At 43.0% G+C, this 136,487-nt stretch overlaps 2 protein-coding genes across 6 annotated transcripts in view; one reads left to right on the top strand and one right to left on the bottom strand.

The window, feature by feature from the left end:
- RNPC3 (RNA binding region (RNP1, RRM) containing 3) overlaps positions 1-31,590 on the bottom strand; it is a 59,820-nt gene extending 28,230 nt beyond the window's left edge. The window contains exons 1-6 of the mRNA XM_073593011.1: positions 31,399-31,590; positions 26,840-26,887; positions 24,207-24,322; positions 21,060-21,143; positions 5,988-6,099; positions 1,583-1,651 (exon numbers count right to left, since the gene is read on the bottom strand). Of these exons, the coding sequence (XP_073449112.1) occupies positions 1,583-1,651; positions 5,988-6,099; positions 21,060-21,143; positions 24,207-24,322; positions 26,840-26,887; positions 31,399-31,536 (567 nt within the window). The 5' untranslated portion in view covers positions 31,537-31,590. The remainder of the gene's footprint in view (positions 1-1,582; positions 1,652-5,987; positions 6,100-21,059; positions 21,144-24,206; positions 24,323-26,839; positions 26,888-31,398) is intronic.
- An 11,243-nt stretch (positions 31,591-42,833) lies between these two features.
- On the top strand, positions 42,834-97,449 carry LOC141103426 (pancreatic alpha-amylase-like). 5 transcript variants are annotated; one of them, XM_073593006.1, is made up of 11 exons: positions 42,834-42,959; positions 44,755-44,874; positions 82,136-82,282; positions 86,335-86,532; positions 87,832-88,062; positions 93,599-93,732; positions 94,028-94,150; positions 94,239-94,338; positions 94,481-94,602; positions 96,023-96,148; positions 97,215-97,449. In XM_073593006.1, the coding sequence occupies exons 2-11, from the start codon at positions 44,761-44,763 to the stop codon at positions 97,402-97,404; spliced, it is 1,485 nt and encodes a 494-aa protein (XP_073449107.1). In that variant the 5' UTR covers positions 42,834-42,959; positions 44,755-44,760; the 3' UTR covers positions 97,405-97,449. The 5 variants fall into 5 exon arrangements, with proteins under 5 accessions (XP_073449107.1, XP_073449110.1, XP_073449109.1 ...); XM_073593008.1 differs by having other exon boundaries at positions 42,923-43,051; XM_073593009.1 differs by lacking the exon at positions 44,755-44,874 and having other exon boundaries at positions 42,851-42,959.
- Positions 97,450-136,487: the final 39,038 nt, after the last annotated feature.

The raw sequence follows: 136,487 nt of genomic DNA, 5'->3' as shown, positions 1-136,487 counted from the left end.
TCAGATCAAATCTGATGAGTTTACTAAAGTCACGAAAATATCCGTACGACAGAAAAAAAATCAGAAGTGATGTCATGTGTTGTAATGCATTTGTATTGCATTTTCGAAACAATAGCTATATTGATACGAAAATCAGCTGTACGAAAATCGTACGATCTGGCTTCGTACGGAAAAAATTTTCGTGCACGTCTGATAGAATATCATCGGATGAACTGTCAAGATCGGCTCTTGAAAGCTCTGTACTAACGATTCGATTATCGTAACGATCGATTCGAAAGCGGTATTTTCCGTACGATTTTCCGAACGTGTGTACGGGGCATTACTAATGATATCTCTCTCTATCTGGAGTTCATACATCTCTCAATACAAGAAAGGACTGTGCTGATTAAGGAAACCACAGCTTGGCATTGCATGCTATTATGAAGCTTATGATCTACCAAAACCCCAGATCCTTAACCATTGATTCCCCCAGTTGTACTCCCCAAATATGTATGATGCATGCAAATTCTTAGTCCCCCAAGTGCATAACATTACATTTTTTAACAATTAACTGAATCTGCGACAGTCGCCCATTTAAACAGTCAGAGGTCAGCTAGTAAGTTGGAGACATCTTGTAAGGACGTTATTCCACTCCATAGCTTGGTGTCATCAAAGACTGGAATGGTACTTTTAATACTAGACCCACTATAATTTATAAAAAAATATTAAAAAGTAAGGGTGCCAACACTGAACCTTGGGGTACCACCACTAATAACCTTAAACCATTCAAAGTATGAATTAACCATTACTCTCTGAAATCTATCTTTTAGCCAGTTTTGTTTCATTAGCAGTGTGTGGGAACTGTGTCAAATGCATAAACACACACACACACACACACACACACAGCACACACACACACACACCACAGTCTTAAAGTGGATGTAAACCCACTTATCTAAACTACTGCCATAGTGGTTATCTATAAGGATATACATGCCTCCTGCATGTATCTTTACCTGTCAAATGTCTCCCCTCCTTGTCTGTTATGAGACCTGAAAAACTGCAGATTCTGTGGGTGGGTCTGTTGTCTGGAGCTCTGTGGGTGAAGTCTTGATGTCAGTAGACTCCCTGCCCACTCTACACTCCCCTTGTCAATATGCATTTTCTCCTGTGTATTTCTTACATTGAACTTCTGCTATGATCACTAACATCCAGTAAAAACCCAGAAAAGTCACCACATGATTTCAGCCTGCCCAATCATGCCGAGGTGTGGAGCAGCCAATCCTGGGAGAGCTGGAGAAGAAAGGAGGAGGGGATCTGAAGTACACTGAATGTCTTCCTCAGGCTCCTGCATGAGATATGTAAATCACCTGTCACTCACAGCAAGGGGGAGAGAAACAGGCTCCTGGTTTTATCTGACTGAAAAAAGATTAAGAGGACTGTTCAGAGCTGGATTAACTCTTCGTGGCAAGACTGGGCATAGATGACATGAAATCCTATACCGTACAAGGTGCAAGCCTTAATTAAAAATACATTTTCGGGTTTACATCCACTTTAAGTCCTAGTGCTGTTTAAACATGTGTGATACAAAACATCTGCTCACCAAAGGAGGCTGTGCAGTAAGATGTCCGAAAGGAGCTGGAAGATTCATTTTGTTCATTAAATGCAACACCTAAAATAAAATGTATCTCATTAAATATAGCAAGGATACCAACCACTATTACCGATTGTAAAAATTAAACTCATTCAGCCAAAACAAAGCATAAACCCATGATCCATTAAGCCAGTTTTTGACAGAGTAAAAACGAAGCATATTCCTTTGGGTCCTTTCACATGGGAGATCTGTCGGTCCATTTTTCATCCATCCGTTGACGCTTGAAAAAACGGACAGCAATGCATACCAATAGGCAAAGAGATATAAATGAATAATCAACTATTTACATCAGCATCTGTTAAATTCATTTTTAAAATGGAAAAAGTCTCTATTTTTGTTCCTTTTAAAAAAAGCAGAAGCGTATCTAAAAACGGATGAAAAAAAACACAAACAGTCCATGTTTGCATTGGTTGTTCAGAGCTGGCATCCTTACAACCAGCGACTCATCCATGACAGCAGGAATGAGTCACTGGTTGTTGGGATACTGGCGTTTGCAGGCTTCCAAGAACAAATGCAAAAATGGATACAAATATAGGCTGGTTGTCCATTTACATTTGGTTTAGGTCTGCTTCCTCAGATGTAAACAGATGATCATTAATTTTACATCCACTTGGACGTTTTTGATGAAATATGAAAAAGAGGGAATGCCCATGTGAAAGGACCCTTAGCGTTCCAGTGTAACAGCAAACAATCTAGCACACTGGCAATGTACATTAAACAGAACATTTATTAATAGGTATACGCTATCTGAACTCACAAACTGATAATTGGCACATCCTTAAGAGGCTCAAACCCATGGCCCAGGAGCATGGAAGGAATTCCTGAATATCTTTAGGATACACTCCTCCAAAAATCTGTGTTAAGTGCCTGCCCGGTTACTACATCACCATAAAACCAGTGGAGAGAGAGAGAGAGAGAGAGAGAGAGAGAGAGAGAGAGAAGAGAGAGAGAGCGAGAAGAGAGAGAGAGAGAGAGAGGAGAGAGAGAGAGAGAGAGAGAGAAGAGAGAGAGAGAGAGAGAGAGAGAGGACGAGAGAGAGAAGAGAGAGAGAAGAGAGAGAGAGAGAGAGAGAGAGATGAGAGAGAGAGAGAGGGAGAGAGAGAGAGAATGAATCAGCATCACTTTACAAAACCACCCTTGATTGATGTACTAGGTGGGTGAACTCAATTTTATTTTTCAGAAACTCTTGGATATCAACATAAAGGTGTGCTTGTTGGTTCACATAACCCTGCTAGAATTTGTAAAATTATCTATTTTTCTCACAACCAACACCCCATAACAGCCTCAATGCTGTAAATCCAAACAGCTACTAGAGAAGGCTCAAAACTTCTGGAACAAAATCATTTGGAGGGAAGAGACCAAAACTGAACTTTATGTTCAAAATCCTAAACACTGTTAGGTTATGACAGAATATCCACTTTAACTACTCTTAAAAATGCTCCTTCCCTCCTCCTAACACTTATAATTTTCTTCTACAGGGTAGGCAGATCTGTATACTTGCCTATTTTCAGGCTGCTCCGGTCTGGTCATGTCATTAGCTCCCTTTGTCAGCCATCATCGGCTGCAGGGGAGAGGGAACCCCAACAATGGATGGGTCATAGTAAGCCTACGGGTGATGGCATCACTCAGGCATTACCAGCCACTGTCAAGTGCTCTCACCATTCCCTGCAGCAACACTGGCTGACACAGGGGAGATCATTTTTAGCTGTGTAGGTGAGACCAGCATTCACTTTAGTGACTGAGACTGATAAAGAAAATTACACCAGCTCTATCATGAAGCATGGAGGTGGAACTGTGCTTTTCTTGGGCCACTTTAAAGTGGTATTAAACCCAAAAGCAATATATTGCAGATTACTAATTATTAGATGTGTTGGCTGCTTTAGTTTTTTTTTTTTAGGCTTTACTCCTCTGTTTTTACCTGGTGACCTGGCCAGTATCATAACTCCTGTATTAGAGTGCCTCCACTCTGGATAAAGGAGCACAAGAGCACCTTTGGTCAGCAGCATTGTTAATTTTGGGTGAAGGGGAGTGTTAGATGTACTAGCAGATTTAGATACACTAACAAATTTGAAGCCAAACTCAAGTTCATACTGCAGTTACAACAGTTTTTTCCCTTTTGGGATAAAGGCTTTAAATAAAATAAAAAGGTGATCATTGTAAGCCCCCCATCAGTGATAAATGGTTTTGTCTCAACCCTAAAACTGCTATACTTGCAGGACAGCTTCTTCTGTTGAACAGGCTTACTGGCAGGATCACATGGTGAAAATAAAGGGAAGAAAGCCTCAAAAAGGAAAACAAATGCAACCATCAGATCTAGGAATTTGTTAAGCTGCAATACAATAAAATGTTTGCTTTTGGTTTTAATACTGCTTTAAGCAGGGAGATTTTTTTTTTATTTTCTCTTTGTTGCTATGGTTTGTTTAGGCATTGTGCTATTCTGTGTTGCCATATATCTGATTTAGAACCACAATAAAAAGTAAGAAAAATGTGTTTGGACCGAATTACTCATATATACAAAAAAAATGCTCTACTAAGTTCCTGCCAAGAGTGAGCACTAACATTATTCAATTTGACAATAATCAAAGATAAAGGACCATAAACAAAGCGTTCAAACATTAAACTTGAGGGCTGGTTCAAACCACAATATCTGCGTCCGAATGAGTTTCTGCTTGTGCGTTTTTCCCTCTTTTTCTTCATCTCAATTAAGGACATGTGCGTGTCCGATGCATTTTTTATGCGAATGACCACATTCCATACATAAAAAATGCAACATGTTTTACTTGTGTTGATTGCACTGAAACAAACTACACTGGTGTAAACTAGGGCCACTGGAACCCATGTTAAACACCACCTATGCAGAATAAAAACGCACTGGACTGCATCTGGTGTGAACCAGCCCGATTTGCAAATGTTACTTCTGGAACATTTACGTTTGAAAAAAAATGCTTATTATCCTACAAACTGTGCCCGGAGTATGCAAAATTATTGCAGCAGTGGTAGACAACCTACACTTGAAGTATTATATTTAGTAGCCCACAAAAAGCAGATAGATGTCTCCCACATTCTTCATTTGTAAATGTCCTAACATGCACAGAGAAATGGAGGCCTTATTCCACACCAGCAACTGCCATGAACATTAGTGTTGACTCCATTTGCCTCCTTCTGACAAACATTTTTTGGGAATGAGCTTAGACGTAGGCAGAACACTGGATTAATAAGGTTTCATTAAAAGTGGTCACCTGGAATGAGGTCTCCATTTCTTTGAATACTGGGAAATTAAAGAAGAACTGATGGATTGACTAAGGAGTTGCCCTGTACCTAGGATCAAAAAATGGGATTAGAAGGGAGCCTGGAGTAAAGCTTCTCTTTTAGGCCTCGTTTATACCAAAAGCAGTCAGGTTCATTTAAATAAAAAAAAAATAAAAAAAATAAAGCATTTAGAATGCATGCACAGTAAAGCAAGTTTTCTAATCACCCTAGTTCAACCCACTGTGATTAGTTCCAGTACTTTAAAGGATGTCCTATTGGTCGAAACGCATTAGCGGGTCCCTACTGAGAACACAAGCGCGCTATGAGCCGCGGCACAGCACAATTTTTATTGATGCTCATTTTATTCATGCTTATGCAAGTACAACTTTAAAACATTTTCCCCATGGTTCAAAACATACTTCACTAAGCATCTCTTCATGTCTATTACTTGTGATTGGGGAGTGGAGGAAGTACAGTAGAAACGTACATTTGGAATCTTGGTACTGATCCATTTATATGATGTGAGCAATCCCCAGCTGTCCATCTACTGCTGGTTGATGTGGAAATTGGTAAGCAATCAGCGATTTAAGCTTGTTGCATCTAGCTTCTGGTTACGATGGCTGCTATATTTTGTATGCTCATTTTCTTTTATTTTAACCATCTTATTAGTGCGGATATTTTCTGTGTTTTTTTTATCTTTAAAAAGGAGTTTACCTTGGGGAACATGTTACATGTTCCCGCTGCTCAGCTATTCACTGCCTTTGTGTGACAGGAATACGGGGAGAAGTTCCCTGTACCAGCTGTCGCTTTTTAAAAGGAGTGCGGCTGTGTGGGGCTCTGCCCACAGCTGCATCACACATTCACAGAGTTCTGTGAATGAATGAACTACAAGTACAGACATTCTTTGCAGCTGTCAGCTTGTAGTTCATGGTCTCTTCCTATCAGTGTGAACCTGCCGGGCAGACAACTGTACATTCAGTACTTTTAATGTGAGCACACAGTCCCTATCCTCTTGTGTCTGTATTTATTGTGGTAGTACTATATAAACTAAATACTTTAAATACATATTTTTATTTAACGTAAAATGTAATTCAACAGGTTTTACCTGAACATAGAACTTTGGGACACTTGCTAGGGCATTTGCAATGTTTGCCAAAACTGTGCTTGTAGGAGGTGGATATAAGTACTTTAGGCTGGATTTTATTGGGAAAACTAGCCTGTTAAAAAGAAAAAAAAAAAGAAAAAAGAAAAAATTATATATTTATATATATATATCAATCCATTTTTTTTTCATGAGGCATTTTATAGGCACACGAAGAACTAAATAAGCTTGTAATACAGTACACATACTAAAATATTATAAAAAAGCCGTAAAATACCATTACTTTTTCGCACCACTAGTTTGCCATTTTAACACTGCCATTCTGACAGCATTCATGTAAAAATTTAAAAAGAATGCGATAGCAAATTGCATATTATTACAGGAGTCAGGTATGCCACAAGCGTTTACTATGGAGTTTAGTCTACGGTCAACAATTTTTACATTTCGGAACCTTTAATGACCATCCCAAGTGAACAAATTATTCATTCAGCCATAATAAATTCAGCTCTTGACGGGATGGCCATTATACCTATCCAGTTATGAGCAGACAGTACAAGCAGGGCTCTGTTCAAAAATATTAAAAATTAAAGCACGTTAAATAAATAAAACTAACTCAAACATCCTAGCCACCCATCTAGACACCCTTGCGCCTAGTGGCCGATGCCCCATGCTGCCAGTGTAGCCAATGTGTATATTGCAATACACAGGCCTCGAGTGATTGTCCATCATATTACTTGCAATGGTAAGCACTCATTGTTTAGCACAACCACATAACCACGCTGACCAATTAGTAATGCTTCTTTCTTCTGGGATATCATACTTGAAGAAGAAACCTCACATGCGCTTCTCATTGGTCAGGAAGGTCACATGGCTGTACTGACCAATGCGTTTTTGCCATTAAGAGGATTATAATAGGCACTCACTCTGAAACTGTGTATTGCAATGTACAGACTGCTACACTGATGGTACAGGGCATCATAGCCACCATCTGCAGCGGTGTATGGAGGATTGGCCAGGATATTTGGCCAGAGTTAGTTCACTTTTTTTTTTTTTTTTAACGAAAAATGAAAAGTGAAATTGCCTCTTAAAGACTCTGCAAGTACAGTAAAGTACCTATAGATTTGCTAGAAATGCACTCCTCTTCAAGGTCCTGTCGTGGACTGACAACACACTTTCTTTTGTGATGTGAGTGGTGTCAGCCCTGCCACGTGCCTTTGCTATACTGCTCAAATCACTCCCTCTCACAGATCTCAACATAACAGTTAAATGATTGTCCAGATAAGAACTAACATGGCTCTTTAAGATAACACAGCAAGTGTGCAGATGACACAGGACAGCTCAGAATTTGCAGTTATCAAACAGATAATAAAATGCTTGCAAAAGGTATATTTACCAGACCAAACAATAAAAGTGCATTCCAAGGGTTTACATAACTTTCAACTTTCTTCATTTTTATTAATGTTTTTTTGTTAATTTATGTTCATGTAATTTATAAAGTGCATTCAATGTTTTGTATAGTTTTTAACTTATTACAACATCAGATATAAAATTGTCTTTTGGAATCTTTATTTGCCTTTATACAATATATAAGATGTGGAACTGATTTTCAACTTAAAATACATTTTGACATAACGATACCCACTTCTTTCCAAAGAAGATTTTAAATGAAACTCCAAGAGTTAATTTGGGGGAAAAAAAAAACAAAAAAACACACATTTTTCCTTAGATTCATTGCACATTTTCCTTTCTCACCATCAATTTTTGCCTATTAAATTCCATTTTTTTTCTGTTGTAGATTACAGCCATGATCTGCTGATGACAAAGCAATTCCGTTTATATGGACTGTTATGGTGGTACCACAATAATATGGCAGCACGTTTGGCACTATGGCAGCATAGAAAGTGCACTGGAGATGGAACCTTCAAATGACATCAGCACCTCCAATGCAGGGAGAATCTCTACCCAAAGTAAAACTAAAGGCAAAATGTATTTTTTAGTTTTGGATAGAGTAGAGAAGGATTAGAACACCTGTCAGTTTTTATTGCCGTCTGTGCCCCCATTATCATTGAAAGTGAAAGTAAAAGAAATTCCCAAATTTTGGGTTGTCCCCAGAAAAGTAATAGAAGGGGGATTTTCCAATGGTAACACTAGTTCTGGTGACTTGGAGGTCCCCAAGGGATTCCCTTAATTTAAAGGGATTTCCGTTAACTTCCTGTTTGACTAATGGACAGGAAGTGAAGGTAAATCTCTGCAATGAGACACCAATGTCAAAAATAAATCTGACAGGGGTTATAACCCTTACTCTATCCAAAATGGGAAAAAAAAAGTTTCGCCTATAATTTTACTTTAAAAGGGATATCAAAGTCTATTTTTTTTTAGTTAAAAATTACAAACATGTTATACTTACCTGCCCTGTACACTTGGTTTTGCACAGAGCAGACCAGATCCTCCTCTTCTCTGGTCCCTCTTCTGTGCACCTGGCTCTTCTCTCCCGTTGAGTGCTCCTACAGCACGCAGCTTGCTATCGGGGCACCCAGCCGAGTCACAGCTCTGTGTCTCCTTTCAGACACGGAGCCGCGGCCCAGCCCCCTTTCTCTCCTCATTGGCTGACTGACTGATGGACAGCAGCGGGAGCCAACAGCGACGCACTGCTGTCTGCTAATGAGGAGGCAAGTCCCAGGTAGCAGAGACACTTCTGCAACATCGCTGGATCTAGATGGACCTCAAGTATTAGGGGCTGAGGGGGGTTGCTGTACACAGAAGGCTTTTTATCTTACTGCATAGAATGCAGTAAGATAAAAAAACCTTCTGACTTTACAACCACTTTAAAGCTGGGTTATACACGTTTAATCATTTCTTCTTCTTTTTTTTTTCCCCATTCAGCGAGCAGGTTGAGAAGAAAAAAAAAAAAAAAAAAAAAAAAACCCACACCTGACAGATCCCTGCATCAACAAACAATGTGTGATCCAGAGAGCTCCTCTGCTGCGCTATTGTATTCTGACATAAGGGGAAATCCCTTCCATCAGAATACACAGATCAGCGCTCGCAGCTATTGGCTGTAAGCGCTGATCGAATGGAGATTTTTCAGCATGACTATTCAACAGAAGCCAGTCATTTGACCAGCGTCTGTTGAACAGACAGCAGTAAACATGGACCGAAAGGCGAACCGGCAGATTTTCAGTCCATATATATCCTCCTTTAGTGTCAGACAACTACACACAGCACATTACTAATGTGAGCCGCTGAAGTGATCTATCCTCCTAAGCTGCAAGTTTGGAAATGGTTTCTCTACTGAACCATGACTTTATTCTGGAGCCCTGACTTCTGCTCCAAAATCACATATGCCAACAAAAGATATAAAATACCTAGGATGCCAAAATCAACTTATCAAGACCTCATGATTGCCAGTCGCATGACTAAATGCCTAGACTTTACTGAGGGGTGACAGAGATGATCCTCCCCTTTAAAGTTGGGTCACATGACTGCCACCATAGGATCTCAATGTAGAACACTGATCAGGCCTTTTGTTTAACCTGAAAATAAACAGCATGGAAATATGTGACTCCTAGGTGCTTTTTCCATACTGAGCAGCTTTGCATAATATATTTGCATACTATGATGCACTTATCTGGCAAATTGCCTGACCCCTACAGTAATTCTCCTGCTTCCCTTGTCACCAGTGCTTCCACCTTTTCCAGGCCTTTTTCTGGGTTCAGTCTTCTAGCTGCCTTGATTGGCCCAGGTGAGATATTGTAATTCCCGAGCATGCCCATGTGAGAGTTACTTTGTTCTGGCACAAAATTGTGCCAAGAGTGTACACTGAGCTGTGGCTCTGCGCACAATTAGGACTTGTTCACAACATATTTGTTGAGCTGCGCTGATCTGTAAACATGAACGCAGGCCGAAGGAAGATAGAAAACTGTATGCACTGTTCGTATTATACTGCTGTGTTGAAGTAACATTGCAGTGCGCGGCATAAAAAATGCAGTATGTCACGGTCGCACTGTCTGCTTTAGCAATGCACACTGTCTTAGGAGATTGGCATCACAAATCTTCATAAAGCAGGAGAAAAAAAAAAAATAAGAAGTGTTCCTATTCATCTGGACACACTTCAAAAAGCAATAACTAAAGGATATAAAACTAGAGAGTGATCTGGTAGGGAAGAGTTTAGGAACAAAAGAATATGGTATGTATGTGCTGGGAAACATTAAGATACAGGCAGCACACATTATTATGTCCTTGCAATGCGTTATAAAACTAGATCTCAAAATAGATGTTTACAAACTTATTTTCAGGAAGACCTTGGTGTGGATTTCTGAATATTTAACAGCCACACACATAATCAAAACTGACCGTTGAAAACTCACAGCTGCTGAAATCTTATCTCCTTCAGGACAGACATACCGGAGTTTTTCAACAGCTGTAATACTTACACAACAATTTATGTTTTTTAACTTTTCCAACAGATTACTACCGTATATACGCGAGTATAAGCCGAGTTTTTCAGCACATTTTTTTGTGCTGAAAGTACCCCCTCGGCTTATACTCGAGTTAAGCACTTTTCTGCAGCAGAAAGTGATATTTTCTGAACCAAATTTGGGACCCCATATCTCAGGGCCACTTGGTGCTAGTAACTCCAAATTTGGTGTGCAAACCCAGTGGAACTAGCACTACAACATATACAAGGTTCCTAGCACGAAGTGGCCCCGAAATATGGGGCCCCAAAGTCGGTTCAGAAAATATTCTCTGCTGCAGAAAAGTGCTTGACATTTTCCAAACCGACTTTTGGGCCACGTACCTTGGGGCCACTTGGCTCTAGGAACCACAGCTTATATTGTAGTGTTATTTCCACTAGGTTTGCACACCAAATTTGGGGTTCCTAGTACCAAGTGGCCCCGAGAAACGGGGCCCCAAATTCGGTCAACTGTGTCCATCTGCAGCAATGTCATTTCGGGACCCTTTGGGTACAGAGACCCCAAATTTTGGCTGCATTTAGGAACCCTTAACTACCGAGTTTGAAGTTCGGGGGACCTATGGCTGCAAATGGGCACAGTGAAGCTGCAAATGGGCATTGTTGACCCTCTTTTCCACTTACAGTAGCTGCACATTTCTCACCCTAGGCTTATACTCGAGTCAATAATTTTCCCAGTTTTTTTTGGTAAAATTAGGTGCCTCGGCTTATATTCGGGTCGACTTATACTCGAGTATATACGGTATATTGCATTATTACCACCGTAAGAGCCTCAGACTTAAGCTTATACTTCAAAAAGGTATACAGAGCACAGAAACGGCATCCAAAAATGTAAATGGTGTCAACGAATAAAAAATATTCATATAGCTACTGAGTGACAAACCAATAACGCAGCGACCTGCAGTAAAAAGGAAATCAAGTGAATTAAACAGCTACAGTAGAACTATAGGTAAAACACTTTCATTTTGGATCAAGCGAGGGAGGGTTTATAACCCCGGTCAATTTTTTTTTTTTTCGCTATATGTGTCCCATAGCCAAACATAAAGCGATAGGAAATCCCTGCAAATTAAGGGAATTCCTTGGGGACCTCAAGGTCACCAGAACCAGTGTTTCCATTGGAAGATTTCCCCTCTATTACTTTTCTGGGGACAACCCAAAAGTTACGTTCACTTTCAATGATGATGGTAAACAGGACAAATAGAGACTGTGAATCTCCTAAACAGGGGGACACAGACAGCAAAAAAACTGACAAGCGTTTTAATCAATCTCCACTCTGTCCAAAACTAAACAAAAAAGTTTTGCATTTAGTTAAACTTTAATGTCCCAGAAAAGCTGAGGACAGCGATGGGGGGGGGTGGGGGGGGGACTGAGGATTCTGACACTGACACATGGGATTGAGATATGAGGTGTAGTTCAGATCTGTGCATGTGCAGTGTAAGGCATCTCATGCATTTTAACCCTTTCGCAGCCAGAGCCATTTTTGCGTTTTTTTGCACAAATTTAAAAAATCAAGTTAGACTTACCGGTAACTTGTTTTCCAGGAGTCTTTCAGGACAGCAGCTTGAGAGCGTGGCTCCACCCACTTGACAGGAAACACACCTCCACCAAACTTTAAAAGGAGGCTCCTTCCCACTTATCAGTAGTAGTAGAGAACCTCCGGCCCAAGCTGGAACACATAATCAGAATATGGTTAGTCACAGCATAGTAATTTAATACAATAAGGGCAGGTTGCTGCTGTCCTGAAAGACTCCTGGAAAACAAGTTACTGGTAAGTCTAACTTGATTTTTCCCTTAACGTCTTTCAGGACAGCACCTTGAGAGGATAATTGAGACTTACCCACTTAGGGAGGGACCACAGCCTGCAAGACCTTTCTGCCAAAAGTTTGTTCACTTGCTGACAGAAGATCCAGCCTGTAATGACGGACAAACGTAAGGTAACGACCACGTAGCCCCCCTACAAATCTGATCTGGGGGGACACAGTAGGATGCTAGAATAGCTGATTTAAGCCATCTAGCTATAGACCCCTTAGAAGCTTGTTGGCCCTTCTTTTTACCAGAAAAAAGTATAAACAGAGAGTCCGAGGACCGAAAGTTACTTGTTACCTCCAGATACTGTAATAAAGTCCCTCTTACATCCAAATTGTGGAATTTGCCTTCTTTTTCCCCCGAGGGGTTAGAGCAAAAGGTTGGCAGGATGATCTCCTGCGACCTATTGTGGGCTGACGCCACCTTTGGCAAAAAACCCGGATCGGTTTTAAGTATAATCCGATCTGTGTAGATAGTTAAAAAGGGTCTCTTAACAGATAGGGCGTGCAGCTCACCAATTCTCCTTGCTGACGTTATTGCAACTAAGAACAAGGTTTTCAGAGTAAGATTCCCTAGAGAGCTCTCTTGTAGTGGTTCAAACGGTTCCTTTGTGAGGGCTTACAGGACCACTGATAGATCCCAATTGGGAAAGTGCTTAGCCGGAGCTGGTCTGGATCTGGTAAGTGCCTTGAAAAATCTTATAACCAAGGGCTCAGAAGAGATTGGTCTTTCTAGAAATACTCCCAAAGCAGCTATTTGTACCTTAAGGGTGCTGACTGACAAGCCTTTGTCTGCCCCCTCTTGAAGGAATTCCAAAATTGACACTAAATTTCTTACTTTACTCTTAGTCGAAAGACAGAAAGAGTTGAAGACTTTCCAATATTTAGCATAGATTTTTCTGGTCACTATTTTCCTACTGGAAAGCAAGGTAGTTACCAAGGGTTGTGACAGACCCTTGTTAACAACTGCTCCTCAGAAACCAGGCCATGAGGCTTAGACTGGCCACTCCCGGATGCTGTATTGGACCCTGTAGGAGCAGGTCTTGCCGGAGAGGCAGCCGCCAAAATAGTTTGACTGCCATCTGTAGAATGGTGGAAAACCATGCCCTTTTTGGCCAAAATGGAGTACAGGGGGTCCCCTAGTTACAAACATCCGACTTACAAACAACTCCTACTTACAAACGGAGGGAGACAACAGGAAGTGGGAGGAAATCTACCCCTAGGAAGGGAAATTCACTCTTGTAAGAGCTATTATGGGGAAAAGGTATCTCCACTGATGCTTTATCACCAAGGCTTGTTTCCACAACAACCCAAAATTTTCAAAATCCAATTGTCATTGGGACAGAAAGTGAGGTGAAATCTTCTGAACAGGGGCACACACAGCAAAACAAATGTTACAGGGGTGTTAACCCTTCCCTATGCTATCCAAAAAGCATAAAAATAGTTTTTTTGGCTGGAGCTACACTTAAAAAAATGTACCTGTTCCGACTTAAAAACAGATTCAACTTAAGAACAAACCTACAGTCCCTAACTTGTTTGTAACCCGGGGACCCCCTGTAATTAGGATTACTGCCACCTTCTCCCTCTGTATTTTCCTTAACACCAATGGGATAAGTTGGAAAGGAGGAAATGCGTAACCCATATGGAAGTTCCAGGGCTGAATTAACGCATCTGTCCCCTGGGCCCTGTCGTTTCTGTTAATCGAGAAAAATACTGGGAGTTGTGTATTTTCTTCTGACGCAAATAGGTCTATCTGTGGTTGACCCCAGGCCCTGGTAATCATTGCAAAGATTTCCGGATTCAAGCTCCATTCTGACTCCTGAATCCGCCTTCTGCTTAGATAATCTGCCACTACAAGGTGCCTTTGAGGTGGACTGCTGATAAGGACCGAACGCGTTTTTCTGCCCAAACCAGGATCTTTGAAGCTAGCAACTGAAGTGTTTTGCTTCTTGTGCCCCCCTGTTTGTTTAGGTAGGCTATGGTAGTGGCGTTGTCTGAGAGGACCCGGACATGGGAACCTTGAAGGATTAGAGAAGGCATCTAATGCTAAGGCGACTGCCTTTAGTTCCCTCCAATTTGAGGACCTCTTTGCTTCTGTCCGAGACCACATTCCTTGCGTGAAGTCTTCATCTAAGTGAGCTCCCCAACCCCATACACTGGCATCTGTCGTTACCACCTTTTCTATTGGAAATGACCAGAGCAGGCCCTTTGACAGATTCTCCTGTCTTCTCCACCACCAAAGTGATCTTTTGATTCTGGTGGGTATTTTCACTTTTGCTTCCAGAGATTCTGTCCTGTGATTTCATATTCTCAGGAGAAAAGTCTGGAGAGGCCTGAAATGTAACCTTGCCCATTGAATTGCTGGTATGGTTGTGGTTAGGGTTCCTAGGGATGACATCACTTGTCGGACTGATAATTCCTGGCTTGCCTGTAAGGACGCTACCACCTTCTGGACCTTCACGTTTTTCTCTTCTGGGAGAAAAATCTTCTGTTCCCTTGAACAGATCTGATACCCCAGGAATAGTATTTTCTGGGCTGGATTGAAATTTCACTTCTGCATATTTATGATCGAACCCAGGGTTTCTAGATGACCTTGGGTTTTTCCGAGGTCGTCCAGCAGTCTTTCCCTAGAAGGGGCAAAAAGGAGTAGGTCATCCAAGTACGGAATTACCGCCATCCCCTGTGTGCGAATGCGAAGAGGTGCAAGCGCTTCTGCCATTATTTTTGTAAAAATTCATGGAGCAGAAGACAGGCCAAAGGGGAGAGCCCTGAATTGCAAGTGCAGAACCTCTTTCCCCAAATTTATCGCCAATCTTAGGAATCTTTGGGACTGCGGGGCTATGGGGATATGCAGATAGGTATCTCGAAGAAGGTCTATTAATGCCACAAAGCATTCCTTTGTCAATAGATTCTTGACCATGAAGATGGAGTCCATACGAAACCTTTTGTATTGGACTGATCTGTTCAGTGGTTTCAGGTTTAGGATTAAACAAACATTTCCGGATGGTTTCTTTAACAGGAATATACGGGAATAAAATCCCTAATAAAGCTACCCCTGTGGGACATAAGTCATAACCCCCTGATCTATCAGATCCTTTAATAGGCTCTTCATTGCTAGGGATTTTGTTACATCTCTTGGAAGACCTGTCACCAAGTACCTTTCTAGGGGGAGATCTGAAAATTCTATATTGTAACCCTGGGCTAGCATATTCAGAATGTACTGGTTTTCCGTTATGCTTGCCCAATAGGGGAGAAAGCCTTGCAGTCTTCCCCCCACCTGTAACCGACTGTCATTGCGTCCTGCTGGTTGACGCAGGAGGATGGAAAAGGACATTTCCTCTGCCTTTTCCTCTTTGCCCTGACCAATTTTTCTTTTTCTCTTGAGGCTTGTTTTGTTCCTGAGCCCTTTGAGGACGAAAAAAAACGTTTGACTGGTTGTTTCTTCTTTTTGACAGGAAAAGATTTCTTTTTATCTGCAGTCCTGTCCAGAACTGAGTCCAAATCAGGGCCAAACAATAAGTCTCCTAGAAAAGGGACTCCACGTAATTTTTAGATGCTGCGTCCCCCTGCCAAGTCTTTAGCCATAAAGCCCGTCTAACAGAATTAGCAAGGGCTGCAGCCTTAGCTGTCATCTTGATAGGCTACGGCTGCTGAGAGGGTAGAAAAGGAGTCAAGAATTTCTTGCTTAGGGGAATCTGCTATTATATGAGCTCTAAGCTGATTTACCCAATACTCCAAGTTCCTGGAGATGTAGTTGCCATTGCTGGCTTAAGGTTGCCCATAATGGATTGCCAAGTCCGCTTGAGTTGTTGATCCATTTTTTTATCCATGGGGTCTTTTAAGGTCCCCATGTCCTCAAATGCCAGATCAGTAGATCTTGACACCTGAGAAAAGGCTGCATCAAGTTTTGGAACTTTATTCCAAAGAGCCGCTGGGCCTTCATCAAAAGGGAACCTTCTCTTATGAGCCCTAGAGAAAAATGGTTTCCTATCAGGGTCAGCCCATTCTCTTCTGATTGTTTCAGAGATCACTGCTTGGACTGGAAAGGTACGGGACTTAGACTCGCTAAGCCCTGCATACATCTTGTCGTGTAAAGACATTTCCTTATGCTCTTCCTCTAGGCCTAGAGTAGCATAAATAGCCCTTAAAAGGCCATCCACCTGATCCAAAGATAATTTATATTTGGAAGACGTATTTTCCAGCTCATCGTCATCCTCACTCGATTCATTAGAATGAGATGGGGAAAGCGCTTCCTGGTTCAGAGGACCCATTTCTGCCTCCACTGCCGGGACTAACAGTGAGCCTTGAGAGGACTGTGAGGTAGTGGGCTGACTTGCAGATGGATAGGTGAGTGAGGATCTGAAGGATTGAATGGTAGCATCCAATTCCTTTTTAGCAGATGCAATTAGATCACTGCATGCAGAAGTGGTTTCTTCCCTCACCAAGGAGTCAACACATGTTTGACATAAAGCCTTTTTCCAGCCTTCATTTAACTTAATTTTGCATGAAGGACATTTCTTTCTAATCCCAGGGTCAGAGCTCTTGGCCTGCCATGATAAGGGAAAAAAAGAGAGAGAAAAAGACAAACCATCTTTTAGAGTCAGCTTGAATACTCAAGATGCTCACCACAGGTGCACAGTGAGAAAAGCTACCAGACCCATGTGCCCTGACAGGCCCCTCCGCCACCAAGGGAAAAAAATACCCTCAAACTTCACTAACATTTAGAGAGAAGAGGGCTAGAGAGAGACCCCACAGTAAAGCTGAGCAGAAACTACAGTCTGCTCCTTACCTGGGCCTTGCTGGTGCCTGTTCCACTAGCTGCGGTTCCTGAATCCATGCTGAGGCAGCAGCGTGATGCTTGTGGCGACCAAACGCTGGTTCCGGACTCCAATAGCGCCTGTGCGCCGGACCGGAACTGGAAATAAATAGGCACCAGACCTATTCCTCCCTCCTCCCCCTGTGGTTCCGGGGGAAATGACGCCTGGCGCCTGCTCCCTGGATGCCGCCCCACTTCCGGATACCTCACATCCGGCGGATGCAGTCCTCTGACTGCCCTTCCCAAGATGGCGGCAGCGTCAGGGAAAAAACATGTGCTGGAAAAAAAACAAAACGCCTGTCATGCCCGACGCCCCCGCCTGGGAGCGGCGATACCCGGAGCAGTTCTGGCTCTCCCCGAGCACTGACGAGGGAGAAGGATCCCATCCACCTGGCACCCGTAAGCCTGTGGAAAATGGGAGGAATTGGCTCTCCTGAGGTAGGTAAAAATAGTGGAGTAGGAAGCCTGTTCTCTCAGGACAGAACCTTGAGAGCTCCAAACTCCCACATGTGTTCCCGCCGGAGGAAACACATAAACTGATAAGTGGGAAGGAGCCTCCTTTTAAAGTTTGGTGGAGGTGTGTTTCCTGTCAAGTGGGTGGAGCCACGCTCTCAAGGTGCTGTCCTGAAAGACGTTAAGGGAAAAATTATTTTCGGCCTGACGATTACATACAGTGGGGATGGAAAGTATTCAGACCCCCTTAAATTTTTCACTCTCTGTTATATTGCAGCCATTTGCTAAAATCACTGAAGTTCATTTTTTTCCTCATTAATGTACACACAGCACCCCATATTGACAGAAAAACACAGAATTGTTGACATTTTTGCAGATTTATTAAAAAAGAAAAACTGAAATATCACATGGTCCTAAGTATTCAGACCCTTTGCTGTGACACTCATATTTAACTCAGGTGCTGTCCATTTATTCTGATCATCCTAAAGATGGTTCTACACCTTCATTTGAGTCCAGCTGTGTTTGATTATACTGATTGGACTTGATTAGGAAAGCCACATACCTGTCTATATAAGACCTTACAGCTCACAGTGCATGTCAGAGCAAATGAGAATCATGAGGTCAATGGAACTGCCTGAAGAGCTCAGAGACAGAATTGTGGCAAGGCACAGATCTGGCCAAGGTTACAAAAAAAAAATTTCTGCTGCACTTAAGGTTCCTAAGAGCACAGTGGCCTCTATAATCCTAAAATGGAAGACGTTTGGGATGACCAAAACCCTTCCTAGAGCTGGCCATCCAGCCAAACTGAACTATCGGGGGGAGAAAAGCCTTGGTGAGAGAGGTAAAGAAGAACCCAAAGATCACTGTGGCTGAGCTCCAGAGATGCAGTCGGGAGATGGGAGAAAGATGTAGAAAGTCAACCATCACTGCAGCCTCCACCAGTCGGGGCTTTATGGCAGAGTGGCCCGACGGAATCCTCTCCTCAGTGCAAGACACATGAAAGCCCGCATGGAGTTTGCTAAAAAACACCTGAAGGACTCCAAGATGGTGAGAAATAAGATTCTCTGGTCTGATGAGACCAAGATAGAACTTTTTGGCCTTAATTCTAAGCGGTATGTGTGGAGAAAACCAGGCACTGCTCATCACCTGTCCAATATAGTCCCAACAGTGAAGCATGGTGGTGGCAGCATCATGCTGTGGGGGTGTTTTTCAGCTGCAGGGACAGGACGACTGGTTGCAATCGAGGGAAAGATGAATGCGGCCAAGTACAGGGATATCCTGGACGAAAACCTTCTCCACAGTGCTCAGGACCTCAGACTGTGCCGAAGGTTTACCTTCCAACAAGACAATGACCCTAAGCACACAGCTAAAATAATGAAGGAGTGGCTTCACAGCAACTCCGTGACTGTTCTTGAATGGCAAAGCCAAAGCCCTGACTTAAACTCAATAGAGCATCTCTGGAGAGACCTAAAAATGGCTGTCCACCAACGTTTACCATCCAACTTGACAGAACTGGAGAGGATTTGCAAGGAGGAATGGCAGAGGATCCCCAAATCTAGGTGTGAAAAACTTGTTGCATCTTTCCCAAAAAGACTCATGGCTGCATTAGATCAAAAGGGTGCTTCTACTAAATACTGAGCAAAGGGTCTGAATATTTAGGGCCATGTGATATTTCAGTTTTTCTTTTTTAATAAATCTGCAAAAATGTCAACAATTGTGTGTTTTTCTGTCAATATGGGGTGCTGTGTGTACATTAATGAGGAAAAAAATGAACTTAAATGATTTTAGCAAATGGCTGCAATATAACAAAGAGTGAAAAATTTAAGGGGGTCTGAATACTTTCCGTCCCCACTGTAAATCCCCCAAACATTATATATTTTCTGAAAGCAGACACCCTAGAGAAATAGTGGCAGTTCCAATTTTTGGCACACGTTATTACCGCAAATGTCATAGGATTTTATGTGCTTGGGTGTAACTATTCTTTTTTCAAAAAAAATATATATAGATTTTTCTTTTTCTATTTAACTTTTTTTCATCACATAGGGGACAAATAGTTCCCTATGTGATGATTTTTAGGTGACAGGTTCTCTTTAATAACAGTTTAGGCTCCACTGAACGTTTTGCAATAGAGATCGCATTGCAAAACATCCTTTCCCATCTCAAGTTAGCCGGGGACACATTGGGGGGACGACTGACCCAGAAGTGAAGTCACAGACATAGCTTTCCAGGTCACAACAAGAAGGGGGGGGGGGGGGAGTGGACGTGAGTGCACTCTTCTCCTTCCCCTCCAGCCCCTGGCACCCGCCATGTTGCTCTCGGGTCGCAGATGGGCAAACAGAGCCCAGAAAACATGGCGGGGCAGTAACGGGGGTGTGTGGAGGCAATCGGGCGGCAGCGCAGCCGTCTGAATGCTTTGACCTGACAGGCAGGAGTCTGTCAGTTCCACACATAATCACAGTGGCTTCAGCCACTGGATTGTGGGTGTGAAACCCTCCGCTGTCAGGTCTGTATGACACACGGACCTTGCAGCAAAAGGGTTAATGGGCTGCCATCCTTACGGTGACTAACCGGTTCTCAAAGATGTGTCATTGTATTCCACTTAAGAAGTTGCCCACTTCTAAGGAACTGGCTTCCATTTTTGCACGGGAGATCTTTTCGCTTACATGGGCTACCCAAGGTGATTGTCTTGGACAAGTCAGTTTGTGTCTCGGGTCTGGCGAGCCTTTTGTACACAGTTGGGAATTCAGCTTGCTTTCTCCTCTGCGTATCACCCGCAGTCTGATGGGGCCACAGAAAGAGCCAATCAGTCCTTGGAGCAAATCCTACGTTGCTTTTTTTCTGACTATCATAACAACTGGTCAGACCTATTACAGTGGGCAGAGTCTGCTCACAACTGTGCCTTGAATTCTGCTTCCTGATTGTCTCCGTGTATGGCGAATTATGGTTTCCAACCTTCCATGTAGCCTGACTTGTTTGTTCCGCAGAGTATTCCTGCGTTGGAGGAGCATCTCCGTGGTCTTCGTTCCACTTGGGTACAAGTCCAGGAGGCTTTGCGACATGCTAGTGATAGGTGCAGACTCCATTCTGACCGCAGACGCCTGCCTGCGGCTTCCTACCAGGTTCGGGACAGGGTTCAGCTAAGTATAAAGGGGTGCTGGGGGGGGGGGGGGGGCTGCTGCACTAAAGAAGGTTTTTCACCTTAATGCAAAGAAAACATTAAGGTGAAAAAACGCCAAGGGTTCACAACCCCCTTAAGTAGCAAGACTCACCACACACAGTTTGAGGCAACTGAGCACCATAAAATGTTACTCTGCAGAAATACTGTAGTTTTCCTTGAGTTTTTTTTCTTTTTTAATTAGCATTAAAAAAAAAAATTAAATAAATAAAATAAAAAAAAAAAACTTGGCCGAGTTCCAGTTCAACTGTGGAGAGACCTTTAATTTAAGGCAGGCATACACACTGCAATACTGATGCTCTACAAAAGTAATCAAGATAGTAGATGTTACAAACAAGGCAAACTTAACGCATACCCATGATTTGGGGCTATTCCTCTCTCAATGGAAACCTGGCTTGGGAGCTTTGAGTCTTTACATTCATCGGCTTTCTCTGCACTGCTGGGAGAAGACAGGAAATCATTATAAAAAGACAGAGGTTTTTTGTACCATAATGAAAATAAGAAATTATAAATCGTTAAATGGGCCAGTAATGCACAAAATACTGGTTTCCTTGGAGAGAGGCTTTTTTAGATGTAAAACATCTCCAAAAAAACAGCTCCCACCATCCCTTATCTAATTAGTCAGTAGGTGTAAGGCTCGGTTCACACTAGGGGCGACACGACTTGCAAAACGACTTCTATATAGAAGTCTATGCAAGTCGCCTCAAGACGCCCCCAAAGTAGTACAGGAACCTTTTTCTAAGTCGGAGCAACTTGCGTCGCTCCGACTAGAACGGTTCCTTTGTACAGAACGGGACGCTACTTGTCAGGCGACTAGGTCGCCTGACAAGTCGTTCTAGTGTGAACCGGCACTCAAGACCTTGGACATAGGCTGCACCCAACCGTCAGCGTATGTGCAGTCCCACGGAGGCCACTGGCTCCTGGGAGGCTGCAAATACAAGCAGGCTGAAGCATTGCACTTATGGGACCGTGTCCTCTCAGCACAGCTCTCAGTCTGTCAAAGAATGACATTTAACATTTTGTAAAATGCTAGAGTGGAATACTGCAGATTAATTGCCTTAGATCCTTAGTAATCATGAGATTTGATATAATAAAACTGGAGTGTAAAATCTGGTGCAGCTGAACATGATAGCCAATCAACTTCTGTCTTCAGCTTGTTCAATTAAAGCATTGTATCGGCCTACCCCTCAAAAAATTAAAAGTCGGCAGCTACACATACTAAAGCTGCTGACTTTTAATATTAGGACACTTAGCTGTCCTGGAACCCAGCGATTGGCTGTCGGGTGCCTCCGCCACCATTGTCAGTAAGGGAACCCTACTGCGCATTCACGAAGAGCGCTGCACTCTCTTACTGGCCTGGCAGCAGGGGGAGGAGGAGGGGGGCCGGACTTGTGACGTACCTCGCCGCTGCGAGGTCTGACAAAAGTGGGTATGGGGTAGCTGTCAAAAACAAGTCCCCCCCCACCCCCGAAAGCTGACATTTTAAAAGCAGAAAGTGACCTCACCCCATTGTATTGCTTTGCTTATTTACAATTTTTTAGTCCTATTCTAGCACATTTGTCAGTACTATTTTAGTATGTTATCACTTCGGCAAGAATGATATCTCTGCTCCTGCAGCTTCCTGGGATATCCCATCACATATCACAGGAGATTGCAGGAGCATGGAGACACAGAGTTGGAGGGAAGTCCTGGGGACGTTTCATCGGTGGCTGGCCACAAGAACCCAGAAGACACAGCTGGCTCCCGATGACATTGGAAGGGAAAAAAAAAAAGCAATGCAGAGTTTGGCTTGTGATTTTTGTGGTTATTTCTCACACTTAAATTATTCAGATCAACAAACAAATTTTAATATCACACAAAGATAACCCGAGTAAATCTAAGATGCAGTCTTGGAAAAAGCTGTTCAAACCTACCTGGCCCTATGTGAAAAAGTAATTGCCTCCTCCCTTTCTGAATCATGAATGAACTGTGATTAACCACAATTTTTTGGAAAGCAGAGTTAGATTTCACTTACCACACCCAGGCCTGATTACTGCCAGACCTGTTGAATCAAGAAATCACATAAATAGAAGCTGTCTGACAAAGTGAAGCATGCTAACAGATCACAAAAAGCCACACATCATGCCACAATCTAAAAAAAAAAAAAAAAAAAAATCAAGAACAGATTAGATACAAAGTAATGTACATGTATCAGTCTAGGAAGGGTTTCAAAGCCATTTCCAAGGCTTTGGAACTCCAGTGAACCACGGGGAGAGCCATTATCCACAAATGGAGATAACTTGGAACAATGGCCAACCTTCCCAGGAGTGGCCGGCCTACAAAAATCACTCCAAGAGCATGACGACGACGACTCATCCAGGAGGTCATAAAAGGACCCAGAACGACATCTAAAAGAACTGCAGGCCTCACTTGCCTCAGCTAAAGATCAGTGTTCATGATTCAACAATAAGAAAGAGACTGGGCAAAAATGGTATCCATGGGAGAGTTCCAAGGCCAAAGCCACTGCTGACCAAAAAGAACACAAAAGGCTCATCTCACATCAAAAAACATCTTGATTATCCCCAAGACTTTTAGGCAGATATTCTGTGGACTGATGAGACAAAAATTTTACTTTTTGGAAGATGTGCGTCCCGTTACATCTGGCATAAAATGAATACAGCATTTCATAACAAGAACATCATACCAACAGTCAGACATGGTGGTGGTAACGTGATGGTCTGGGGCTGCTTTGCAGCTTCAGGACCTGGACGACTTACCATAATTGATGGAACCATGAATTATGAGCTCTACCAGAAAATCCTAAATGAGAATGTCCGGCCATCAGTTCGTGACCTCAAGCTCAAGTGTACTTGGGTTATGCAGCAGAACAATGATCCAAACCACAACAGCAAGTCCTCCTCCAAATGGTTCAAACAAAGCAAAATTTAGGTTTGAGTGGCCTAGTCAAAGCCCGGACTTAAATCCAATTGAGATGCTGGATCATGACCTTACACAGGCTGTTCATGCTGGAAAACTCTCCAATGTGGCCGAATTAACACAATTCTGCAAAGAGTGGGCCAAAATTGCTCCACAGCAATGTGAAAGACTCATTGCCAGTTATCGCAAACGCTTGATTGCAGTTGTTGCCGCCAAGGGTGGCACAACCAGTTATTAGGTTTAGGGGGCAATTACTTTTTCACATAAAGCAGGCAGGTTTGGACAGCTTTTTTGCCTTAAAGCGGGTGGAACGTCGCTTTAATAAATGAAACCATCATTTAAAAACTGCATTTTGTATTTACTCGGTTTATCCATGTGTAATAATAAAATTTTTTTGATGATCTGAGTCATTTAAGTGTGACAAATATGCAAACATAAATAAAAAAAAAATCAGAAAGGGGGCAAATACTTTTTCACAGTATTGTATATACATATAAACACACACAAAACACCAGCAAGTTGAGCATACATTCTTTATAGAGCTTAGTCATGTTTTAGTCTACACAGAGCAAAAAAATCCACAAACCTTTTCTTTTTTTCAGAGAAAGATGGCTGGTCTGGTAAGTGAACATGGTTCTCCTTAGCATATTCAACCACAAGCGTGTGACCCAACACTGTGAGCTGATGAAGCACTGAAATACCCTGTGAATGAATGGTGTGACATCATTTCAAAGTGCTTGAACATTAAAAAAAAAAAAAAAAAAAATATCATAAAACGGCACAAAACAATGTTTAGTTACAATAAGAGACTTTATTTGAGAAGTCCAAAAAAAAAAAAAAAAACTTAGGGTTGAAGAATTCAATATTCTCCAAGAGAAGAGGGAAAGTAGGCGTTTTTCTTTATTTCTATAATGGCTGTAAAGTTTTTCAAGGTTGATGCCCTTGAAACACCGTACCTTGCTAAGCCAATTATGCATCATATAGGAAACCTGTACTGACAAAAGTTGCTGACCTAAAAAATCTAAAAATGCCACTTGCCTAGTTGGCTTAGCCCTCAATGTTGTCAGTTTCCAAACCCCACACATCACGACTGGTCTGTAGTTATATAGGTGTCAGAGGATGAAACCACCATACACACAATATAATACCCAATTTGTTTGTAAAATATAATAGATGATATTGCACCAAGTAAATAGATACCAAATATGTTAAAATGTAAAATTGCACACACTGGTGAAATGACAACAAACTATGATACCTAAAATTATTCATATGCAACACTTTAAAAAAAAAAGTCTTTACAGGTACCAGTTTAGCATTATACATGAGTTTTCATTTTTTTTCCTCATTAATATACACACAGCACCCCATATTGACAGAAAAACACAGAATTGTTGACATTTTTGCAGATTCATTAAAAAATAAAAACTGAAATATCACATGGTCCTAAGTATTCATACCATTTGCTGTGACACTCATATTTAACTCAGGTGCTGTCCATTTCTTCTGATCATCCTTGAAATGGTTCTACGCCTTCATTTGAGTCCAGCTGTGTTTGACTATACTGATTGGACTTGATTAGGAAAGCCACACACCTGTCTATATAAGACCTTACAGCTCACAGTGCATGTCAGAGCAAATGAGAATCATGAGGTCAAAAGGAACTGCCTGATGAGCTCAGAGACAGAATTGTGGCAAGGCACACATCTGGCCAAGGTTACAAAAAAAAAAAAAATTTCTGCTGCACTTAAGGTTCCTAAGAGCACAGTGGCCTCCATAATCCTTAAATGGAAGACGTTTGGAACAACCAGAACCCTTCCTAGTGCTGGCTGTCCGGCCAAACTGAGCTATCGGGGGAGAAGAGCCTTGGTGAGAGAGGTAAAGAAGAAGCAAAAGTTCACTGTGGCTGAGCTCCAGAGATGCAGTCGGGAGATGGGAGAAAGTTGTAGAAAGTCAACCATCACTGCAGCCCTTCACCAGTCGGGGCTTTATGGCAGAGTGGCCCGACGGAAGCCTCTCTCAGTGCAAGACACATGAAAGCCCGCATGGAGTTTGCTAAAAAAAACACCTGAAGGACTCCAAGATGGTGAGAAATAAGATTCCCTGGTCTGATGAGACCAAGATAGAACTTTTTGGCCTTAATTCTAAGAGGTATGTGTGGAGAAAACCAGGCACTGCTCATCACCTGTCCAATACAGTCCCAACAGTGAGGTATGGTGGTGGCAGCATCATGCTGTGGGGGTGTTTTTCAGCTGCAGGGACAGGACAACTGGTTGCAATCGAGGGAAAGATGAATGCGGCCAAGTACAGGGATATCCTGGACGAAAACCTTCTCCAGAGTGCTCAGGACCTCAGACTGGGCCGAAGGTTTACCTTCCAACAAGACAATGACCCTAAGCACACAGCTAAAATAACGAAGGAGTGGCTTCACAACAACTCCGTGACTGTTCTTGAATGGCCCAGTCAGAGCCCTGACTTAAACCCAATTGAGCATCTCTGGAGAGACCTAAAAATGGCTGTCCACCAACGTTTACCATCCAACCTGACAGAACTGGAGAGGATCTGCAAGGAGGAATGGCAGAGGATCCCCAAATCCAGGTGTGAAAAACTTGTTGCATCTTTCCCAAAAAGACTCATGGCTGTATTAGATCAAAGGGTGCTTCTACTAAATACTGAGCAAAGGGTCTGAATACTTAGGACCATGTGATATTTCAGTTTTTCTTTTTTAATAAATCTGCAAAAATGTCAACAATTCTGTGTTTTTCTGTCAATATGGGGGGGCTGTGTGTACATTAATGAGGAAAAAAATTAACTTAAATGATTTTAGCAAATGGCTGCAATATAACAGAGTGAAAAATGTAAGGGGGTCTGAATACTTTCCGTCCCCACTGTATATCTCCTAAGGACAGGAAGTGATTAAATAAAAAAAAAAAAAAAAAAAACTGTAAACTGTAGTGGGAAAGCACCAACACTGCCATTTCTGACCTCTCCTGAATATACTACTTACCCAGCCATTGCCCTGCTCCAATGGCTTTCACAATTTTTGAGTCAGTAACCTGAACCAAGTATGAAAATCAAGAGCCCCTAATTCACTCAGAATTTTCTCATCGTCCTGTTTGTTACAGATCAGTGTTTACCATGGTATGCATAGCTAACACGCTTCATATATTGCAGCTATTTAGTTCTCAAGACATGCAGTATAAAAATATGAAATGATACCTTTGCAGCAGCAAATTCATTTGGGTACGTTGCGAAAGCCACATGCTTCTGAAAAGAAATAAAAACAAAAACGGAAAGTTTAGATCTGATATTACATTATCACCATTGTCTTTTTGGATCACTGATTTCCAACACGCACTAGTAGGTCCAGTGCTACCCTCTTGCCAGTTATTTTCTTTACTGCATTGTTGGTCAACACATGAAAGGAAGGTAAATGATGTTATTGCAAAGTCTAATTTTTTTCTATAAAAATAACAAATATGTTATACTTACCTGCTCTGTGCAGTGGTTTTGCACAGAGCAGCCTGGATCCTCCACTCCTTAGGGTCCCTCTTCGGTGCTCCTGGCCCCTCCCTCCTGTTGATTGCCCCCACAGCAAGCAGCTTGCTATGGGGGCAACAGAGCCGAGCCAAAGCTTTGTGTGTCCATTCAGACACGGAGCCGTGGTTCGGCCCCGCCCCCTCTCTCCCCTCATCGGCTAACTGACTTTGACAGAAGCAGGAGCCAGTGGTGTCACTGCGGTGTCTCAGCCAATCAGGAGGGAGAGTACCAGATGGCTGAGGCACGCGTGGACATTGCTGGATCTAGGTGGTACTCAGGTAAGTATTAGGGGGGCTGCTGCACACAGAAGGCTTTTTATCTTAATGCATAGAATGCATTAAGATAAAAAAAACCTTCTCACTTTACAATCACTCTAAGCTCAGATAAAGTATTTAACAGTACACAAAAAAGTAAGCTCTTATTATTCGATATGCACAAGCGATAAAGGGCAAGAGGGGAAAAGCTTTATAAATTCTGCTCCACAATTGTATACTATGCTTAGACACTGCTTAGGCTTGCATGAGTAGCATTCCATGACAGAAACACCCACCAAATGCAGTGGCACACAGCATTGCGACTGTGGCATGTGTACATTTCTGAACAGCTGCATGCTTGCGTTCAGGTGGATAGTTGGGAGGGGGTGTCATACGGAACCCCAAAAGAGAAGAAATGAAAATTAAGGTTGGGTCTAATAACTTCAACTTAAGGTTCTGAGGGTCCCAGCGATTGCCTGTTGGCCTTTAATTACCCCACACACTATCACAAGCTTCTGATGGCACCATTCACAGGATTCTAAATTTCCCCAATACTACATCCAGCTTTGATGGCCCCTTGGCACCTCATTCTACATTTTAAATTACCTCACAAACTACCTTTAGCTGCTCGATGGCCCTATTAGATCTCACATTAACACCAGTTTTGCTGGTTCCACTGTACTGCTCACTAGATTCTAAAAACCTCCCTGCACACTGACAATGTCAACACTTTCAGAAGCATGGAATACCTACATCCCCAGCTGCACTCAGTGGTTCCTCCTGTCAGCGACATGGGACTGTACAGCAACATGGGGCTGACAGAAGGAACCATTGAGCATAGCAGGGGGATGAGGACACCCATTTCTGGAAGTGTTAAGGTGGAACTTTAGTCAGAAAATAGGGTCCTGCTAGATGACTTAAGGCTGGCCCCTTTTGCAGGTATTGCTATGTAATGCATTGAAAAAAGTGCCTAAACTGTTTTTTTAAATCTAGTAATACACTGCCTCACCCATTCTCAGTTGTTATTTTTAGACACTGCAGAATTTGTAGAGATCTTCTGACAGCCTTAAAAGGGAATTAAGCCCTCCTATGCTTTAGAGCAGGGGTCTCCAAACCCCGGCCCGCTTGTGCGTTTTGTCCAGTCCCGCAGCTCTCCCAGACTCTGCCAACATAGCATTGCCGATCTGCTGCCTTTTAAAAGCAGCTGGTGTTATCGGCAGTATGTCTGGCAGGTACCGGAAACAAAGCCACTCCTCCCACACCCTCCCATGCTGCCACGCTGTGCTGAGGATTGGCTGCTAGGACCGCCGTTGTCCTAGCAACTGGTGACACATCAGCGTGGCACCTCCCTGCTTACCGCCAGCTGTTTGTATTAGAAATACTTCCACGTGTTTAGCAAAGGGCAGGAGTCAGAGGAGAGCTGAAGTTAGGTCATACTGAGGCAAGAGGCAAATGGGAATAAATGTGCTGAAGATGTACAGCAGACGATGATGGGGCACACAGATGTGCGGAAAGGCACCAATGGGGTACACAGACGTAGGATCCATGTAAAATATAGTCATTTTGTTTAAATTGTATTCATTCATTTATAAATAACTGATTATTTTCAGCCCCTGAATACTTGTAAAATCTACAATGTGGCCCTCGCGTTGAAAAGTTTGGAGACCCCTGCTTTAGAGCCAAGGAAGCTGCTTCTGTTTGATCTGCAACTGCCATGGTGCTGCACATGTGATCTGTTATGATTCCAGCCATTTGATGGTTTGACAGTTTGCGTGAGGACACAAGCAAATGTGACAATTAGCAATCCCGGTATTCTGTCAGATTAGGAGACCCGTCAAATCTTGTAACGGAAGTGACGTTCCGTCACGGCCATCTTGGTACGCCCGGAACTCTGCCTCAGTAAGCCTACAGCCTGAAGTCGCCAAGCAGACATCTTTTTTACACCCACCGAAGTCTTGCATTTCACACTTATTTTTACCAGTAAACTAAGCTATATGGTGAAATACAGTATTTAGAAGTCCATGACACTGTTTTGAAGATTCAATTTTAAAAGCAGCAGTGTTCTGTCAGATTGGCAAACGTGTGAGATCAGCAGGCTTGTCGCTGCTTTTAAAATTCAACATCAAAACAGCGTCACAGACTTTTAAATACTGCATTTCACTATATAAGCTCAGTTATTGGTAAACTTAAGTGTGAAATGCAAGATTTCGGTGGGTGTAAAAAGATGTCCACTTGGCGACTTCAGACTGTAGGCTTAGTGTGGGTTGTACCAAGATGGCCATGACAGAACATCACTTCTGTTACAAAATCTGATGGAACACTGGGTTTCCGGGAATGTAACTGTTTTTTGAAAACGTTAAATCGATGGGTTTAGTTCCGCTTTATTGCTGTTCTGGAGCTTTGGGCTTCAGCAAAATGGCAGCCTCCAGCAAGAAGAAACAGAAGCAATGCTGGAAGGCAATTTACTGCACACACTAATTTTGGTATCATTATTAACGTGCAATGTATGTTCCTTGCTAAAGAACTTTTTTTATCAAGTTGTTATAGGTAAAGTTCCACTTTGGGCGCTTAAGATGGAACTTAATCCAAGATTCAACATTTTCAAAAAAACAGTTACATTCCTGTAATGCCAGGAGTGTTAACTGTCACATTTGCTTGTGCTCTCAACTAAATGGTCAAACCAACACATGGCTGGCCATATTTCTCCTTTAAGACTTTGCTAGAGACTATTCACTTGAAGAGGGTAGAGTTCAGACTTGCCACAAGATAAAACAAGCTTTGTCTGTACTTCTCTCCTTTAGGCTCGATTCACACTATTGCAATGTGGGAACCAGTGCGATTCCAGTGCAGGTTCCTGCATTGCATGTCTCTGGCAGGCAGTTCACACTGCCCTATGCGAACCGCTGTGGGTGGCAATACAAAGTTAACGACACTCTCTGATCAGTTCGCAGATCGCTGTGGGAACTTCCAAGCAATGCAGGAATCTGGTCACATGGGTGTGTAGATCCATGGGATCCGATGACAGTGCGGACCAAAAAAGGGTCCTGCACCATTTTGGTGCAAATTCAGCCATACAATCTGTATGGCTGAATTTGCATCTCGCAGATCGCATGTGATATGCACAGCAGTGCAGGGTGAATCACACAGTGTGAACCCAGCCTCAAAGTGGTTCCAAAGGCAGAAGTTTTTTTTTTCATCTTTATGCATTAAGATTAAAAAAAAACAAAAAAACAACCTTCTGTGTGCAGCAGCCCCCCTAATACTTACCTTAGTCCATATTGAACCAGAAATGTTGCACAAGAGACTCAGCTGTCAAGGACTCTCACTCCTCATTGGATGAAATAGCAACAGGCGTCATTGGTGTGAATAAGGAGAGAGGGGGTGGGGCTGAGTCGCAGCTCCCTGTCTGAATGGACACACAGAGCAGCGGCTCGGGTGCCCCCGTATCAAGCTGCTTGCTGTGGGGACACTTGTCAGGAAAGAGGGGCCAGGAGTGCCAGCGGGAGACCCAAGAAGAGGAGGATCTGGGTTGCTCTGTGCAAAACCACTGCACAGAGGAGGAAAGTATGGCATGATTGTTATTTTTAAACTAAAACCAAGACTTTAATATAGGGTGTACTCTGACGAGGTGTAGATCAGGACATCACCACCCCTCATCCAATCATAGAACGCCTTGTATTCATTAAACAGAACACAAGATGTTCTGTAATGGTGGAAGTGTCCCTGTGGTCACTATACAGGAGGACAGCCACTCAGCACTGGAGCCAGAAGACTGTGGTGATCCTAATACAGGGATTTCCAGCTTCTCCAGGGATCCCTCACTGTGCCAGACCGGACCTATGTACCTATCAAATACAAATCATACCCACTTGTCAGCTTTAAGGAAAGCTTCAATATTATGTATTCCTAAGCGGGGTGTACTGGTAATACACATGGAGCACACATGGAGCACACAGGGGGTCATACATGGTGCTCCCCTCTTACCAGGCTCCCCCTCGTCCTCCCGGAACACAGGCGCACACTGCACGCTCCGCTCTTCTCCAGCAGCTCCCTCTGTTCTTGGGGACTAAGCTCAGCTGGGAGATGCCGAACCAAAAGCGTCTTCCTCCCGCCTGCATCCATCTCTCTATCACTCTCAGGCTACAAACACAACTTCCGCCCAAACAGGAAAAACTTCCTCATGAAACATCGCGTGATTTGAGCCGCCATCTTTGGTTTACCGCAGAGAGCCTGTGTTTAGTCAGAATGCTTTCCCCTTTTCGGTGTAGCCTTACCATGGAGGGGTGCGGGGTGTAGTAAGATGGCAGCGACGGAACGTTACTGTCGTTACACATTTTGACGGGTCGCCAAATCTGATGAAACACCTGCCATCCACCGAAACAGTACGCAGGCGCCCCTAATGGTTATTTCGAGGAGCGCACTGCATCGCTACATTACAGAATACAGAGTGCTATACACTGAGAGCAGAGAGATCAGCTGGACTACAATTGTATGCTTCCATGGTGGGGGGCTGGATGGAGTTGTGACTACACGCCACTTGACCTCCGGAAGATGTACCCCTCTTCATGTCTAGGCCACATTTTGTGATATGGCACTCTGCGTTACTTTAGCTGACAATTGTGCGGTCATGCAACACTGTACACAAATAAAATGTCCTTTTTCCCTACATTTAGTTCTTTCTTTTGGTGGTATTTGATCACCTCTGCATTTTTTTATTTTTTTGCTCTATAAACAAAAAAAGAAGGACAATTTTGAAAATAAAAAAGAAAACAATATTTTTTACTTTCTGTTATAAAACATATAGCATCCAATACAATGCACAGAACGTAGGGGTCAGGAGGGTGTAATGCACAGAACGCATGGATCAGGAGGGTGTAATGCACAGAATGCAGGGGTCCAGAGTGTTTGGAGTCTGCATTTTTTTACTACATAAAGAGTGCAGTGTTGTGGGGTGTGCTACGTACTGAGTGCAGGATTGCGCTACGTACTGAGTGCAGGACTGCGCTACGTACAGAGTGCAGGGTTGTGGAGCACACTATGTACAGAGTGCAGGGTTGAGGGGCGCGCTATGTACAGCGTGCAGGGTTGAGCTACGTACTGAGTGCAGAGGTGCACTACATAAAGAGTGCAGTGTTGTGGGGTGCACTATGTACTGAGTGCAGGGTTGTGCTACGTACTGAGTGCAGGGTTGCGCTACGTACTGAGTGCATGGTTGTGGGGTGCACTGTGTACAGAGTGCAGGGTTGTGGGGCATGCTACGCACAGATTGCAGGGTTGAGGGGCACGCTACATACAGAGTGCAGGGTTGAGGGGCACACTGCGTACAGAGTGCAGGGTTGAGGGGCACACTACGTAGAGAGTGCAGGGTTGAGAGGCGCGCTACGTACAGAGTGCAGGGTTGCGCTACGTACTGAGTGTAGGGGTGCGCTACATAAAGAGTGCAGGGTTGCAGGGTGCGCTATGTACAGAGTGCAGGGTTGTGCTACGTACTGAGTGCAGGGTTGCAGGGTGCACTACATAAAGAGTGCAGGGTTGAGGGGCGCACAACGTACAGAGTGCAGGGTTGAGGGGCGTGCTACGTACTGAGTGCAGAGTTGCGGAGTGCGCTACATAACATGTACAGTATTGCGGGTTGCGTATGTACTGAGTGCAGGGTTGCGCTAAGTACTGAGTGCAGGGTTGTGAGATGCGCTACATTCTGAGTGCAGGGTTGAGGGGGGCATGCTATTTACTGAGTGCAGGGTTGTGGGGTGGGGGAGAGAGGGGGGGGGGAAGAAGGGGAGGGGGGTAGAGGTAGAGGGGGGAAGTGAGAGAGATCCTAGCCCTGTGTGCAGTCCCTCCTGTGGGAAGGTGTGTGTGTGTGTGTGACACTCTACCTTCCATGCAGTGCACAGAGCCTGTTCTCATAACTGGGTGCCCACAGAAGGTCACGGAGCTGCTCCATCCAGCGGATCTTCTGCTATCTCTAGCTGCCTACACCTCCTGCCCGCCCGTCCTCATTCTCCTATTAGCCTGTCCATTGGTCCTGAGCTGGGAGGTCTTCGGAGCTCTTCTCCCTGCTCCAGGGCAATCGGTTCTGGCCACTCTCGCGACTCTTCATCCCTGCCGCCTCCTGGAGGCCTCAGCCGGGTGCTGTCCCACTCCCTGGAACTGCAGACACTCAGTCTGCATGTTCACCCAGGGCAGCACCCGATTGGTCAGGCTGCCCCAGGGTCCACAGAGTGCCGGAGGGGGGAGGTGGAGTCAGCAGCACTGACCTGAAGATGCAGGGAGAAGTAAGCTGCGCCGGCTGAAAAAAGTCCCGCGGCAGCGCGCCCCTGCCAGTGATTTTAATGGAGCCAAGTGCTGGAACTCGTTTCGGCACTTGGCTCTGCTCCGGGACATTGCTATGATTGGCCGGGACCCCGAGACATAGATCATATTCCGGGACAGTCCCAGCCAATCTGGGGCGGTTGTGAGGTATGGTAATGACGGCGATCAGCAACTTATAGCGGGACTGTGATATTTCTGCAGACAATTAGACACTAACTGACACTTTTGACACTTTGCGGGAACCAGTAACACTAATACAGTGATCAGTACTAAAAATATGTACTGTTGACTTTCTAAACTTGGCCCATAGCCACCACCACTGCTCTCTTATTTGGTGGTTTGTAGATTAAGATTTCCCTGAGTTGCATTGGGACTCTGAACCCCTGCATGGGCAGTTTATACATGCCTTTTTGTTATTCTTTTAAAATTATGAATAAAAATATTTGTACCGAAAATATGCGCTGTCACTGTACTAATGACACTGGCTGGGAAGGGGTTAAATATCTAGGGTGACCAAAGGGTTAAATGTGTGCTTAGCCAGTGTTTTGGTGTACTATGTGTGCTGCTTTTACTAAGAGAAGTCATGTTTTTTTTTTCCCCTGCTTTGCAGGAACACAGAATCCATCCCTTTCCCCCTGTCTACCTTGTTGACATACTCAGAGCTCCGTTCTGAGTCTCTGCCTGAGGATCAGCAGGTGCCAGTGGACATCGAGTGCCCAGCACTGGCAGATCGGCTTCCTGCACCTTTTTTGGGCGGTGAGCCTTGCACGTTTTTTTCTAATCAGCCACATTTCTCCATCCACTTGTAGCACCCTGGAGTTTAGGCAGGGTCGCTCCTCACAAATTTACTTGCCAGGAGTAGTTATCCTGGTTGATTGTTAGAGATCTATTGATTTCTCCCTAAGTTTGGCCTTGTTGCACTTTTCTCTTCTACCACTAGGTAGCCGGGTACTTGGTGGTACTAGATATGAGAAGGGCAACTCAAGGTCAGGTTATGGGTATATGGGGTATCTCAGCCAATGGGCAGGGGTTTTATTAAATCCCTTGGCCTGCTGGGAGAGCCTATATATTTGGGTGGAGTCAGGTGATCTATGTTCTTTGCCACCTGGATGGCTGTCTGGGTGGACGTGTGTCGTGTTGCCCCAGGCTGCTAGGCCGGAGATTGGACCTATCCGGGGGAATCTGGCTGCTAGGCTTTCTGAGGGCCTATCCAGAAGCAAGAGAGCAGCACAGGGTTGGGATTGCGGCTTTCAGTCCAACCAAAAGCGACAGTTCTGCCGGCTGGAGATCCTGTCAGTGGTCGGAGGTAGAAGGGAAGCTGTCGCCACTAAGGGACCAGCCACCTTATTACCGGGGACCACAGTGAGTAACTGAAGCAAGTACCGGAGCAATATTCTCGAACGGGCATGGTGGAGAATCGAGAAACTTCAGGCAGCGATCAAGTCAGGGACCCAGCCATCGGAGGTGATGCTTGCAGAGCAGCCTTGTGTGCCAAGCCAGGGACCAAGCAGGCCAGTGGGCTGAAGCTTGAGATGTATTGGGAGTGCCAAGCTAGGGACCCAGCAGAGAGGCAGGGGTGATGCTTGAAGAAGATACCACCGTGAAGATTGCAGGAGCTCAAGGGATTCAGTGGCAAAGAATCAGAGGGTCTAGTGAGACCAGGAGCTAGAGAGACCAGGAGCTCAGTGTGCTTAAGAACTACATGGAGAAGTGTAGTGAAAGTGAAGGAACTGTTACGTTTTGTGTTAAGAAGTGTTTAAAGTCTGTTGTCATAGGAGACAGCATCCCTGCACGTGCAGATGTGGCGTCTTTCCCTGCAGGGCTGTCCTCCTATTGAAGTCTCAGAGTCTGCTGATTAAACTTGCAACTACTTAAGGGTGTCCTGGCCCTAACCCTCTTTCCCCCATAAAAGTTTGTAAGAGAAATAATCATCTCTTTTGCATTCAAGAAATGTCTGGCGCCCAATAACTTTATCCACCTTGCACCCACTATGCTTCACAACCCACCATATACAGAAGGATGTCAGCTATCTCTGACCCTGGAAGTTCTCATTAGACTGAAGGAGGCCGGAGACCTTGTTACATTTGGCACCCAACGTGGGGCAAAGGCTTTATCCTTGCAGCAGTCGCCCATAGCAACTGGCTTTGGCTCCATTGGGATTTCGTATGGCTCTGTGGGAAAGTGGCAAGTAACATTTACCCTTCTTATAGACTGTGTTGTCGTGTGTACTACCAGTGTGGGGAAGAACCAACAAGTCTCACTGCTCAGGGTAAAGAATCAGCCTGGTCTTTTGACACTTCCTGCCAGCTCTGAGAGGGTTAATGCAGACTCCAAAATGGACTCCATTACAGCCTTGGCGCGCCACAGCAAGAAGAAGCGGGTGCCACAGTTCCCAGAGAACATTTGCACCCATCTGTTGGCAGGGGTAGGAACCCCCACTCTGCAGAGGAGGATAAGGAAATGCTGCCATGTGTGTCTGATTCTGGGTTAGAGAAGGAGATGGCGCAGTTTGGAAGCATGGTGGCGGATTGGCAGATGAACGTTCCAGATAGCAGATCCAGCCTAAGCGAATCCAAAGGCATGGTGTCGGACACTGAAGTGCGGTACGCCACAAGGGGTAAGATTGCCCTGTATACCGCTGGAGGCTATGAGGCTCTAGGACTGATCTGTGAACGATGTTCTGGCCTGACTAAGCAGTTGAGCCCTTGGATCGTATGTGGACGTTGTGGGGAACAGTTGTTTGAGGTTATTGCCCCAACCCAGCCTCCCCGGATAATACAGGTTGACTGGGACAGGAATGTTGCTATCCTGGCTGGGAGTGATCCACAGAGTCCACCTGCCGTCGCCGGAGTCATGCGGAAAGCTGCTAATCCTGCACTGGTGACCACCCCAAGACCCAGCGGACCAGTTGCTTCTAGAGGCCATGGTCGGGCCCAGCTACTTGCTTTGATGTCCACGTTTCTGAGAGGAAAGTACCGGGGCCAGGTAAGCAAGTGAGAAGCGAGAGTGGTGTGCCCGTGGGGGAAGTGATGCCTGTAACCAACCAAAAAAATTAGATAGTTGTGCCAGTCAAGGTGCATGCTAAGTGCAACTATCTCCCGGCTGAGGAGTGTTATCGGAGTTGTTTTCGGACACTTTATCCTATACTGAGAAGTGGGGCGACAGCGATGAGGAACCAATGAGTGAGGTGCAAGAATGCGGGATTCCCTCTGCTGTTACTGCCAATGGGGAAATCAAGCTGCCTGCTGATGCAGCACCGCTAGGTAGTATCTACAGGTCTGTCAAGGAGGATCCGGGGCTTAAATGGGTTCCCATAGCTCGCCCTATTGTGCCCTTACCAAAGTTAAACCAAATGAAGTTGCTGGGTGTTCAGTTCAACGTGCACCAGACGCCCGGGTCCTACCCGGATATGGGGATCGCAAAACCCTGCCTAGGCTGTCCAAAATACAGAAAGTCATAATAAAGAAGGTAGTGTCAGAATACGGATACCTGTATCCATATATACCAGCTCATCTGGAAGATGAGATCTTTCACAAAGAGGCTTAGTGGGTGGATGAGGCTGTGCGCAGCTTCCTACAGATCCCTCTTCATCTGGATTTTCCTAAACTGTCAGCTAAGGTGGCTGAAAAGAGACAATAAACGTTTTGTCACTACGGTGAACACTAAAGGAGAAACCTTGATCCTTTCCGATATTGGTAACTCTCAGGAAGATACCGAGGTCATCTCTCTTCTGGATTACAAATGTGCACTTGTGGAGTTAAAGGACACTCTGCTGAGGTCGCTACACTTCTCTGCACCAATTTCCTAGTAGTGAACTGTCAGAGGATTTAGTAGACCAGACTATGTGGACTGCACAGAGGAAACCAGAAACGCATGTAAGTGAAAAAATAATGGTGTTTATTAAATAAGTGACAAGTAAGAGAAGTATAAACAGTGCAAAACCAACCACAGACCCACAAACAACAAATAGTATATACAAGTAAATGGAGATACCGGAATCGTAAACAAACTCAGGCCAAAGTTATACACAGGGAGGTCAGCAGATGGGTAAGGACGGGAAACCAGCAGGACAGGGAGAGGATGGATGGATAGGCTGCAGGGCAGGGATCCAAGGGAATCAGGAGGGACAAGTATAGGATGGGCTAGGGATAGGGATCGGATCAGATCAGATCAGGACAGAAACAGGTTCACGGACAGGATACAGGCAGCAAGGTCAGGGCGCAGGGAGAAAGATACCAAGGCAAGCATGTGAGGGCTTGCCGGGTATTTATAAGGCTGTAGTAATTGACCTTATGTTACAGCTGAGCGCAGAGGGTGCTGTTTGCTCCACACTGCCGGAGTGCACCCGCTGGTGGACACCGGTACTACGGCCCAAGGATGCAATAGTGCCACCAGCAGGAGAGTCCTCTTACTACAGGTCCTAGGTGTTGGAAGACACCCGCTGGTGGACACTGGTACTGCGATCCAAGAGACCGATAGCGCCCCCAACGGGTAAACCCTCTCAGGACAGTACCCCCCCACAATGGAGCTGCCTCCGGACGCTCCAACAAGATGAAATTGTCCAAAGTTCATGGCCTCAAACTGAACAACAGATGAGGGCACATCAGGCTGAGAATCGGGTACATCAAACTGGACAGTGGGCACATCCGAGCAGACAGCGGGCACATCCGAGAAGACAGCGGGCACATCCGAGAAGACAGCGGGCACATCCGAGAAGACAGCAGGCACATCCGAGAAGACAGCGGGCAGGAACACACCAAGCTGGGCAACGGACAGGAACACACCAGGTTGAGCAGTGGACAGGAACACATCAGGCTGAGCAGCTGACAGGAACACATTGAGCTGGGCAGCAGGCACGGGCACTTCGAGCTGGGCAGCAGGCACGGGCACTTCGAGCTGGGCAGCAGGCACGGGCACTTCGAGCTGGGCAGCAGGCACATCAGGCTGGGCAGCAGGCATGGGCACTTCAAGCTGGGCAGCAGGCACTTCAGGCTGGGCAGCAGGCATGGGCACTTCAAACTGGGCAGCAGGCACTTCGAGCTGGGCAGCAGGCACGGGCACTTTGAGCTGGGCAGCAGGCACTTCAGGCTGGGCAGCAGGCACGGGCACTTCAAGCTGGGCAGCAGGCACATCAGGCTGGGCAGCAGGCACGGGCACTTCAAGCTGGGCAGCAGGCACTTCGAGCTGGGCAGCAGGCACGGGCACTTCGAGCTGGGCAGCAGGCACATCAGGCTGGGCAGCAGGCATGGGCACTTCGAGCTGGGCAGCAGGCAAATCAGGCTGGGCAGCAGGCATGGGCACTTCAGGCTGGGCAGCAGGCACGGGCAATTCAGGCTGGGCAGCAGGCACATCAGGCTGGGCAGCAGGCACGGGCATTCAGGATGGGCAGCAGGCACGGGCACTTCAGGATGGGCAGCAGGCACATCAGGCTGGGCAGCAGGCATGGGCACTTCAAGCTGGGCAGCAGGCACATCAGACTGGGAAGCTGGCACATCAGACTGGGGAGCTGGCACATCAGACTGGGAAGCTGGCACTGAGACATCAGACTGGAAGGCAGGCACTGGGACAATAGGCTGGAAAGCGGGCACATCAGACTGGGAAGCTGGCACATCAGACTGGGAAGCTGGCACTGGGACAATAGGCTGGAAAGCGGGCACATCAGACTGGGAAGCTGGCACATCAGACTGGGAAGCTGGCACTGGGACAATAGGCTGGAAAGCGGGCACATCAGACGGGGAAGCTGGCACATCAGACTGGGAAGCTGGCACATCAGGCTGGAATGCAGGCATCAAGACATCAGGCTGGAAGGCAAGCTTCGAAACATCAGGCTGGAAGGCAGGCACTGAGACAACAGGCTGGGAAGCTGGCACATCAAACTGGGAAGCTGGCACATCAAACTGGGAAGCTGGCACTGAGACATCAGGCTGGAAGGCAGGCACTGGGACAATAGGCTGGAAAGCGGGCACATCAGACTGGGAAGCTGGCACATCAGACTGGGAAGCTGGCACATCAGACTGGGAAGCAGGCACTGGGACAATGGGCTGGAAAGCTGGCACATCAGACTGGGAAGCTGGCACATCAGACTGGGAAGCTGGCACATCAGGCTGTAAGGCAGGCATGGAGACATCAGGCTGGAAGGCAAGCTTCGAGACATCAGGCTGGAAGGCAAGCTTCGAGACATCAGGCTGGGAAGCTGGCACATCAAACTGGGAAGCTGGCACATCAAACTGGGAAGCTGGCACATCAAACTGTAAGGCAGGCATCGAGACATCAGGCTGAAAGGCAAGCTTCGAGACATCAGGCTGAAAGGCAAGCTTCGAGACATCAGGCTGGAAGGCAGGCACTGAGACAACAGACTGGGAAGCTGGCACATCAGACTGGGAAGCTGGCACATCAGACTGGGAAGCTGGCACTGAGACTTCGGGCTGGAAGGCAGGCATCAGGACAGACTGGACAGCGGGCACATCAGACTGGGAGACAAAGACATCAAGCTGGGAGGCAGGCGCCGAGACATCCAGCTGGAAGGCAGGCATCAAGACATCAGACTGAGAAGCGGGCACATCAGACTGAAAAGCGGGCACCGAGACTTCAGGCTGGAAGGCAGGCATCAGGACATCAGACTGGAAATCAGGCACATTGGACTGGATAGCAGGCACATCAGACTGGAAAGCGGGCACCGAGACTTCGGGTTGGATAGCAGGCAGAGGTTTGGCAGGTTTAGGTGGGTCATTAAGTTCAACTGGCATGAATGCAGGCTGGAACAGGTTGGTTGGTGTGGAGGCAGGTTGGGTTACTGGCAGGATGGTGTGGGTCGGGAAGAACTTTCGTTTCTTTTTTGGTTTAGCCACTGCAGCTTTGTACGTAGGTGCAGGGTCGTAAGAAAAGTATGTAGCTGGGCAAAAGGAAGACCAAGGAACAGTGGCTGGAGGAGGGTTCTGTGGGGTTGTTACAGGTGGAGGAGAAGAGACAGGTGGATTGAAGGCAGGATAGGTGCTACACTTGGAGACTGGGTAGTAGTATTTGGTAGGGGGCTGAGTAAACTGGGCTGTAGCTGAGGTTGCCATAGGCGACGGGGAGATAGATTTTTGGGAAGGCAGGTGATTAATGGCAGGGCTGGAATATTGTGGTTTAGCTAAATACAGGAGATCCTACCATGCCTGCAGCACAGGTTGAACAAATGCTGATTCACGCACAGCCTGACTAACCAAGGATTGCACAGACTGGATGCAATTAGACAACACCTGCTGTGAACAAGAGGAATAATGTTCCATAAAATAGGCTGGATCATCCTCCAATAACCATACCAGGGATTCAACTTGTCCATGATTGAAGGGGGGAGAAAAATCATCGCTTCCTTCGGGAATGCATGACAGGGCTGGTTTTGCACATAACTGGATCAGGGGCTGAACATCTTCAAATGACATATACCCCTGATCCACTAGGGAATGAGCTGATCGGATAGTTTCCATCAGCTGGTCACTAGTCCACCCTTTCAAAATCTGGCGACAATATTCGCCATCTTCTGCCAGCAGGGAATAATAACTGATTTCATTGAAATTAATATTAGCAGTACTAACAACCCGGACGGTTCCTCAATGCAACCATGTCTGGTCAGGGATGGCCTTGGTATACTGTCAGAGGATTTAGTAGACCAGACTGTGTGGACTGCACAGAGGAAACCAGAAACGCATGTAAGTGAAAAAATAATGGTGTTTATTAAATAAGTGACAAGTAAGAGAAATATAAACAGTGCAAAACCAACCACAGACCCACAAACAACAAATAGTGCATACAAGTAAATGGAGATACCGGAATCGTAAACAAAGCCAGGCCAAGGTCATACACAGGGAGGTCAGCAGATGGGTAAGGACGGGAAACCAGCAGGACAGGGAGAGGATGGATGGATAGGCTGCAGGGCAGGGATCCAAGGGAATCAGGAGGGACAAGTACAGGATGTGCTAGGGATAGGGATCGGATCAGATCAGGACAGAAACAGGTTCACGGACAGGATACAGGCAGCAAGGTCAGGGCGCAGGGAGAAAGATACCAAGGCAAGCATGTGAGGGCTTGCCGGGAATTTATAAGGCTGTAGTAATTGACCTCATGTTACAGCTGAGCGCAGAGGGTGCTGTTTGCTCCACACTGCCGGAGTGCACCCGCTGGTGGACACCGGTACTACGGCCCAAGGATGCAATAGTGCCACCAGCAGGAGAGTCCTCTTACTACAGGTCCTAGGTGTTGGAAGACACCCGCTGGTGGACACTGGTACTGCGATCCAAGAGACCGATAGCTCCACCAATGGGTTAACCCTCTCATGACATGAACATTCCAAAAAGCTGTGCTGCCAGGATGGTGCTGGACTGAATGCTGCCGGCAGTTACATGGAGTGATCACCTGAGCCACATTGTAGCACCCTGGGGTTTAGTCAGGGAGCTCCTCACAAATTTACTAGCCAAGAGTAGTTATCCTGGTTGATTGTTAGAGATCTATTGATCTATTGATCTCTCCTTAAGTTTGGCCTTATTGCACTTTTCTCTTCTACCACCAATACGTCCCGGGCTGCTAGGCCCGATATTGGGCCTATCCCAGAAGCATCTGGCTGCCAGGCTGTGTGAGGGCCTATCTAGAAGTAAGAGGGCAGTGCAGGGTTGGGATTGCGGCTTGCAATCCAACCAAAAGTGAGGGTTCTGCCGGCCGGAGAACCTGTCAGTGGTCGGAGGTAGAAGGGAAGCAGTTGCCACTAAGCACCCTGGGGTTTCTATGATGTTGTGCCCAGGTTGGCTTTCACATAGCTCCCAACTGTCCATGAATTTGAGGGACTGTCCCTGATTTGGAACAATGTCCCTCTGTCCCTCATTCTTCCTCATTTGTCCCTCATTTTGGTCTGATCTATATAGCTGTATATAAAATGCACTTTTTATCTATCAAAAAGTGTTTTCCAGCGCTAAACTTTTCATCTGATTTCTAAATTGCTGTATTTTAATTTCCAAAAGCCAATATAAAGGAATAGTAGTGGTAAAAAAGCACATGTGGGTTTAACCAATCGTGATTTTTCTGTACAATTCTCCTTTAAGGGGATGTGGCAAGAGGTGTGTCCAATGCCTGCATACTTTTGCTGATAGCTGTTCCTCATTCACATCTCAAAAAGTTGGGAGGTATGCTTTAAGCATTCTGGGAACACTGTGTGAAAAAGTGTACACACCCATTGTTGGCTTTAGAAGTACGTGGGAAAGGTGAGACGCTCGAGCAAGTAGATTGTTAGTCAGAAATAGGGAAACAAAGTAAATTAGGAATCTCCCTTGCTTATACCCAAATATTGTGATTGGTATGTACTTTTGTGTGTATCCTTTTTTTGTCCATCACCCTCCCCTTTTTCCTTCCCTCTTTTTTCTTCACTCACTCTCTTCTTTGTTTTCTTTCCCGTTTTCCCTTTTCTTTCCTTTCCCTTCCTTTTCCTCCTCTCTTTACCTCCCTCCCTTTTACTCCCAAGGTATTTTGGCTATGCGATGTAAACTTAAGGCTTTAATTACCATAAAAAAAAATATATAATGAGAGTTACACGGAGAATTCAAAGGGACATCTTAAGGGTTAAACAAGAGAAAGTTTTTTGCTTAAGTTACCACAGTCACTGGTGCATTCTAACAGAGGGGTAGAAATGGATTTTTATATTCTTACTGAGTGCCAACAAATATCTCAAAAGGGGAAAACAGTTATGCAGTACATGAAGAGAATTCATTTTAAAGGACCAATTTCAGTAAAAGTGCAATATTATATGAAGTATATGATCTCTCCCCTTTACTAATATTTGTTTATAAGTGCTTAAATTGCTTGCAAGAGGTGTAATTGTTTAAATACATGTTTTGATTACTCTTTGAAGGTAAAAAGAATAGAATTTCGAAGGTTGCAAAAGAACGTGTTAGGTGTGCTGGGGCATTGTGTAAGGAGAAGGGAGTGTGTTGAAAACACCCTTCTTTGTGGTAAGGATAAAGTAAGTGAGTTTAAGGCCTCATGCACACTGGACGTTAAAATAATGTTACAAAAATGGCAGTAGCTTTGCAGTGAGCTGGTGAGCCACGTTTTTTAGCGTTTAGTAGCGTTTTTGATGTTAGAGCGTTTTTACAGCTGAAAACAGCTGAAAAACTCCTTCCAGAACACACTAGTTTCGTGTTTTTTTTAAAGCCAAAAAACGCCTCAGCCAAAAACTGCTGATAACAGCATGGACACATAGGATAACATGATGGGGAGTTTATTGACTGTAGAAAAAAACGTCTGAAGCAAAAAACAGCTGCTGTAATAACATCCAAAAACGACCAGTGTGCATGAGGCCTAAAAGTGTTTTTAATGAAAACACCCTACATTGTAGAGGGTAATGTAGGTTAAGATTTGAAGGAAGAGTAAGAGAGGAGTTATTTTAAGGAATTGTTTTTAATTGTGCAATTACCTATCCTCACATTGTTAAAGGTTTGGAAGCTATTTTTCAATGTCAACAAATACTATATTTCGGATTGATAAAATTGCCCTCAGCTCCGAAATGTTCAAGATTTAATTATGAAAAAAATAGATTGTATGTTTGAGGGGTAGTTGGGCCGATGGGCTCATTTGTTGATATTGAAATGAAAGAAATGGGAACTTGACATTGTACAGGGACATTACCTGTTACAAAACAAAGGGAATGGTTATTTGTACAAATGTTTTTTAATTATGTTTAAGTTAATGCAATTGATACAATATTGGAATAATTATAAAAATACTTGGGGATTTATAAATGTTGGATTTTTACTTTTGGGTTAAGAAAAAAAAAGGTAGTGTTCCAGGCTATGTATTCCAGGCTCTATGCCAAAGGATTGGTGGTTAAGAAAGAAAAAGGGTGGTAACTTAAGGTTGTGTAATCCTATGTACTAAGCTACCACTAGAAAAGAAAAAAACGGTGTTTGAGGGGAAAATACGATAAACATTTCTAAATGGGGAATGAATGAAATGGCCAATGAATGTGGAATGAGAAAGTGGTTGTATTGTGTTTGATTGTAGGGCCCCATGGTTCGTAGCTATGCCCCTGCAAACAGTGCGGGACCAGTGGATAGCCCGACCACATTACAGCACTGGACAGAACAGGTTTGGAACAGAGCTGCTGCTGGATGCTGGATTATGGTAAGTATTATTCTGTTATATAATTTCTTAAAGTGTAAACCCTCACATATACCCATGAAGTGACTGGACTCAAGTGATACACAGAGATGAAACAAATCCTCCTATATTAGTTGTACCTAGCAAGGGAAAGATACAAATACAGAGAGATAAGGTTGCTGCACATGATAATAATATGATATGGGAAGAGTCCCCAAATAGGGGCTTTTTAGCAGCAAAATACAAAAGTATCAAAAGATTAAGAAATTCCAAAAAGATGTATTTTAATTAGTAAAAGTTTATTAGCGTATTACATACCATGAAGGTTAAAATATGAGCTCAGCACGGGGGTATACCCATGAGGTGCATATATTACAACATAAAAGTATACATGTCATTATGTAGCAAACATGTAAAAAAGAGACAGAAACTGATGCGTTTCGATCCATTTGAATTGGGTCTTCTTCAGAGGATGAGTTTGCTGCAAAAAAACTACATTTAGCATGCAAAAATGGGAAAACGCGCACAGAAGACCATACAAGCGAAATTAATGGCCACTTCATACATTTACCTATATACATGCGGAGGGGACCTCCCAACCGAAATTCCCAAAGGTACTGTCAGAACAACTCTATGCACCGACAGGCCGGAAGACACACTAAGGTAGAAAAGAACCCCACTTCGTGCAACCTACAAGGAGTCACACACTGTTGCTCACGGGGCCCGCCAGGTATGGGGGGGAGGGGGGCCGACACCTGCAGCAGAATTCCAGAGCATCAATACGAATGGTATATGTATAAGTATAAATTTTGTTATATAACATTACTGTTAAGTTATTGAATATAAAGTTATTTATATTCATATACTATATTGTATAGCATGGTCAGGCATCTTAGGCCAAAAGGGAGTGAATGGAGGTTAGTAAGAGAAAACCACATATGAAATGTGAGGGATGGGGCAAAAGTGAAATAAGTGAACGTGTGTGCAGGTATGCACAGGGGAGCATGGGGGAGTGAATCGAGAAAAAAAAAAGAAGAAGACAAAAGAATGAAATGGAATAGAGGTATCAAGGGGTAATGAAAAGACCAAGAGTGAGATGTGATAAAAAAATGTAAAACAGAGAGGAAAGAAAAACGAGAAAAGGAAGGAGGAATAAAAAGAAAGAAATAGCAGGGAAAAAATGCGGGTCAGGGAAGGAAATGGGGAGAAAGGGAAATTAATTGCAAGGAGAGAAAGAGGGAGTGCCAGTGCAAACAAAACATGAGATAATAAATATAAATATGAAAGCTGCATAAAAATAGTGTGGTGTGAGAGAAAAGTGAGAACAAAGGAGGGGGAAAGAAAAGGGAGGGGTGTGAGAGATAAGAGGGTGATTAGAATGTGAAAAACAAGTATATAGTGAAGGAGATGACAAAAAAGGTGTGTGATAGGTGGAAAGTGATGGAAAATCAAACTAGTGTAGTAATAAAAAAGGATACCTGATTATTGAGGGAGTGCAACAAGCACCCCAAACGTGAAAAAAATGTGGATAGACGTCTTGCAAAGTTATGAATACACGGTGTAATGGAAATTTGGAAGTTCTGTATATAATTGTATTCTATTTTGTATGTATCGCACACTGCCCTCACTGTGCACACGGCACTAATAATGTTTTCAGTACATGTTTACATTCTTTCAAGTCCTGATTAGAATTAGCCGGCCTATGTAACGCCCCTTGTTACCATAAACGTACAATTGTAATATTAATGTGATACCTACTTAATCATGTGTATAAAAACCTTCAATTGCGTCATAATAAAACAGAACAGTTATTTGGAAAGATGCTGAGCGTATCTTTTGTGTCTGTTACCTACTGCAATAGTTATTATCAATTTGGAACCACTAATCGATATGAGGATAGGAGTTGCCTATCATCAAAATGTCCAACTCAACGGTGAATCTATTAGTGAAAATCATATTGAATATGGGTTAAAGTAAGTATTATATTAAAGAGCAGGTAATGATAAGAACATGAGAGTGTACTTGCTAGGTCAGAATTGGAAAGAAAAATGTCCGATAATCCAAGAGCAGGGCTTGGGGTGGTCTCCTAACAGACCAGCCCACAACATGTAGGTAATATAGTGACCATTTGATTGCTTGCTCATGATTGGAAACAGCTACAGGTGAACAAACCACCCTCCCTACACACACACACCTACCTGACAGGCCGAGGGAGACTAATGGCTGGCCTAAGGCGTGCCGCGCGTGGCTCCCCCGGCGTTCCGAAAGGCGGAAGTCCCCGACCACTGTCGTTACTTCCGCCAAAAATATGTGACGTCATGAAGCAGCACACGCCCACTTCGATGACGTGCACGGATTATGGTAAGTATTATTCTGTTATATAATTTCTTAAAGTGTAAACCCTTACATATACCCAGTGAAGTGACTGGCCTTAAGTGATACACAGAGATGAAACAAATCCTCCTACATTAGTTGTACCTATTTCTCTGCAGTCTTCTCTTCTCTTTATCAGTTCAAAGTGCTACATTTTAATGCTTATCTGAGGATTGAGAAAAAAGGGGGAGGAAACCTGAAGTTACACTCTGCAGAACTCAGTGAGGAGAGATCCGAAAGCTGATTGGAGGGAAGAGGCATCCCACCTTTCCACACAGGAACAGAGCTAAGGCTGTCAATCAGCTGGAGCTCCCTCCCCTGTCATAATTTTTCTCTTGGTGTCAGGAAAACTTGTGAGAAGTGACTCATGCTGATAGCAGAGGAAAAAAGCAATATCCAAAAAAAGATGCAGCGCTAATTAAAATAAATTAAATTAAATATATCAATATGAATATACATAAAAAATTTAGTAAATACCAAGGTGAAAAAAAAGAAAAACTAAAGAAAAGTCCCATCAAGGAAAAAATCCATAAATTCTTAAATAACAGTGTCCATCCAGATGAGCAAGAATAAATATGCAGAAAAAGAATTGTGACAAAGTCTTCAAAGCAAACGAAGTGCATCCAGATCACCACCCAATGTGTATGAATAACCTGCTTACCAGAAAACGATGACCGCCGCAGCATTCTCGCCCAGCCTAGGGAAGTAAGGTCTCCCTCAACCCTTATGGGGAATCCAGAACTCCCGCTGTTGATAAAAGTACTCAAAGACATAAGACAAAAAAGACCAGTGAATCCAGTGTTGTCCTGCTGCGAGCCACTGCTCAGGTCGTGCAACCCTGATCCAGAGGAATGAAGCAGCTGACAGAAATGACATTGAGTGCTCTGGAAGTACACACTATGCTTTGTTCATATTTCATGTCTGAGGTTTACCACCACTTTAACAAGCATTAAATCCTTTATCCTTTGTGTATAGCTAGCTTAAAGTGTTTGATCCTGTTCCTTTAAAGTGTGTTATGCAGGTATGCCCTCTCACCGCTCTACGGTGCCCTCTCCCGCCATCGATAAAAATGATCTTGCGGCGAATCCGCTGCAGAGACCACTTTTACCTGAAAGCGGACCTTGAAGAGGATACCAGGGTTATGGTAGCTAGCTGCTGCCATAACAACGATACACCTCTTCAAAGAGCCACCATATAAAGATGGCGGGTGGTCCGGAGTGGTTAACTGAGCAAGCTGAAGTTAGAAGCTGATTGGCAACCATGCACTGCTGCGCCATATTTTGCACTCTCCAGTTTAAGTAAATCAATCCCTATACCCTGTTCCAAATTATTATGCCAATGATATTTTTCTCATCTACCTAAATAATTGATTTAAACAACAGTCAGCATAATTCTCATGTTATCAACTATTAAGAGTACAATTTAAATTTTATTGAACAAACCTCCTAATGATAACAGTTTTTATTTTTCAAAATAAAAAACTTACAATGCACTGTTCCAACAGGTCACGTTACATTTTAACATAAGACCCCTTATTTGATAGCAGCTTCACAAGTCTTGCATCCATTGAACTTGTGAGTTTTTGGATAGTTTCTGCTTGAATTTGTTTGCAAGATGTCAGAATAGCCTCCCAGAGCTGATGTTTGGATGTAAACTGCCTCCCACCCTCATAGATCTTTTGCTTGAGGATGCTCCAAAGGTTCTCAATAGGTTTTAGGTCAGTCAGGAACTCCGCATATTTTGCAGAGGTCATCTTTACACCTTCGGGGAACCTAAAGGGGCTGACCAGCTCTCTTCTCATGATTCCGGCCCAAAACATGACTCCACCACCACCTTGCTGATGTCGCAGCCTTGTTGGAACAGGGTGGCTGTCCACCAACCATCCACTACTCCATCCTTTTGGACCCCCCAGGGTTGCACGGCACTCATCAGTGAACAGGACTGTTTGAAAATTAGTCTTCATGTATTTTTCTGCCCAATGCAGCCATTTCTGCTTGTGAGCATTTGTTAGTGGTGACCGAATGGAAGGTTTATGCACAGTTGCAAGACTCTGGAGGACTCTACACCTTGATGTCTGTGGGACTCCAGAGGCACCAGCAGCTTCGAATATCTGTTTGCTGCTATGTAATGGTGTTTTAGCAGCTGCTGTCTTGATACGATGCATGGATCTGGCAGAAATCTTCCTCAATGTGCCTTTATCTGCACAAAACCTGTCCTTGCTCTGAATCAGCCACAAATCTCTTAATAGTGACCACGCTTACGTTTTTGTGAAATATCGAATGTTTTCATACCTCGTCCAAGGCATTGAACTATTTTACTCTTTTCGGCAGTAGAAAGATCCTTTTTCTTCCCCATATTGCTTGAAAATGGTGCTCTGCTTAATAATGTGGAACACCCTCCTTTAGTAGTTTTTCCTTTAATTGGGCTCACCTGGCAATCTAATTATCACAGGTGTCCGAGATTGTTTTCAGTGATCAAAAGAGCCCTGAGACACAATTCCATCCATGAGTTAAACTGAAAAACAAAATATTTAATCTTTGTGACACTGAAATAGAATTTGCATAATAATTTGGAACAGGGTGTACCTTTGGGTTCTTTCCCTGGAAGTAGGAGTTTGGGTGCACTTAACGTGTAGAATAGAAAGCTCTCCAATTTCTGGTGGTTGTTAATCATTATTGAATTTGCTGAATGTATCTCTGCTTTAATTTAAGTGATTGTAATGTTTGTATGTTTAGATCCCACACATGCAGCCAAGCAACAAATAATAATGAGAATAAAATTTGCCTGTATGAAAAATAGAGCTAAATTCACAACTTTGTGTTCTTTGCTTTCTGGACAATGATGAAATTTTGGACTTTATATGTAGCAAGGGGAAACGTAAAAGACGTTAAACAAAAAGTACTCTGAGATGTAATTAATGAAAATTCACTTTAGGGAAATTAGACACAAATGTGGAGCCCTATATCCAACACAAACCATCTCTTATGCCCTGTACACACGATAGGATTTTCCGATGGAAAATGTGTGATAGGACCTTGTTGTTGGAAATCCCGACCGCGTGTAGGCTCCATTATACATTTTTCATAGCAATTTCCGTCACACAAAATATGAGATCTGGTTCTTAAATTTTCTGACAACAAAATCCGTTGTCGGAAATTCCGATTGTGTGTACACAATTCTGATGCACAAAGTGCCACCTTCCGAAAATGGAAAGAGTATGGCACAACCGCAAACCTACCAGGACACGCCCGTCCACTTAAACTGACAGGCCGGGCAAGGAGAGCATTAATCAGAGAAGTAGCCAAGAGACCCATGGTAACTCTGGAGGAGCTGCAGAGATTCACAGCTCAGGTAGGAGAACCTGTCCACAGGACAACTAATAATCGTGTACTCTACAACTCTGGCCTTTATGGAAGAGTGGCAACAAGAGAGCCATTGTTGAAAGAAAGCCATAAGAAGTCCCATTTGCAGTTTAAGGGAAGCCATTTGGGGGACACAGCAAACATGTGGAAGAAGGTGCTCTGGTCAGATGAGACCAAAATGGAACTTTTTGGCCTAAAAGCAAAACACTATGTGTGGAGGAAAACTAACACTGTATATCACCCTGAACACACCATCCCCACCGTGAAACATGGTGGTGGCAACATCATGTTGTGGGATGCTTTTCTTCAGCAGGGACAGGGAAGCTGGATAGAGTTGATGGGAAGATGGATGGAACTAAATACAGGGCAATCTTAGAAGAAAACCTATTTGAGTCTGCAAAAGACTTGGGACGGAGATTCACTTTCCTGCAGGACAACGGCCCTAAACATACAGCCAGAGCTACCATGGAATGGGTTAGATCAAAGCATATTCATGTATTAGAATGGCCCAGTCAAAGTCCAGACCTAAATCCAATTGAGAATCTGTGGCAAGACTTGAAAATTGCTGTTCACAGACGCTCTCCATCCAATCTGACAGAGCTTGAGCTATTTTGCAAAGAAGAATGGGCAAAAATTTCACTCTCTAGATGTGCATGGGCTACATACAAATACACTCTACACTTTTCAGATTTTTTAAAAAACATTTTAAAAACCTTTTATCATTTTCCTTCAATTTCACAATTTTTGAAGTGCCACTCTGTGTTGGTCTATCACATAAAATCACAATAAATTAAATTTAAGTTTTTGTTGTAACATGGCAAAATGTGGAAAATGTCAAGGGGAATTAATACTTTTTTAAGACACTGTGTATTGAAGATGAGAGCTGCTTTTTGTTGGAAGATGATGCAACTTCAGTGGAGCTTCCATGTGCCACTGAAAAAATGGGCAATGACTTTCCAGAGGCCAAGTAAATTCTGAACACATGGTCATTGGAGAAGGATATAGGAACTTTGCCATGGAATCGAGTGTCCTTAGTATAAAATTTGGTGTTTGCAACTAGGCTGAAGACAGCCTAAGTGTTGATTGCTATTGTTAACTGAATTTACTGGATTTCCCTAAGCCTAATGACATCAGCTGCTTCTGTGGAGTGTTCTCCAGTGGACTGAGAAGACTCAATGGGTGTTATTTACTAAAACTGCATGGAAACTCTGCATAGAAACCAACCAGCTTCCAGGTTTTATTGTCAAGGTTTAATTGAACAAGCTGACTTTAGAAACGGATTGGCTACCATGCACAGCTGCACCAGATTCTGAGTGCACCAGTTTTAGTAAATCTCCCCCAATGCATTGGGTTATGAATGCTTATTCAGCCTTGGTCAGTCACTGAGAGGTTTTTGATAGTGGGGTGGGCCATGGAATCTGCCAACACTGGAGCGAAGGGCTATACTGTACATGATTTAAGCAGCAATCAGGCCATCACTATCAAACCATCAGATAAAGGGGAAGCGGCTGTTGTGATGGATGCAAATAAATACATACAGTATAAAGCCTAGTACACACTAGTATTTTTTTTTTTTGCATTCAACCCAGCGGGCTGCCCAATAAAAAAAAAAAAAACTGAAGAGCTCAGGAGGAGCCGCGGTACTAATTATCCAATGTTAATACAGCGATCTCCCTTGCTGAGCAATTGTGTTCTGACAGGGGGACGGTCCCATTGGCTGAGAACGCTGATCGGGTGCCGATCAGCAGACCTTTTTCGGTCATACCCCTTTTACAGAAGCTGGCTCTGTTGGACAGGCTGCTGTACACATAGGCCAAATGTCGGCCGGTTTCTATTGAACCGACCGATTCCGCCCAATATTCAGTCCTTGGGTATGGCTAAGAGAGACCAGAGACAACTGGCAAATGCTACTTACTATAAAAAAAAATTATGATTTGACCCACAGTTTCACTCAACAATTAAAAGGTCCCAATAAAACACTATACCAACCCATCTACATTCAGAACTCATCAGTGCAATTCCAGATAATCCAGAAATTTGGGACTAATACATGCTACCCAAGATCCACAAGCCAGGAAATCCAGGCAGAACCCATCATAACAGGTATGTACACACTTACCGAACAAATCCCAGGCCTTGTAGAAAACAAATGTTAAAACCATTAGTTATAAATACTGCTAGTTTCCTACAAGATACAACTAATTTTCTGAACAAGATCAACAATATACAGCATTTACTACCAAACACACTTCTATTCACTATAGATGTAGAATCTCTGTACAATCACAATGATGGGATTGCTGCATGTTACAAATTCTTATCATCCTCACCAAACCACAAATACAGCACTGAGGATGTTACACAGCTCATTGAATTCATTCTTACACACAACTACTTCACTTTAAAAAATAACAACTATCGTCAATGTATGGGTTCTGCTATGAGAAGTAAAATGGCATCCTATTATGCAAACTTACAGTGGGCATAGAAAATAATCACCCCCCCCCTTTAAAATAGTTACATTCTTTCGCTTTGCAGCCTAAAAAGGAAGACAGGCACCGTTTTTGTTTTATCCAGCTGTATTTACTAATGCAGCTTATAACATCCAAGTGAAAGATATAACACCAACATGTCAGGAAAAAAAAAATCAAAAACAGAATTACTGAGTTGGAAAAAGGATCACTCCCCTCTTGTGTCAGTATTTTGTTGGACCATCTTTTCCCTTAATTCAAGCCTTTAGTCTGTTGAGATATGTCTCTACTAACTTTGCACATTTAGACTTTGCAATACAGTATTTGCCCACTCTTCTTTGCATAGCTGCTCAAGTTCAGTTACATGTGATGGTGACCATGTAATGGCTTTCTTCTGGCCACTTTGCCATAAAGCCCAACTCTATGGAGCGTACGGCTTATTGTCGTCCTGTGTACAGATACTCCAGTCTCTGCTGTGGAACTCTGCAGCTCCTCCAGGGTTACCTTAGGTCTCTGTGCTGCCTCTCTGATTAATGCCCTCCTTGCCCGGTCTGTGAGTTTTGCTGTGCGGCCGTCTCTTGGCAGGTTTGCTGTTGTGCCATGTTCTCTCCATTTGGTTATGATAGATTTGATGGTGCTCCTAGGGATCATCAAAGATTTGGATATTTTTTTTTATAACCTAACCCTGAATTGTACTTCTCAACAACATTGTCCCTTACTTGTTTGGAGAGTTCCTTGGTATTCATGGCAGTGTTTGGTTAGTGGTGCCTCTTGCTTAGGTGTTGCAGCCTCTGGAGCTTTTCAAAAAGGTGTGTATATGTAATGACAGATCATGTGACACTTGGATTGCACACAGGTGGACATCATTTCACTAATTATGTGACTTTTGAAGGTAATTGGTTGCACCAGAGCTTTTTATGGGCTTCATAACAAAGGGGGTGAATACATACTCACATGCCAGTTATCAGTTTTTTATTTCTGAAAAATAGTTTTGTATATATTTTTCTAATTTTACTTCACCAACTTAGACTATTGTGTTCTGATCCATCACATATAATTCAATTTAAAAAAACATTGAACTAAAGGCTGTAATTAACAAAATAGGTAAAAAGCCAAGGGGGTGAACACTTTTGCAAGGCACTGTATGTGTATACAGGACCATTCCAGTAGTAGACTTCTAAAAAGTTTTTAATACCATTTTCAGTATTTTTAAAACTTGTAGAGAGAGAGAGGTATAGACTGTTCCACTTGCACCAAGTGGGAATCTTTAAGGCTCCGTTCACACTAGCATGATTTGTCATGCAACTTTGGACATGACAAGTCGCAACCATTGTTTTCAGTGCTACCCGTTTAGGTTGGTGTGACTTAATGTCGCAGAGATTTTGAAAAGGTGCCTGCACTACTTTGATGCAACTTTTGATAGAACTTCGATCCATTGCGTGTAAAGTCCGATCAAAACCGCACTGGAAACCGCGATAATGTGAATAGAGCCCAACATCTTTTTGTCACGTTAAGTGAATATGAATTATTTGAATTTAATTTGGAAAATTGTCTGTTTAACCTCCCTGGCAGGATGATTATTTCATATTTTTGATGCTGAAAGCGGTACAATTATTTTGCATGGAAATTTGGTATTTTATATTGTAGGCCTGTAATTCTTAGGAATAACTCACTTAAATCTGTCCAAACCAGAGTCTAGTAGACATCTCGGGTATGATAAATTTTGAAACATGAAATCATAAATTATAATATAATAAATAACTATAAATAATTATACCAAATAATAATATAATAATAATAAAAATTATTTGATAATGTAATCAAATCAAAAACACTGAAATTTGCAGAATTGTCGCTGTCATTACTTTTCAGTGTTTGATGATGGATCTCCACACAAATCACTATCGCTCAATTCTTCTGCTCCCTGCTCACCACCATCACTTGGACTGAAGTCCAGCTTCTCCGTTTACAAGTGATAGCTTATCTCCCAGTAGCTCTCACAGGTCAGATCTCCTGTGCAGATCCCACTGAGTGCCGGACAGGGACAAGGGAGATACAGAACAGGTGCCCAGGGTTCAGTGCAGTCATGGGCAGGAGAGGGTGCGTGGTAGGCTGCACCCTCTGTGGTCTCCATTTTTTTTCCCTGGTGACCAGTTGTTGATGCTCCTACTGCATAATCTCCCTTGCAAGTGACTGTAGTATAGTATAGTTTGCTGGGAGATACTACAGCCGGATAGGTGTTTCAGCTTAATATTGCAACAAAGGTAAGACATATGACAGATGGTGGAGCTTTTAAGGAGGGGGGAGAAGATGAGGGCAGTGGAGGGAGGGAGTTGTATGCATTGGGAAGAGCTACTATTTGATGCCATTTGGCAGGTATGTGTATGTGGCATGGTTGAGTTCCTGCACCTATTCTCTGAGAAAAAAAGCCCTGCTCCTAACTGAGGTCCTCCAACACCCTTATTAACTTTGTTGCCCTTCTCTGGACTCCCTCCTGAGGATTGGTGACCAGAACTGGATGGAATACTCCAGATGTGGCCGAACCAGAGTTTTATAAAGTGGCAGGATTATCATTTGGTCTTCTGGAGTAAATTTCTTTTTTTATATATGCTTGCTGCAGCTTGGCATTGCATGCTATTGCTGAGTCTGTGATCTACTAGGACCCCAAAATCTTTTTCCATCCTGGATTCCCCCAGAGGTTCTCCCTTCTTGTGAGCAACTAGCATTCATATTTTTAGCCCCCAAGTGCACTACTTTACATTCTTCCTTGTCAAAAATATTTTATTAAATACAGAAAAAAATAAAGTACAATAAAATTAATACTGTATATTGTACAATTTAGAGTATTTATATAATAATTATATGTGGTTAAAATTATAGAATTAATCATGAGGTAAGGCTTTATGAAAAATCAAAGTAATTAAATAATAATTGTGAACTAAACCAATTGTGATGTAGACATTCAAATATTGTGTAATATTAAAGATTATGAAAAACTAAGTAAAGATTTCCTGGGCAATCTTGGATTACTGAATTGTATTTCAATACTAATGAAGGTACATCTAAATCATTAGGTGTAAAGAGAGTCAGAGTAGAGAAAGGAAGAATAAGGTAGAGGGTGAAGAGTGAAGAAAATATATTAAGGAGGGGTCCACCGGATCGATCCAGAAGTCACAGTCAGATCTATACAGCCAGCATTAGTTCAAATCATCTACCATGGCGATAAAACGTTGTCATTGAATGATAATAGTAAGAAGTGTTCTAACCAAGGTTACCATAATTTATGAAATTTAGGCATTTGGTTTTGTTCAATAGCAGCCATTTTAGGATGTACCATAAAATGATTCATTCTTTGTTTGGTCTTGGCCAACTCCAAAGAGGGGTCTTCCAAGCTCTCGCTACAGTTTGTTTTGCTGCTGTGAGCAAAAATACAAATAGTTTAAATTGGACATGAGTTAGACACTCTGGCTTGAGGCAGAGTAGTGTGGTTGCAAGGTTAGGGTGAAGGGTAATATTGAACATTTTGGAGGCGTATGTAAATATTTCTTTCCAAAATGTCTGTACTAATGGACAGGACCACCAAGTGTGCTTGTATGTACCTTCTTCTAAACAACCACAAAAACAGTGATTTGAGTAATCGGGGGTAAATTTAGCAATTTTGGTTGGTACTAAGTACCACCGAGTTAATACCGTATAATTTGTTTCCATGGCTAGTACATTAGGGGAGGATGATTTAATTGTGGACCAAATTTTAACCCACTCTGCCTCATCCAGAGTGTTTTCCAAGTCCTCCTCCCATTTCCGCACATAAGTAGGCATATCCTTATCAGAGTTTATTAGTAATTGAGAATAGAGGGAGGAAATTCGTCCTCTAACGTGTGGATCATTTTTGCATGTGGATTCAAAACTAGTGAAGTGGGCCAAAGGTACATCAGAAATGGTATTAGGTGTGAAGAAATTTTTTATTTGAAAGTATCGGAACAATTCCGATTGAGGGATACCTTGTGCTTTGCATAGAGATGGAAAGGGGATAAAAGATGATGAGTTAACAAAGTTGTGGAAATTCAGTATACCCAAGGAAGACCATGCTTTAAAAGAGAGAGGATAAATCCATGCTGGGTAAAAGGTTGGGTTTTTGAAAAAGGAGAGAAGGGGGTTGTGTAAAGATTGTAATTTATGTTTAAATTTAAGCCTGTCCCAGAGGGATAAGTAATGTTTAGTAATAGGATTACTTAAGCCAGGACGGTGTTTGGAATGTATCCATAATATATTGGAGATCGATAAAGGGTCACAATCATAAGCCTCTATCAAAACCCATAATGGAACTTCCTGAGTGGCATGATATTTTGTTAAACTAGCTATGTGAGCTGCTCTATAGTAAGTGGCAAAATTTGGTACTCCAAGACCACCTAAATTTTTAGGTAAGTATAATATTTTAAGAGGTATACGCGGTTTTGAGGATCCCCAAATAAATTTCGATATTCTTTTCTGGATAATACATAAATAGTGGGCGGGGACTGCAGTCGATAATACTCTAAATAAATATAGTAGTTTAGGTAAAATTGACATTTTAGCAACATTCATTTTCCCCAACCAGGAGATGGGAAGGTGGGACCAACTGTCCATTAGGTTCGTAATGTGTTTTAAAATGTTAGGGTAATTAGCAGAGCATAAGTCTGATAGAGAGGCTGTAAGGTGAATTCCTAAGAACGGAATTGATCTCTCTGCCCATGTGAAGGGGAGTGCTATTTTTGCTGAAGTTAATTCTAATGTTGAAAGCGATATGTTTAATGCTATACATTTCTTGGAATTTATCTCTAGTCCTGATATGGTAGCAAATATGTTGAGAATAGGTAATAAATTTGGGCCTGAAACTTGGGGAGATGATAGAAACAATAAATACTCGTCTGCAAATAAGCTAAGTTTATGATGGATTCCACCTAATTCTATTCCAGTGACTGTTGGTTCTAATCTAAGGTATTGAGCTAAAGGTTCTATTAAAAGGGCAAATAATAAGGGGGAAAGTTGGCAACCCTGTCTAGTGCCTCTTTCTTTCATTCCGATTTATATCCTGCGTATTTTACGTAGGCTTGGGGTTTGTTATAAAGAGCTGCTATCCAACTAGTGAAGTGGGGACCAAATCCCCACTTCTGGAGAGTGTAGTGTAAATAAGGCCAGGTTACTGAATCAAAGGCTTTTCTTATGTCAAGAGACAGAAAGCATGTAGGAATTCGTCTTTTTTTGGCTATGTACGCCAAGAGGGTTGCTCGAGGTACGTTATCGCTTGCTTGCCTTGTTGGCATAAATCCAACTTGGTCATTATGTATACATTTACCAATTATCTTGTTAAGGTGGGTAGCTAGGATTTTTGCTAAGATTTTGATGTCTTGATTTAGGAGGGAAATGGGACAGAAGTTCGTGCAGGATGTATTATCTGAGTGTGGTTTGGGGATCATGCAAATAATAGATAATAATGATTCACATCTAAAGGAGTAGTTGTCTATTAGAGTGTTGAATGCTTCCTCTAATATAGGAGAAAGAGTTTCAGAAAATGTTTTATAATATAAGGCTTTATATCCATCTGGGCCAGGCCTTTTGTTAATTATCAGTTCTTTTATGGTTTCCAAAACTTCTGCTGATGTTATGCGTTCTTCCAGCAATATTTTTTGTGTGTGTGTTAGTTTAGTTAGATTTATTTTAGAGAAGAAGTTATAAGCATCAGATTGATTGAATTCTTTTGATTCAGAATATAATGATGTTAAATATTTTTGGAATTTTTGAACGATTTTAAGATGATTACTTGTATAAGTGTTATTTGATAGTTTAAGTTTTATTGGATTTGATTGTCTGTCAATAGATTTCAGCGCGCGAGCTAGAAGGGTATTAGGTTTGATTTCATGTAGAACATGTGTTTTGATCTGCATAATATCTTATCTACTGATTCTGTTAAGAATAAATCATATTCTAATCTGGCTTTTTCCAATTGTTCTTTTGATTTAGAGGAGGGGTTGCTTTGAAATGAAGAAAAAGCAGTGTTAAAGTTGGATTCTAATTTTCGTGCTAGGCTAATGCATTCTCTTTTAATCAGTGCCATTTGTCGTTGGATCAATCCCAGCATCACAGGCTTATGCGCTTCCCATAAAGTAAGCAGAGAAACCTCTGGGTTAGTGTTAAATTCTAGATAATCCTTAATACCTTGTTCAATTATTTGACTATGTAAGGGGTTCTTAAGTATGATGTCAGGAAGGTACCATGTTGAGTCAGGGGCTTTAGGGATGGTAGAGGATCTTGTGGTGTATACTGCATTATGGTCTGACCAAGGAATGGGGATTATGCTGGATGTAAGAATTTCCGGTATCATAGCTGTGGTTAGAAAAATGTGGTCTATACGTGTGGAAATCTTATGTGGGTGTGAATAGTAAATTCTCTCCAAAAGTCTACTAGATTATACAGAGAGAGTAGTTTAGAAAATGATTGATTGCTTGAGTTGCGAGAGGGAATATAAGGCGATTTGTCTAGAAATGGGAGGAGAACCTGGTTAAAGTCACCGCATATGATGACCGTACCCAGTTTATGAGTATTTACCACTTGTAATAAGTGTGAAAAAAATGGGATTGGTTGTTTATTAGGAGCGTAATATGATACTATCGTTACCGCATTGTCTATAATAATTGTCTATAATGTGACCAGTGATAATAAGATAACGCCCCTCAGGGTCTTTAATTTCAGATTGTATTAAATACGGGGTAGATCTGTGGAAGGCTATAAGGGTTCCCCTCTTTTTTGCGCTGGCCGAGGCTGTAAAGACTTGTGGGTAAAAAGGATTCATATATTTAGGAGTAGAATTCACTGCAAACTGAGTTTCTTGTAGGCATATTATATGAGCTGCGCTCTGCCTCTCCCTGTAGCAGAACGGAAGTTTCTGTGAGGAAGAGTTGCCGTGTGGTGTCCTGTGACTCCTTCTCACTGCCTAAGGTACATTACATGTCTGCCTGAGGATGTTTGGGAGTATGGGATAATGTAACATGCTGGGAACAAGCTAAATTTGGAGAAACCGTCACACAATCTTGCCCTTTAGTGCTACGACATTTCTTCAGCAAAGATGGAAATATAAGCAGAACCTACACAACGATAGGTTGGACTGATCCATTTCCAGATATTGATGCCTGCGGGCACAATGAGAATATAACACGGGATCCTGAGGATTTCGGAGATGAGGCTGAACCACCCCATTAGGACATCCAGATCTATAGTCAATAGGATGCTGTTTGGGGCCTAATAACGTCTGGGGTCTGGTGAGTGTGAACCCCTTTGCGGGTGTGTGGAGCACATGGTGGTGAAGTGTTTGGTGAACGGTGCACTCATCAATATACTACCAGTTACACCCTGTATATCCACTAGAGACTCTCTATTCATTTCAGTTTTGTAATTTTGAGTTATTGCAAACTAATCTATCAGGTTTATAATTTCTGCCTGATAGAAGCGCCGCTTTGATGTTTTAATTGTATCTCTTTTGAGGTCTTAATTTTTACATCTTTTCTGTTATTTTAATTGACTTTAGTGGCTGCTGAGGGAAACCTCTTCTTAAATGTATACATATATGCAATAGTGATTATTCCATATATTAATTTGCATTCTAGTGTATATTAGCTAGCAATTCTGTCTTGAGTGTTTAAGACCTGTTTTTACATAGCGCTGAGATTGGAGGAGCGTGTTTGGTTTATAAGGGTTTTTACTTTCTTTTTTTTCCTTCAACTTGTGTTTATATTATATGAACCTTCTTAGCTTGAAAGGAATGAAATGCTTTTATTCTTTTTTGTGGTGTGTTGATTCCCTCAACATTCAGGGAAAGGATGTTTAAGGGTGCCATGATAAATGATCTAAAAGATAGTACTCAGTGTCTGCAAGTGTCTGACTGGATGAATCGACCCGTGTGGACCGAAAGAGGGGGTGGGGAGGAGGGACTAGAGCTGTTAGGAGTATAGAAAGATAGAGAAAACTGAAAATAAAAAGGATAAAGTTAAACAAGATGCAGAAAAGCATATAATGAAAAGTAAGGTTTACCCGTGATGTGGGGAATAGGCCACCATCAGGGGGAACGTAGCCTGCGTCATCTGCCCACATATTATGTATGGGCAGACGAGGAGGGCAAATTGGGGCACACCGAACGTCCCTTTGAGGAAGAAAAGCCCTAATTATATTATTTAAACGAAAACAAGAAACAAGAAAATGCGTAATGATTTGACATAAAAGTAATACAAGTAAATCCCGCTTGGTGTTGGGATATAGTAATCCTAGATTAAAAGGAATGTTATAAATTGCAATAAAGGTAACCATCTAATAAAAATTAGAACATGCTAGAACAGAACAGAACCTAGATCTCTTAATAAATCTTATTAATATCCTTGTAGAATAAGAAGACCAGTCAGCAACCTTAGGTAATGGCTTTTTTTTTTTAATAAAATGAAATAAAATAAAGTAAAATAAAATAAGACCTTCTTCGCTGTCTTTAAAAATCTGGTCTCGGAGGGGGAAGGCGGGGGGAAGGGGGGAAGGGGAACCAAAAATACTAGACCAAAACAGTACATAGATCTCTTAGTTAATCTTATTAATAACTTTTTAACCTGAGAAGACCAGCCAGCAACCTAAGATCACGACTTTTCCCTTTTTTAAATTTTTTTTTATTTTTATTTCCCCTTCTCATTTCCCTTTTTCTCTTTTTCTTTTTCCTTTTTTTTTTCTTTCTTTCTTTTTTTTTTTTCCTTTTTTTTCCTTCCCCTTCCTTTTTTAATTCCCCCCCCCATCTCCCAAAGACAAAATAAGAGTTTGGTCCCAAAAAAAAAAAAAATAATATATGGGGGGGGGGATGGGGGGAAGGGAAATTAAATAAATATAAACATAGAATTAGACAAATAGACATATATACAAATAATAATTTTCTTATTTGAGTCTACTTATATATTGGTCTTCATGTATTCAATACACAAGTACGGTATATGAATTTACTTAAATATATAAGTATGCTCTCTATCATGACAATTAGTGGACTAAGATTAAGTGTTGCAATATTTTGTTTTGAATTTAGGAGGTCAAATGAGTTTTTATCTGGTTTTCAAAAATAATGGGTATGTGGAAAGGAGATAATAGATGGCTAAGTTATGGTTCAATATGATAACGAATCAAGGGATCTGCTTATAGTGTTCAGTCCATGGCTTCTACAATTTGTTGTGGAGGGGAATCCAAACGGCTTCTTTTGTGAGAGTGGGAATTAATTTCGTAGTTTCCAGAAAGTATGGGGATTTTTGTGAAACTTCTGCGTGGGGAATCGGTGTTAGAAACGTTATCCATTAAATGCAGATTTTGTAGAGTTTGCAGTCATTCTTCCTCTGATCTGCAGATTAATTTTGAGCCTTTGCATGCAAAACATATAGAAAAGGGGAAACCCCACTGGTAGTTTATGTGATGATTTTGTAATATCAGAAGCAGGGGTTTCATTGCTCGGCGTTTGTTTATAGTGAGTTGAGAAAGGTCAGCAAATAGTTGGTACTTCTGTCCTTGAAAAGAGAAGTCATTTCTTTCTCTTGCTGCTGCTAGTAGATTCTCCTTAGTATGATAAAAATGAAATTTTGCGATTATATCACATGGTGGACCTTCTGCTTTCTTAGGTGCAAGAGTGCGATGGATTCTATCCATTTCAAAACGTTCTGCTGACAATGTAGGCAGAAGTTCCTGAAATAAGGCAGTAATGGTAGTTTGCAGGTCTGTCACTGACTCTGGGATACCTCTGATTCTAATATTGGAGCGTCTAGCTCTATTCTCAAAATCTTCTAATTTTGTTTGTAAAGCTATATTTTCCTCCTTAAGATTATCTAGTTCAGACATGTATTTCTGTGTTGTAATTTCTATTTCATCCACTCTGGTTTCCAGTGCTTCTGTGAGACTGCCCAGCTCCCTTATCCCTTTTGTGAGGCTTTTAGTGATATCATAGTTGCCAACATTGTAAAAATATTTTTAGGGACACTTTTTTGGCTGTAGGTCGCATTATAATTAGGGGGTGGGGCATGCATTTGTGGGCGTGACATCGTTGAAATAAAAAATGCGTTGCGCTTCGCGCCGACAAATGGGCATGATTTACATGGAAAAGTGGGCGTGACTTAGATGGGCGTTGCTCAAATGGGGTGTGGTTAACGTCTGAGATGAATGAGGGATGGAGAGGAAAAGGGGGAAAGGGGGGGACAGGGAGGGGGGGGCAGGGATGGAGGGACAGCAGCCCCAGATCCTACACCACAATCGAAATGTGTATTCTAGAGTTTAACAATCAGCAGATAAAGATACTACAAACACCTGGTGTTAGCGCTTCAATCATCCCGGCACCATGATTGTTATGGTGTCAGGATGATTGAAGCGTATTATTTCTATTATTACATTGTAATATAAAATGAAATCATTCAACTCACTCATAATGCAGAATCAGTGGGAGCCCTGAGCGTGTCACCTGCCACGTTGCCTGCCACCAGATGCCATCAGGTGTCCCCAGCGGAGCCTTCCTCACATCTGTGTCCCCATCAGTCCTCCTTACACCTGTGTCCCCATCAGTCTTCCTTACATCTGTGTCCCCATCAGTCCTCCTTACATCTGTGTCCCCATCAGCAGAGTCCTCTTTACATCTGTGTCCCCATCAGTCCTCCTTACATCTGGTGCCCCCCTGTGACATCCAGACTATATGCCCCCCCGTGACATCCAGACTATATGCCCCCCCTGTGACATAGAGACTATACAGCCCCCCCTGTGACACCCAGACTATACGGCCCCCCTGTGACATCCAGAGTATACGCCCCCCGTGACATCCAGACTGGCCCCCCGTGACATCCAGACTATACAGCCCCCCCTGTGACATCCAGACCGCCCCCCGTGACATCCAGACCGGCCCCCCTGTGACATCCAGACTGGCCCCCCGTGACATCCAGACTATACAGCCCCCCTGTGACATCCAGACCGCCCCCCGTGACATCCAGACCGGCCCCCCCTGTGACATCCAGACTGGCCCCCCTGTGACATCCAGACTGGCCCCCCCATGACATCCAGACCACCCCCCCTGTGACATCTAGACCGGCCCCCCCTGTGACATCCAGACTGCTCCCCCGTGACATCCAGACTGGCCCCCCCCAAGACATCCAGGTTATAGAGCCCCAAAGTTGGTCAAGCGGAGCCGCATGGTTACAGTAGAGATTGAGCTGTGGTGACGCCCATCCCCCGCCCCTTTCCATAACAGGGCACAGAGACTGGCAGCGGGGCAGAGCGGGCTGGGGGGTGGGCGGCGCCGCAGCTCAATCTCTATTGTAGCCATCTAGCCAGCCTACTTCTACAGTCTTCTTGAAAATGGCGGCTGGCGGAGACATGGTTTCCGCCAGCCGCAGACCTCTAGCAGCTGGCGGCGCGAACCTCAGCGGCGAAAAATGGGAAAAACCTAATTTCTCTGGACAATCGTGAAAAGGGTCTAAATCCCGGGAATGTCCCAGGAAATTTGGGACAGTTGGAAAGTATGTGATATGTTCTAAAGTTTGCCTCAGAGCTTTGTTAAGCATTTTTTCAAATTGCCTTAATAGTGCCTTAATATTGCTGGAAAGGCAGGTGAATCTTGTGAAATAGACTGTATGTCATTAGTTTCTGAGTCTGAATCACCAGGAGAGGCTGTCTGTATAGGCTGGTGTTTCTGTGAGAGCGCTGAGGCTTTTGAGGAGGAAGGTGTCAATGCCATTTTAGCTGCGGCGCGCGCTTTGGTTTCCTTAATGGAGGGGTTTTTGTTTTTGGTGCGGATGCCTCCCAACACCATAATTTTTGCTCCAAACGAAACCTCTGAGTTCCAGGAGTTGTCCAGTGTGTAACTGTGTGCCTGGGACCGGCGGACTCCAGTTATTTAGTAGCATTTCTCCTCACACAGAGCGGAGCTCTAACAGTGCATGACTGTTCCAGTCAGAGTCCGCGCATGCGCCCTACTATACATTTTTCAACATTAAACCTCAATTGGCATGTAGTTGCCCACCCCATTATTTTAATGAGATCCTCTTGTAAAGTTTCTATATCCTGCTGTGAAGTTATTTCCCTGCTTATTTTTGTGTTGTCAGCAAATACCGAGATTGAGCTATTTATGCCAACCTCTATATCATTTATGAAAAAATTAAACAGAATTGGCCCCAGGACAGAGCCTTGGGGTACCTCACTTACTACTTCAGACTAGTCTGATTATTCACTATTTATCACCACCATTTAGACACACCCCTGTGACCAGATTTCTATCCATGTACAAACCCTATGGTCCATGTCTACAGACCTCAGTTTGTGAATTAGGCGTCTATGGGGGACTGTATCGAATGCTTTTACAAAAATCAAGATACACCACATTAGGAATGGTCCCGATGCTCTAGTCGAATGTAAGTTTGACTCGAACATATGGGACGTTCGCGCACCAATAAGCGCTCCTTAATGCACTGCGAGATCGCACTGCATTGACAGCTGCTGATTGACCAAAGCATGCACCTGACCTGCATGCTTTGGCCAATTTACAGCACGATGTACTGTCAGAGCCATGATTGGCCAAAGGCAAGTCCACGCCCCACACTATATAAGGCTGCTTACACATCGGCTGTATGTAGAGTGATAATGTGGAGACTGGAGAGAGATTAGGCAGGTTAGTTAGTGGATGGAGTGTGCAGGCAGTGTAGAATATATAAAACAGTGCAGTCGGTGTACAGTATATAATACAGTATATAATACTGTGTACAGTATATAATACAGTGCAGTCAGTGTACAGTATATAATACAGTTCAGGCGGTTTACAGTATATAATACAGTGCAGGTGGTGTACACAGTATATAACACATTGTAGTCTGTGTACAGTATATAATACAGTGCAGGCGGTGTACACAGTATATAATACAGTTCAGGCAGTGTACAGTATATAATACAGTGCTGGCAGTGTACACAGTATATAATACATTGCAGTCAGTGTACCTTATACTGTATAATACAGTGCAGTCGGTGTATAGTATATAATATAGTGCAGGCGGTGTACAGAATATCTCACACAACAGACAGTGTACACAGTATAAAATAGTGTGTACAGTATATAATACATTGCAGTCAGTGTACAGTATATAATACAGTGCAGTCGGTGTATAGTATATAATACAGTGCAGGCTGTATACAGTATAAAATACATTGCAGTTGGTGTACAGTATATAATACAGTGCGGGCGGTGTACACAGTATATAATGCAATGTGTACAGTATATAATACATTGCAGTCAGTGTACAGTATATAATACAGTGCAGTCAGTTTACAGTATACAATACAGTGCAGACGGTATACAGTATATAATACAGTGCAGGCAGTGTAGGCAGTATATAATACAGTGTGTACAGTGTATAATACATTGCAGTCAGTGTAAAGTATATAATACAGGGCAGGAGGTTACAGTATATAATACAGTGCAGGCGGTTACAGTATATAATACAGTACAGTCAGTGCAGAGTATATAATACAGTGTAGATCGGTGTGGGAAGAAAAATTCCCATCATGTCCAGAAGGCCACCAAGGAGAGGCAGATGCTCACAGGCCACTAAAAGAAGGCAAGAAGCCTCTGTGTCTACAGTGAAAAGTGGTGGTTGCGGACACTTGCATCCTCTGCAGGCAGGGCACGCTTGTCCCTTTTTTTTTGCTGCTGGCCGTGTTATTGAGCCACAACACACAGAAGAGTTGGTGGAGTGTATAACTAAGCCATCCTCATCCTCTGTCACCCAGGCTCATACTAATTTGCCTTCCAATGCAGCTGCCAAAGTGGCCTATTCCACTGGCTCCTTGTCCACCTTCTGTAGCCCCACCATCATGCACGGAGGAGTCACCAGAATTATTCGACTATAGTGTCGGTTACATGTTGCTGGAGGATGCGCAGCAATTTGAAGGCTCTGATGTTGGTTCCCAGGTTGAGGAAGGGAGTAACATGTGCCTAGAGAGAGGGGGTGCCACAGAACAAGAAACTAGCAGTCATGTTCTCCTAACTGCAGCATACTGCCAATTTTGCTCCAGTGACGAAGAGGGGGGGATGATGAGGTCACTGACTGTACTTGGGTGCCTGAGAGAACAGAAGAGGAAAGTAAGTAGGAGGAGGAGGCACAACTCCAAAGAGGTAGGATGTCCTCCAGGGGCTGGCTTAAGGGCAGCCACCCTATTGCATCACACCACAGAGCTCCACAGGTGCATGGAGCTGCTGACTCCCCGCTGACTTCCAAAAGTTCATTGGTGTGGGCTTTTTTCAACACATGTGCAGCAGACTGCAGCTTTGATGTTTGCAAACTTTGTCTAAAGAGGATCAAGCATGGCCAGAACACCAGCCGCTTGGGCACCACATGCTTGACCAGACATATGACGACCTACCATGCAGTCCGTTGGCAACAGCACCTGAAAGACCCACATCATTAAAAAATGTAGACTTTTCCTTGCTCCTCTTCTGGGATCTCAACCCCTACTATACCTCCTTAAAAACCTGCACTGAGAGGAATGAAGGTATAACAATAGGTGCCACAAGTACTTGTACCGAATCTGCTAGCAGTACACCACCTATTGATTTCACCAGGCAAATTTCGCTACCCCAGTTGTTGAACCATAAAAAAAATACTGTCCCAGCCATCCACATACTCAGCGTCTAAATGCTAGCTTGACCAAATTGCTAGAACTACAACTGCTGCCTTTTCATCATGTAGAGTCTGCCCCCTTTCGTAAAATTGTGGAATGTGCTGTACCACAGTGGCAGGTTCCAAAAATAAATTAATTTTCACGTAAGGCCATTCAAGCTCTGTACCATCATGTGGAAGGCAATGTTTTGGCCACGTTGGACAGGGTGGTCAGCAGCAAGGTTCACATTACCGATGACTCATGGTCCAGCAGGCATGGTCAGGGACGTTGCGTTTCCTTCTGGGTAACTCTGCTGGCAGCTGGGAAAGATGCAGGACAGGGTTCAGTGTTGTAGCTTGTTCCTCCACCATGCCTCCAAAAAGCTGGTGATGATTCTGCCACATCTGTTTGCTCAACTCCCTCATCTTCTTCTTCCTCTATGGCCTCTTGTGCTGAATTGTCCTCTGAACCAGCAATGCTCCCTAAGCATTCAAGGGGCTATGCAATCAGTCAGTCTAAAAGATACCATGCAGTGCTTCAGTTGGTCTGTCTAGGGGACAGGAGCTACACTGGGGCAGAGATTCTGTCAGCTCTGCAGGGGCAGGCTCAGAGGTGGTTGACGCCATGGCAGCTTGAGCCAGGAATGGTTGTATGCGACAATGGCCCCAACTTTCTCTCCGCCCTCCAACAGGTACCTTTAAAATCCATACCAGACCCAAAAGGCCTGGTATGGACTGGGGGGGACCCCACGCCATTTTTAAAATAGATTTTTCATCTATATTGCCTGGAGCCAGAAATTACATTACAGCCACGAGCCAGTTTAAATTACATTTTTTCCTTTAGAAATTTCATTATTGCTGCGGCACTGTTCTATCGCACAGATGCACCACTTTACAGGCAGACTAAGGGGACCCCCAGGCAGGATCATGAACCGCTTCCAGACCAGCCGCCACAGTTATATTGTGGGAGGTTGGCTCCCCTGTGCGAGCCGTCGTAGCTGTCCGTTGGCTCTTTAAGACGCCTCACCCGAAGCGCATCCCCAAAGCCGATAAGAGTGCCTGGGGGGCCGATGACCACCGGCCACCCGCGATTGCTCGTTACAGAACGAGACCAGGATGTGTATGTGTAAACACACAAATCCCGGTTCTCTCAGGGGAGAGGAGACAGATCGTGTATGAACACCGATCTCTCTCTTCCCCTAGTGAGTCCCATTGCCCTTACAGTTAGAACACACCTAGGGAACACAGTTAACCCCTTGATCACCCCCTAGTGTTAACCCCTTCCCTGCCAGTGTCATTAATACAGTAATAAGTGCCTTTTTATAGCACTGATCACTGCATAAATGTCACGGTCCCAAAAATGTCCGATTTCCCTGCCGCAATATTGCAGTCCCGATAAAAATCGCTGATCGCCGCCATTACTAGTAAAAAAAAAATAATAATAAAAATGTCATAAATCTATCCCCTATTTTGTAGACGCTATAACTTTTTGCGCAAACCAATCAATATATGCTTATTGTGATTTTTTTGTACCAAAAATATGTAAAAGAATACATATCGGCCTAAACTGAGGAAAAAATATTTATTTATTTTTAAATTTGGGATATTTATTATAGCAAAAAGTAAAAGATATTGTATTTTTTTTTCAAAATTGTCGCTCTTCTTTTGTTTATAGCGCAAAAAATAAAACCAGCAGAGGTGATTAAAAATACCACCAAAAGAAAGCTTTATTTGTGGGGAAAAAAGGACGTCAATTTTTAAAAGGAATACACTGGATGATATCTTTATTTAATATGTTCCTAAAGCACTCCCATTTTCCTTAGTGTAAAATGTTTCTAGTATTTGGTCCCATTTAATATCTTGTAATATTAAGCACAGTTTAGAAAAGTTGGCTCTTTTGAAGTTTAGTGTTTTCGTACTACCCTTGTGCCTTCTTTTCCAATGATTTACTGTATGTTGAATGTAATTATCCTGTGATTGCTGGTTCCCAAGTCGTCCCATATCTCCACATCTGCGATCGACCAGATCTGCGTTATCTGTAATTAATAGATCTAGCAAGTTTGAGATGATTTGAGCTTTGTGACATGGTACATTATTCTGCTGAAAGTAGCCATCAGAAGAGGGATACACTGTAGTCATAAAGGGATGGACGTGGTCAGCAACAGTATTCAGGTAGAGTTTAAACAATGCTAAATTGGTGCTAAAGGGCCCAAAGTGTGTAGCCTGAACCGTTGATACAAGACAGAACGGATCCATGCTTTCATGTTGTTTACGCCAAATTTTGACCCTACCATGTGAATGTCGCAAATTAAATCGAGACTCATCACACCAGGCAATGTTTTTCCAGTCTTCTGTTGTCCAATTTTGGTGAGCCTGTGGGAATTGTGGCCTCAATTTCCAGTTCTTAGCTGACAAGAGTGGCACCCGGTGTAGTCTTCTGCTGCTGTAGCCCATCTTCTACAAGGTTCGTTGTGTTGTGCTTTCAGAGATGGTATTCTTCATACCTTGCTTATAACAAGTGGGTATTTGAGTTACTATTGCCTTTCTTTCATCTAGCACCAGTCTGCACATTCTCCTCTGACATGAACAAGGCATTTTTGTCTACACCACTGCCGCTCACTTGATATTTTCTCCTTTTTGGACCATTCTCGGTAACTCTGGAGATGTGTAAAATATCCCAGTAGGTCAGCAGTTTTTTAAATACTCAAACCAGCCTGCCTGCCACCAACAACCATGCCACGTTCAAAGTCACTCAAATCCCTTTTCTTCCCCATTCTGATACTTGGTTTGAACTTCAGCAAGTTGTCTTTACCACATCTAGATGCCTAAATGCATTAAGTTGCTGCCATGTGATCGGCTGGTTAGCAATTTGTGTTACCAAGCAATTGAACAAGTGTACCTAATAAAGTGGCCAGCGAGTGTATATATTGTACCTATTCTTATACATAAAATAAAAATAAAACAAAAACCAGGACATTATATGTATACATATATGGTGTAATAAATCATGCCTTCCCTATCATGATTTTAATGGGTTTTACATAGCTCCCAACTGTCCCTGATTTCGAGGGACTGTCCCTGATTTGAAACAAAGTCCCTCTGTCTCTCTTTCATCATAATTTGTCCCTCATTTCGGTCTGATATATATAGTTGTATAAAAAATGCACTTTTTATCTTTAAAAAAGTGTTTCCAAGTGCTAAACCTTTCATCCAGTTTCTAAATGGCTGCATTTGTACATTTCAAAAGCCAGTATAAAAGAATAGTAATGATTTTTTTAAAAATGGAATCATTCTTTTTATATAATTCTCCTTTAAGGGGGTGTGGCAGGGGGTGTGTCCCATACCTGTATACATTTGCTAATAGGTGTCCCTCGTTCACATCTCAAAATGTTGGGAGATATGGTTTTATGAAAATTATTAAACAAAAAGTATAAAACATAGGTGTATGTACTTTTGCCTTTTTGACAGAGACTCCCAATTATGTTCTACCTACTTGCAAACATCCCACCATGCCTCCTTTATTTAAGAGTTATTATAGCTAGGCAATGTACAATCATAGAGCTCTGGGTGAAACTCAGCTGCATGTATGATCTTACCCACAGATAGTATATAGCTTGTAATGCTGCAAAATATCTACCACTTTATAGGAAGCACTGTCCTGGGGCATAGACAATCTAATCAGCACCTCCAAGGGGTGTTTCTAGGATTGGTCAGCAAGTGGAGAGGAATATGGCAACACATAAGACAGTGCTGAATGGTGGAGTTGGCCAAATTGCACTAATGCCCCGTACACACGGTCGGATTTTCCGACGGAAAATGTGCAATCGGAGCGTGTTGTCGGAAATTCCGACCGTGTGTGGGCTCCATCGGACATTTTCCGACACACAAAGTTTGAGAGCAGGCTATAAAATTTTCCGACAACAAAATCCGATCGCGTCAATTCCGACCGTGTGTGGCCAATTCCGACGCACAAAGTGCCACGTATGCTTAGAAGAAATTCCGAGACGGAACAGCTCGGTCTGGTAAAATTAGCGTTCGCAATGGATACAGCACTTTCGTCACGCTGCAATGTAAAAAATGGTTTAATACAGCGCACTCTCTTCTTCTTTATAATGTGAGAAGAATGAAGTAGTTTTGCTGCTCATATTCACACAGACTTCTCACAAACTTCTTTCTTTATTATTTATCGTGATTCCCTCAATATATTTTAATTTGTCACATCTGACCAAATTTCTTTTTTGTTGTTTTTTTTTTTTTTTTTTTTGGGGGGGTTATTATTTTTTTCAAGGCTGATCTTTGTTTTATTTTATTTTTAGTTTTACTCCATAATAAATATTTTTGTGTGTGTTTTGTGTGTCAAGTTACCACAACACCATTATTATCTTGTATTATTTAATCTCAAGGAGATTGCTTGGTGTTTCACATTGTAGTTTTGAAATGTACCTGAATCCTCACAAACAAACTGTCCTTTTTTAAGGAACACACACATAGGCGAGTATAATTGAAACAAAAAATCCTTTATTAAGGGCTCAGAACCAAACAAAGAGGGAGGCAACACTGGAGAAACATCATAAATTGGCGAAGCCTTGGACCCCCAGGGCAGACATCAATTCTTTTACTGCAAAATTGGTGGCCTGAGGAGTCCATATCTAAGGGAGTGCAGTCTGGTCCAGAAGTCCCAGAGATCATGAAAGCAGCAGATGACATCTATGTCCCCAGGCTGTGGTACTACAAGAGGCTGCATCTTTTGCCAGACCAGACTGGACCCAGGGTCATCACTCTCTGGTCTTCTTTCCACGCTTCCTTCCCGGCTGTGGCTCTGGTTTCGGAGATGTGGCAGGAGGAGGAGTAGGACCTGGAAGAGGAGGAGTAGTAGGACCTGGAGGAGGAGGAGGAGGAGTAGTAGGACCTGGAGGAGGAGGAGGAGGAGGGGGGGAGGACTATGTGTGAGGTTACAAATGTGGGTAGCACATGTTATTTGGCCGCTCAACCCCTTATTGAGAGCTTCCAAAATTAAGGACTCACACAGGAGTCGTTGGCCCTCCTCCATCTGCAGCATTTTGCAGGCAATTATGCCAGCAAAGTCCTCCTCCACACTGTGGGGGCTTCTCAGGGCCTCTGTAGCCTTCCAAAAGAGGCCTATGGCCTCTCCAGGTTACTCCTCTTCCTGCCACTTTGTCTTTGAAGGTGTAGGGGAGGAACCTGGATATCAGGCAGCCTGCTTGGCCCGGCCACCTCCTGGCTGAGACTTCCCTGTGTATGAAAAAGGGACATGGTTGTAGTTTTTGCATCATCAATCACATTCATAAATTAGTACTCCAAACTAACATCTAGTTAACATCATTGATTGGACAACCATGAAGATTTAGAGGAATGCTATACCTGGCTCAAGCTGGGCTCCTCCACATGTTGCTGCCTGGAAGGCCCAGGTTGGGCATCAGAAGCCTCATCTGGGGGGGAAGGAAGCCTGGAAGGAAGATTGGAGAGTGCTGGCCTGGGTTCAGTCTGACCTGCCAGAAAATGCAGCCTGTCATAGTACCACAGCCTGGGGACATAAATGTCATCTGCAGCTACTGATCTCTGGGAATCCTGGACCTTTTTGTGCTCCCTTAGATGAGTGCTCCTCAAGCCACCAATTAGGATCTTCAAATAGGTGATGTCTGCCGTGGGGATCACCGTCTTCACAAACTCCAGCAATTGATCCAGCGCTGCCTTCCTCTTTGTTTGGTTCTTATATTCAGGGTGGTTTATCTCCCATAGACAGGGCAGCTCCCTGAACTTATCAATGAAGATTGGCATAAAGTCCTTATCTTTCAAGATATCCATTTTCACTGCAAGACAAACCCTAATGTCAGCCTAAAGTCTTCTAAACTTGTGCAAATACAGGCCTCAATCTAGAAGCAGTATAGGCCCAATGTTAAATCTTACCTTCGCAATCACGATCGGCGCCTCCGTTACTCCTTCCTCCGCTCACAGATCGTACGTACTACGCACGCGTGTTACGCTTTATAGACACTGCGCATGCGTGAAACTCCGCCCACCCCTGACATTCTTTCTAGTCTATTCCCCGCCCCGTCTCGTTCGTCGCAGTGGGGAAGAACACATGGCGGAATCAGAGCAGGTGTCTGATAATTACACCAACGAGGAGGAGGAAAGCCCGGAGGCAGAAACGTCCCGATCCAGAAGGAGACGATTTAAGGCATCAAATATGTCCTTTGGGGAGATGTTGGAGATGGTCGACATCCTGAAGAAGGCTGACTATGACGGGAAGTATGGACTTTACCCCAACCCCAATGTCCGAAAGGCCAAGATCATGGCGAAAGTGGTCAAAAGTCTGCACCTGAATTTCGGGGTACGTCGATCAAAAGATCAGCTCAGGAAGCGGTGGTCGGACCTAAAATTAAGAGAGCACGAGCAGTACAGAAAAATCCGGAGAGTGCTGCAAAAAAGTAAGTAGTTGTGCTGTGTTCCTAGTCTTATTGTGTTTATTACGTGCGTGCTGCTCCATGTGCTTTTCTTAACTGTTATCCAGTTTAAAATGTCAACTTTCATGTTCATGGGCACATTATTCGTTCGTATCAAACATTTTTCTTTCAGCCTATAAAACACCATTGTTTTGGCCATATGCATTTGCCCACATTTTTTAGGGCCTACTTGTCTAAAACTAATTTGGTTGTGTAGATGGGTTTGTTACTAGAATGAAATGCAAACTAGATTCTGTGTAAGGAGAGGACACTCAGCAGCTGTTTACACATCTGGACGCTGGAGCACTAGTGTGGAACACAAGAACACCCTTTTTATAAGGGGGCCACACAGGTGCTCCACTGTATACTATAGGTGTGTCTCCATCTGTGAAGCTTGTACAAAACAGGTAAGTATTGAAGCTTCACAAAGGACAAGAAAAATGCAACATCTTGGAACTCTGCCAAAACAGACAATTGTACCCCTCTTCCAAGCAATGTTTCATATTTATAGTTCTGACATCAAATATCTGTGTGCTAAGTAGACCTATTTTTTTTTACATAGGGGAGAAAAGACTCGGAGGACCCCTCATCCGAGGAGACCAGAGACCTCCCACCTCTGGAAGAAGGGGAAATCCACCCAGAACAAGCAAGCAGGAGGAGGAAGACGTGGTGGAAATTGGCACTACAACAGGTGAGTGTCTGCGACCACAGGCTCAGGTAAGAGATGGATGCCGGCATATTTATAATACATGGTGTTTTTTGGTTTCTATCTTTTTAGGTGATCGTGATGTTGTGGATCCAGATCCTTTCACCTCGGAAAGCGCACAGATCCTGATCGGGGAGATCATGTGGTGTAATAGGGACTTGGAAAACATCAAGAAAAACATCAATGATGTTATTCAGAAAATGAAGAACATCATTGATGTTTTAGGGAGAGTTTACAACCCCTCAAAATCCCTTTGTTTTTTGGTGTGCTAAAAATTTTTGACATTTTTTGACAAATTTGAGAAAAGCCAAATTTTGAAGATGCACACAGTGTGTCAACATGTGCTATCTGTCATCACGGGAGATCAATGGACGTGTTTTGGGGGTCCTAATCAAGTAGCTGTGAGGAAGGGGTTGCACCCCCAAAACACGTCCCTTGATCCCCCGTGATGGCAGGTAGCACATGTTGACATTCGTAAATTTGTGTGCATCTTCAAAATTTGGCTTTTCCTGGGGTGACTTCACCCCATCTGAATGCAATATCAAACACAGTTTGTAAATACTCATGTCTGATATTGCCTTCAAGTTCTACCAAAAGTGAACTTTGTAAGTTCAAGATTTGTGTCTTTCTTGTTAGTTTTAAACATCCTGTTTTATCTTAAATGGACATTTCTACTTTTTCTAATGTGACCCCAAAAATTGTTATACAACAAACATGTTGGTTTGTTTTAAAAACCTTTTCTAAATGCACATGTGATTGTGCTGGTATTAAAAAGATTGTTAATCAAGAATGTGTGGATTATTGTTTCAACGCTCCAACACTTTTGTGGTGCTCTAATTGGTGTTTTCTGTGACAATGGGTATTATTTCCTAAGGTACAATCCACTTTGCACTACAAGTGCAGTTTCAAGTGCACTTGTAGTGCAAAGTGTCTTTGCCTTTAGTAAATAACACCCACCAGTGCTTTGTAAGGTTACACAATCACGCCATTTTCAGGACTCATCACATTTCTGTCAGGTTCAGCTAAAACAAACACAAGCAGTAAATGTCACAAAAGATTTGAGTAGTTATTTGTGTTTTTTATTTGAAAAAGGTTTCAGACATTGTCTGGCATATTGATAGCCCCCCCTCAAGGTATCTTAGCCGGACATCACGGGCACTCGGGGGGGGGGAGGGGGGCAAGCCAGGACGGCCACTTTCAAGCGCCGTCAGGGTTGTTTCATTTTGTTGTCCAGCCTCAGGCCCAACTGAGCCAGCATAGTTGGCAGAATGTTGCCGTAAAAGGTTGTGTAGAACACAGCACGCCAGGATAATATGATTCAGTTTGTACTCCGCCATGTGTATGGGTGTAAGAAATAGGCGGAACCGGCTGGCCATGATTCCAAACGTGTTCTCCACCACTCTTCTGGCTCTGGCCAGCCGGTAATTAAAAACCCTCTGGTCCGGGGTGAGGGTCCTCATCGGGAATGGCCGCATAAGATGGTCCCCCAGCGCAAACGCTTCATCAGCAACGAAGACGAATGGGAGTCCTTCCACATTGTCTTCTGGAAGTGGCAAGTCCAAGCTGCCATTCTGGAGACGCCTGTAGAACTCTGTCTGGGCGATGACTCCACCATCGGACATCCGGCCATTCTTCCCCACGTCCACATACAGGAACTCATAAGTAGCCGACACCACTGCCAACATCACAATACTATTGAACCCCTTATAATTATAATAGTACAACCCCAAGTTGGGTGGTGGGATGATGTGGTCGTGTTTCCCATAAATTGCCCCTCCGCAGTTAGGAAAGTCCCACCGCTGAGCAAAGTGGGAGGCCACAGTCTGCCATTCCTGTGGCGTGGAAGGAAACTGTGGAGTCAAACAAAAAAAATGTAGTCATTTTGCACATAAACATGGAAAGCAGATTAGACACAAACATTCTTGGCCAACATCAAGATAACATTTATTTGAGGGAGTTTTTAAAGACCAAAGTATAAGGTACACCTATCAGATTCCCCCTCCCCCCCCCTCATGGGCCATTTCTAACATTATGGGGGGGAGATCTTGGACAGGTAACCCTCTCCACTTCATTGAGAGATGAATGCCTAAATACAGGGTATTACTTGGAACAGCCCCTCCTTAGTTACACTATTGGCAGCCCACTGGACAGGTAAGAAGTGTCATAATACAAAAATATAAATACACACTGTACACATTTGAGCACATTTGGACATTCTGCTATTACCTATCAAGCTAATAATAGGATACAAAAACTTTAAACAGTACCATTTGAAAGTATACAGGCAGGCCCTTGCACTACATGCTTTGGGGAATTCATCCATACATCTGACCACAAAAGAGATGGGTATAGTGTGTATGGGTTTGGCAAAGTCAGCAGATAGATGATTGAGGATAGATAGAGAATTGGTATCAGCTGACTTAGCAGTTGGGGGGAGGGAGGGTTAAAAATGATTTGGGGACACCCAAAAAAAGCCTCTGGCGCTCTGCCTGAACTTAAAGCACAAATCACATTTATAAACATTTTAGGGGGTATTTAGGGTAAAGCACTACTATGGAGCTGACAAAATACATTGTTAAGTGACTACATGAGGTGAATATAGGGCCAGGAGACCATGCTGGGGAGGTAAGTGAAGGCTAATATGTATGAAGGAGAAAAAAATAATTACATAAAAAATCCAGCATGCATGAGGACAAAGGGGACATTCACAGCATATTACAATCATGGTAATTAGGGAATGAGGAAAGAAATACAATACATTATCAAACATTATATACAATAAAATGTGATGTTAAAGGATAAAAATCTTACCTTAATATACTCCTTCTGCAGGACCTGGATGATGGCAGAACAGGTCTCTGGGATAATGATCCCCAGAGCCTAGGGGGAGATGCCTGTCGAGAACTTCAAGTCCTGCAGGCTTCTCCCCGTCGCCAAGTACCGCAGAGTGGTGACAAGCCTCTGCTCTGGAGTGATGGCTGGCCTCATGCAGGTATCCTGCCTACTAATATAAGGGGTCAGCAAAGCCAACAAATGGTGAAATACGGGGTCCATCATCCGGAAAAAGTTCCTGAAATCATCAGGATTAATTTCACGGATCTCACGGAGCAAAGGCATATGACAGAACTGGTCACGCTGGAGCAACCAATTCTTGGTCCATGAACTCCTCCCCACCCTGTTCATGGACTGGACTTGTGTCAAGGTAAGGACCCCAACACCAAGCCCCCGCACAGCACGAACTCTACGAGGAGTACGTATACGCAACATGGCTAGAAAACGGTCGGCTGCTCAGAACGAAGTAACAGAACGCACTGAAGAACAGCAAGGCCTGTGAAGAGCGACCTGAAAAACAGTAACAAATGAACACAATGACAGAGTCACGCATAGCTTGCTGCACGCACTGAAGAGCAGATACAAAACCACAAGCACAAACTGAACAGCAGAAAACGATCTGAAAACCATGAGTCTGAAAAAGCGCGAATCGTCTCTCACCAAACTTTTACTAACACAAGTTTAGCAAAAGGAGCCCAAAGGGTGCCGCGCTTGGTTCTGAACTGGCCTTTTCTAGTCTCGTCGTACGTGGTGTAAGTCACCGTGTTCTTGGCGATTGGAAATTCCGACAACTTTGTGCGACCGTGTGTACGCAAAACAAGTTTGTCCGATTAATGTCAGATCATGTGTACGGGGCATTACAGCGGGAGGGGCCTAATGGGGCACGGGTAAATAAAACCTGTATGCTTGGCACATGTGTGCCACAGTCTTTATATATACAAAAAGTATGCTTTAATCACTGATCCACAAGCGAGAGTCTAACAGGCATGTACAAACCTCAGCCTAAGTCCTCCCCTTGGCTGTATCATGTGACACTGCACGTCAAAGCCAAGAAGGAGCTTAGGGGGAAGCCTTCCTTGGCCATGTACTGCCAAGGTATCTGATGTTTTGAGAGGTGGAGCAAGCTGGCAGCAGCAGTTCAAGTGGCACTGCAGTGTGAAAACCTGTGAAAAATTTGGGCACTTACAACATCAAAATTCGGGGCACCAAGCAAGAGATGCGAGGCTAGCAATGCCCATGGTGTCCACCTAACACACTGCAAATGCTTAGCATAGACATATGGGTTTAAAAGGATTTTAAAAATAATTCTAATAGAGTTTGAAAAGCATTGGTATATAAAACATCATCTGAACCCTGCTGGCAATATCTTTTAAGGTAAATGCCTCATATTTTTGCCGCCATGTACAACTGCTACATTCCCCACAGTGAGAAAAACAGGTAATGTTTTTGTGAAGCGTTATTACGCTATAACCAATGCCCATCAAACGCCTCTGCCTGACAATAATTTAAACTAGCCAATAATATAAAATAGAAGTTCTGCACCAGGGGGAGGAAATGGAAGCAACACCTGCTCATGCATCTAATGCATGAACTCCCAGACACTCCATTATATAAGTGCATCCTTGTACCTAAAATGTAGAGTGTATGATTTATTGGTGCACAAAACATCTATAATAAGTAAGCATGTTTAAGATAACAGCACTTTCAAACGTTAGATAATTTTATGTAACAGTGAGAAATTTTTGTATGCACTCACCTGCCACATCAGGGAATGTATTGACGTGTTCATTCTATGTAAGGCTTTGAAGATAACGCCAGTATTTAAAGTGGAAAAAAGAGAAGCCTAGCTACTGTAGAGTCCAAGATGAAGCTTCTACTACTTTTTGTATTTGTGGGGCTTAGCTGCGCCCAATACAATACAAATTTTAGGGCTGGCAGGACTTCTATGGTCCACTTGTTTGAATGGCGCTGGGTAGATATTGCTGCAGAATGTGAGAGATACTTGGGTCCCAATGGATTTGGTGGTATACAGGTAAGTGCATCCTGATTGGCTTCTATGGCTAAGTCCTTGTTTGAATGAGCATATGCTTGTGCAGGAGTAGTGTGTATAGCAAGCTTTTCAAAGCTCATGTAGAGCTTTTAGAAATCTCAAGCAGCCAGCTTTGTTCAAGCCTTTAAAGCAGAGGTGGACAGTTAGTGACAGAAAGTGGTCTTTACTAATTCTAGCATAGTTACTACTCTGCTTAGCAGGTTACATTCACCTTTATCTTCTATGTTTGCTTTTATGTTCTGCTGTTTATACTAAGCTTTTACCAGTATAATAAGTATGTTTATTTTAAACCTAATGTGTGTCTATTTACTGGTAATAATTCACAGCCAGGATGAAGGTATTCTCCAATTGTGTCCTTATACATGTTTGTAGTGATTTGTATTCAGCCAGGTGTGTCAGAGGGGCTAAGGTTGTTTTTGGAGTCGAAACGCAAATGAGAACCCAAATTTACCAATTGGCTCCTTCGGGAGTGGCACTACATATACATATGTGATGTCATAAATTATACCTTTCCTATCATGATTTCCTATCATGATTTTAATGGAATTTATGAACATTATTAAACAAAAAGGATAAAACATAGGTCTATGTTCTTTTGCCTTTTTTGACAGAGACTCCCAATTATGCACTACCTACTTGCAAACATCCTACCATGCCTCCTTCTTTTTGTAAGAGTTATTATAGCTAGGCAATGTACAATCATAGAGCTCTGGGTGCGACTCAGCTGCATGTATGATCTTACCCACAGTGAATATATAGCTTGTAATGCTGGAAAATTTCCACCACTTCATAGAAAGCACTGTTCTGGGGTATAGGAAGTCTAATCAGCACCTCTAAGAGGCGTTTCTAGGATTGTAAAAGACCTGGGACATTCTTGGACAGCAAGAAGAGAGGAATATGGCCACACATAAGACCGTGCTGAATAGTGGGTTTGGCCAAATTGCATTAACAGTGGGAGGGGTCCTAATGGGGCATGGGTAAATAAAATCTGTAATTTTGACACACATATGCCACAGTCCTTGTACATACACAAGTATGCTTTAATCACTGTTCCAAAAGCGAGAGTCTAAAAGGGATGTACAAACCTCAACCCAATCATTAAAGTGGTAGTAAAGTCCGCTTTGTGATTTTTACCTACAGGTAAGCTTATAATAAAACTGACCTGCAGGTAAAATAAACATATCTCCCAAACATGCAGTGTTTAGAAGATATTGGCTCTTTTGGAAGCCGGTGACTTCACTGGCGTATGCGCTCTGAAGGAAAGGCATACCTGTGCCATACCTTCAGAGCACTGTGCCGTGGCCATGACTCCTATGCATGCGAATGGGAGTGATGTCGTCATGGCTAAGATATTGCTGCAGAATGTGAGAGATACTTGGCTCCCAATGGATTTGGTGGTGTACAGGTAAGTGCATCCTAATCTGGTTTTATGGCTAAGTCCTTGTTCAAATGAGCATACACTTGTGGATGAGTAGTGTGTACAGCATGTTTTTGCAAAAATTATGTTGAGCTTTCAGAAGTCTTTAAGTCTATAAAGTAGGGGTGGACAATTAATTTTTCCAAGGGGCTGCATGAAAAACTGGGACTGTTGCGGAGGGCCAAACCAAAGTTTAGTGTATAGTAAAAAAAATCTTTTGATTGAACCAGCAGCCTTAGGTGAACAACACTGGACAAGGACGGCCCTTAAGTATGTAAACATATAGAAAACAAACACCTTTCCCTAGGTATAATAGGAACAACTGAAATATGAAATAGTGTGCACACTCATGATTATTAGAAGCAGTAGTGAAGAAATGTCCTCTGCTAGTCACAATGTAGGTGTAGGTCAGGCTGGTAAAAGCAGTGAGGGAGCTGTCAGGCACAGGAGTTAATTAGCTGATATGCCATTCTGAGTGCCAAAGTGTGACTGGCAGGCTTAAGGAGATAACTGATGGAGTTGCAAGCACCGTGACTGGCAGTAGAGAGCCGGAGATGGATACCGCTGGGGTCTCTACAGATACTGGAGTGAAGGACAGGTGCTTGGCTCCTGTGGTTTGTAGCATGCAGGCACTAACACAGGAAGAACTTGGCTGGGTAGCAGAGCGGCAGAAGAGCCTCAATATGTCTCCTAGGCACCATTCTCCCTCCAGAATAGAGTTATACCAGTCAGCTCCTCAGGCTCTCTCCTTCCAGTTCTTACAGCTCTACACATGGATATCTGTCAGCATGCCTCTCTGAGTCAGCTGCATCACTGAGGCTCAGGAAGGCTCGTCTAAATGGAATTTAGAAATAAATGCACACACGCACATGTATTGTCTGTTTATTAGTAGAACTTAAAAACCATCACATTTACTGACTGTAATTACTTTTTTACCGCAGGTCTCCCCACCAAATGAGAATATCATTGTTAGCAATCCCTGGAGACCCTGGTATGAGAGATACCAGCCAGTCAGCTACAAACTCTGCTCCAGATCCGGTACTGAGGCCCAGTTCAGAGACATGGTGACCAGATGTAACAATGTTGGGGTATGACTCTTATCATTTCCTTCTATTTATTATACACACATTTTATACTGTGTGCCATGTTTTTAATGTATGAATGCCAGTATAGTAATAGACATTTACATACATGCATAGCTTTCCATGACTTGCCTACCAAGTGTATTCCTTTTCTTAAGAACTCTTTTTGATCCCTCCGTCTTCAAAGTTTGTTTTAGTGGACAGCAAAATACTCATTGGACCACAGCCCATGTCCCTGTTTGAAGGAAAAACATCCTTTCTAACCCCGTGCTGGTACACAGCTCTCTAAGGCTCCATTCACACTTGCCCAACTTCAAATTTGCACAATTTCCAGTGAAATTTTGGAGCGCAACTTTAATGTGACTTTGAGTGCGACTTTAATCCAACTTTACACTCGCTGGCACTAAGTCGCATCAAAAGTGCCATCAAAGTTATACAGGCACCTTTTCTAAGTCACACCGATCTGAATGGATGCTATTGAACACATTGAGCTGCAAGTCGCACAAATGTGAATAGAGCCTAAATGAATGTACAAACAAATATTTTTATAGATATAAATGATAACTCTACAGCAGTAGTTCTCAGGCTTTTTTCATAAAAATCAACATATTGCAATTTGTTTTTTTGTACTGAGATTAAAAACCACCTGCTTAGATGAGGGCTTTACAGAAATAAATAATATAAAATCAGCATATCTACGCCTTTCATTAGACTACGGACACATGACTTAATGTAAACAATGCCAGCATTACTTGCTATAATGGACAGTGTTGGGGAAATGCTTAAATAAAAGGCAGAAGTGCTCTTTGTTGGAGAAAATATTGGTAAAGCTATTCAATCATTAAAGGATCACCCCTTCTGCTCTGGAAATGTAATTATTGTTTAGCTGTGTGGGATCCTCTGAACAGAAAAAAATCTCAAATAGGTTAACCGCTTGCCGACCAGCCGCCATCATTATACTGTGGCAGGTTGGCTTGTTCCCGCAAATCGTCGAAGGTGTACGTCAGCTCGTGAACTCAATTTTGAGGGCACGCGCACGCTTCCATTGGCCAGTGGGGGAGCCAATCAGCGGGTCCAGCGGACTCGATGTCTGCCGACCATCAGCGAATGTTCCCCGCAGTGACATAGAATGGGGATCTGCCTTTCTAAACAAGGCAGATTTTTGTTCTGACGGGAGATCACACAGGTCCTGTCTTTCTGTTAAGCAGGAAGAAGGATCTGTGTGTTTCCCCAGTCACACAGTCCCCCATATAGTTAGAAAACACAAACAGGGAACACATTTAACCCCTTGATTGCCCCTGATGTTAACCCCTTCCCTGCCAGTGTCATTAGTACAATAACATATGCATATGTTTAGCACTGATTACTGTAATAATGTCACTGGTTCCCAAAAAAGTGTTAAAAATGTCAGTTAGGTGTCCGATCTGTCTGCCGCAATGTTGCAGTGCTAAAAATCACTGATTGCCACCATTATTAGTAAAAATAAATAAATGAAAATGCCATAAATCTATCCCATACTTTGTAGACGAGAAAACTTTGCGCAAATCAGTCAATATACGCTTATTGCGTTTTTTTTTTTTTTTTTTACCAAAAATATGTAGCAGAATATATATCAGTCTAAACTGATGAATAAATTATTTTTTTTACATTTTTGTTTTTGGAAATGTTGCTAATTTTTTTGTTTATAGCACAAAAAATAAAAAGCACAGAGGTGATCAAATACCACCAAAATAAAGCTCTATTTGTGGGAAAAAAAGGACATCCATTTTGTTTGTGAACAGCGTCACACGACCGCGCAATTGTCAGTTAAAGCGATGCAGTGCCTTATCACAAAAAATGGCCTGGTCAGGAAGTAGGTAAATTCTTCTGGGGCTGAGGTGGTTAAACTATGTGGCTGCTTCTGCGGTACAGCATTGGGTTGACTATTATCTTTTTTCCTACAAATGCAAAGGTTGACCTTGTTTGTTCCATTGAGAACAAATAGTATAGTAGATACTTACATAGCTCCTAAATGTCCCTAATTTGAAGGAACTGTCCCACTTTTGGAACAAAGTCTCTCTATCCCTCTTTCCTCCTCAGTTGTCCCTCTTTTTGGTCTCATGTATACACCTCTATACAAATCTACTATTTAATTATCAAAAGTGTTTTACTGTACTAATCCTTTCACCCAACTTTTAAATAAATACATTTGTTAAAGTGATTGTTAGGGAAAATTTTTATTAAAGAAACAAAAAACAAACATGTTATACTTACCTGCTCTGTGTAGTGGTTTTGCACAAAGTAGCCCTGATCCTACTCTTTTCGGGTTTCCCACCGGTGCTCTGGGCCCCTCCCCCTTGCCGAGTGCCTCCATAGCAAGCTGCTTGCTTTGGGGGCACTTGTGCATGATCGCTCTCGGCTCTCACCGCCTCCAACTCTCTGGATTGAGATCAGGCTCAGGTAAGTGTTTAAGGGGCGAAAAATTTTGAAAGTTCTTTTTACCTAAAAACACTTTACCTTACAACCACTTTAATTCTCCATATAATGGGAGAGTGGCAGGGGTGTGTCCCTCTTTCGCATCTCAGAAGGTTGGGAGTTATGCAGTTTAATACAGTGCCTTGAAATTTTCCAAATTTTTTTCATGTTACAACTAAAAACATAAATGTATTTTATTTGGATTTTATGTGATAGACCAATACAAAGTGGCACATAATTGTAAAGTGGACGGAAAATTATAAATGGTTTTCAAATTTTTTTACAAAGAAATATGTGAAAAGTGTGGCGTGCATTTGTATTCAGCCCCCGAGTCAATACTTTGTAGAACCACCTTTCACTGCAATTACAGATGTAAGTCTTTTTGGGTATGGCTCTACCAGCTTTGCACATCTAGATGTTTTTGGTTGTAACATGACAAAATATGGAAAATTTCAAGGGGTACGAATACTTTTTCATTGCACTGTAAGTGTCTTACTTTATTTACCCTATGTTCCAGCTTTAGGGTCCTGTGTTTGACTTTCATTGATGCTCTATATGCATATACCGTATTTTGTATGGTTTCCCAATTTAGGTTTCCCTAAATTCCCTAAGGTTTTTTCCCCCACAGACCCAAATCACACTGTTCTGGTCAAACTGACCCTAGGGTGACTTTGGTTGGAATGTTGTAAATTCCACTTGGCCAGGTAATCATTTGAATGGCTTAGTATATTTTAACCAGCCCCATACAGTACTGCATATACTGACCGTACTGCTCTTAGCACATGTTCATAATGATGCCAAGCTTCAAAGCTTTTGTGATATGTTATGTGATTACGTAAAATTCAAACTCAAAATGCATTAAAAGTGGCAGCAGGCTTAATAAAAAGCTACCATAGAAATGTTGAGACCTCTAACAGAACTGCAGGAAAACAAGAGATGGTCAAATGCTAGTTGAGCACCAGAGTCTTCTAACTCCCTTTTAAGATCTGTTAACTTTACCCACAAGTGCCTTAAGATGGCCAAACGAAGCTAAAATACAATAGCATTTGTACTTACAATAAATAAAGGTAGTTTTGTATTATATAAAAAAAGGTAGTCATATGTAATGTGATGTTCAACTTAAAGTATAACTAAAGGCAAAACTTTTTTTTTTATAGTTTTGGATAGGTTGGAGAGGGATTAGAACACCACAGTTTTTATTGCTGTCTGTGCCCCCATTAGGGAGATTCACCTTCTCTATTTTCCCTGTTTTTAAACTGTCCCTAGAAAAGTAATAGAGGGAAAATCTTCCAATGGGGACACTAGTTCTGATGACCTGGGAGTCTCCAAGGAGTTTTCTTAATTTGAAAGGACTTTCTCTCACTTCCTGTTTAGCTATGGGACAGGATGTGAAGAGAAATCTCTGCAAAGGGACACAGTTGGCGAAAAATACTCTGACAGGAGTTTTTATCCAAAATGAAAAAAAAGTTTTGCCTATAGTTCTGTCCATTACAAGTGTGGCATATTCCTCTTTATTCAAATGCGTTCATATTTAATATTGAAAAATACAGATTTATAAAAAAAAGATATATCAGGATAATAACTGGACATGTAATACATTTTAGGTTTATATCTATGTTGATGCCATCATTAACCACATGTGTGGATCAGGTGGTGGTGCGGGAACACATTCAACTTGTGGAAGCTATTTCAATGCTGGAACCAAAGAATTCTCTGGAGTACCTTATTCTTCTTTGGATTTCAATGACAACAAGTGTTATACAAGTAATGGAGAAATCCAGAACTACGGAGATGTTAATCAGGTACAATATTGTGCTTTCCCTGATATTGTAAAGGCTTTAAACTGGATTATTTTGTTATTTAAACATCTTTCCACATCTTGAAATCTTTTCAATTAGCGTTTTTTTGCATTAGAAAAAAGTGAATGGTATTCTGTAGGAGGATGGTTTAGCAGTTGTTGCAGATTCCAACAATTTGTTGCTTGGAAAGAAAGCAATTCACTCTTAGCAGCATTTTGAACTGACTACAATTTTTTTTTTCAGCTGCTTGCTTATCCAATGTAGCTTAGGATGCTCAAGTCATAGCAGTGATTTGTAGTATACAAATGTGTTCTTTATCCAGCACCAGCAGCAACCTGGCAGGCATCTGCAAAACTTTTTAGAAATGGATTAAGGAGATTTGTAAAAGCTCCAAAAATCTAACCATAAAATCTCTTATATGACTGCACCCCATAGAGAGAAGATATGTGTTGCTCTAGATATGCCTTATTCATACAATAATTTAACCAGTCCTTGTTTGAAGTACTGTATCACAGCTCATATACTGTGACAAATGTTTTATTTACATAGACATTTATAATGTTTTTTTGCAGACTTGATAACATATGTACATATATTGTGATATGTTGGGGACCCGGATGAACAGCTACCCGTATTGGTAAAAACAAAACAGTGTTTAATTTTCCAAAAGGCAACCAAAACCAGCTTTCGTAAACAAAACAAAACTTCGGCTCACCCCCAGCATAAAATTGTCCCCCAGCAGGGTGCAGAGTCCCTGGCTACTCCAGGGTTTCAGAAAGGTCACAAGGCTCAGAAAGCATATTAGCCAATCAGCCGCCCTCTCACAACTTTGTCCTGTTCCACACCGTACCTCATGGACACCTGCTGACAGCTTCCTGCCCTTTTCAGCTCTCTCGCACAGGCTGGTTAACTCTTTAAGGGCTACAGTACCTGTAGTCAGGGTTGGGGGCTCTTTTCAATCCAAAATTTCTCCAAGCCTCCAAATAAGAACTTAACAATCCTGGGGAAACTGCAAGTCAGTCTTCCCCTTATGCCAGATTACCCTGGAACTCCCCACCCTGAATTGGTGAGAATCCCTGAGTACTTCATCCTGTAATATGTCATCCCTTTAAAGGACCGCAACCCGAACAAATTAGACACATACATCTTAGCCTAGACCCATCCCTGGCATTCACTACTATATAAATATATATATATATATATATATATATATACACATACATACACACACATATATATTTATTATTTTTGTTACAGATTTGAAGACATTTTTTTAACTTCACATGTAAATCACTTCAACAGGTGAGAAACTGCAGACTTGTGGGCCTCTTGGACTTGGCACTGGAGAAGGATTATGTCCGTGGAAAAATTGCTGCCTTCCTAAATAACCTTATCAGCATTGGTGTAGCTGGCTTCAGACTTGATGCTGCCAAACACATGTGGCCTGGAGACATTTCTAACATTATAAGCAGATTGAGCAATCTGAACACTAAGTGGTTCCCAAGTGGCACCCGTCCTTTAATCTTCCAGGAGGTATGAATTTGTCTGTTATTTAACAATCTAATGATATTTGTCTCTTTGGGTAATGGTTTAGGTGTTTAATACATTGTGAATAGTTTGCACAGGTAGATATATGAGAGAGCTGATGTTTGTGTATAAATTATGATTTTCTCAGGATTCAAAGAGAACAAAGTGCTAAAATTGTTTAAGAGACCATTAACACATGTAATTGTTAATTACTCAGAGCAAGCAATCTATAGCAACTGAATTCAGCACATTGTTAAGTAAACATGGCAATTGAGAAGGGTGTTATTTATTATTATCATTTAACAAATATATCTGCCCAATTTCGCAAATAACACATAAAAAAAGAGCTTATACTAGGGGGTCTTTTTTTTATAAAACATTTGTTGACCATATGACAGATGCATTTGTGCAAGCTGAACAAAATTTTCCCCCTACTTTTTCCAATAAATTCCTGTATCATCAACTCTATCTAGTGGCCATATTATATCATTGACGGATTTCAGAAAACTATATTGCATTGTGGTTATTAGTTGAAGCTGATGACACAAGAATTAATCGATTAGAAAACATACAGTGAATTTTCGTTCAGATTGCACAAATGTTTTTGACATTTGTGCAGCAAATGTTCTATAAACAGACTCCTTGGTGTGTTCACTTGTTAATATTTGTCAGACACACAACCTCAAATTTTGAATATTTTAATTCTTCCTCATTTAAATAGAGCAGGAAATAAATTCTAGCAGAATAAACAAAAAATCCTTGGTAGAAGGAAATGAGGGGATTATAGCGGTGCCAAACAATTATTGGAATACTATGTACTAACACGTAGATTAAAAATTATAATGTTTTATTAACAAACAGATTAAAAAAGTATACAATAAATATACACATCAAGGGTGTGATCATACAAAGGAGGGAATGTACATAACCAACTTATACAGGAATATTGCAAGACCCAGCCTGTGGCGTGGCGGCAGGTCTTGTAAACAGGTATTGAAATCTTACATATTTCGCCAACATTGGCTTCCTCAGGGACAGTTGGTTATACCTGTATTAATTTCCTGAATTCAGAGGGTCACAAGGGGTGAACGTAACAATCCCCAGGGTGAATTCAAGGCTCCACAGCGCAAGTAGGAGGCTGCAGGGGGCAAAGAAGAGGGCAGTGTATATCTTAATAAATACAACAGAAGAAGTGTAAGGGCACCCGGTAGGCTGATATAAATGTTGACTGAAATAGCTGGTGAAGGATAACCATACGTCCAGTAAGACTGTTCAAAGTAATTTGGACTATGAAGGTACAGTCAATGGGGATAGTATATTGCATACCACAGCGGGTGTAGGTGCCCTTGAACGAAAAAATCCTTACATTAAAGTGTATGTTACCTTTAAACATTTCTTTGCATCTACAAGTGCTTCTCTATACAGTATATGTCTTTTTCATAGTAGTCTATTACTGTTTTATTAATTCTATTCCAAAGAAATACCTGGTTGATTCCGACAGTCCCCTTTTTCCCTTTTGCAAACTGACCATGAAAAGCACAGAAGCAGATCCATGCTTGCATGACCAGTTTGCATCCCAGGGCTTGCTTTTGGGAATTACAGGATGCCAAACCAACAAACAGCATGCCTGTATCTTCTATGGTCTGATTTGCTTGCCACACCCCTGCCAATCACAGCCTGTTTTCTGTAATGCAGTGCCACTCTTATGTAGCACAGCAAACTTTGAGTGACATAGCGAACTGCCCACAAGTTTTCAAAACTATCCTGCCCGCCGGATAGCTGGAAGAGGACAAGAAGGAATGCTGTGCAGTCACATAACCACACATTAAAAGCTGAAAAACATTAAAAATAATATTTTTTAAACAAAAGTAGTTGCTAGTCGATAAAATTAACTTTATTATCATGTGTCTATGCATCAATTATATAAATAAGTACAGTACTAACAAAGCATATAAAACATCAAAGTAATGCACCTATAAATAGTGACCACTATAGATAATTATTGTTCAACTCAGTACAATATTCCAAATATCAGTGTTATAAAGTGCCAGTGCTCCATCATAATCAAAAAAGAATCCAGCAAAGAAGACATTCCACCACTGATCACAATGCTATCAACAATGCCATAAAAAAACGTTAAAAAAAAAGTGCTAAGTAATATTCAAACTTTTACAGTGCTGTAAAAGTGGTCCAGTGCTCCAAAGTAGCAAGCTACAGGAAACAATTATCAAGTCCGCCACTGATAACAATATTGTACAAAGTGCTCCTCAATACTTCCACTCTGTGCTTTTCCAGTGCTTCTGTCTTCCAAATGTGCTGCACACAACCCACGTCTGTGAGCACCTCCTAATTAGCGAGAACTCACCAGATGTTGGGACGCCTTATTTTAAAAGTGGGTCAGAATGCGCTCTATGATTTGATTAAGGCAATTTCTTCCATGCACTGGTTTTTCAGCTGGATCCCATCTGTATTACCTCCCATCATATAGACCCATCATATAGATCAAAGGGAGAACAAGAAGAGCACCATATTATAAACCCTTTTATTTTTTTTACAATATAAATGTAATTCACTCACATGTCAAGGTGCCTGTCGCAGCAATAGTAAACAAAGTAAACAAAGCTCAGTTGTGTGTGACGGACGCAGTGACAAACCCTGGCCACCTTCACCTACTTGTGACAAATGGCTGGTCAAACTCATACCGTGTTATCACTGATAGGCCACAATGACACTCTCAGCCTTACCCTTCACACCCAGCTCACGGGACCACACTCTAAGTGCCAGCAAACTGAGAGCAATCAACGTTGGGTTTCGTTATCTACGCAGTTAACCCTTTATACCGCAAATAAATCGCTGCCACCAGATAGATATTTTTAACTTAAAATATCAAATGTTCAGGCTAACAATTATTACTTATAATAAATGCCTGTAATACCCAAAGCAAATGCAAAGTCCAGTCAATGAAAATAAGAGGATCAGTGGATCTCATGGATCTTGGCTGATGTTTCTTCTTTGATGGTAGAAAGAGGGCTCCAGACTACTGATGCAGCCCCTCTTTTCTGGTCCCTGAGGAAGGTGTTGACAGAAATGATCTGACCAATGAGAAGGTCTGAGGAGTGACTGATGGGATGTGACAGTCTTTACGATCATTCAGCTATCCCGCACTCCAATACAGTTTCCTACATATATTAATATCTTGGAATACCCACATTTTACATTCTGGTAACTTGTATAATATTGTTCAGTATGAAATTACAGTTTGAGTACAAATATGATGGGTATTGAATGGCTGTTGGTACCTCCTAGGACAGTGGTGCTTGGGCTTAAAATGCTGCTAATTAATTGATACAGGTAACTATGTCCTTATTTTGGCAGTAATTTTCTTAACCCAGGAGTTATGAAATATACTGAAGTTTTGATTCTGCAGGAAGAGATAAACAGAAATGTGTTCACTATTCCAGCTATACTATTTATGACAGGTGTTTTAATCAGCTAAAAGGATGTCTGCTTGCCTTCCTAATTACCTAAAGTAAAGCCTGGTACACACTATTAGTTTTTTACCGTTCAAGCCAGTGGGTTGAACGAAAAGGAAACTGTCAGCTCTGGTCGAGGCCGCTATACTAACTATGCAAAGTTAGTATGGCGATAACCCCCGGTTAGCTATTGTGTTCTGACAGAGGGATAGCCCCCCACCAGAACACTCCGATCAGTGCTCTCCACCATTGAGGAGAGCGCTGATTGGGAATCGTCGGCTGCTGGTTTTCCAGTATGCACATCCGACAGAAGCCGGCTTCTGTCGGACAGACCGATACACACACGGGTCGAATGCGGGCCCGTGTGTACCTGGCTTTAGACTGAAGGTTTATGATGGCTATTAGAGCAAGACTGAAATGTGTATTGTGTTAATTTCTGTCAAGGGGTTTACTGCTGTTATGTGTCCCTATTATACAACATGTCATGGCTGAATAGCATAGCTGCCCTGGGCCATCTCACACAGCTTTTTGGGGTGCACAATATCATCACAGTGCGTACTAGACGGCTCCACCCTTCTGATGCAAACTCGGCTCTAGCGCGGGATAGTCTTGCCCTAATGTGTTTTGTCAAAAGACATCTTCGGGGAACGGATAATCTCTTACATAATTTACAGTGTAATTTAGTTCAGCTTGCATGAATACTTCTGACATTCATACAAGAAATGTTGTATAAATAATTCCTTAAGCATAGATTTTCTTACAGACATGCCTGATCAATGAAAGCACATGTAAAGGGAAAAAAAACAAAAAAACATATGCAGTACATCAAGACAAAACTTGGACAATTCCTCATTATTTAGAAGCATAGCGGTAGTTCAGTAGTTAGCACTTCTGCCTAGCTGCACTACTCTGGTTTCCTTCCATTCTCCAAGGATATGCTGGCAGGTTAATCGGGTCCTCTAAATTGTCCCTAATGTGTGTATATGTATGAATGTGAGCTATAGACCTTCGATTGTAAGATCCTTGAGGGCATGGACTGATGTGAATGTACAATATGTGTGTAAAATGCTTCATAATCATTTCCCATGATGCTCGTGCACTGTGCAATGTAGCTGAGCATCACGGGAAATGTCGTTCCAAAACATCTGGGGTGCCAAGGTTCGCCATCACTGGTCTAGTAGCTTGGAGGAAGACAGTGACTTGATCCAAATGACATCCTGCAGAGCGTAGAAAGCTTTAATCAAAAACTGTGCAGAATTTCATGGATGAACATCAGATAGGTCACAAAAATCATAGTGTGTCTAGCTACTAAAGCATGAAGAAGGGTGGAATTAACTACACAATCCCCTAGCTACGGAGTGAGAAAAGGACAAAATTATTTAAAGGCAAGCAAAAATCAATGCATGTGTAACATGATAGATCCTAATTCCTGTTGTGAGCTGACAACACACAGCATTTTCAAGGACTGAGCGGTGTCAGCTGTGCTCAGTTTTCTTTTCTAAGCTACATAGACCCACCTACTCCCTGATCTCCACAACATAAAGAGTAATCATTCTGTAGCCCAACATAACAACTAGGAGGTTTCAATGGTCTCTTTAACTGCTTGTCATCCATATAGCGTAAAAAATAAATACCACAGAGGTAATCAAATACCACCAAAAGAAACCTATATTTGTGGGAAAAAAAGGATGTCAATTTTGTTTGGGTGCAACGTCGCACGGCCACACAATTGTCAGTTAAATCGACGCAGTGCCGTATCGCAAAAAATGCTCTGGTCAGGAAGGGGGTAAATCCTTCCGGGGCTGAAGTGGTTAAGATAACACAGGCACAAGTCACAGAACAACTGAACAGACATAACTTCATGGTTTGAGTGGTATAATTAACAGACTGAAAGGTAGCAAATAAGAGAGTTTCATTGTTATTGTTCACATACATTTTAAGTCTAACACTATCACCTATAAATAGAGACACTTCATTTAATATCTTTCATTTTCATTTTGACATGACATGGCATGAATAATGAAACAATGTGATCATTGACATGAATTATGTTTTTGTGTTTCTGATAGGTTATTGATCTGGGTGGGGAAGCTATTTCAGCTAGTGAATACTATGGAAATGGCCGTGTGACTGAGTTCAAATATGGAGCCAAGCTTGGCAATGTGGTTCGCAAGTGGAACGGAGAAAAGATGGCATACCTGAAGTGAGTACAGATGCATCTACTTGGGCTGCTCAGCGGCCTAGTGGTTAGCATTCCTGCCTTGCAGCACTGAGGTCCCCAGTTTAATTCCCAGCCAGGACATTATCTGCATGGAGTTTACATGTTTTCATTGTGCTTGTGTGGGTTTCCTCTCACACTCCAAAGACATGCTTGTAGGTAATTGACTCATGTCTAAAATTGTCCCAAGTATGATATTCTACTCATTGCAGTAAAAGGTTCTTTTGTGGTGAACATGAACTGTATAAAGGGTATTACCTGTCACTAATTTGCCCTATAGGAACTGGGGTGAAGGATGGGGTTTCATGCCCTCCAACAGAGCCCTGGTGTTTGTTGACAACCATGATAACCAGAGAGGACACGGTGCTGGAGGTGCTTCCATCCTTACCTTCTGGGAATCTCGGTAAGGATTTACTGTAAAGACAAATAAAAAAAAAAGATTTATACATGGTTTCATATGCACAAACCTGTTCTATTTCTAATTTTTACAGCCTGTACAAAATTGGAGTTGCCTTTATGTTGGCACACCCCTATGGTGTCACACGTGTCATGTCCAGTTATCGTTGGTCAAGAAACTTTGTCAATGGAAAGGTAAAGAACATTTTCAAGAACTTAAATTCTTGTGATCCTTCTTTCCCTGCTTCAAATCATCCTATCATTTTATGTCCTTAACTAAATGTGAAGCAGAAAATTGACTATAGACTACACCTGACTGGTTCTTTTTACTCTCCAGGATGTCAATGACTGGATTGGACCTCCAAGCAACTCTGATGGATCAACTAAGTCAGTTACTATTAATGCTGACACAACCTGTGGCAATGATTGGGTCTGTGAGCACAGATGGCGCCAGATTAAGTGAGTTAAAAGAGAAGTGTGGGATGTAAAAAAAAACAAACATACATACTCACCTAGATGGCTGCAGCATCAATTGGTCTGATGTGGCAGCTATCGGCAGCTATCAACAGCAGACTTCAGGACAAAGGAGTGCAGAACTAAGGGCACTTCTGTGACCTAGACATGTGCAGAATGGAAAAAATTGTTTTATTTTGGATAGATTTGTTATGTAACTAATCTCGTTTAGTTGATTTGTTTCAGAATTTTAAATTTGTTTAATTTTATTTCATTTAATTTCATTTTGTTTATTCATTTTCTAATTCCAAATTTTTGAAACGATTCAAATTTGGATTGGGAAAAAAATGATTGACCGTTTAGAATTCTGTGTGAAGAATAGCTGGTTGCTAAGGAGCGGGACGGGAAGCCAGTCGACACGTTCTTAAAGTGGAGTTCCACCCACTTTTACAACTCTTCAGCATCCCTCACTAAACTGTTCACTGTAAACGAATTGGATATTTTTAAATTTTTTTTCTCAGCACCTACTATATATCTGCTGTATTCATTTTTCACTTCCTCCTCCCTGGCCATGGCCCATCGCATCATTTCCTGTTTGCAATGCCTTCTGGGAAGGGGAGGGAACTTCCTCTGACACTGCCGTTGCTATGGAAACCTGACCTGAAACCTATTACACTGTTTGTGCTGCACTGAGCATGTGCAAGATCTGCAAGGATGAGATCCAGGAAGAAATACAGTCTGGCTTCAGATGCCCACACTTAAGATGACCACGGCCTGCTGCAAGTTTATAAAATAACAAACTACTGATATAAACTAACAAAACAGACCTTAGTTTACAGACTAACTTTACTAGAATACATTATGCTTGTGTATTATAGGGGTATTTTTATTTAAAAAGTATAATTTCAGCCGGAACACCACTTTAACCAATGACTCAGCTGTCAGCGGGCTTTTGTAAACAAAAGAATGCCAGCAATAGAAAAGTCAGAAAAAGAAGAGCGTGGAGTGTCCCCCCCCCCCCCCAGTCCATATCAGGCCTTCGGGTCATTTATGGATTTTAAGGGAAACCAGGCCAAAATAAAAAAAAATACAGTGTGGGGGTCCCCACCAAAATTCAGACAAGACCCTTATAGGAGCATGCAGCCTGGCAGGCCAGGAAGGGTGGGGGGACAAGCTCTGCCCCCCCACCCCATCCCAAAGCACCTTGTTTAGCTGGAAGCGGCCGAGATTCAAATCGTCTATGGCCAGCCTTAGCCCTAACTACCCAGCATTACATTTAGTTTACATTCAGAACGTCCAGCTACCAGATCATAGGTGTACATTAACATGCAAGTTGGAGAATAAATCCAGCATCTGACAGATTAATATGATATGAAGTAAATTTCTATGTATAGTACCTTTTTTAAATTTTTTCTTTTTTTTTTAGGAACATGGTAATCTTCCGTAACACAGTTGATGGCCAAGCATTTACTAACTGGTGGGACAATGGAGGAAATCAAATTGCTTTTGGCCGTGGCAATAGGGGATTCATTGTTTTTAATAATGAGAGCTGGTAAGTAATTCTAATTTTAGTTATACTTGATTTGATTGTAGCCGTATTAGTGCAATTGTGACAGAGAAAATTATCACGGACAGTACTCAATTTTCTCTGTCTAATTTTAGTTACAAATAGTAGTTCTCCAACGAGTAGCTTTGAAGACCCAGGAAAACAATTTAAACCTCTTTAGTGCCATCAAATATAGTTTTGAGAGACTGTCACTTTCAGAATACTGAAAGATGCTAATAGGATTGATATGCAGGCACACAGCTGGGTGCCAACAGGTACCTGAAGCAGGTTTCAATATTTCCATGTACTGTGGGTGCTTTCCACTGAGTGTCTCACCTCCACATACTTCTACTGGCCCATTAAGATTTTAGGCTGACTTACTGCAGGTAGAATTGGATTGAAATTTGGCCGGTTCAACAGGGACCGACTTTGCTTCATCTTCAGAGCTCTGCCGTGCCCCTTGTCATACTGTTTCTACTGAGCAAATGCTTTGGTTGCAATAGTGTGCCAATGGAAAATACTGGGCTTGTGTGCTGTTTAATTTCTCTTGAATGCCACTGTTAGGTAAACATAAACTACAGGTTTGCATTGATCTATTGCAAGAAAACTGTCCAATTGCAGATATATTTATGGACACTTGTGATAATGATACAAACAACTATATTTGGCTTCAGATTTTATCATTATTTTCCATAATCTCAAGGTTACATTTTTTGGTGGACACTGGAGAGGTAAACGACCTAAATTTTATCTTGTATCTCTACGGAACCAGTTAGAGAAATCTTTACTCTTGAGTTCCTATATATGTATAAATGCCATAGCCAATAGGCCAATGGGGCAACCCCATTCTACTTCTTGGAGTTTTACTTGAATTTAGATGGAAGTAATAAACTAACCGTTATGGAAATTCACCAAGGTGGGTGGTAGCGTGCAAATTTTCAAAGTGACTGAAAACAGAGCAAGGAACTATGACAATAAGATCTCAACAAGGAGCTTAAACTAACCCAGTGGGTGACAATACCTGAGAGTTACCTATATCTTATATTATTTAATCATTGCCTTATTCTTGCAGGAACATGGATGCTACTTTGAACACTGGACTTCCTGCTGGCACATATTGTGATGTAATCTCTGGACAGAAAGAAGGCACCCGCTGTACTGGTGTACAGGTCACCGTGAGCAGCACTGGCTCTGCCCGCTTCACAATCAGCAGCTCAGCTGAAGATCCATTTATTGCCATTCATGTGAATGCTAAGCTGTAATTGTTACCATTTAACCTAGCACCTATAAAGATATTCAGACAGTGACTGACGTCCCTTGCATTTTTTACTTGAACAAACATGATTTTCTGTTAAGGCAACAGCAAAAAACAAAAACAAAAATACATGTATTCTGTTTTCAAAACCAAAATAAGTTTGGCTATAAATACATTTAAATTTCAAATACATGGTGAGAATAAATGTTAAAATGTGTGTTGAAGCCCAACTTCTGGCGTGATAACCAGATTATTTACATCAACTTATTTTTTTTGCCTTTTGTCAACTTTTTATTGTCTGCAAATCCATCCCTGCTTCTTTTATCCCTGTGACACATGACAAGAAATGATGGAATAAGTAGAAAAAAAAACAAACAAACAAGCAAACTGTCAAATAGATCAAACCAAACCTTTGCTGTCCTTAGAAATATTTCCTATAACTTCCTAACCCAGTGGCGTATCTTCCATGTATGGTGGGCGCACATGGGCCCTGAGGGGGGGTAGGACTCACTGTGCTCTAAGATATAAATATACAAATTGCTGCGGTGCAAATGTCAAATATTTCCATAGTGAAATACGTGAAAAAAAGTGATGATAAATATTTCTAGATAAAAAAAATTAGATTTAATAAAGCTCATTAATATGATGCAAAACAATAGCCCTTCTGTGTATGCATTAGCTGGATAACGAACTCACCAAGAGAAGTAAAGTGCTAAAAAATAACAGTTCCCAAAGTTCCTGAAGTGTATATGCAATTAACAGTTACTTCTGTATATTAAATATAGCATTAAAAAAATTAAAACCTTTCTAGTTGTGGTTTTGGCATCACCCTATATGCTTTGTGCCTCGCATGTTTTTTTTTTTTTTTTATTATAGGTTTGTGTAATAGCTTATGACGATTTTACCCTATATTAATACTGAATTTGTATTGTCTTTGCTGATACGCGAAATAAAACTTTAAAGCGGAGTTCCAGCCGTTTCTGTGTTTATTAAAAGCCAGCAGCTACAAAAAAAAGTGTAGCTGTTGATTTTTAATAAACACCCACTCACCTGCATTAAACAGAAAAAACGCCATATAGTGTAGAAAATTACTTTAATATGGAACAGCAACAAGAACAAGCATAAAATCCAGACACATCCATTAAAAGCATGTAAAAACAGAGCCACTGACACTTACATCGACCGCTGCCATTCGGACCTCGGATGAGACAGTGTGACGTCACTCTGCATGCTTCAACTGACGTGTTTCATGCGATAGTGGATCTTCAGGGGCCACTAATGTCTGTGTTAGGGGCCATGATTATGTTGCCTATCACTGGAAATGGCACCACCTCACTTCCGTTTCAGTGCCATATTGTTGTTGATATCAAAATAAACAAATGGGCGCCATCTTATCGAGGATCATGGAGGTTATAAAATAAAACACATATTGATGCTCATTACAAGATCTTAGTAGTGCTGTGCACCAGACAATGATGCCACCTGTGCTTACATCAGCATTAGAAAGGAGTAATGATGGACCAACAAATATACAACTTAGGGTCACCAGAAATGTTGTGGATGATAAAAAAACTCACACAATATGCATATTAAAAATAAAATCATAACTCTGTACTAAAGTTAAAAAACAACAGGTGTATACAGTACCTCCATGATATAATAATCCATTTGGTCATAAAAAAGGACTGCATAGTGACAGTGTTAATGTATATAGATAAATAAAAATAGCTCCATCTAGGGGGAATAGGACAACATGAAAAAATTAACTGCAAAAAAATACTAACTTGAAAATATACATACCGTATTTATCGGCGGATAACACGCACAGGCGTATAACACGCACATTCATTTTAAGAGGGAAGTTTCAGGAAAAAAACTTAAATTTTAAATAAGGAACTTTAAAGCAAAATAAGGGTCAGTGCCTATCTGCAGCCTCACCATTGCCATCAATGCAGCCTCATCAGTCCACATCAATGCAGCCTCACCATTGCCATCAATGCAGCAGCCTCACCATTGCCATCAGTGCAGCCTGATCGATGCCCATCTGCAGCCCAGAGGGGACAGGGAGGGGGGCGGGGCGAGCGCTGACAGATTACATACAGTGAGAATCTCCTATGATAGACAGAACAGTGGTCCAATGGTGGCCCAGGAGACGGGAGTTCCTATTACAGAGGCCGCCAAGTAAACAGGAGATTCTCACTTTATGTAATCTGATGGTGCTTGTCCAGCCCCCCCTCCCTGTCCCCTCCGAGGCAGCTAAAACTGAAGTATTGGCGTATAACACGCACGCACTATTTGCACCCAATTTTCATGGTGAAAAAGTGAGTGTTATACACCAATAAATACAGTATGTACAGATTGCATCTTTAAAGCGGAGTTCAACCCAAAAAATGGAACTTCCGCTTTAAGTACTGGTGACCTCTGACATGCCACATTTGGCATGTCATTTATTTTGGGGGGGGAGAGCGGGTACCCAGTTTTGACAGGCACCCAGCTCCCACTTCCTCCCCTGGCACCATGGCGCCTGAAGGAAGTTCACCTCTCTCCCCTCCCTGCAATCTTCTGGGACCTGTCACAAGTCTCAGAAGATTGCCTGGCCATTCACAACACACAGTGCGGTTTGCGCATGCGCAGTGCATGCCCAGCTGTGAGGTCACAGCCAGGCGCCCACAGTTACAATACTGGTGTCGCGGAGATAATGGGGAGAGGAGCAAGTCTTCATGCGCCCACATCGCTGGACAGTCAGACAAGTGAGTGTCTGTTTATTAAAAGTCAGCAGCTACACTTTTTGTGTAGCTGCTGACAAAAGCCCTGTGGATGTCATTGCGTTGGTCATATTGTATATTTTTAAGCGCTTTTTATACACCTACTAAATGTGAGTGTTCCATTTATCTTTTATTAAATGCATCATATTTTTTACTGGTTCACACTTTGTGGAGTTTTTTCTTTCTTTGGCTATATTGTTTGATTGCATGGGAGGATCCAGCACATCACGCTGGCCATTTCTAAAGATTACTGCCTTGTGTTGATCTCTGGACGGATGGACCATCTTCCACTCTGATCCTGACTACATACCTAGATGCTTCATATATTGGTGTCTTACACCACAAGCTCTATCGACTCATTGAGCGTAAGCACAATTGAGTCCTCTTACTCCGGTAAGCCTTCTAACAACTGGTGGTGGTTTTGTTACAGTTGTTCAATATAATACTGCTGTCACGTGGATATACCTTTTTTGGTCTACAAGTTGTTCTTCCCTTGTTTTCATCACTCCTTCATGGACTTTTCTATGTCATACAAATTTTTGTATGATTACATATGGACTCACTGAACACTGGATTTTTTTTTTAAATTTATGTCTCTATTTTATATAATTACACTTACTATTTGTAGTTATAGACATTTCAACATTGTCTCTTCACAGCACTATTCCATATATTGTATATGGCTATTTACATTACTCAGAATGTGTAGAAGCACAAAATTTTAATTTATTTTTTTTTAAATCACATTGTGGTCATTCTCATTTCACTTCAGTGTTTTTGTATATACATTTCAAAGCGCTGCACATTTTATATACATATTTCTTGTTTACACTTGTTAGGTGTTGTGCTGGCTGCTATTTGATTATCCTTCTTTGTGGTGTTAGCACTATATATACCAAATTTTTTCCAGCTGCGTATGGTAGCCAATCAACTTCTAACTTCAACTTGTTCAATTAAGCTTTGACAATAAAACTTGGAAGCTGATTGGTTTCTATGCAGAGCTGCACCAGATTTTGCACTTTTCAGTTTTAATAAATTTCCCCTATAGTGTATAATGATCAAAAAAAGAATCCAGACAAAAACAAAATGAACCACATACAATGTGTATTAGAATGTTTCCAATATTGATAATATTAATACTAATACTGGGGAGAAAAATAAAACAAAAAAGGAAGTAATATCTAACTAGTGTCAATGAAACAGTTGACATCCCAGTCGATAATGTGATCCCGGGGGGAAATAGGTCTTAAGCTCGTACAACCAGTACATTTCCATTTTGGAAATTTACCTTGTGCGATACAACTCCTCCAATGAGGCTGTAGCTTAGGTCTCTCAACCTGCAGGTTGTCCAGCCTACATATTGTTTCTGGCATGAATTTGCTAAGAGGTAGACTACATGTTTGATTTTAAACGAGATAAAAGAATTCCCTTCCTTCTTCCCTCCTTCTATTCCCTTCCTGTAAAATTAGATGAAAAGGATTCAATTTTTTTTCAAATGTTTGTTGCCAACCATACAAATGACACAGCGATTGCAAGGATAGAATCCCTTCATGTTATTAAAAAAGGGAGTATGGAGGGGATGATTAAAAATGTTAGGTGCCAATCGATCACGGAGACTAAAGGCTTTACACAATCTCTGTTTTTTCAGGTAAATATTTATAAAGGATGGGATCAGCTCTTAAGGTATCCCATCTGTTTTTAATAATTTGATTTGATAGTGTTGTACAGAAAAAAAGAAGCAATGAAGGGACAGAACATTTTATTATTGTTGACTTTATCTTTTGGAGCAAGTAAAGTGTTCCCATCCATCCTTCTCACTTGTTCAATAGTGTTGTCTATATCAGATTCTGCATACCCTTTTTCTAAAAATCTTTGTTTCAAAACAAGAGACTGTTCTATATAATCCACCTCTTTACTACAATTTCACTTCATCCTCATGAACTGCTCTTTAGGTACATTTTGGAGCCATGCGGGACGATGACAGTTTCTTAATGGAACATAACTATTCCTGTCAGTGTATTTGAAGTATGATTTAGAATAAACCTGTCCATCTCTGATTAGTGATTTTAAATCTAAAAAGTTAACCTCTTCATTACTATAAGTGAAGGACAACTTAATGTTTTTATTGTTCGAGTTGAGTCTGGAAAAAAATTCAATAAAAGATGTTTCAGCCCCTCTCCAGATTTGTTGGATATCATCTATGCAGAGTTTGTAGAATGCCAAATTGTCCCATTTATCAACATTAAACCTCATTTACCACACAGTTGCCCAATGAAACAGTGCACTGAGGTCAGCTTGTAAGTTGGAGACATCCTGTAAGGATGTTATTCCACTGCATAGCTTGGTGTCATCTGCAAACACTGAAATGGTACTTTTAATCCCAGACCCTATATAATTCATATATTAAAAAGTAATGGTCCCAACACTGAATCTTGGGGTACACCACCAATAACCCTAGACCATTCAGAATATGAATCATTAACCACTACTCTCTGAATTTGGTCATTTAGCCAGTTTTCTATCCATTTACAAACTGATTTTTACAGACCTGTAGACTTTACCTTAGCCGTGTGTGGGGAACTGTGTCAAATCCTTTGTCCAAGATTTTACTTGCCTCCTCATAAAAATAATCAGATTTGTTTGACAACTTCTGTTGCTTAAATTTTTAAATATTTTAAAAGCTCTTTTATTATTTATAGCTTTTGTAACTTTGGATGTGAGCCACATAGGTTTAATTTTTAGCCTTTTAAACTTGTTGTCCAAGGGACTATACTTTGCAGTATGTTCACATACAGTCGCTTTGAAGAATTCCCATTTCTGTTCTGTGTTCTTCAATGCCAATATTCCATCCCATTCTTGAACAGCAGCCCTCATCCTTGGAAAATTTGCTCTCTAAAAGTTGTGTTTTTATTTTTCCCATATGTGTTTGTTGCTTATAGCTAATGTAGCACTCTCTACCTTAGGTAGGGTGCTAGAGTAGTTGTGTTTTTGTTACAGCCAGTGCAGGTAAATTTAGGCAGGCCTAGCTGTGAGCTAGCCTGTTTGTTTTGATCTGGGGGCAGAGAGTGGTTTTGAGTATAGCAGCAGGTGACTGACATCTCTCTCGCACCTCCTCTGTTTCTAGAGGGTTGTGGAAGAGAGGCAGGGCAGAGGAGAGGAGTGGCATGGAGTGTATCTGGGAGCCCTGACCAATCTCCAACTAGGATTGGCAGGGGGCAGGCCTCCTATATATATCCATGGTCAGCCTGCTGTGGGAGGATTTATCGGGTGGAAGAACTGAGTGATGGAGTGTTAGGCTGTCGTGGCCCTGGAGGGTCTGTAGCGACTGTATGTGAACACACTGCAAAGTATATTCCCCCCCCCTCTTTTTGGGGGGGTGACCTCAGGCCTGGAGCTGGAAGGGAGCCCCTCTTTAGTGAGTCATTGAGAGGTGTCCTGGAACAGGAGCAGGAGGAGGACAGCGGGGAGCACTGCCGGGAAAGTCATTCAGGAGGGATGCATTCCGGGGTCCGTGAGTGACAGGCACTGCAGAGAAGTCTGGGAGAGACATGCCAGGAGTGAATGTAAAGCCAGAGGGAGGGGCTGTGATGTCACCAGTGTTTGAGTCAAGTTGCTGCAGCCAGGTGGTTTGGCGGGACTCGCAGAGGACTGTCTGGGATCAGTAGTCCACCAAGATTTGCAGCTAGCACAAGAAGTATTCTTTTCATTGCTTTCGGTTGCTAAATCAGCAGGGACTGCAGACCCCTTGTCAGCAAATGGCTATTATTGAACTGTTACGGCTTATTCAGAGTAGGACTAAACACATGCTAGCTGTACCAGGAAACTATGATTGCGCAGTAGAGAAAGTGGAGTTTACTCAAGTGATGTGCTGAAGGAGTATGGAGAGCTTTGGAGACTGCCAATATAGATTCACAATCGTTTGTTCAATTCAACAAGATTTTTGGGCATCCCATGTCCCTTTTCCCCATCCAAGCTTAACCCCCTAATAAAAACAACAAAAAACAAGCTAAAGGACTGTTCATTGACTGGCAATGTGTGTCTGAAGTGAATGCCTGGCAAAGCAGGGTAACGTGTGGAACTACTACTTGCAGCGACCCCACGGGGGCACCGCTACACTAACATTAAACTGCTACCCAGATGCTCTTATATGCACATTAATAATAAGCTCTGCATGGTTTGAGATTACCAGGTCCACCAGGGCATCATTCCTAGTCCGGGCCTCTATAAACTGTACCATCAGATTTTCTTGTAATAGGTTTATACATCTTTGCCCTTTAACTGTTCCAGCAGTGCCATTCCTTAAGTCAATCTTTGGATAGTTAAAATCCCCCATTATTATCACTGTCCCAGCCCTTGCAGCCCTTTCCATCTGTGCAAGGAGCTGAGCCTCCACCTCCCCATTAACACTGGTTGGCTTATGACAAACTCCATGTGAACTACACACATCTATATGCAGTTCCACCCATAATGCTTCAGCCTCATCACAGTCTCTATCAACTAGGTCCTTTTTCACACTCACTTTGAGATCACTTCTCACATAGAGACAGACATCGCCACCTTTCCTTTTTACCCTGTCTCTCCAAAATAGTGCATAGCCAAGAATATTAATAGTCCAGTTATGTGAAGAGTGAAGCCAGGATTCAGCAATACCAATTAAATCATACTTCTCTTCATGCATCAAAGTTTCCAACTCACCTATTTTGCTTGGAAGACTTATGGTATTGGTGAACAAGCACTTTAATGCATTATTACATTTTGCATATCTTTTTAAGTAGTACAAACAGCACTATCATTTCCAATGGTTGTTTGTAACATGGGGACCTTCTTGTCACTTGCCATAACCCCCCCCCCCCCCCACCTTTCCCCATTCCACCCTGCATTAATGTCTGACCCATAACTGACCTGTCTGCTGACTAAATGCTAGTTCACCCTCCCCCCTCAATACAAGTTTAAATACTCCTCCAGCCTTCCCATAAACGTCTCTCCCAGCACAGGAGACCCCCTTCCATTTAGGGGAAAAACATTTTTACCTTATAGGTTGTAGCCACAAGCTTCAGCATGTGAATGAATAGGGAGTCTCTGCACAGAGACTTCTGTCATTCATCTGCAGTCCACAGACAGAGCTGCTGCTCTCACTTTTACATGTGGGTGCAGGTGCATGTTCCTAAACTCACACTGTCTGCATTCGGAGCTTTTCATCCGCACCCACACACATGTCAAATTGGGAGCAGCGACTGTGTCTGTGCTGCAGCTGCATCCCAATTGACATAGTTACATAATTAGCCTGGTTGAAAAAAGACACATGTCCATCCAGTTCAACCAATAGAAGGGAAAAATCATGTTTTGCAACCCTATGTACACAATCCTATACCCACAGTTGATCCAGAGGAAGGCAAGAAATCCCAATAAAGCATGATACAATTTGCACCAGCAGGGGAAAAAAAATCCTTCCTGATTCTCCAAGAGGCAATTGGATATTCCCTGTATCAACTTTACCTATAAATATTAGTATCCAGTTATATTATGGGTATCTAGGAAGGAATCCAGGCCAAAATCAGCTCTTGAGGGAGTCTGTTCCACATTTTCACAACTCTAATGCCCCGTACACACGGTCGGATTTTCCGATGGACAATGTCCGATCGGAGCGTGTTGTCGGAAATTCCGACCGTGTGTGTGCGCCATCGGACATTTTCCATCGGATTTTCCGACACACAAAGTTGGAGAGCAGGAGATAAAATTTTCCGACAACAAAATCCGATCGCGTCAATTCCGACCGTGTGTGGCCTGTTCCGACGCACAAAGTGCCACGCATGCTCAGAAGAAATTCCGAGACGGGACAGCTCGTTCTGGTAAACTTAGCGTTCGCAATGGATACAGCACTTTCGTCACGCTGAAATGTTCAAAATGGTTTAATACAGCGCACTCTCTTCTTCTTTATAATGTGACAAGAATTAAGTAGTTTTGCTGCTCATATTCACACACACTTCTCACAAAGTTTTATTTGTGTTTTTTTAGTGGGATTCCCTGAATATATTGTTATTAGTTGTCACATCTGACATTTTTTTTTTTTTTTTTTTTTTATTTTCAGCCTTTTTTTTTCTTTAATGTTTGGATTTTTTCCAAGGCTGATCTTTCTTCAATGTTATTTTTATTTTTACTCCAGAATATTTTTGTGTGTGTTTTGTGTGTCAAGTTACCCCAACACCATTGATATCTTTTATTATTTAATCTCCAGGAGATTGTTTGTTGTTGGTGTCCCTTGTTCATTTCACATTGTATATTTGAAATGTACCTGAATCCTCACAAACAAACTGTCATTTTTGAAGTAAAACACATAGGAGAGTATAATTCCAAACAAAAATTCCTTTATTAAGGGATCAGAACCAAACAAAGAGGAAGGCAACACTGGATCAACACGCGAAATTAGCAAAGCCTGGGACCCCCACGGCAGACATCAATTCTTCAACATCAAAATTGGTGGCCTGAGGAGTCCATATGTAAGGGAGGGCAGTCTGGTCCAGAATTCGCAGAGATCCGGATAGCAGCAGATGACATCTGTGTCTCCAGGCTGTGGTACCACAAGAGGCTGCATTTTTTGGCCGACCAGACTGAACCCAGGGCAATCACTGTCTGGTCTTCCTTCCACGCTTCCTTCCCGGCTGTGGCTGTGCAGTTGGAGATGTGGCAGGAGGAGGAGTAGGACCTGGAGGAGGAGGACTGGGGGGACCTGGAGGAGGACTGGGGGGACCTGGAGGAGAGGGAGGAGGAGGAGGAGGACCTGCAGGAGGAGGACCATCCCAAAGGTGTGTCTGAAGTGTAATTTGGCCCCTCATACCTTTCTCCAGAGCCTCCGATATGAGCGCCTCACACATTACTTTTTGGCCCTTCTCCATCCTCTGCATTTTATATGCAATAAAGGCAGCAATGTTCTCCTCCATGGTGTGGGGTGCTCCCAGGACCTCTGTAGCCCTCCAAAAGAATCCTATAGCAGCCTCCTCTAGGACACTCCTCCTACTGCCACTTTCTGTTTTCAGGGGGGGTGGAGGGACCTGCAGATCAGCCAGCCGGCTCGGCCCGGCCACCTCCTGGCTGAGACTTCCCTGTGTATGAAAAAGGGACATGGTTGTAATGTTTTGCATTATCAATCACAATCCTAAATTAGTACTCCCAACTAACATCTAGTTAACATCATTGATTGGACAAGCAGAAATATTTAGAGGAATGCTATACCTGGCTCAATCTGGGCTCCTCCACATGTGGCCTGGAAGGCCCAGGTTGAGCGTCAGAAGCCTCAGCTGGGGGGGAAGGAAGCGTGGAAGGAAGACTGGAGAGGGATGGCCTGGGTTCAGTCTGGCCTGCCAGAAAATACAGCCTGTCGTAGTACAACATCCTGGGGACATAGATGTCATCTGCTGCTCCGGATCTCTGTGAATCCTGGACCTTCTTGCGCTCCCTTAGATATGTGCTCCTCAGGCAACCAATTAATATCTTTAAATAGGTGATGTCTGCCGTGGGGATCACCTGCTTCACAATTTCACACAATTGCTCCAGTGCTGCCTTCCTCTTTGCTTGGTTCTTGAAATGGGGGTGGTTAATCTCCCACAGACATGGCAGCTCCCTTAGCATCTCTAGGAATACTGACATGAAGTCATTATCTTTGAGTACCATATCCATGTTCACTGCAAGACACAACACAAGACAAAGCCTAATGTCAGACAAAACTCTCCTAATCTTGTTACAATATAGGCCTCAATCTAGAAGCAGTATAGGCACAAGTTTGTCTCTTACCTTCGTTCTTACGATCGGCACGTCCAATGCTCCTTCCTCCGCTCACAGATCGTACGTAATACGCACGCATGTTACGCTTTATACACACTGCGCATGCGTGTAACTCCGCCCGCCCCTGACGTTCTTTCTAGTCTATTCCCCACCCCTTTTCGTTCGGCGCAGTGGGTGAAGAGCACATGGCGGAGTCAGAGCAGGTGCGTGCTAATTATAGCAACGAGGAGGAGGAAAGCCCGGATCCAGGCACGTCCCGATCCAGAAGGAGATGTTTTAAGGCCACAAATATGTCCTTTGGGGAGATGTTGGAGATGGTCGACATCATGAGGAAGTCCGACTATGATGGAAAATATGGGCCTTGCCCCCACCCCAACATCCGAAAGGCCAAAATCATTGCTAAAGTGATCAAAAGCCTTCACAGGAATTTCTGGGTACGAAGATCTAAAGATCAGCTCAGGAAGCGGTGGTCGGACCTGAAGTTAAGAGAGCCAGAGCAGTACCGAAAAATCCGGAGAGTGCTGCAAAAAAGTAAGTAGTTGTGCTGTGTTCCTATTCTTTCTGTCTTTATTCCGTTCGTTCTGCTCCATATGCTTTTATTAATTGTAACGTTTAAAAGGGCAACTTTAATGTTCATGGGCCCATTATTCGTTCGTATCAAACATTTTTCTTTTGGCCTCTAGAACACCATTGTTTAGGCCATATGCATTTTCACACATTTTTTTGGGCCTACTTGGATGCCAAATATTTGTTTGTGTAGATGGGTTTGTTACTAGAATGAAATGCCAACTAGATTGTGTGTAAGGAGAGGACACTGAGCAGCTGTTTTCACATCTTGACACTGGAGCACTAGTGTGGGACCCCAGAACACCATTTTTATTAGGGGGGCACACAGGTGCTCCAGTGTATACTATAGGGAGGGTCTCCATCTGTGAAGCTTGTACAAAACAGGTAAAGTATTGCAGCTTGACAAAGGGCAATAAAAAAAATACATCTTGGAACTCGGCTAAAATAGACAATTGTACCTCACTTCTAAGCAATGTTTCCAATTTATAGTTCTGCCATCAAATATCTGTGTGCTAATTATACCATTTTTGTTTTACATAGGGGAGAAAAGACTCGGAGGACACCCCTCATCCCAGGAGAATACAGACCCCCCACCTCTGGAAGAAGGGGAACTTACACCAACACAAGAAGAAGAGCAGGAGGAAGAAGAAGATGTGGTGGAGATTGGCACCACAACAGGTGAGTGTCTGCGACCACAGGCTCAGGTAAAAGAGATGGATGGTGGCAGATTTTTGAGACCTTTTTTTTTTTTTCTTTATCTCTTTTTAGGTGATCGTGATGTGAGGGAGAGAAAACGCTTTACTTCTGAAAGTGCCCAGATCCTGATCGGGGAGATCATGGGGTGTAATGCCGAACTGCAAAACATCCAGCAAAAAATCAATGATGTGATTAAAAAAAATAATAACATCATTGATGTTTTGAGTCGAATTTAAACCCCACAAAATCACTTGTTTTATTGTGGTCCAATCTTTTAAAATTTTTTGCAATGTTTTGAAAAGCCAAATTTGGAGGATGCACACAGTGTGCCAACATGTGCTATCTGCCATCACGGGAGATCAATGGACGCGTTTTGGGGGTGCAACCCCTTCCTCAATTATAAAGTAGCGGTGAGGATGGGCTTGCTCCCCCAAAACACGTCCCTTGATCCCCCCTGATGGCAGATAGCACATGTTGACATTCTTAAATTGGTGTGCATCTTTCAAATTTGGCTTTTCCAGGGGTGATTTCCCCCCATCTGAACGCTATATCAAACACAGTTCCTAAATACTGATGTCTGATATAGCCTTCAGGTTTTACCTAATGTGAACTTTGTAAGTTCAAGTTTTTTGGCTTTCTTGTTGATTTTACACAGGCCTGTTTTATCTGAAATGGATATTTTGATTTTTGATAATGCTACTCCAAAAATTGTTATACAACAAACATGTTGGTTTGTTTTAAAAACCTTTGGTAAATGCACATGTGATTGTGCAGGTATAAAAAAGTGGCTTACTCAAGAATGTGTGGATTAACACATCAACACTACAACACTTTTGGGGTGATGTAATTGCTGTTTTCAGCAAAAATGGGGGTTATTTCCTAAGGGCAAATCCACTTTGCACTACAAGTGCAGGTTCAGTGCAGTTGCAAGTGCACTTGGAGTGAAATGTGTTTTTGCATTTAGGAAATACCAGCCAACAGTGCTTTGTATAATAAGGTTACACAATCACGACATTTTCTGGACTCCACACATTTCTGTCAGGGTCAGCTAAAACAAACACAAGCAGTAAATGTCCACAAAGAATTTCTTTTTTTTTTTTATTTGAAAAAGGCTTCACATATTGTCTGGCATATTGATAGCCCCCCTACCCACAAAGAACTCCAGGTATCGTAACTGGACATCACGGGCACTCAGGGAGGGCAAGCCAGGACGGCCACTTTCAAGCGCCGTCAGTGTTGTTGGATGTAGGATTCCGGCCTCAGGCCCAACTGAGCCACCATAGTTGGCAGAATGTTTTCTTAAAAAATTATGGAGAACACAGCACGCCAGTATTATATGGTTCAGTTTATCCTCCGCCATATGGATGGGTGTCAGAAATAGTCGGAACCGGCTGGCCAGGATTCCAAATGTGTTCTCCACCACTCTTCGGGCTCTGGCCAGCCGGTAATTAAAAACCTTCTGTTCCGGGGTGAGGGTCCTCATCGGGAATGGCCGCATCAGGTGGTCCCCCAGCCCAAACGCTTCATCAGCAACGAACACAAATGGGAGACCTTCCACATTGTCCTCTGGAGTTGGCAAGTCCAAGCTGCCATTCTGGAGACGCCTGTAGAACTCCGTCTGGGCGATGACTCCACCATCGGACATCCGGCCATTCTTCCCTACGTCCACATACAAGAAGTCGTAATTAGCCGACACCACCGCCAACATCACTATACTATTAAACCCCTTGTAATTATAATAGTACGACCCCGAGTTGGGTGGTGGGACCATGTGGACGTGTTTCCCATCAATTGCCCCTCCTCAGTTAGGAAAGTCCCACCGCTGGGCAAAGTGGGAGGCCACAGTCTGCCATTCCTGTGGCGTGGAAGGAAACTGTTGAGGAAAAAACAATAAACATTACTATTTTTTCACAGAAACATGGCAAGCAGATTATACACAAACATTATGGGGCAACCTCCAGATAGCATTTATTAAGGGGAATTTAACAACGCCAAAGTATAAGGTACACCTATCATATTCCCCCTCCCCCCCTCTCATGGGCCATTTCTAACATTATAGGGGGGGAACTCTTGGACAGGTAACCCTCTTCACTTCATTGAGAGATGAATGCCTAAATACAGGGTATTACTTGGAACAGCCCCTCCTTAGTTACACTATTGGCAGACCACTGGACAGGTAAGAAGTGTCATAATACAAAGATATAAATACACACTGTACACATTTGAGGACATTTGGACATTCTGCTATTACAAAAACTTTAAACAGTACCATTGTAAAGTATACAGGCAGGCCCTTGCACTACATGCTTTGGGGAATTCATTCATAAATCTGAGCACTAAAGAGGTGGGTATAGTGTGTATGGGTTTGGCAAAGTCAGCAGATAGATGATTGAGGATAGAGAATTGGGATCAGCTGACTTAGCAGTTGGGGGAGGGAGGGTTACTAAAAATTATTTGGGGACACCACAAAAAAAAGCTTCTGGCACTCTGCCTGAATTTTATTCAAAAATAACATTACCAAACATTTTAGGGGGTGTTTGGGGTAAAGCACTACTATGGAGCTGATAAAATACATTGTTAAGTGACTACATGAGGTGAATATAGGGCCAGGAGACACCATGCTGGGGAGGTTAGCGAAGGGCAAATATGTATGAAGGACCGAAAATAATAATTACATAAAAATCCAGCATGCATGAGGACAAAGGGGACATTCACAGCATATTACAATCATGGTAATTAGGGAATGAGGAGAGAAATAAAATATATTATCAAACATTCAATACAATAAAATGTGATATAAAAGGATAAAAATCTTACCTTCATATATTCCTTCTGCAGGACCTGTATGATGGCAGAACAGGTCTCTGGGATGATGATACCCAGAGCCTGGGGGGAGATGCCTGTCGAGAACTTTAAGTCCTGCAGACTTCTCCCTGTGGCCAAATACCGCAAGGTAGCGACCAGCCTCTGCTCCAGGGTGATGGCTTGCCTCATGCAGGTATCCTGCCTGCTGATATAGGGGGTCAGCGAAGCCAACAGACGGTGAAACACGGGGTCCGTCATCCTGAGAAAGTTCCTGAAATCATCAGGATTATTCTCATGGATCTCACGAAGCAAAGGCATATGACAGAACTGGTCACGCTGAAGCAACCAATTCTTGGTCCATGAACTCCTCCCCACCCTGTTCATGGACTGGACTTGTGTCAAGGTCAGGACCCCAACACCAAGCCCCCGCACAGCACGAACTCTACGAGGAGTACGCATACAAAACATGGCTAGAAAACGGTCAGCTGCTCAGAACGAAGTAACAGAACGCACTGAAGAACAGCAAGGCCTGTGAAGAGCGACCTGAAAAACAGCAACGAGCAGGCAAGATCACACAGAAAACTCTGATACGAACTGACTGCACGCACTGAAGAGCAGATACAAACCCACAAGAACAAACTGAACGGCAGAAAACGATCTGAAAGCCACGAGTCTCTCACCAAACTTTTACTAACACGAGATTAGCAAAAGGAGCCCAAAGGGTGCCGCACTTGGTTCTGAACCGGCCTTTTCTAGTCTCGTCGTACGTGGTGTACGTGACCGCGTGGTTGCCGATTGGAAATTCCGACAACTTTGTGCGACCGTGTGTAGGCAAAACAAGTTTGAGCCAACATCCGTCGGAAAAAATCCTAGGATTTTGTTGTCGGAATGTCCGAACAAAGTCCGACCGTGTGTACGCCCTATAACTGTGAAGAAGTCTTTCCGTATTTGGAGGTTAAATCTCTTTTCCTCTAGACGTAAAGAGTGCCCTCTTCTTCTTTGTGATGACCTTAAAGCGAATTACTCAGCACCAAGTTCACTGTATGGACAACTTATGTACAATATCTTGCAAAAGTAAGTACACCCTTCACATTTTTGTAAATATTTTATTATATCTTTTCATGTGACAACACTGAAGAAATGTCACTTTGCTACAATATGAAATAGTGAGTGTACAGCTTGTATAACAGTGAAAATTTGTTGTCCCCTCAAAATAACTCAGCACACTGCCATTAATGTCTAAATCGCTGGCAACAAAAGTGAGTACACCCCTAAGGGAAAATGTCCAAATTGGGCCCAATTAGCCATTTTCCCTCCCCGGTGTCATGTGACTCGTTAGCGTTACAGGTCTCAGGTGTGAATGGGTAGCAGCTGTGTTAAATTTGGTGTTATCGCTCTCACTCTCTCATACTGGTCACTGGAAGTTCAACATGGCACTTCATAGCAAAAAATCTGAGGATCTAAAAAAACAGAATTGTTGCTCTACATAAAGATGGCCTAGGCTATAAGATTGCCAAGACCATACAGAGGTTTAACAGGACAGGTTCCCCTCAGAACAGGCCTCGCCATGGTCGACCAAAGTTGAGTGCACGTGCTAAGCGTCATATCCAGAGGTTGTCTTTGAGAAATAGACATACGAGTGCTGGCAGCATTGCTGCAGAGGTTGAAGGGGTGGTTGAAGTGCTCAGACTATATGCAGCACACTGCATCAAATTGGTCTGCATGGCTGTAGTCCCAGAAGGAAGCCTCTTCTAGAGATGATGCACAAGAAAGTTTGCAAACAGTTAGCTGAAGACAACCAGACTAAGAACATGGATTACTGGAACCATGTCATGTGGTCTGATGCAGTGCTGGGACAAGGCCATTTGGTGCCCAGGGCAAAGATGGCAAACTGCGCCCCCCCCCCATTTTTAAGAAAGAATCAATGTCGTTTCAAAACAAGAATATACTTAAAACAATACAAATTCAATTAGGTTTAATGTGATAGAAACAGAGTTTACTCACACCTTTTAATTATATGTACAGTCAGGTCCATAAATATTGGGATATTGACACAATTCTAATCTTTTTGGCTCTATACACCACCACAATGGATTCCACCACTGGTCCACAGTGGGAGGATTCCCCCTTCCACCTGGAATGTGCAGATGGGGGAATTGGAACATTCTTTTTTTTTTCATTCAACCTAATATTAAAATGAAAAAAAGTGATCAATGTATGGGCTGCCTAAGAGCTAAGACCAGCCATAGAAAGTTTAACCTCTTGACATCCACGCTATAGCTGAATGACGGCCACAGCGCAGACCTGAATTTCTGGGAGGCCATTATAGGACGGCCTCCCCTGTGCACGTGCCCTGTGTGCGCTGTGATCACTGAGTCACTGAGTCCCGGCCCTTTACAATGTGATCAGCTGTCAGCCAATGACAGCTGATCACATGATCAAAACAAAAGCTCTGTGATCGTTTTTTTTTTTTCTTCTCACGCTGACAGCACGAGGAGAAAAAAAAGCTGATCACTGGCTCATCTGCATTGGGGATAGTGTGGGTGGGGCGGAAAGTCACTAGAGGAGCAGAGGTGGGAGGAGGAGGAGGAGAGCTGTATTCCTCCCTGATCTCCCATCAGTGAGGGGGGGAGGTGATGTGTTCTCTGGGCTGTGTAAGTGTCACAGACACTCTTACAGAGCTGCAGCCACCAGTCTCACAATTTACAGACTGATTCTCCTGTCCTACGGATGGGAGAAATCAGTCTGTTTTTTCACGGTTACTGAGATAATGGGAGGCTTGTCCGCCCCTTCCCTGCTGATTCAGTTCTTCCTGAAGTCGCTCTCCTCCCTGCCAATGAGGATGCAGGGGGGGGGAGCAGATCGGGCTGCCGTGGCAATGCGAGCGGCTCTCATATTATGCTCAGAGTCAGCGAGTAGAGGGAGGGGGAGAAATACGCCCCCTCTCACACTCTGCCCAGGGCACCCGCTCCCTCTCGCCCACCCCTTGTACCGGTTCTGGTCTGATGAGACCAAGATAAACCTTTTTGGTTCTGATGGTGTCAAGCGTGTGTAGCAGCAACCAGGTGAGGAGTACAAAGACAATGTCTTGCCTACAGTCAAGCATGGTGGGCGGAGTGTCATGGTCTGGGGCTGCATGAGTGCTCACATGAAAATATATAATAAAATATTTACAAACATGTGAGGGGTGTACTCACTTTTGTGAGATACTGTATTTATACATGTTGATAATTTCCCCCTTAATCTCATCTTTTCAAGAAAGAATAAATTCAGTACCCTCATCCAAAAACGATGCACTTTGGGACAAGTCCACCATATGTGTAAAGGTGTTTCTGTCTGGCCACATCCCCTGAAGCAAGAGGCCGATGAGCCCGGGTACATTTTCGAGAGGCATTCCGGTACCAGATACCATCTGGCCTGCAGCCTCAATCAGAGCCACATATAAAATGCCTTTGTGTATCGGTGTGCTCCATTTTTGCCAGTCCTCTGCCTCAGGAAATATGTCCAGGTCTCTCTCCCATGCCATCTGATCAATTTATTAATGTTTAAGCATTGCTTGACATCTCATGATTGTGGAGCTCACAAAGCTAAATTGCGAGCATTAGTGTACATGACGTGACAAGCATCTACTGCTTTACTTTTAGCATCAGCAACTTTAACTAAAGTAACTACCCCATCAGCCCAGTCCTTAGAAATGCAAACCCTCACAATTATTTTAACTTGCTGGGGACAGAAATGCTACTCTTTAATTCAATCTCTGCCCACATTTCTCAGTTTAAATGCATATCCATAAAACTGCTGAATTCCATACTAAGAAGCTCAGTGCCCTTGTGTAAGGAATGCATACCATCTGTTTTGCACAGCTTAATATTAAACCACATGTTAGCATCATAATTACATAGTTAATCTGGTTAAAAAAGACACAAGTCCTTCCATTTCAACCAATAGAAAAAAAAAACCCACCCACACAAATAGAAAACCTCCATATACACAATCCTATACCCCACAGTCACACAAGTTAGCCTGCAGTTTCCTGTTGGGCACTCTTACCTCCTTGCTGCTCCTTGTTTCTGTACCCTGATTCCTTTCACATGTGTGGTTTGGCTGTGCTCACCTATGGGCGTCGTCTGCTATTCTGTGGACTTTTATTTCCCTCCCTTCCATAACTTCCTGGCCTGCCTCCTAGTTTGCTTGTCTATATAAGACATGCTCAGTGTAACCCACATTGCCTGAGCAACTTCACAGTTCTCTGAGCTTCCGTTTGCATACCGCTATTCTGTACTGTGTCTGACTATCCATGTACCGACCCTGGCTTTGTTTACCATCTGTGCTTGTTCGCTGCCTGCCCTGACCTCGGCTTGTCTTCTGGATTTCCTTTGGTCTGCTGCTTGTAGTTTGCACATGCATCCTCAGCTGGGCATACCTGGGGGCGATGAACTGGTTCCAGATTGCTGCAAGTCCATCCCCACCATCAGGGGCTCTGGTGCAGAAGCAGGCTGGGGCTTAGACTCGGCATCCTGGGGAACCTTGAGTTGGCGATCTACAAGAGCTCATTACTACAGACTCCTGACACATAGTTGATTCAGAGAACAGCAAAAAAACAATAAAGCATGATCCAATTTGCTCCAGTTGGAAAAATATTTCCTTCCAGGAGGCAATCGGATATTGCCAGGATCAACTACCCCTGAAGCTGATACCTGTAAATAGAAGTATCCAGTTATATTATGTGCATTTAGGAAAGAATCCAGGCCTGTTAAAAAAAAATGTACTGAACTGGCCAGAAGGGATTATATTCCACATTTTCACAGTTGTTACTGTAAGGAAGCCTTTCAGTATTTGGTTAAATCTCTTTTCCTCCAAACTGAAAGAGTGCCCCTTTGTTCCTTTTCGATGCCCTTAAAGTGAATAATTCTTCACCAAGTTCACTATATGGATCACTTATGTATTTATGCATGTAAGCAGGTGAAGTTTACCCTCCCCTCTGTAGGTGGCACTGTGTTGCTGGCCGCTGTACAGAGGAAATGCAGGATGAGGGGAACATTGTCCCTTTGCAGCCTCCGCAGGTGTCACCAGGGCAGTAGTGGTCTGATTGCAAACTGTAACACTGCATGACTTCAGTGGCCATCTTTAGTGAGTGCAATGCTAATAAATAGCAATGATAAAGACAGCTTATTTAGCCCTAGGGAGAGGGTCCTGGCAAGAAGGAACAGACTAAGGATACCACTGCAGGATCTGCTATTTCTTAGACTCTGGTGCTGTGACAAAAGTTTTGCATTTATTTTTCCAAGTGCAGCTTACACCGCAAACCTGCCTAACAGCCACCCCTCCACTCTGATGCTGCTCCAGTAACAGAACTCCGATGTGCCACTAACATTGCTGAGAACTTCAGCATCTGTGTTGACTGTTACTGAGACGCTGATACCATATTGTCTTGGAACTGTTAAGCTAAGTACATTACCACTGCTCTCCACTTGGTATTTGTTACTTTCCCTTAACCAAATAATATTTTTTAACATTCTTCCATACTGGGTGCCAACTAACTGACTGCGTGCCACATACATGGCGGTCATATCCCCCCTTAATTGCCTCTTCTCAAGAGAGAATAAATTCAGTTCAGCTAAACTTTCCTCGTAGCTCTTCCATGCCTCAGATCAGTTTGATCAGTTTGGTTGCACTTCTTTGCACTTTCTCCCATTCCCTAAAATCCTTTTGGGAACTGTTGCCCACAGCGGAACTGCATATTCCGCTTAGGTCTTTTTAATGATTTGTACAGGGACAAAATGATAACTCTCTCTCTCTTTCTTTCTCTTGAATCTATGCCTGATTTATAACATGAAAGTATTTTGCTAGCTTTAAAAACTGCATCTTGGCATTGCATGCTATTATTAAGCCTATGATCTATGAACACCCAGATCCTTCTTCCCTGTTGATTCTCTCAGTTCTAAACCTGCTAGTAAGTGTGATGCATGCATTTTTTAGCCCCCAAGTGTATAGTTGCCCAATATGGAAGAGCCCTGGGGCCATCATAAAAAAAAAATACAGAATTATGAGTTTGAAAAAAAAAATTTTTTTTTACAGAATTCTGAGTTTGAGAGTCAGAATTCTGAGATTCAAAGTCAGAATTCTGACTTTGAAACTCAGAATTCTGAGATTCAAAGTCAGAATCGTGAGTTTAAAAAAAAAAAAAAAAATCTACAGAATTCTGAGATTAAAAGTCAAAATTCTGAGATTAAAAGTCAGAATTCTGAGATTAAAAGTCAGAATTCTGAGATTCAAAGTCAGAATTCTGAGTTTCAAAGTCAGAATTCTGAGATTAAAAGTCAGAATTCTGAGATTAAAAGTCAGAATTCTGAGTTTTAAAGTCAGAATTCTGAGATTAAAAGTCAGAATTCTGAGATTCAAAGTCAGAATTCTGAGTTTCAAATTCAGAATTCTGAGATTCGAAGTCAGAATTCTGAGTTTCAAAGTCAGAATTCTGAGATTAAAAGTCAGAATTCTGAGATTAAAAGTCAGAATTCTGAGTTTTAAAGTCAGAATTCTGAGATTAAAAGTCAGAATTCTGAGATTCAAAGTCAGAATTCTGAGTTTCAAAGTCAGAATTCTGAGATTAAAAGTCAGAATTCTGAGATTAAAAGTCAGAATTCTGAGTTTCAAAGTCAGAATTCTGAGTTTCACAGTCAGAATTCTGAGATTTAAAGTCAGAATTCTGAGTTTCAAAGTCAGAATTCTGAGTTTCAAAGTCAGAATTCTGAGTTTCAAAGTCAGAATTCTGAGTTTATAAAGTAGTAGTCTCTATTAGGAAGATTTTAGGACCAATGAGCAATAATGTAGTAACACCCACAGATCATCATTCTGCAGACATACATGTCTTCTGCTTTGTATATGGATATGTAATTCTATCTTATTAACAGCACACAGTATAGGGAAGCAAGCAGTGCTGGATTCCCTGGTTCCTCTGCTGTCTTATCCTTCTCTGTCATCTGCTCTAACATAAAGAGTCATACAGAAAACATGTGTATTGTGTGTGAGTGGGGGGGACACAGCTTTCATAGATAGCAGAACACAATGGCCAGCACAGCACAGCTCTGCACCCCAACTTGTAGGAAACATTGCACTATTGTCTCTACATTGGGGAATTGTGAATGGCTAGAAAGCAGCAGGACAATGTGTGTCTATAGTCATAACAGATTGATCATAGCAATTACTTGTCTGGATGAATAGAAGTGTTTCACGCACAATTCACCTCATATTAAACATACAAGTAGATTCAAACAATTACTGAGAGTTAGTGTAGTGGTTAGAGCAGCAGACTTACAGTGGTGAAGTTGTGGGTTCTAATCTGGTTAAGGCTATATTCTCTATATAAATATATTTTAAAATATGAGTTAGCGAGGGCTTAAATTGTATTTTATCAATATATCCAAACTGATCCCAACAGAACACAATGGCCAGCACAGCACAGCTCTGCACCCCAACTTGTAGGAAACATTGCACTTTTGCCCCTACATGAGGGAATTTTGAATAGCTAGAAAGCAGCAGGACAATGTGTATCTATGGGCATAATGGATTGATCTAGCAATTACTTGTCTGGACTAATAGAGGTGTTTCACATACAATTAATCTCATATTAAACAACAAAGAAGAGGAAAAACCACTACTGAGCAATAGTATAGTGGTTAAAGCAGCAGACTGATATTGGTGAAGTTGTGGGTCCTAATCCAGGGGAGGGAACTTTTATATATATATATTTTAAAATATGAGATAGTGAGGGCTTAAATTGTATTTTATCAATATATCCAAAATTGATTTCAAGGTATATTAACAAAGACACACTGATATAATGAGCACACAAAGTTGTAGTATATGCTGGCTACTATAAATTAGAGAGTAGAGATTTCAAAGAAAAAAGTGTGTATATATTATTAGGATGATCAGATGGGATCATTAGGGTGTCATCTACAGTTTCCCCTGGGGGGCAGTTCACACTTTCAGGAGACTGGTCATAACAAATCGATCATAAATCACTCGTCTGGATTGATACAGTTGTTTCACAGAGAATTAACCTCATATTAACACTTCAATACCAGGCACTTAGACACCTTCCCGCCCAGGCCAGTTTTCAGCGCTGTCGCAATTTGAATGACAATTGCGCGGTCATGCTACACTGTACCCAAACAAATTTTTTATAATTTTGTTCCCACAAATAGAGCTTTCTTTTGGTGGTATTTGATCACCTCTGCGGTTTTTATTTTTTGCGCAACAAATAAAAAAAGACCGAAAATTTTGAAAAAAAACAAGTTTTTCTTTGTTTCTGTTAAAACTTTTTGTAAATAAGTACATTTTCTTCTTCAATGACGGGCACTGATATGGCTGCACTGACGGGCACTGATACGGCGGCACTGATGGGCACCGATGAGGTGGCACCAATGAGGTGGCACTGATGAGGTGGCACTGACGTGCACTGATGATGGGCACTGATAGGTGGCACTGATGGGCACAGATAGGTGGCACTGATGGGCACTGATAGGTGGCACTGGTATGCGGCACTGATGGGCACTCATAGGTGGCACAGATGGGCACTTATAGGCGGCACTGATGGGCACTCATAGGTGGCATTGATGGGCACTCGTAGGTATCATTGATGGTTACTTATGGGTGGCACTGATAGTTGGCACAGATGGGCACGGATGGGCACTGATAGATGGGCACTGATGGGCACGGATGGGCACTGACAGGTGGCATAAATGGACACTGATGGGTGGCATTGATGACACTGCTTGTTTGCAGTGATGCCCCTAAGGGTGGCATTGCTGGGCATCACTTCAACATAATGGTGCCAATCAGTGCCCATTTGTGGGCACTGATTGGCACAGATTTGGCACACTGGGCACATGTGGATGGCCATGGGGTACATACCTGGCCATCCACATGTTGCCCCTTCCCTGGTGGTCCTAGTGGTGATCTGTGGGGGGGGCTGCGCTGATAAACAATCAGCGCAGACCCCCCCTGCCAGGAGAGCCGCCGATCAGCTCTCCTCTACTCGCGTCTGTCAGACGCGAGTGAGAAAGAGCCGATCAACGGCCCTTCCTATTGACAGCATGATCAGCGGTGATTGGACACGGCTGATCACGTGGTAAAGAGCCTCCGCCGGAGGCTCTTTACCAAGAGGGGTGTAGCGGTGTGTCAAACTGACACACCGATCTACCGATCGCCGCGATGCGCGCCCCCGGGGGCGCGCTGCGGCATGTTATCCTGCTGGACGTCATATGATAACCAGGATAACAGAACCACTTCCCGGATGTCAATCCGCCATAGGGCGGGCGGGAAGTGGTTAAACATAGAAAGAAACTATTTAGAACCCTTAAGTGGTAGTATAGTGGGTAGAGTACCAGGCTTATAGTGTTGAAAGTTCTGGTTCTTATCCAGTTCAGAGCATGTTTTTTAATTATGTATGTATTTTCAATATATTATTGATTTTATATTAAACATATTTTAAACTATAAGTTACTGAGAACTTAAATTGTATTTTATTGATATATCCAAATTGATTTCAAGGCATATTAACAAAGACATATTGATAAAATTGTTGTATATACTACTATAAATTAGAGAGTAGGGATTTTTTTTACAAATCTGTGTATATATTGCAATGATTTTGGTGACATGGGGCCAGTTCTCAATTTCTGGAGATTATCCCTGGAAGCTGCATGATAACCATCATGTGTAATAACTCAATCACCGATGCAGGGTCATTTTTCCATCCAGTGACAAAACTGATGCAGGGTCATTTTTCCATCCAGTGACACCACCGATGCAGGGTCATTTTTCCATCCAGTGACACCACAGATGCAGGGTCATTTTTCCATCCAGTGACACCACCGATGCAGGGTCATTTTTCCATCCAGTGACAAAACTGATGCAGGGTCATTTTTCCATCCAGTGACACCACCGATGCAGGGTCATTTTTCCATCCAGTGACACCACAGATGCAGGGTCATTTTTCCATCCAGTGACACCACCGATGCAGGGTCATTTTGACACCACCGATGCAGGGTCATTTTTCCATCCAGTGACACCACCGATGCAGGGTCATTTTTTTCCATCCAGTGACACCACCGATGCAGGGTCATTTTTCCATCCAGTGACACCACCGATGCAGGGTCATTTTTCCATCCAGTGACACCACCGATGCAGGGTCATTTTTTCCATCCATTTGAGTAGTGTGTGTGGATCGTTAGTACTTGTGTATTGTGTACTGTATACTTGAGTATTGCGAGGGCACGTAGGTCTGCGACTGTTCTGCGATTGCATGTAGGTCTGTGAGTACCTGTGTATTGTCTTGTTGTGTACCTGTGTATTGTCTTGTTGTGTACCTGTGTATTATCTTGAGTATTAGTGCCAGGAAGCTAGCTGTTAGGTAATTTGGACAGGGTAAAATCCCCAAATCCTCACTAAATTTAATAGGTACGATGCCCGGTGGGTGTGGAGAGGCGACTCTTTGTACATCTTGCTGCATGTATGCGTTCCTTGATCATCCAAACGAGGGCGAATACTGCTGTGCAAAATGTAAGCACATTGTTTCCCTGGAAGCCCAGGTTCTGAATCTGGGGAAGCAACTGTCAGCACTGAGAAGTCTCTCCATACTAAAGGAGAGCCAGGAATGTACACAGAAGGTGCCGGCAGGGGCCAGCACAGAGGCGGGTGGAGACAAAGAGGTGCTGGCACTAGCAAAGAGTAGATGGGTGACAGTCAGGAGGGGTAGAGGGGGAAGTGCCAGGGAGGCCGATCCAGGACTGGAGCATCCCAATAAGTACGATCCATTGAGTGACATTGGTGAAACCAGTCAGGGACCAGCACTGCTGGAGCTGAGGGACTCTCCTAGCTGCCAGGGGAAGAACTCCTCCAGTGAGAGTGGGGGGGCAGCAAAGGGAAAGGAAAGACAGATTCTGGTGGTAGGGGACTCAATTCTTAGAAGGACAGAGAGGGCAATCTGTAACCAAGACCTGAAGCGCCGAACAGTATGTTGTCTACCGGGCGCTCGGGTTCGGCACATCATGGATCTTGTGGACAGATTACTGGGAGGGGCTGGGGAAGACCCGGCTGTCATGGTGCACGTTGGCACCAATGACAAAGTCAGAGGCAGATGGAGTGTCCTAAAGAACGATTTTAGGGACTTAGGAGCTAAATTGAGGAAAAGGACCTCCAAGGTAGTATTCTCAGGAATACTACCGTTACATCGAGCCACACCAGAAAGGCAGAGGGAGATTAGGGAAGTAAACAAGTGGCTGAAGAGCTGGTGTAGTAAGGAGGGGTTTTGGTTCCTGGAGGACTGGGCCGACTTCTCTGTCGGTAACCGGTACTATAGAAGGGACGGACTGCACCTAAATAAGGAGGGTGCAGATCTGCTGGGAATGAAGATGGCCAAAAAGTTAGAGGGGTTTTTAAACTAGGCGATGGGGGGGAGGGTCCAGAGACAGAGATAGCCAGCGCGGAAGATATTCCAGAGGGTAGTATTGGGGGCATTAGTGGTAGGTTAGCCAAAGCACAAAAACACAAGGTGAGTATAGTAGCAAGTCCTAGATGCAATCTCGAAACACCCAATACGAGGACAATATGCGACCGGTCTAAACTATGTGGCATGTTCACCAATGCCAGGAGCATGGCGGACAAGATGGGTGAACTAGAGATACTGTTGTACAAGGAGGATTTGGATTTTGTGGGAATTTCAGAGACCTGGTTCAACAGCTCTCATGATTGGCTGGCAAACATTCAAGGGTATACCCTATACCGCAAGGATAGAGAGGGTAAAAAGGGGGGAGGGGTATGCCTATATATCAAGAATAATGTACAAGCGAATGTGAGAGATGACATCACTGAGGAAGCTAGAGGAGGTGGAATCCTTATGGGTAGAGCTCCAAAGGGATGAAGCTAAGGGGAAAATAATACTGGGAGTATGCTATAGGCCCCCTAACATGAGGGAGGAAGTGGAGACGGATCTCCTATCACAAATTGGATTAGCAGCAAGGATGGGAAGTGTTATCATAATGGGGGATTTTAATTATCCAGACATAACCGCGCATTCATTTAAGGCTCGCCAGTTCCTTAATGTCTTGCAGGACAATTTTATGGGTCAGATGGTAGACGCACCAACTAGAAATAAAACATTACTGGATCTACTGATTACCAACACTACAGACCTGATCACGGATGTGGAAATACGGGGCAATTTAGGTAAGAGCGATCACAGGTCAATTAGTTTCAGTATAAATCACACAAATAGGAAACATGAAGGGAACACAAAGACACTGAATTTCAAAAGAGCCAACTTCCCTAAACTACAAACCTTGCTAAAAGGCATAAATTTGGATAAAATATTAGGAACAAAGAATACGGAGGAGAGATGGGTTTGCTTTAAGAGCATATTAAATAAGGGCATTAGCCAATGTATCCCATTGGGTAATAAATTTAAAAGAGCGAACAAAAATCCTGGATGGCTTAACTCCAATGTAAAAATGCATATAAAAGCAAAGGAGAAGGCCTTCAAAAAATACAAGGTTGAGGGATCATCCTCAGCATTCAGACTTTATAAAGAATGCAACAAGAAATGTAAGGGTGCAATTAGGACGGCTAAGATAGAACATGAAAGACACATAGCGGAGGAGAGCAAAAAAAATCCCAAGAAATTCTTTAAGTATGTAAACAGTAAAAAAGGGAGGACAGACCATATTGGCCCCATAAAGAATGAGGAAGGACATTTGGTTACAAAGGATGGGGAGATGGCGAAGGTATTGAATTTATTCTTCTCCTCAGTCTTCACGAGTGAATCGGGGGGCTTCAGTAACCAAAACTGCAGTGTTGATCCTCATGACACAACACAGGAAGCAACTCCATGGCTAACAGAGGACAGAATTAAAATTAGACTTGAGAAACTTAACATTAATAAATCACCGGGACCAGATGGCTTGCATCCGAGGGTACTTAGGGAACTCAGTCAGGTGATTGCCAGACCGTTGTTCCTAATTTTTACAGACAGTCTATTGACTGGAATGGTACCAGCTGATTGGAGAAAAGCCAATGTAGCACCAATATTTAAAAAGGGCCCAAAATACATCCCTGGGAATTACAGACCAGTTAGCCTAACATCAATAGTATGTAAACTCTTAGAGGGGATGATAAGGGACTATATACAAGATTTTAGTAATAAGAATGATATCATTAGCAGTAATCAGCATGGATTCATGAAGAATCGTTCTTGCCAAACCAATCTATTAACCTTCTATGAGGAGGTGAGTTGCCATCTAGATAAAGGAAGGCCCGTAGACGTGGTGTATCTGGATTTTGCAAAAGCATTTGACACAGTTCCCCATAAACGTTTACTGTACAAAATAAGGTCCGTTGGCATGGACCATAGGGTGAGTACATGGATTGAAAACTGGCTACAAGGGGAGTTCAGAGGGTGGTGATAAATGGGGAGTACTCAGAATGGTCTGGGGTGGGTAGTGGGGTCCCCCAGGGTTCTGTGCTGGGACCAATCCTATTTAATTTGTTCATAAACGACCTGGAGGATGGGATAAACAGTTCAATCTCTGTATTTGCAGACGATACTAAGCTAAGCAGGGCAATAACTTCTCCGCAGGATGTGGAAACCTTGCAAAAAGACCTGAACAAATTAATGGGGTGGGCGACTACATGGCAAATGAGGTTCAATGTAGAAAAATGTAAAATAATGCATTTGGGTGGCAAAAATCTGAATGCAATCTATAGACTGGGGGGAGAACCTCTGGGGGAATCTAGAATGGAAAAGGACCTGGGGGTCCTAGTAGATGATAGGCTCAGCAATGGCATGCAATGCCAAGCTGCTGCTAATAAAGCAAACAGAATATTGGCATGCATTAAAAGGGGGATCAACGCAAGAGATAAAACAATAATTCTCCCGCTCTACAAGGCTCTGGTCAGTATGCTGTCCAGTTCTGGGCACCAGTCCTCAGGAAGGATGTACTGGAATTGGAGCGAGTACAAAGAAGGGCAACAAAGCTAATAAAGGGTCTGGAGGATCTTAGTTATGAGGAAAGGTTGCAAGCACTGAACTTATTCTCTCTGGAGAAGAGACACTTGAGAGGGGATATGATTTCAATATACAAATACTGTACTGGTGACCCCACAATAAGGATAAAACTTTTTCGCAGAAGAGAGTTTAATAAGACTCGTTGCCACTCATTACAATTAGAAGAAAAGAGGTTTAACCTTAAACTACGTAGAGGGTTCTTTACTGTAAGAGCGGCAAGGATGTGGAATTCCCTTCCACAGGCGGTGGTCTCAGCGGGGAGCATTGCTAGCTTCAAGAAACTATTAGATAATCACCTGAATGACCGCAACATACAGGGATATATAATGTAATACTGACACATAATCACACACATAGGTTGGACTTGATGGACTTGTGTCTTTTTTCAACCTCACCTACTATGTAACTATGTAACTATGTACTATGTGACACCACCGATGCAGGGTCATTTTGTTTCCATCTAGTGACACCACCGATGCAGGGTAATTTTTCTTCTTCACTACTGTTAGCCCCTTATGTGTGCACCAGTTTTAAACTCTTAGACCCCTTTCACACCGAGCTGCCCATAACGTCGGCGGTAAAACACCGCTATTTTTAGCGGTGTTTTACCGTTGGATTAGCGGCACATTTCAGCCGCTGGCGGGGCGCTTTTACCCCCCGCCAGCGGCCGAGAAAGTGTTAAAACCGCTCGCAATGCGCCGCAATAGCGCGGACCTTTCCTGACGTCCTGCCAGCGCAGCGCTCTGGTGTGAAGGCCCTCGGGTAGAGTAATGTGAAGCCCTCGGGTAGAGTAATGTGAAGCCCTCGGGCTTTCACACTGGAGACAATGCTGCAGCTGTTTGAGGGCAGATTGCAGGCGCTATTTTTAACGCTAAAGTGCCTGCAAAACGTCCTCGGTGTGAAAGGGGTCTTACATACTACAAATATATATATATATATATATATATATATACAGATACAGTATTTTGCTCTGCATGCCACTATTTTCCTAGAATCCCCACCTGAGAGGGGGGAGGGGGCACAGTAACCAGTGTATATAATGGCAGAGCAGGCCATGACCTGTATGTACTGGCAGTGATTAAACACAATGCAGTGTCAGGGCAGTGAGCAGAGTGTAATAGCAGTTCTGTCCAATCAGCAGTATATGATGGCAATGCCGACATCCCAAGTCTCCCGTACTTGATGGCGGGGCTCACAGACACCCGCGAGTGCGGCACAATCTCCTGGCTGTCAACTGCAGCAGCCCGAGCCGCCCCTCCTCCAGGCCAGGGGTAACAGTGGTATCGCTATGGGGATCGATTATATGAAAGCAGGTGCAGCACAGGACTTCCTATGTGTACCAGACTGTTACTCCGCCCTCCTCTCATAACCCTCCAGCTCCCCCAATCACTGAGCGCCCCGCCCTCTGGCAGTGCCCAGGGGGAAGTTTACAACCTCTCTCAGGTGGGATTCTGGGAAAATAGTGGCATGCAGAGCAAAATACTGTACCTGTATATATATATATATATATATATATATATATATATATATATCTGCAGTATGTAAGTTTAAAACTGGAGCACACATAAGGGGCTAACAGTAGTGAAGAAGAAAAATGACCCTGCATCGGTGGTGTCACTGGATGGAAAAATGACCCTGCATCGGTGGTGTCATTGGATGGAAAAAATGACCCTGCATCGGTGGTTGAGTTATAAGACATGATGGTTATCATGCAGCTTCCAGGGACAATCTCCAGAAATTGAGAACTGGCCCCATGTCACCAAAATCATCCCAATATATACACAGATTTGTAAAAAAAAATCCCTACTCTCTAATTTATAGTAGTCAGCATATACAACAATTTTATTAATATGTCTTTGTTAATATGCCTTGAAATCAATTTGGATATATCAATAAAATACAATTGAACTCCTCGCTAACTTATAGTTTAAAATATATTTAATATAAAATCAATATATTGAAAATATATATATAATTAAAAAACATGCTCTGAACTGGATACAAACCAGAACTTTCAACACAATAAGTCTTTTACTCTAACCACCAGGCTATCACGCAAGTGCTCTTAGCAGTTTCTTTCTATGTTTAATATGAGGTTAATTCTCTGTGAAACAACTGTATTAATCCAGACAAGTGATTTATGATCGATCCATTATGACCAGTCTCCTGAAATTGTGAACTGCCCCCCAGGGGAAACTGAAGATGACACCCTAATGATCCCATCTGATCACCCTAATAATATATACACACTTTTTTCTTTGAAATCTCTACTCTCTAATTTATAGTAGCCAGCATATACTACAACTTTGTGTGCTCAATATATCAGTGTGTCTTTGTTAATAGAACTTGAAATAAATTTTGGATATATTGATAAAATACAATTTAAGCCCTCACTATCACATATTTTAAAATATATATATATACACATAAAAGAGTTCCCTCACCTGGATTAAAACCTACAACTTCACCAATATAAGTCTGCTGCTCTAACCACTATACTATCTCTCAGTAGAGGTTTGGATCTGCTTTTATGTTTAATATGAGGTTAATTGTATGTGAAACACCTCTATTAGTCCAGATAAGTAATTGCTATGATCAATCCGTTATGATCATAGATACACATTGTCCTGTTGCCATCTAGCCATTCACAATTCCCTCATGTAGGGGCAAAAGTGCAATGTTTCCTACAAGTTGGGGTGCAGAGCTGTGCTGTGCTGGCCATTGTGTTCTGTTATCTATGGAAGCTGTGTCCCCCCCCCCCTAACTCACACACAATGAACATGTTTTCAGCATGGCTCTTTATGTTGGAGCAGATGACAGAGAAGGATAAGACAGCAGAGGAACCAAGGAATCCAGCACTGCTTGCTTCCCTATACTGTGTGCTGTTAATAAGATAGAATTACATATCCATATACAAAGCAGAAGACATGTATGTCTGCAGAATGATGATCTGTGGGTGTTACTACATTATTGCTCATTGGTCCTAAAATCTTCCTAATAGAGACTACTATATTTATAAACTCAGAATTCGGACTTTGAAACTCAGAATTCTGACTTTGAATCTCAGAATTTTGACTTTTAATCTCAGAATTCTGACTTTTAATCTCAGAATTCTGACTTTGAAACTCAGAATTCTGACTTTTAATCTCAGAATTCTGACTTTGAAACTCAGAATTCTGACTTTTAATCTCAGATTTCTGTATTTTTTTTTTAAACTTACAATTCTGAATTTCAATCTCAGAATTCTGAGTTTCAAAGTCAGAATTCAGTTTTTTTTTTTTTTTTATGATGGCCCCAGGGCTCTTCCATAGCCCAATTAAACAGTGCATGTAGGTCCACTTGTAAGTTGGAGACATCCTGTAAGAATGTTATGCCACTGCATAGCTTGGTGTCATCTGCAAATACTGAAATTGTACTTTTAATCCCAGACTCTATATAATTTATAAAAATATTAAAAAGTAGGGGTTTCCCCTGCTAAACCTTGGGTTACCCCACTAAAAACTTTATGCCATTCAGAGTATGAATCATTAACCACTACTCTCTAAATATGGTCTTTTAGCCAATTTTCTATCCATTTACAAACTGATTTTTCTAAGCCTGTAAGTCACACATTAGCTGTGTGTGGGGATGTGGAGTTAATTTACAAAAACTGAAGAGTGCAAAATCTGGTGCAGCTGTGCATGGTAGCCAAGCGGCTTCTAACTTCAGCTTGTTCAATTAAACTTTGACAAAAAAACCTGGAAGCTTATTAGTTCCTATGTAGCGCTGCACCAGATTGTGTACTCTCCAGTTATAGTAAATCAACCCCAGGGCTGATCCTAGGGTCACAGACGCCTGGGTGCAGAAATATTTCTGGCGCCCCCACAAAAGGGGCGTTGTCATCTTACCAACTCCTCCCCTTTACAAATGTTTCTATGGCAACGACTCAAACACAGAGATGCTCCCCTTAGAAGTCTTCGTTACCTTGGGATCCTCCCATGATCTCTTAACAATAAAGAAAATACAGAAAGAGAGTACACTAATGAGACCTGGAGGGGAGTCTCTCTGATGCACACACAGAGGGCTGTCTGTTAGAAAGAGCCCCTAGACATAATACGGTCAAAGACTGCAGACATGATACAAGAGATGGTCAGAGACTGCAAACATAATACAGGAGATGGTCAGAGACTGCAGACATGATACAAGAGACAGTCAGAGACTGTAGACATGATACAGGAGATGGTCAGAGACTGCAGGCATGATACAGGAGATGGTCAGAGACTGCAGACATGATACAAGAGACGGTTAGAGACTGCAAACATAATACAGGAGATGGTCAGAGACTGCAGACATGATACAAGAGACAGTCAGAGACTGTAGACATGATACAGGAGATGGTCAGAGACTGCAGGCATGATACAGGAGATGGTCAGAGACTGCAGACATGATACAAGAGATGGTTAGAGACTGCAGACATAATATAGGAGAAGGTTAGAGACTGTAGACATGATACAAGAGACAGTCAGAGACTGTAGACATGATACAGGAGATGGTCAGAGACTACAGACATAATACAGGAGATAGTCAGAGAATGCAGACATGATAGAAGAGATGGTCAGAGACTGCAATCATAGTACAGGAGATGGTCAGAGACTGCAGACATGGTACAGGAGATGGTCAGAGACTGCAGAGATAATATAGGAGAAGGTCAGAGACTGTAGACATGATACAAGAGACGGTCAGAGACTGTAGACATGGTACAGGAGATGGTCAGAGACTGCAGACATGGTACAGGAGATGGTCAGAGACAGCAGAAATAATACAGGAGATGGTCAGAGACTGCAGTTCCTATAGATGTTAGTAGATAATGGCAGATCGGCCCTCTCACCTGACCCAGCGATACAGCAATGGTTCCTCTGATCAGGAGTCAGCTCACTCTGAATTGCCCGTGGCGACTCCGCTGGGTAGCACCCAGATCTGTATTCCTGCAATGACTCCATTCCTTTCTCCGCCAGGGATGGCGATAGGCTGTGTGGCTTTCCCTCTGGTGGCGCAAGGCAGAGGGGTTCTCTCTTTGATGGTGTTCTCACAGCACTGCCCTCAACCTCTGGAGTCCTGGGTGTACTTTCCTGGGTGTAGACCCCCAGGACAAACCACCCCCCCATTAGTACAGACCCCCACCAGGAAAAACCACCCCCCTCCATTAGTACAGCCCCCCACCAGGACAAACCCCCCTCCAGTAGCACAGACCCCCCAGGACAAAACCCCCCTCCATTAGTACAGACCCCCCAGGACAAACCCCCCTTCATTAGTACAGACCCCCCCAAGACAAACCCCCTCCATTAGTACAGACCCCCAGGACAAACCCCCTCCATTAGTACAGACCCCCCCAGGACAAACCCCCTCCATTAGTACAGACCCCCCATGACAACCCCCCTTCATTAGTACAGACCCCCCCAGGACAACCCCCCTCCATTAGTACAGACCCCCGAGGACAAACCCCCCTCCATTAGTACAGACCCCCCCAAGGACAACCCCCCTCCATTAGTACAGACCCCCCAGGACAAAGCCCCCCCTCCATTAGTACAGACCCCCCAGGACAAACCCCCTCCATTAGTACAGACCCCCCAGGACAAACCCCCTCCATTAGTACAGACCCCCCCAGGACAAACCACCCCCTCTCCATTAGTACAGACCCCCCCAGGACAAACCCCCTCCATTTGTACAGACCCCCAGGACAAACCTCCCCCCTCTCCATTAGCACAGACCCCCCAGGACAAACCCCCCTCCATTAGTACAGACCCCCTTAGGACGGCCCCCCCTCCATTAGTACAGACCCCCAGGACAAAGCCTCCCTCCATTAGCACAGACCCCCCCAGGACAAACCCCCTCCATTAGTACAGACCCCCCAGGACAAACCCCCCCTCCATTAGTACAGACCCCCCTCCATTAGTACAGACCTCGCTGGGACAAAGCCCCCCTACATTAGTACAGACCCCCCAGGACAAACCCCCTCCATTAGTACAGACCCCCCAGGACAAACTGCCCACCCTCCATTAGTACAGACCCCCCCAGGACAACCCCCCTCCATTAGTACAGACCCCCAGGAAACCCCCCCTCCATTAGTACAGACCCCCAGGACAACCCCCCTCCATTAGTACAGACCCCCTTAGGACAGACCCCCCCAGGACAAAGCCCCCCTCCATTAGTACAGACCCCCCCAGGACAACCCCCCTCCATTAGTACAGACTCCCCCCAGGACAAACCCCCCCTCCATTTATACAGACCCCCCCAAGACAAACCCCCCTCCATTAGTACAGACCCCCAGGACAAAGCCCCCCCTCCATTAGTAAAGACCACCCCAGGACAACCCCCCTTCATTAGTACAGACCCCCCCAGGACAACCCCCTCCATTAGTACAGACCCCCAGGACAAACCTCCCCCCCTCTCCATTAGTACAGACCCCCCAGGAACCCCCCTCCATTAGTACAGACCCCCCAAGACAAACCCCCCCTCCATTAGTACACCCCCCCAGGAAACCCCCCCATTAGTACAGACCCCCTTAGGACAGACCCCCCCTCCATTAGCGTACATAAAAACACCCGGGCGGCAGCTGGAGAGGAGAGGACAGTGTGCAGCCACGCCGCCCGGGTGGAGAGCAGATGGAGACAGGCTTAGGCGGGAGGGAAAGACAGAGGAGGAGAACATGTGTCAGGCACGGACCGCCCCCCCCAGCGATGTTACTGCGCGGCTGGTCTCTCTCCACACAGAGACCAGTCGTTCCGATCTCCGGCGCTGCTCTCCTTCTCTGACAGGAGGAGGGAGGGGGGACGGGCTGCCGCTTGAGCCTCGAAAACTACAGCGGCGGCTGTGACCTGGGGAGGGAGCCCTCTGGTGCTTCAGCGCCCCCCCACTCTCTGGCGCCCGGGTGCACTGCACCCGTGCACCCCGTCTGGGATCGGCCCTGATCAACCCCACTGTGTCAAATGCTTTTGCAAAATTCAAGCATAGCATATGCACAGACACTTTTTTAAGTTTCATAAGAAGAAATGAGATTTGTTTGACAACTTCTGTCTTTCTTGAAACCATGCTGGCTATTACTTAAAAGTTCTAGCAAAACCCCATCTATGTGGTATTTTATTATAGTCTCCAGTATCTTGCCAACTATAAATTAACACATCTGTAGTTACTTGGTAAAGACTTGGGTCCCTTTTTAAGTATAGGCAAGGGGAGATGCACTTTGCTAAGATAGTCATCCCCAGAACTTATTGAATGAGGTAAAGCTCTGCTGACTTCCATCACACAGTCATGTGCAAGCAAAATTCATTTTGTTTCCTTGCACATGATTGAATATTAATTGCAAAGTGAAATGTCACTACATTCACTAAGCTCTGTAGTTAATTCCATCACAAAGTGCAACTTGTTTTGTGGCGTGAAAAGCCTATTTGCCTCGATTAAATTAACCCAACCATGTCTATGAGTTCATGCTGACTTTGCAACTAATGAAAGAGTGCAGACAGGGAGGTACATGAACAACCTCTCAAATTCAGACCTCAGACTATTTGGATTCAAGATTCAGGATCAATATTGATGGCTTAACACTTGCATCATATACTGTTTCACGTATGACATTTAGTAAATACTTTGTTGTGAACTTTGCCTAATATAAAATACTATTGTATATCCCATCTTTGTGGGAATACATGTGAGCATATCTCCCCTTCCCCCCCAGGGTTAGTAGGAGATGCACTGAAGCTCATGGGCCTAATTTCATGGATGGTGCTAGAGAAACAGTTGAAGCTGCTATATTAGAGATGTTGAGGAGATGCTCTGGTGTATATATTTGTGCATATAATATAATGTTGAATGTTGTAAATATTGTGTCTCACTAAAATACAACTATCTGCCTGTTATTTTTTAATTTTACCATGAACCGCTTTTAGGCTTTGTATGAATGAAACAGACTTTCTAAGGGGATCAAGCTCCAGCTATTTTTTTCTTGATGTTTCTTTTACATATTTAGTATGTATTTGTGTTTTGGTCTGTTGAAGTCCTGAATCCAGGATTTACTCTACAACAGGATTTATATAACTACAAAAGTTTGTGCAGCACTTTACAACATTGAGGGAGACAATACAGATACTATCCAATCCAATACATGAGGGCTTAAATAGCTTGTGAGAGCTTATAATCTAAAGGGAGAAGCAAATGGTACAAAAGGCAATTTCTCTTGTTGGATGAGTTCATGGAGAAAGTAAAATGTCACCGGTTTAGTAGCGGTGGAATGGACTTTCCCAAAATGATGAGTTTTCAAGGAATGCCTGAAGGAAGACAGAGTAGAAGATAGCTGTATGGACTGTGGTAGGGAGCTCCAGAGTAGGGATGAGCCGAACACCCCCCTGTTCGGTTCGCACCAGAACATGCGAACAGGAAAAAAGTTTGTTCGAACACGCGAACACCGTTAAAGTCTATGGGACACGAACATGAATAATCAAAAGTGCTAATTTTAAAGGCTAATATGCAAGTTATTGTCATAAAAAGTGTTTGGGGACCTGGGTCCTGCCCCAGGGGACATGGATCAATGCAAAAAAAAGTTTTAAAAACGGCCGTTTTTTCAGGAGCAGTGATTTTAATAATGCTTAAAGTCAAACAATAAAAGTGTAATATCCCTTTAAATTTCGTACCTGGGGGGTGTCTATAGTATGCCTCTAAAGGGGCGCATGTTTCCTGTGTTTAGAACAGTCTGACAGCAAAATTACATTTTGAAGGAAAAAACTCATTTAAAACTACCCACGGCTATTGCATTGCCGACAATACACATAGAAGTTCATTGATAAAAACGGCATGGGAATTCCCCAAAGGGGAACCCCGAACCAAAATTAAAAAAAAAAAATGACGTGGGAGTCCCCCTAAATTCCATACCAGGCCCTTCAGGTCTGGTATGGATATTAAGGGGAACCCCGGCCAAAATTAAAAAAAGAAAATGACGTGGGGTTCCCCCTAAATTCCATACCAGACCCTTCAGGTCTGGTATGGATTTTAAGGGGAACCCCGCGCCAAAAAAAAAAAAAAAAAAACGGCGTGGGGTCCCCCCAAAAATCCATACCAGACCCTTATCCGAGCATGCAACCTGGCAGGCCACAGGAAAAGAGGGGGGGACGAGAGTGCGGCCCCCCCTCCCTCCTGAACCGTACCAGGCCACATGCCCTCAACATTGGGAGGGTGCTTTGGGGTAGCCCCCCAAAACACCTTGTCCCCATGTTGATGAGGACAAGGGCCTCATCCCCACAACCCTGGCCGGTGGTTGTGGGGGTCTGCGGGCGGGGGGCTTATCTGAATCTGGAAGCCCCCTTTAACAAGGGGACCCCCAGATCCCGGCCCCCCCCCTGTGTGAAATGGTAAGAGGGTACAAAAGTACCCCTACCATTTCACTAAAAAACTGTCAAAAATGTTAAAAATGACAAGAGACAGTTTTTGACAATTCCTTTATTTAAATACTTCTTCTTTCTTCTATCTTCCTTCATCTTCTGGTTCTTCTGGTTCTTCTGGCTCTTCTGGTTCTTCCTCCGGCGTTCTCGACCAGCATCTCCTCCGCGGCGTCTTCTATCTTCTTCTCCTCGGGCCGTTCCGCACCCATGGCATGGGGGAAGGCTCCCGCTCTTCTCTTCATCTTCTTCTCTTCTTTTCTTCTCTTCTTCATTTTCTTCTCCAGGCCGCTCCGCACCCATGCTGGCATGGAGGGAGGCTCCCGCTGTGTGACGGCGCTCCTCATCTGACAGTTCTTAAATAACGGGGGGCGGGGCCTCCCGGTGACCCCGCCCCCCTCTGACGCACGGGACATGACGGGACTTCCCTGTGGCATTCCCCGTGACGTCACAGGGAAGTCCCGTCAAGTCACCGTGCGTCAGAGGGGGCGGGGTCACCGGGTGGCCCCGCCCCCCGTTATTTAAGAACTGTCAGACGAGGAGCGCCATCACACAGCGGGAGCCTCCCTCCATGCCAGCATGGGTGCGGAACGGCCTGGAGAAGAAAATGAAGAAGAGAAGAAAAGAAGAAGAGAAGAAGAGAAGAAGATGAAGAAGAAGAGAAGAGCGGGAGCCTCCCCCCATGCCATGGGTGCGGAGCGGCCCGAGGAGAAGAAGATAGAAGACGCCGCGGAGGAGATGCTGGACGAGAACGCCGGAGGAAGAACCAGAAGAGCCAGAAGAACCAGAAGAACCAGAAGATGAAGGAAGATAGAAGAAAGAAGAAGTATTTAAATAAAGGAATTGTCAAAAACTGTCTCTTGTCATTTTTAACATTTTTGACAGTTTTTTAGTATAATGGTAGGGGTAAGTACCCCCTTACCATTTCACACAGGGGGGGGGCCGGGATCTGGGGGTCCCCTTGTTAAAGGGGGCTTCCAGATTCCGATAAGCCCCCCGCCCGCAGACC

This window comes from Aquarana catesbeiana, linkage group LG07 (assembly GCF_042186555.1).
Source record: "Aquarana catesbeiana isolate 2022-GZ linkage group LG07, ASM4218655v1, whole genome shotgun sequence".
Lineage (NCBI taxonomy): Eukaryota > Metazoa > Chordata > Amphibia > Anura > Ranidae > Aquarana > Aquarana catesbeiana.
The sequence above is the reverse complement of the archived record's forward strand: the minus strand, read 5'-3'. Positions and strand labels throughout refer to the sequence as shown.

Coding starts and splice junctions, on each gene's coding strand:
- LOC141103426 (XM_073593005.1), top strand. CDS start 79,592: ATGAAGCTTCTACTACTTTTTGTATTTGTGGGGCTTAGCTGCGCCCAA. Junction 88,063..93,598: donor GTCCTTTAATCTTCCAGGAG/GTATGAATTTGT, acceptor TGTTTCTGATAG/GTTATTGATCTGGGTGGGGA. Junction 96,149..97,214: donor GTTTTTAATAATGAGAGCTG/GTAAGTAATTCT, acceptor TTATTCTTGCAG/GAACATGGATGCTACTTTGA.